Source organism: Argopecten irradians, chromosome 7 (genome assembly GCF_041381155.1).
Source record: "Argopecten irradians isolate NY chromosome 7, Ai_NY, whole genome shotgun sequence".
Lineage (NCBI taxonomy): Eukaryota > Metazoa > Mollusca > Bivalvia > Pectinida > Pectinidae > Argopecten > Argopecten irradians.
The window spans coordinates 3,079,483-3,200,631 of NC_091140.1; the positions used below are offsets into that span (position 1 = coordinate 3,079,483).

Here is a 121,149-nt window from a genome sequence, read left to right on the forward strand (position 1 = left end):
GATCCAGTTACTTCCCTTTGTTTTACTATCATGGTATTTGTGTATATTAAGTGTTATGATCCAGTTACTTCCCTTTGTTTTCCTATCATGGTATTTGTGTATATTAAGTGTTATGATCCAGTTACTTCCCTTTGTTTTATTATGATGTGATATGTTATTAGTGTTATGATCCAGTTACTTCCCTTTGTTTTACTATCATGGTATTTGTGTATATTAAGTGTTATGATCCAGTTACTTCCCTTTGTTTTACTATCATGGTATTTGTGTATATTAAGTGTTATGATCCAGTTACTTCCCTTTGTTTTACTATCATGGTATTTGTGTATATTAAGTGTTATGATCCAGTTACTTCCCTTTGTTTTACTATCATGGTATTTGTGTATATTAAGTGTTATGATCCAGTTACTTCCCTTTGTTTTACTATCATGGTATTTGTGTATATTAAGTGTTATGATCCAGTTACTTCCCTTTGTTTTACTATCATGGTATTTGTGTATATTAATGTTATGATCCAGTTACTTCCCTTTGTTTTACTATCATGGTATTTGTGTATATTAAGTGTTATGATCCAGTTACTTCCCTTTGTTTTACTATCATGGTATTTGTGTATATTAAGTGTTATGATCCAGTTACTTCCCTTTGTTTTACTATCATGGTATTTGTGTATATTAAGTGTTATGATCCAGTTACTTCCCTTTGTTTTACTATCATGGTATTTGTGTATATTAAGTGTTATGATCCAGTTACTTCCCTTTGTTTTACTATCATGGTATTTGTGTATATTAAGTGTTATGATGTACTTCCCTTTGTTTTACTATCATGGTATTTGTGTATATTAAGTGTTATGATCCAGTTACTTCCCTTTGTTTTACTATCATGGTATTTGTGTATATAAGTGTTATGATCCATTTACTTCCCTTTGTTTTACTATTATGGTATTTGTGTATATTAAGTGTTATGATCCAGTTACTTCCCTTTGTTTTACTATCATGGTATTTGTGTATATTAAGTGTTATGATCCAGTTACTTCCCTTTGTTTTACTATCATGGTATTTGTGTATATTAAGTGTTATGATCCAGTTACTTCCCTTTGTTTTACTATCATGGTATTTGTGTATATTAAGTGTTATGATCCAGTTACTTCCCTTTGTTTTACTATCATGGTATTTGTGTATATTAAGTGTTATGATCCAGTTACTTCCCTTTGTTTTACTATCATGGTATTTGTGTATATTAAGTGTTATGATCCAGTTACTTCCCTTTGTTTTACTATCATGGTATTTGTGTATATTAAGTGTTATGATCCAGTTACTTCCCTTTGTTTTACTATCATGGTATTTGTGTATATTAAGTGTTATGATCCAGTTACTTCCCTTTGTTTTACTATCATGGTATTTGTGTATATTAAGTGTTATGATCCAGTTACTTCCCTTTGTTTTACTATCATGGTATTTGTGTATATTAAGTGTTATGATCCAGTTACTTCCCTTTGTTTTACTATCATGGTATTTGTGTATATTAAGTGTTATGATCCAGTTACTTCCCTTTGTTTTACTATCATGGTATTTGTGTATATTAAGTGTTATGATCCAGTTACTTCCCTTTGTTTTACTATCATGGTATTTGTGTATATTAAGTGTTATGATCCAGTTACTTCCCTTTGTTTTACTATCATGGTATTTGTGTATATTAAGTGTTATGATCCAGTTACTTCCCTTTGTTTTACTATCATGGTATTTGTGTATATTAAGTGTTATGATCCAGTTACTTCCCTTTGTTTTACTATCATGGTATTTGTGTATATTAAGTGTTATGATCCAGTTACTTCCCTTTGTTTTACTATCATGGTATTTGTGTATATTAAGTGTTATGATCCAGTTACTTCCCTTTGTTTTACTATCATGGTATTTGTGTATATTAAGTGTTATGATCCAGTTACTTCCCTTTGTTTTACTATCATGGTATTTGTGTATATTAAGTGTTATGATCCAGTTACTTCCCTTTGTTTTACTATCATGGTATTTGTGTATATTAAGTGTTATGATCCAGTTACTTCCCTTTGTTTTACTATCATGGTATTTGTGTATATTAAGTGTTATGATCCAGTTACTTCCCTTTGTTTTACTATCATGGTATTTGTGTATATTAAGTGTTATGATCCAGTTACTTCCCTTTGTTTTACTATCATGGTATTTGTGTGTATATTAAGTGTTATGATCCAGTTACTTCCCTTTGTTTTACTATCATGGTATTTGTGTATATTAAGTGTTATGATCCAGTTACTTCCCTTTGTTTTACTATCATGGTATTTGTGTATATTAAGTGTTATGATCCATTACTTCCCTTTGTTTTACTATCATGGTATTTGTGTATATTAAGTGTTATGATCCAGTTACTTCCCTTTGTTTTACTATCATGGTATTTGTGTATATTAAGTGTTATGATCCATTTACTTCCCTTTGTTTTACTATCATGGTATTTGTGTATATTAAGTGTTATGATCCAGTTACTTCCCTTTGTTTTACTATCATGGTATTTGTGTATATTAAGTGTTATGATCCAGTTACTTCCCTTTGTTTTACTATCATGGTATTTGTGTATATTAAGTGTTATGATCCAGTTACTTCCCTTTGTTTTACTATCATGGTATTTGTGTATATTAAGTGTTATGATCCAGTTACTTCCCTTTGTTTTACTATCATGGTATTTGTGTTTATTAAGTGTTATGATCCAGTTCCTTCCCTTTGTTTTACTATCATGGTATTTGTGTATATTAAGTGTTATGATCCAATAATATGGAGTTCTACAGTGGGGCAGTCTAACATAGACTTTTTCGTTTTTTTGTAAATTTTAGATCTTGGTTTATTTAAAGATGCTCCACTGCCGACAGAGCATAAACGATATTCATCAATTTAACAACAATTGGTGAATATTCATGTTTATATATGTCTAATTAACACAAAAAATGATATGAAGTTATTTATTTTGCTTTTGGTGCATGCACAATCAATACTTCATTCCATATACCAGGTAGGACATAGTGCAACAGATTTTTTCGGGATGCAAATAATTATTTTCAATATTTTTGTCTTGAAGTAAAATTAGAAGCTCAAACTTTTCAATGGTGGTAATGGTGTAAAGTAAGTTACTTTTGTAACTGAAGAAAAATACTAAATTGTCTGCTCCTGTTTTTGATAGCGAAAAAATGCCTTTTGTCAGCAATGGAGCATCTTTAAGTTTCGAGATCCCACAGATAACCTCATTACATGAAGATTCAAAATGGATGATCAAGGTACTGGTTTTTCCCTCTTTACCCTTAAGAGGTTAGGCATGACCTTTGGCCTTGAAATGTGACCTGCACCATACAAAAGTTCATTAGTGGAAGTACAATACTGTAAACCAACTCTCGCATTGTGATTAAATTTTGCAGATTTCATTTACAAGTAGAAATCGCAAAAATGCACTGGTGCATAAAAAGTGTAAAGCATAGGTGCAGTGGAAACTTATGGTTCTTAAATGTGAAGGTAAATTGCCATGAAAAAGTACTAAGGCATGGAAACGCAAAAATTATGTCACCTCAAAAATGAGTTGGTGTACAGCAAGACTACTACCTGGGAAATACAAGACAACGAGAGGTGATGGTAAACAGATTTTATTACTGTATAAAATCTACAATAATGTACAGCCAATGGGTATAGGTGTGCAGTGCTCCTTCAACACTTCCTCAACGAAAATAACTTCTCCTTTCACAGTGCTAGTATCTAGTGGTACACGCTCCAGGTGGTTTACTAACCCATGGTTTTATCTATCTACGAAATATCACACAAAAACCATTTAACAATTTCCCTAAATTAGGTACATCCCTGTTAATAAAAAATACCATTTATATAATTATATATATTATATATCACAATGAATTATGACTAAAAAACATTAAAAGGTATATTTAATGAGTTGGGACGGACGAATGATGCCTGCACTTTCTACTTCAACATGTAAACTCAACTCAACAGTAAAAATAAATATATCTATAATAATATAAGTATGAAATATATTAGCTTTATCATCAGTATCACAGCAGCTATATGTAGACTATGATGGCCCTGTAGGCACAGAAAGATAAAACACCCAAAATCCTAAAACAAAAAAAAACTTGCTTAATGATTATCAATGATGAAAACTAGACAAATGATTCTGAGAAAATTTCCTGAAAAGTTTTTCAGACACAAATTTCAACACAAATTTGGCCTCATGTAGAGTTTCACTGCTCTGTCGACAGTTTTAAAGTGGACAGGGTTTTTAAACAAAACAGATTGTGTAGGGAGTCAAAACAAATGTTAGATAAAACATTTCTGTGCAAGTCCAATCACAGGAGTGTTAGAATTCTGTAGATAGAGGACAGATATCACTAGTGATAAACATTCACTATGAAACAATCGTAACCACTGTGTCCAATGATGTGATGTTGGGATGATATGGCCGCCCTCTCCATCGTAAACATGATCAACAATCTCCCACTACCACCGTTTAATATACCGGGTCTGAAAAAAGAGTCGATATATCATCACCTTGTCAGATTATATCATACTTGGACTGATAGAACATCCATACAAACTGAAAAGTCTCGACCTACAGAAGTCTTACATTGTTACATTTCTCACTCCAAACATTATCAATTTCTGAGAGTTTAATCAAAAGTTACAATTTGCCTTCAAATTATATCTACATCAAATCACTAGCACTTATGAAATTAATAACATTATCTTTGAACTCATTTTTTTGCTTGATACAAAGGTGATTTTCCAATGATTTTAACACAAAAACGTGACATCATCCCTCCTTTAATACAAGATTGTGCCGTGTCAGGCTTGGAAAGGGACAGACAAAGACCTCATACATACACAGAGGCTCATAACACATCAGGAAAAGTGAGAGTAATTAAAGAAAAAAATGATTGTGCAATCAAGAAGAAACAATAAATAAATGTATATCACAGTTGCTTGGACAGTATGACCTGCACTAGGTCAAATTAGGTTAGCACACAGAAATAACACACAGGTGATTAAATACTGTAAAGTTAGATGTTTCCATGCCGACCATCACACCAGAGACTCAGCCCGGAGTACCGGGGGCAGGTCTGGTGTGGACAGCGACAGGAGTCAATACTATTTATATACAACAGAAGGAAAGACAGTATCTCAGTTTACTGAAACAGACCCATTACACTTTATTAATAGACAGGAAAGTCTAATACCACACAATACAAACTTAAATCTATAAATATAAGTCATTAATATATACTATACTGATCAGTAAAATGTGCAGAGGTCATTCACAGCAAAACTTCACACCATCAGAAAGGTAAATCTCATAACACTCAGCTTCTAATGTGTGTTTACTGGGAAACAAAACATATTTTATAATAATATTTAATTTAAAATCATTCAATTTTTTTCTTGCATAAAATGACCTTTCCACTCCTGATAATGGATATGAGTTACAAATATAATGATTAACTATCATTCCAATAAGTTATACAGATTCCTGTTGGGAGGTTATATACATGCTCACACGATATATACAAAGGGTCACCACCATGTCCCATACACATTTACAAGTTATAGCACATACAATTAAATCTATCATAAAAATATAGGTTTTCTGGTCCACCACCAACAGTGTTAGCTGGGTGAGGATCGCCATGGCGACCAAAGCAGAGAGTCTATAGGTAGAAAATGTAGATAGGAGCCTGCTGCTAAAGACTGGCTGACAGGTGGTGTGTGTTACCACAGACCTGAGGTGTAGGCGCCGATTCGTCGTGGGCTGGGCGAGCGACTGCGACGAGTGGGGCTCAGAGATCGGGAGCGGGAGCGTGGACGAGGACTGATGGAACGGGACCTAGTAGGGCTCCTGCTCCTTCGGCTGGATCCCTGAAATAAAGCACCCACCACATGAATGTGAGAGGGGAGGGGAGTGTCCAACAAGAACTAAATATAACAACATAAAACGTGGATAAAAATCGTCTAAGAAAGACAGAAGCATGCATTCAACATAACTGTTAAATCAAATCATATCACAGATTAAACTTAAAAATCTTTCACCAGATATCATGCAGAATCTAAAGGGGGACAATCACTACTGAACAGTTCAAGTAAAACGGTATTATCAGAGGGTTCCCATGGAAATTTAGAAAGAGACTTAATCTTTGTCAGATAAAGAAGGAAGACATATACAGAGTCTAGAAATCATAGGAAGGGGAGATAACTTACCCCTAGGGAGGCACCACGGCGTGTGACAGCCTCCCCCTTGGTGATGATCTTGATTCCCTGGATGAGACAAGGCCAGATGTGATGGTTGATGAGAGGGGCGGTGTACTCCGAGTCGTAACTCCTCCTGTACCTAAGTAACAGACAGAAGACCGTGCTTTATTTCTACTGCGTAAATAATGGAAAATTGATGATTAGTTTCACTATAACATACTCATCATAAGACTGCGCTTTATTAGTTTCACTATAACATACTCATCATAAGACTGCGCTTTATTAGTTTCACTATAACATACTCATCATAAGACTGCGCTTTATTAGTTTCACTATAACATACTCATAAAGAAATATAAATGTAAAAGGAAAGATACCTAGTTGAGTGATCTTTTCTTATTCATTATGTATTGCAAACTAAATCATTGCTAAAGAGACAAAACAATAATGCTATTGTTTCAAAAATGTTATTACCTCAAGTAGAAGATGGATAAGGTATTTGTAAAACTATATTTCACCACAGAATATAAATTACCGATATTAGAAATCTGATGACTTTATGCCATAACACAAACAAAGCCATCCTTTTTTTTTTTCAAACCTTCTTAAATGTTAACCATTTTCGTGGAATATCTTACTTCTTGTCATCAAACAACTCAGCATCAGAGGCCACAGAGATGTCCAGGGGGTGGGCAAGAGCATTCATCTGCCAGGCAAGCTTACAGCCTTCGCGGATGAATGGCTGGATGATGGCGAAGGTCACATCTGGGGGTAGGTAGATCTTGGGGTTACGGTTCAGCGCACGAATCACATCCTGTGAAATGGCAAACTGATTTACAGGGTGCAAAATAAATTATTTGCTCTGATGTGGTGGGGCATTCCATTAGTAAGAAGCCAGCTAGCCAAGCCACAGCAAACAACAGTTTTAAGAGCAGCGTCTGGTATCATTATACATAGTATTAGAATGTACAGCATTGTCAACAAAGTAAAACACTCTCAACAAGTACAACAGCACTAACATATCCAAAGTAAAACACTCGAAATACAACACTCTCAACAAGTACAACAGCACTAACATATCCAAAGTAAAACACTCGAAATACAACACTCTCAACAAGTACAACAGCACTAACATATCCAAAGTAAAACACTCGAAATACAACACTCTCAACAAGTACAACAGCACTAACATATCCAAAGTAAAACACTCGAAATACAACACTCTCAACAAGTACAACAGCACTAACATATCCAAAGTAAAACACTCGAAATACAACACTCTCAACAAGTACAACAGCACTAACATATCCAAAGTAAACTCGAAATACAACACTCTCAACAAGTACAACAGCACTAACATATCCAAAGTAAAACACTCGAAATACAACACTCTCAACAAGTACAACAGCACTAACATATCCAAAGTAAAACACTTGAAATACAACACTCTCAACAAGTACAACAGCACTAACATATCCAAAGTAAAACACTTGAAATACAACACTCTCAACAAGTACAACAGCACTAACATATCCAAAGTAAAACACTCGAAATACAACACTCTCAACAAGTACAACAGCACTAACATATCCAAAGTAAAACACTCGAAATACAACACTCTCAACAAGTACAACAGCACTAACATATCCAAAGTAAAACACTCGAAATACAACACTCTCAACAAGTACAACAGCACTAACATATCCAAAGTAAAACACTCGAAATACAACACTCTCAACAAGTACAACAGCACTAACATATCCAAAGTAAAACACTTGAAATACAACACTCTCAACAAGTACAACAGCACTAACATATCCAAAGTAAAACACTCGAAATACAACACTCTCAACAAGTACAACAGCACTAACATATCCAAAGTAAAACACTCGAAATACAACACTCTCAACAAGTACAACAGCACTAACATATCCAAAGTAAAACACTCTCAACAAGTACAACAGCACTAACATATCCAAAGTAAAACACTCGAAATACAACACTCTCAACAAGTACAACAGCACTAACATATCCAAAGTAAAACACTCGAAATACAACACTCTCAACAAGTACAACAGCACTAACATATCCAAAGTAAAACACTTGAAATACAACACTCTCAACAAGTACAACAGCACTAACATATCCAAAGTAAAACACTCGAAATACAACACTCTCAACAAGTACAACAGCACTAACATATCCAAAGTAAAACACTCTCAACAAGTACAACAGCACTAACATATCCAAAGTAAAACACTCGAAATACAACACTCTCAACAAGTACAACAGCACTAACATATCCAAAGTAAAACACTCGAAATACAACACTCTCAACAAGTACAACAGCACTAACATATCCAAAGTAAAACACTTGAAATACAACACTCTCAACAAGTACAACAGCACTAACATATCCAAAGTAAAACACTCGAAATACAACACTCTCAACAAGTACAACAGCACTAACCCAAACATATCCAAAGTAAAACACTCGAAATACAACACTCTCAACAAGTACAACAGCACTAACATATCCAAAGTGAAATACAACACTCTCAACAAGTACAACAGCACTAACATATCCAAAGTAAAACACTCGAAATACAACACTCTCAACAAGTACAACAGCACTAACATATCCAAAGTAAAACACTCTCAACAAGTACAACACCACTAACATATCCAAAGTAAAACACTCGAAATACAACACTCTCAACAAGTACAACAGCACTAACATATCCAAAGTAAAACACTCGAAATACAACACTCTCAACAAGTACAACAGCACTAACATATCCAAAGTAAAACACTTGAAATACAACACTCTCAACAAGTACCACAGCACTAACATATCCAAAGTAAAACACTCGAAATACAACACTCTCAACAAGTACAACAGCACTAACATATCCAAAGTAAAACACTGAAATACAACACTCTCAACAAGTACAACAGCACTAACATATCCAAAGTAAAACACTCGAAATACAACACTACAATCCAAGTAAAAGTACAACAGCACTAACATATCCAAAGTAAAACACTCGAAATACAACACTCTCAACAAGTACAACAGCACTAACATATCCAAAGTAAAACACTCGAAATACAACACTCTCAACAAGTACAACACACTAACATATCCAAAGTAAAACACTCGAAATACAACACTCTCAACAAGTACAACAGCACTAACATATCCAAAGTAAAACACTCGAAATACAACACTCTCAACAAGTACAACAGCACTAACATCCAAAGTAAAACACGAAATACAACACTCTATCCATATCAAGTAAAACACTCGAAATACAACACTCTCAACAAGTACAACAGCACTAACATATCCAAAGTAAAACACTCGAAATACAACACTCTCAACAAGTACAACAGCACTAACATATCCAAAGTAAAAACACTTGAAATACAACACTCTCAACAAGTACAACAGCACTAACATATCCAAAGTAAAACACTCGAAATACAACACTCTCAACAAGTACAACAGCACTAACATATCCAAAGTAAAACACTCTCACAAGTAACAAACATATCCAAAGTAAACATCAAAATACAACACTCTCAACAAGTACAACAGCACTAACATATCCAAAGTAAAACACTCGAAATACAATACTCTCAACAAGTACAACAGCCTAACATATCCAAAGTAAAACACTGAATACAACAGTCCACAAGTACAACAGCACTATACATATCCAAAGTAAAACACTATCCAAAGTAAAATTCAAATACAACACTCTCAACAAGTACCACAGCACTAACATATCCAAAGTAAAACACTCGAAATACAATACTCTCAACAAGTACAACAGCTCTAACATATCCAAAGTAAAACACTCTCAACAAGTACAACACCACTAACATATCCAAAGTAAAACACTCGAAATACAACACTCTCAACAAGTACAACAGCACTAACATATCCAAAGTAAAACACTTGAAATACAACACTCTCAACAAGTACAACAGCACTAACATATCCAAAGTAAAACACTTGAAATACAACACTCTCAACAAGTACAACAGCACTAACATATCCAAAGTAAAACACTTGAAATACAACACTCTCAACAAGTACAACAGCACTAACATATCCAAAGTAAAACACTTGAAATACAACACTCTCAACAAGTACAACAGCACTAACATATCCAAAGTAAAACACTCGAAATACAACACTCTCAACAAGTACAAAGCACTAACATATCCAAGAATACAACACTCTCAACAAGTACAACACCACTAACATATCCAAAGTAAAACACTCGAAATACAACACTCTCAACAAGTACAACAGCACTAACATATCCAAAGTAAAACACTCGAAATACAACACTCTCAACAAGTACAACAGCACTAACATATCCAAAGTAAAACACTTGAAATACAATACTCTCAACAAGTACAACAGCACTAACATATCCAAAGTAAAACACTTGAAATACAACACTCTCAACAAGTACAACAGCACTAACATATCCAAAGTAAAACACTCGAAATACACAACACTCTCAACAAGTACAACAGCACTAACATATCCAAAGTAAAACACTATGAAATACAACACACTCTCAACAAGTACAACAGCACTAACATATCCAAAGTAAAACACTCGAAATACAACACTCTCAACAAGTACAACAGCACTAACATATCCAAAGTAAAACACTGAAATACAACACTCTCAACAAGTACAACAGCACTAACATATCCAAAGTAAAACACTTGAAATACAACACTCTCAACAAGTACAACAGCACTAACATATCCAAAGTAAAACACTTGAAATACAACACTCTCAACAAGTACAACAGCACTAACATATCCAAAGTAAAACACTCGAAATACAACACTCTCAACAAGTACAACAGCACTAACATATCCAAAGTAAAACACTCGAAATACAACACTCTCAACAAGTACAACAGCACTAACATATCCAAAGTAAAACACTCGAAATACAACACTCTCAACAAGTACAACAGCACTAAACATATCCAAAGTAAAACACTCGAAATACAACACTCTCAACAAGTACAACAGCACTAACATATCCAAAGTAAAACACTCGAAATACAACACTCTCAACAAGTACAACAGCACTAACATATCCAAAGTAAAACACTCGAAATACAACACTCTCAACAAGTACAACAGCACTAACATATCCAAAGTAAAACACTCGAAATACAACACTCTCAACAAGTACCACAGCACTAACATATCCAAAGTAAAACACTCGAAATAAAACACTCTCAACAAGTACAACAGCACTAACATATCCAAAGTAAAACACTCGAAATACAACACTCTCAACAAGTACAACAGCACTAACATATCCAAAGTAAAACACTCGAAATACAACACTCTCAACAAGTACAACAGCACTAACATATCCAAAGTAAAACACTTGAAATACAACACTCTCAACAAGTACAACAGCACTAACATATCCAAAGTAAAACACTCGAAATACAACACTCTCAACAAGTACAACAGCACTAACATATCCAAAGTAAAACACTTGAAATACAACACTCTCAACAAGTACAACACCACTAACATATCCAAAGTAAAACACGAAAAGTACAAAGCACTAACATATCCAAAGTAAAACACTTGAAATACAACACTCTCAACAAGTACAAAGCACTAACATACAAAGTAAAACACTGAAATACAACACTCTCAACAAGTACAACACACTAAATATCAAAGTAAAACACTGAAATACAACACTCTCAACAAGTACAACACACAACAAAGTAAAACACTGAACATAACCAACATAACAGTACAAAGCATAACTATCCAAAGTAAAACACTGAAAATACAACACTCTCAACAAGTACAACAGCACTAACATATCCAAAGTAAAACACTCGAAATACAACACTCTCAACAAGTACAACAGCACTAACATATCCAAAGTAAAACACTCGAAATACAACACTCTCAACAAGTACAACAGCACTAACTGTCAAACAATAAATGAAACATTAAAAACAGGTTTTTACTGATGGTGAATATTCACAGCAAAGCAATTTTAATTTCAATTTCAACAAAATTTTATTTCAATGATAACTTGAAAACGATTGAACAATAAACAATTTCATGGCAAGTTCTCTCCTAGCAAAGCAATACCACAGAAATAATATTGATATGACATTTGAAAGTTCTATTGAGTTAATCAAAATGAGTGACTTACCGACACCATTCCTGGAAGATCGTACAGGTCTGTGTTCCTGTTGATGTAGTCCTGTACAGCTTCCTCTAGAGTCTCTGGTCCAATGTGTGTGGCCGCCAGGTTAGCACGAACCTTCATCTTAAACTGACGGAATGCCAACTTGGCTGCACAGTAGGCTTCCTACAACATCAGGGGAGATATTACAGACAAGAGAGATAACTCGCAGGTAAACAGTTTACAGGTCAGGGGAGATAATCAGTCAAAATTACATCAATGAGTAATAATAGGAGTTTACAGCTCAAGGGAGGTGAATGTTAAGTTTATAGCTAAGGGGAAACAACTGATATGTGTAGTTTATTAGATCGGAGTCCGAACTTGGGTAAGATAAGGTAAGTCATATTTAAATTTACAGCTCAAGGGGGATAACTGATATATTTACTAGTAGGGTTGCATCTCAAGGGGTCACTTGGAACACTGTTTTTGTTTTTATTATTAAAAAGTTCTAGAAGACTGATTTCTTGAAATAAGTAAACAAACCTGTACAGCAAGGAAGATGATACGTTGGTTGTTTTCATAGTCGTCTGAGTAACGACGCAGCGTATCCATGGCATCAAGTCGCTGGTTGCTGAACATGTCGTTGAACTGTGAGACGAGGTTGTGTTGTCTCACTTTCTGGACAGTATCATTGCTGGACAGGGGAGAGCAGATACGTGGAGAGTAGGAGTACCGCGACAGAGATCCTAAAATGTCACTGTAGACAAACACGCCAATGTATACATCAACAAGGTCACGGAGGTCAATAGGTCACAAAATGGCTTCCTTGATTATTGTTATATTGATAAATTATATTATCTACAAAAATTGATAAAATGATCTTAAACTTTGTCAGACAATCACCTTATGAAATTGAAAATTCAACCTTTTCATGAAAGATCATATGAAAGTTGATAGTGATGTATATTTATTGATAACTGTTACTTATGAATGGACACTATAAAATCAAAATTCAGATTAAAAGAGATTAAAACTGAATATCAAAATAAAAATGTGTCAAATGTTTATAGAAGTGCAATATCTATCATGCAAATAAGCCAATGTGACAAATTAATTTTACGTTACTTCTATATTGCTTATATATGTTAATATTTGTCTGGTATTTCCTGTTGAAATAGACAATGAACTGTTAGAGCCTGCGGAGAGACTGGGATTAGGAATACAGAGTCCGGACAATATCAATCCCAGGGCTGTCTCCGCGGTTACAATATTAATCCACCAAAACCATCACTACATATAACCACTCAGAATACATAGGATAAAATAATGAAGGTCAATGGAATTCCAATACGAAAACAATGTAAGCGATTTATCTTAACATGAGTTTCAGCCCAAAATCCTTGTAAGAGAATTAACACGAGTTTCAGCCCAAAATCATTGTAAGAGAATTTAACTCGAGTGTCAGCCCAAAATCATTGTATGATAATTTTAAAACTTGACTGATCACAAAGTTTTCTTTTATATCATTTAAAATTAATACCCATTTAGTATCTTTATTTATTGAGAAGCATTAGTTTGAATTCCTGTTTCAACTTTTCTCCTGTATTTCTGTACATTAACTGAGGAAATCAGAAAGATTGAATTTGCCTTGTTTGTTTTTTTGTTCTCTCAAACATTCCTTAAAACTGAAGGAAAATCAATGTTTATCCTCCGTAAGATTTCATTTTTAAGATTAATAAAATTTTAAGCAAAGAAAAAGGCACAGTGTGATATTCTTCCAAGATTTGAGACCTTGGTCATTGGATATCAAGTTCAAAAATTAATTTTTAAAATTCAATCAATTAAACTAGATTTCCTTGGCAATAGTTTAGAAGCAGGAGAATTGGAACCTGTAGATTTCAGGGCGTTCTAACTAGTAGATGAGATTCCAAGCAGGTGTAAATGGCTTACCTTTGTGGTTTAGAGCTTATGATGAAATCAGAAATGAATAGGTTAAGTTTTTGTTACATGTTAGCGAGCTATCGTAGGACTTATGCTCATGAAGACAATTGGTGTACATTTTATAGCCAATTCACACACAATACTACATCATATATATATTTAATATCATCAGCAGATACCATGGTAATTAAATCTATCTTTATTTCTAGTACACTAGATGGTAATTCAACCAAAAAGATCTAACTACAAATACAGAATGATCAAGAACCACACAGTGAAAAATATGCTTATTTATGAGTGATCCAATGTGCTCCAAAAATGTCCAGAAAGCTTTAGGGAAAGGGATGGTGATATAGGTCTATATTCCGTCACCCTAAGTATAGGAGGCTTACCTATCTAGATAGCTCTTTTTGGAGCTGACAATAGACAGCTCGTCCCTAAGATTCCTTAACTCCCGTTGATAATCATCTACTAGACCAGACCTAGCTCGTAACTTGACAATTTCGTCCTGGGAGTCAGCCAGCCTAGGGAAGACAAGGATGGACATTGTCCAGGGTTACATATATAGATACATGGTGAGTGGACGAACAGCTCTGTGGTCATCTAACCCATTCTTGTGTCACCACCAGCAAATGTCTCAAATTGTATAAAGCTTAATTGTCCTGCCATGCATTAATCTGCATTTATCCACTGATGCTAGAAAGCAAAGGTATCAAAAATCTTCATACGCAAAAAAAATACCTCAAAACAATGCAAAATGCAATTCACAAGCTTGCCAATCACAGTATGTTTTTCACTTGTCAAAATGATGACATTCTTATCCAAATCAAATTGCATGTAGAATCTTTATATTTAAGTTTTTGTTTCAATATGAATTAACATGCAAAGTCAAGCCTTTGTAACATCAAACCACTGCCTTAGTTGATTAGCATGTTTTAGTAGAGTCTGTATTACCAATCGTTTAGTCGCGGTACGATATCATCCTCTAATTCTCTACAATGACAAACCATTGAACATCATATAAAAGCCAAAATCATCAAAATTATTAAGTATTCAAAAAAAATTCTTTGAAATCATGGCTTCAAATCGATCTTAGTTCCATTTTTTATGTTTTTTCTTTTTTGTTTATTTTTTTTTTATTTTGTTTCGATTTTTTTTCCCCTTTTCTTTCTTTCTTTATTTTTCAATAGATAATAGAAAACCATACAGCAAATAGAAAGATATCTTTTTTTTCATTTTTGTTTATCATTTCTTCTTTGGCAGCAAAAATTTCATTTAATAGCAGTAATTTAATTTCCCTTTTAATCAAAATTTCTTTTCACAGTGTTGAATGAAAAGCATATTAAAACACCAACACCACAAATAAAAACAAAAATGAAGCTCCGTCTGATAAGTATTTGACATCTACTTAGAAACAAAACACACTCCGTTTAAAACAAAAGTAAATTCAATATAAACTTCTTTTTAAGAGAAATTACGAATTTTTTTCTCATGACACACAGATAAAAATTAAGTTTTCACACCACGAACATTTTCTTCTAGTTGTACAAGAATGGGTATAGAGACAATACACAGAGAACACGTTATCCAAGCTCCCTTCTCCCACGCCACGGACAAAAAGACGCTGTAAAATAAATATGATGGCTCGGGTTAGTTAGGTGATGGTTTGTTAGGGAGTAAAATCGCTCAGCTTAGTTAATGGCTAGTTAGCAGTATGATGGCTCAGGTAAGTAAGCTTTAGGTTTGAGTATATGTCAATGAGAGGATGAGTATGGCGGATAGCAATGGTGACTATGATGTTGGCGTTTGAGTGGAGTGAGTACAATGAAAGACACACACATGATGGGCTAGCGCTAAGGATGAGTGCAGTTTTAACAGTGTGGTCAAAGTTCTCGGATCTTCAAGATTTTTAACACACTTAATGGTGTTCTTTCCACATTGACTTATTTTATGTTTGTTTTATTTGTTGAAAGAATTGAATTTATCCAGTTCCAGCTTTAAATTTGGAATCAGGTTGATCATTTTAAATTCAAGAACTTGGACCACATGATTAAGCAGAGTCACACTGAAGTTTGCTACAAAAGCTCTTGACCGTATACAGCTGGTCCGGCTACCAGTCTTACCCAGACTTGTGATCTTTATAAGATTCACTCTTTTTGGGCGGGTCATCTTTTAATTGAGAATGAGATGACAGATAAGTGTCATCCTTTAGGGGCAATGACATGGATGAGGACGAGCGGTACAATGAATCTCTCCTAGAGGTAAGCAATGCGATATCATCACGCAAGCGACGAACTTGGGTTTCGTAATCAGTTAGCAATCCTGCTTTGGATCTTAATGTACGCACTTCATCCTCAGCTAGTGCAAGTCTAAAAAAAACATGAAAACACACCATGATGATTTTGATGGTAGCACGATACCAATAATGAGTGACATGAAAAGATAATGAAAAACTCCATCAACTCATCAGCAGAAAATATCATTCAATAGCAGTGATTACTTTTACGCCTGTGTACATGTAAAATATTTACACAGGATTATTTTTATGTCACATCTTGTATTAATGATGCATCAAATGTCACATATTTTTAGACGTTTCTTTTTATTAAGTTGTGCATTATAGATATAATGTAGCAGTGAATGATTTGTTTAGTGAAATACAAATATTATGTAAACTAAGAGAAAGTTTTGAACAGATTAAAAAGACTTCTTTTAAAAGGGACTACTTCATGAAGTACTTTAAATCTATAAATCTCTACAAAGTCATATTAGCCTTGAAATTTTACTGTTGTTACTATCGGCTTTTGGTAGTGAAATAATTTGGTCGATAGTGAGAGTAATTCCTATAGTTCTACATAACACTACAGCTCCCTGTATAGACTGTGTATTACAGTTGTAATTAGTTGATCTACACAATTAACTTTACAATAACATGCTACATTGTACTTAAGTCACCATAATAGAACTGCTGGAATGAACACACACCAACACAGCCTACTATAATGACTTCTGGCCAGGCGTGACAAATGCCAGCAACATGCGTGTGCCTCTGTCCCTGTCAAATCTGATTAGCTTAGCATTTTTTGTGTTGTAGTAGGTTTACAAATGTGCTGATCTACTGAAGCTATTCATTGAAATTTTTATATGGCCTAAGATATCTGTAACAATGGTGGAATATTGGCATTGTGTCAAAGGCTGAAATACTATATAGTAGTAAAGCTGGTGATTATCGCAGATTAGCAAGCTCTAGTATACATGTGCCACTAATATCTACGAGAATGTGATAGTGGCCACACCGTGGCCATAACTTTGGTTCAGCCACAGTGACTATAATGTGGTAGCTAAGTGTCTGTGACAACTAGTAGCTGTACTGACCATTACATGACATGTTATCTGGTGGTCATTCTAGTGACTATTGATCTAAAGCTGTGACAGTAGCCCTTGTGACTCGTACAATAGCTCAGCCGCTGTGACACTGTTACACAGTGACTATAATGTGGTGGCTAGGTATCTGTGACAACTAGTAGCTGTACTGACCATTACATGGCATGTTATCTGGTGGTCATTCAAGTCACTATTGGTCTAAAGCTGTGACAGTAGCCCTTGTGACTAGTGACCTAAGTGACTATGAGTGACTCAGTAGCTGTGACCTAAGTGACTATGAGTGACTCAGTAGCTGTGACCTAAGTGACTATGAGTGACTCAGTAGCTGTGACCTAAGTGACTATGAGTGACTCAGTAGCTGTGACCTAAGTGACTATGAGTGACTCAGTAGCTGTGACCTAAGTGACTATGAGTGACTCAGTAGCTGTGACCTAAGTGACTATGAGTGACTCAGAAGCTGTGACCTAAGTGACTATGAGTGATTCAGTAGCTGTGACCTAAGTGACTATGAGTGACTCAGTAGCTGTGACCTAAGTGACTATAAGTGACTCAGTAGCTGTGACTTGCTCCTGTGATGAGACGGCAGAACTACAGCATTAAAGTTATCAGGTCATATCAAAGGTTAAACAACACTGGAATCTGTACACGAACCCTGTAACAAAGATGGTTGCCTTACAGGCTAAAACCTGTCCAGCTTCGACCTGACCCAACAACCGTAATGTCTTTGTTCCTTATACAGTCAATCAGAAAATTGATCAGTTATTTTATTTTTTTAACAATATCCATAATCTTTCTTTAAACTTGAAAATGAGATGCTCATCACAGTAGCGTTATGGTGACAGACATTAGATGGAGTGATATACAAGGTGCTGGTGTAGAGTGTAGTATATGTACCAGTGATCACTGGTGATCATTATCACTAGTACACAATAGTCATAATTACAATATATTGGAACAATTGTATTCCTTCAATTATTGGTGAATTAAATGTTTATATATATAGCAACATAAATCATGTGACATATACATAATACAAAAAAACATGAAGTATATTCAACAACTAATTCATTATTAACATCAACATATACATTCTAAATCAATGTCAGTAAGAGCATATCCAATTTTAAAGTGAAAACTAAATTAAGAAAATTCCTGGTACATGAAAAAATCACATAACCTGTTCAAGTGTGAACCATTACCAGGAATGACTCATATGTTCATACTTTGTCAAGTGATTGTCTTAATATTTCTATAAAAAGGAAAATTTCTTTGTATTTATTCAATTCATTATTTACATAAACAAGAGGCCCATGGGCCTTATAATTAACGGTCATCTGACTCATTGCACAAAACAACAAAGTCACAGTATAAAGTATTGGTTAACGATTAATATATAAACAATACAAGGAACTCCTTAGTTGAATATGTAAGTTTCTGAAATAGGTAAATGTCATTCGTTGAACAAACTTGGTAGCCCTTCATCCATATATGGTTGTAACCCATTTACGGATTTTAAAGCCAAATTTCAGCAAAGCTTCCATTTTGGACATCCGCCATACTATCCCCATGGGTCTTAGCTCGGTCCTTTATAAAATATGATTGTCCTCACCTAAAGTTCCCCTTCAGAATCAATTAAAACCCCTATAGACCAATTTTCCTTGAGATTGGAGACTGAAACCTGAAAACAGGAAGTGGGCCAGCGGCCATCTTGGAAAACCAAAGACTTAATGAAAATGTTTGCATGTTGTTCGGCATTAATTTAAACCCCTATAGACCAATTTTCATTTAGATTGGAGACCGAAATCTGAAAACAGGAAGTGGGCCAGCTAACATTAAGAAAATTTGCCCTTTTGGGGCCCCACACCTCAGCCCCTAGGGGTCGGACCAGACTCATATATATAAAATACGATTGTCCTTCCCCAATGATGTTTCACACCAAATATGGATGAAATCCATCCAAGGATGAAGGACTAGTAGGATTTTAAAGCTTAAATTAAGAAAATTTCCCCTTTTTAGGCCCCGTCCCTCTGTCCCTAGGGGTCGGACCAGGCTCATTTATATAAAATATGATTGTCCTTCCCCAATGATGTTTTACACCAAATATGGATGAAATCCATCCAAGGATGAGGGAGGAGTAGGATCTAACTTAAATTAAGAAAATTTGACCTTTTGGAGCCCCGCCCCTCTGCCCATAGTGGTCGGATCTATTTCATTTATATAAAATATGATTGTCCTTCCCCAATGATGTTTCACACCAAATATGGATGAAATCCATTCAAGGATGAAGGAGGAGTAGGATTTTAAAGCTTAAATTAAGAAAATTTCCCCTTTTGGAGCTCTGCCCCTAGGGGTCGGACCAGGCTCATTTATATAAAATATGATTGTCCTTCCCCAACGATGTTTCACACCAAATATGGATGAAATCCATCCAAGGATGAAGGAGGAGTAGGATTTTAAAGCTTAAATTAAGAAAATTTGCCCTTTTGGGGCCCCGCCCCTCTGCCCATAGTGGTCGGATCTATTTCATTTATATAAAATATGATTGTCCTTCCCCAATGATGTTTCACACCAAATATGGATGAAATCCATTCAAGGATGAAGGAGGAGTAGGATTTTAAAGCTTAAATTAAGAAAATTTCCCCTTTTGGAGCCCCGCCCCTCTGCCCCTAGGGGTCGGACCAGGCTCATTTATATAAAATATGATTGTCCTTCCCCAATGATGTTTCACACCAAATATGGATGAAGGAGGAGTAGGATTTTAAAGCTTAAATTAAGAAAATTTCCTCTTTTGGAGCCCCGCCCCTCTGCCCCTAGGGGTCACCAGGCTCATTTATATAAAATATGATTGTCTATCCCCAACGATGTTTCACACCAAATATGGATGAAATCCATCCAAGGATGAAGGAGAAGTAGGATTTTAAAGCTAAAGTTAAGAAAATTTGTCCTTTCGGGGCCCCACCCCTCAGCCCCTAGGGTTCGGACCAGGCTCATTTATATAAAATATGATTGTCCTTCCCCAATGATATTTTACACCAAATATAGATGAAATCCATTCAAGAATGAAAGAGGAGTAGGATTTTAAAGCTAAAATTAAGAAAATTTGCCCTTTTTTGGGCCCCATCCCTCAGCCCCTAGGGGTCGGACCAGGCTCATTTATATAAAATATGAATGTCCTTCCCCAATGATGTTTCACACCAAATATGGATGAAATCCATCCAAGGATGAAGGAGGAGTAGGATTTTAAAGCTTAAATTAAGAAAATTTGCCCTTTTGGGGCCCCACCCCTCAGCCCCTAGGGGTCGGACAAGGCTCATTTATATAAAATATGATTGTCCATCCCCAATGATGTTTCACACCAAATATGGATGAAATCCATCCAAGGATGAAGGAGGAGTAGGATTTTAAAGCTAAAACTAAGAAAATTTGCCCTTTTTTGGGCCCCATCCCTCAGCCCCTAGGGGTCGGACCAGGCTCATTTATATAAAATATGATTGTCCTTCCCCAATGATGTTTCACACCAAATATGGATGAAATCCATCCAAGGATGAAAGAGGAGTAGGATTTTAAAGCTAAAATTAAGAAAATTTGCCCTTTTTTGGGCCCCATCCCTCAGCCCCTAGGGGTCGGACCAGGCTCATTTATATAAAATATGAATGTCCTTCCCCAATGATGTTTCACACCAAATATGGATGAAATCCATCCAAGGATGAAAGAGGAGTAGGATTTTAAAGCTTAAATTAAGAAAATTTGCCCTTTTGGGGCCCCATCCCTCAGCCCCTAGGGGTCGGACAAGGCTCATTTATATAAAATATGATTGTCCATCCCCAATGATGTTTCACACCAAATATGGATGAAATCCATCCAAGGATGAAGGAGGAGTAGGATTTTAAAGCTAAAACTAAGAAAATTTGCCCTTTTTGGGGCCCCATCCCTCAGCCCCTAGGGGTCGGACCAGGCTCATTTATATAAAATATGATTGTCCTTCCCCAATGATGTTTCACACCAAATATGGATGAAATCCATCCAAGGATGAAAGAGGAGTAGGATTTTAAAGCTTAAATTAAGAAAATTTGCCCTTTTGGGGCCCCATCCCTCAGCCCCTAGGGGTCGGACAAGGCTCATTTATATAAAATATGATTGTCCTTCCCCAATGATGTTTCACACCAAATATGGATGAAATCCATTCAAGGATGAAGGAGGAGTAGGATTTTAAAGCTAAAATTAAGAAAATTTCCTCTTTTGGAGCCCCGCCCCTCTGCCCCTAGGGGTCGGACCAGGCTCATTTATATAAAATATGATTGTCCTTCCCCAACGATGTTTTACACCAAATATAGATGAAATCCATCCAAGGATGAAGGAGGAGTAGGATTTTAAAGCTAAAATTAAGAAAATTTGCCCTTTTTTGGGCCCCATCCCTCAGCCCCTAGGGGTCGGACGGCGCACGGCGGACGGCGCACGACGACGGACGAAACACGATGACAATAGGTCATCCTGAACTTCGGTCAGATGACCTAAAAACATATTTCACACCAAATCTGAAATCATTAAAACAAGTGCAAAGCCACATGCATGGAAACAATGCTTAATCATACCAGCCGTGCAATAACACCCTATCCATTTCCCATCTCACATCAAAAACAAAAGCACCTAGTTTCTCTATCATCTCTAATCGTAATTGAACTAAATATGATTTTCCCTCTGTTTGAATATCAAGGTTAAGCTACACTGCTATATACCTAAGATATACTGGTACTGGTTGATAAAGTTACATGACTACAATATATAGAGATTATTAAGTGGGAACTCTTCATATAGAATCATACACACAATTTACCTTAGGAAAGACAATTATCTTTCAATTCTCCAAAACTTCATTTAAACTACACATGAAAGGTATGTTTCATCGTCACCCTCAACTCGGAATATAGATGGTTTTTCTAAATTTTTAATATCCACATTAAGTATGTTCCCATGATAAAACTACAAGTGATAAGGATACAGTTGTATAATTTGTCCTTCTCTAGAACTAGTGAGAAAGTTCTGATAACTGAGCAGGTAGAGTAGAGATACCGTTACCAATACATATGACAGAGGTATATTTATAGATGACACTATACATACAGGGCTCCCATAGGACTGACAGACGATATACGGATGGTTGAGTGCTGTGTAGGTATATACATAGAGTGGTGATAAACATGGAGGATAGAGTGCAGCCTATGTGTCTAATGACAAATCTTTTGCGATAGATCCCCATTTTGAACTGTATTTTTTTCCTAAATTCTCTTGAAAAACATCATATTCTTGAAAACAAAAAAAATTTCAATAAAACTTGTATTATAATAGTATATTTGAAGATTTATCTCTTAATCATAAATAACTAAATGAATATGCAATAATAAGAAAGGGAAAAAACCCAAACGATTACTGGCATTAAGTGTACCATGCAATTCACAGCCAAACTATTCCAAAAGTAACACTGATAGATGATTATTATAAAAAGATATTTCAAAGCATGTAGTCTAAAGTCTCCTATGACAGCAGCCAGTAAAATCTCAACACTTGAAACTGAAATCAAGGCAGCATGTTCCTGGTTAATAGAAGAAAAGGAATGCATGACTGGGTTAGAGACACCTATGGAGCTATGGAGAAGCGAGAAACTGTCGTCACCACAAGTATGGTTGCCATGACCACAATTTATGTATATAATTTTGTCTTACTTCCTCCTTAGCTCTCTAGTTTCGACCTCTGTTAACATTTTATCACTTGTAGATGTGCGGAGAGTTCGGTTGAGCTCCTCCTTGGTATCCTGTAGCCTGTAGAAGGAGAGGAAAAGTTAAATCAAACAGGGTAATTAAAATAAGGTGCTTACTTTCTCCTCAACTCTTGTACTTCTGTTTCCAGGAACATCTTGTCACTTTGTGAAGAGCGCATGCTGCGATTAAGTTCATTCTTTGCATCCAAAAGCCTGAAAAATCAGCAGCATGTTAAGAGCAAGTGTCATTCCACACCAGACCAGTTGATGTGGTTGAATACTACACTTTCATCCCCTACTCTGTATCAACAAGTTACTTATATCCATAAAAAGAATATCCCTGAAAATGTACAATTAACTACCTTCCTAATTGATATCCAAAACTTCCTTTCCAATATCAACAATTATTTCATAATCCCATCCTCTTCTTCCATCCAATAATTTACAATTTTTTTGATCACCTTCAATGGCAAAATCAAGATTCCTAAACTATAACAAGCATAACTTCCTTTCTCCCAAACACCATCATATATAGACAGACATACTGTCCATTCCCAGAATCATCACTCACTCATCTCTGACATCTTGTAGCTCCGCCTTCTTACTATCGAGGTCCACCTCCAAATCCTGTAGGGATTGCTCATACATATCCTGGAGTTCATCCAGCTCCCTGTTTTTACCGGCCGCCTCAGCAAGGACAGACAGACTGGCATCAGCTGTCACTGCTCCTCCAGTGGTAAAGAAGTTACTACCGAGGAATGGGAGGAGACGGGACTTAATAATGGCCGCTCCACCATACAGACCACCTGTAACAGTATAACACAGAATGTTAAACAGATAAATGGGAGGAGGCGGGACTTAATAATGGCCGCTCCACCATACAGACCACCTGTAACAGTATACCACAGAATGTTAAACAGATAAATGGGAGGAGGCGGGACTTAATAATGGCCGCTCCACCATACAGACCACCTGTAACAGTATAACACAGAATGTTAAACAGATAAATGGGAGGAGGCGGGACTTAATAATGGCCGCTCCACCATACAGACCACCTGTAACAGTATAACCACAGAATGTTAAACAGATAAATGGGAGGAGGCGGGACTTAATAATGGCCGCTCCACCATACAGACCACCTGTAACAGTATAACACAGAATGTTAAACAGATAAATGGGAGGAGGCGGGACTTAATAATGGCCGCTCCACCATACAGACCACCTGTAACAGTATAACCAGAATGTTAAACAGATAAATGGGAGGAGGCGGGACTTAATGATAGCCACGCCCCCTTACAGACACCTGTAACAGTATAACACTGAATGCAAGTTCATTCTATTAATTATCTTTAATGATATTATTAAACATATAAATCATTTGACTTAATGGCCTATCATAACAGTTGAGAAAAAACTGTAGGTATGTGCTCGGTGCTTTAGGGGCTGCAGTATACTAGACTACAATGATCCCCTGATAATCTGTACGCCAATAGTTCCAACGGAACTGTTAGGGAACTGATTACCTGTAATACTAATACATGATACATTGACTAAGAACACAGAATTTAGCTAAATCTGAAAATGTTTATCCGGACAGTTTAGGCTAGGATCAAAAGTGTCCGGATTATCAAGGGTCCATTGTATCTTATTTACTTGTAATGTTGCGGAACATGATGACAACATGATATAATAGTGGTACCCCTACTGAAGAAGATTGAAAATTACGACCAGCAAGATACACAGCCTTGTGATAAAGCAAACTTCTCTTGCTTTGTTCTAATCCTTAACATAAAAGTGTTACACTAGGGGAATAAGATATGAAGAAAAGAACCAACGTTCATCTTGTTTCAAATAACGGTACACTTGATGGATAGATACCTTGCGGTATTCAGTAGAGCTCCTTCTTATGTGGAAAACATATAATCAAGAAATAAAGGATCCTCAACATCCAAGTAGTGTTCTTTTTCCTTTATTTTGGTCAGGATATTGATGTGGTCGACATGTTTCGACCGCTAGGCGGCCGTCATCAGGACAACTTTTACAAATTTTATCTACCCTGAAGTACACATTTGCGGTTCGAATTGGTTACAGTTGTTAAGTAAACATTATGACGTTATAGATGATCCTGATGACGGCCGCCTAGCGGTCGAAACATGTCGACCACATCAATATCCTGACCAAAATAAAGGAAAAAGAACACTTCTTGGATGTTGAGGATCCTTTATTTCTTGATTATATGTTACACAAACGATGTATATCTATGCTGTAAGTCCTAAAGTCATTCTCACGGGGTAAACACAAACCCAAGGCCAACAGAGTGACAGTATCTAGGTAGACAGGAAGAATGAAGCCAATAACAGGGGGAAAAAAAAGATAATATCAACATTCTCATCACATTTCATGTCTAGAAAATTGAAACCTTTCTAAAGCAAACCAATACCATAAGGAAGTCTTTTATCAATTACTGACAATAATGTATTAAAGCCACATTGGTTAATCTTCCCCTAGTGAATAGGAAGTCCTAGGGGGGACTTTAAAATTTTAATAATGGCCCTCCCCCCCCATGACAGACCACCTTAACAAGTAACAGTATATTACACAGACCCTATTTCCCCTATTATTAAAAGTTCTATGATAAAAAATGGGAACGATTTAAAAGATTGGACTTCCCCTAATGGCCCCTCCTTTCAAGCCAAAATACAATTCAGACCCACCTGTAACATTCCATTAACACGATTTTAAGGACTTGTGTATAAATGGGAGGACTGGGACTCTAATGAATGCCCGAGCATCCACCATACAGACAATTCACCTGTAAAGTATTTAACACAGTATGTTCAATTTGCATTCAGAAAATGGGAGGAGGCAGGACTTATATGTTCAGCAGAAATACAGACCATTACTGTAACACAATGTTAAACAGATAAATGTTAACACTTAATGACAAGAACTGTAGTCCAAAGAAAATTCAATTTCAGAATTCTTTTGAACATGTTAAACCAACATTTAAAGGAGCATTTCTTTTAAGCAATGGATTTTTTCATGCAATGGAACCAAAGTTGGACCACCTGTAACAGTATAAACACAGAATGTTAAACAGTAAATAAATGGGAAGACATGAACTTATAAAAAAAAAACCATACACACCTGTAACAGTATAACACAGAATGTTAAACAGATAAATGGGAGGAGAGGCGGGACTTAATAATGGATTTCCACAGCTCCACCATACAGACCACCTGTAACAGTATAACACAAAAATGTTAAACAGATAAATAAATGGGAGGATCTATTACTGGGACTTAATGTATAATGGCCACATCCCCCATACAGACCACCTGTAAACAGTATATAAACACAGAATGTTAAACAGATAAATGGGGAGGAGGGGGACTTAATAATAGGCTCTTTCACCACAGGCTCATATGCCCTAGTCTACAGACCACCTGTAACAGTATAACACAGAATATATTTTCTTAAACAGATAAATGGGAGGGTGGGAAATAAAATGCAGGACTTAATGTTAAATCATGTGGGGAAAAAAACAATAATGATAGCCAGGCTTTCCCCATACAGACCACCTGTAACAGTATAACACTGAATGTTTAAACAGATAAAAAAGGAGGAAGGGACTTAATAATGGCTTTTTCCGCTAACCATACAGACCACCTGTAACAGTAAAACACAGAATGTTAAACAGATAAATGGGAGGAGGCGGGACAATAATGATAGCCATGGGCTCCACCATACAGACCACCTGTAACAGTATAACACAGAATATTAAACAGATGGAAATTCAACTGAATGGGAGGAGGCCGGGAACTATTGTACTAATGATAGCAAGTCCCCCCATACAGACTATAACAATATATAAGTACGCTGATTCATGCAAATACTTGAAAGTTCATTCTATTAATTATCTTTATCTTTGATTATGATTCACATCAAATAATATACAATCATATTGACTTAATGGCCTATCAGGTCTTTTAACAGGCCACTGAGACAATGAAAAAACTGTAGGTATGTGCTCGGTGCTTTAGGGGGCTGCAGTATACTATAGACTACAATGATCCCCCTATATTTGATAATCTGTACGCCAATATTCCAACGGAACTAATTTAGGGAACTGATTACTGTATATACTAATACATGATACTGAAGGGCACTACCTACCTAACACAGAAACTTTAGCTAAATCTCAAAATTTTTTGAAATCCGGACAGTTACCCAGGCTAGGATCAAAAGTGTCCGGATTATCAATGGAAAAAAGGTTCATTGTATCTGCCACTATTTCTTGTATTGGATATGTTGAGGAACATGATGACAACATGATATAATAAAAACTACTTTATCAAAGTTAGTGGTACCCTACTGAAGAGATTGAAAATTACGACCAGCAAGATACACAGCCTTGTGATAAAGCAAACTTCTCTTCCTTTGTTCTAATCCTTAACATAAAAGTGTTTACACTAGGGGAATAAGATATGAAGAAAAGAACCAACGTTCATCTTGTTTCAAATAACGGTACAAAATGGTTATAATGTCAGACATCATATACCTTGCGGTATTCAGTAGATGGCTCCTTCTTATGTGGAAAAAATTCTTCATATCTATATAATCAAGAAATAAAGGATCCTCAATCTATATCCAAGTAGTGTTCTTTTTTTCCTTTATTTTGGTATCTGAAAGGATATTGATGTGGTCGAGGCATTTCGACATTGTATCTATTCTATTCTAGGCTCTGATAATCCCCATATCTTAAGTCTATCTGAAGGCCCCTATATATTCTAGGGATACCTGAAGGCCAACTGAAGGCCCCATATATATTCTAGGCTATTTTATCTATCTACCCTGAAGGCCCCACATTTGCGGTTCTGATTGGTTACATTTGTATCTAAGTAAACATTATGACGTTATAGATGATCCTGATGACCCCCAATCTGAAGGCCCCCTAGCGTTTCTCGAAACATGTCGACCACATCAATATCCTAGGCTATCTGAAGGCCCCAAAATTATAATAAAATGAAAAAGAACACTTCTTGGATGTTAGGATCCCTTTATTTCTGATTTATATGTTACACAAATATGTATATCTAGGCTTTCTAGGCTATCTATCCCTATATTTAATCTATCTATTCTAGGCTATCTGAAGGCCCCATATATTATTCTTGGCTATCTGAAGGTCCCAGTATCTATTCTAGGCTACCTGAAGGCCCCATATCTATTCTAGACTACCTGAAGGCCCAGTATCTATTCTAGACTACTCTGAAGGCTCCCATATCTATTCTAGGCTATCTGAAGGCCCCATATCTATTCTAGGCTATCTAGGCCCCTGAATCTGAAGCCCCATATCTATTCTAGGCTACCTGAAGGCCCCAATCTATTCTAGGCTATTATTCTAGGCTACCTGAAGGCCACATATCTATATCTAGGCTAATGAAGGCCCCATATCTATTCTAGGCTATCTGAAGGCCCCATATCTATTCTAGGCTATCTGAAGGCCCCATATCTATTCTAGGCTATCTGAAGGTCCCATATCTATTCTAGGCTACCTGAAGGCCCCATATCTATTCTAGGCTACCTGAAGGCCCCATATCTATTCTAGGCTACCTGAAGGCCCCATATCTATCCTAGGCTATCTGAAGGCCCCATATCTATCCTAGGCTATCTGAAGGCCCCTATCTATTCTGCTATCTGAAGGGCCCCATATCTATTCTAGGCTATCTGAAGGCCCCATATCTATTCTAGGCTATCTGAAGGCCCCATATCTATTCTAGGCTATCTGAAGGCCCCATATCTATTCTAGGCTATCTGAAGGCCCCATATCTATTCTAGGCTATCTGAAGGCCCCATATCTATTTCTAGGCTATCTGAAGGCCCCATATCTATTCTAGGCTATCTGAAGGCCCCATATCTATTCTAGGCTACCTGAAGGCCCCATATCTATTCTAGGCTATCTGAAGGCCCCATATCTATCCTAGGCTATCTGAAGGCCCCATATCTATTCTAGGCTATCTGAAGGCCCCATATCTATTCTAGGCTACCTGAAGGCCCCATATCTATTCTAGGCTACCTGAAGGCCCCATATCTATTCTAGGCTACCTGAAGGCCCCATATCTATTCTAGGCTATCTGAAGGCCCCATATCTATTCTAGGCTATCTGAAGGCCCCATATCTATTCTAGGCTATCTGAAGGCCCCATATCTATTCTAGGCTATACCTGAAGGCCCCATATCTATTCTAGGCTACCTGAAGGCCCCATATCTATTCTAGGCTATCTGAAGGCCCCATATCTATTCTAGGCTATCTGAAGGCCCCATATCTATTCTAGGCTATCTGAAGGCCCCATATCTATTCTAGGCTACCTGAAGGCCCCATATCTATTCTAGGCTACCTGAAGGCCCCATATCTATCCTAGGCTATCTGAAGGCCCCATATCTATTCTAGGCTACCTGAAGGCCCCATATCTATTCTAGGCTACTGAAGGCCCCATATCTATTCTAGGCTATCTGAAGGCCCCATATCTATCCTAGGCTATCTGAAGGCCCCATATCTATTCTAGGCTATCTGAAGGCCCCATATCTATTCTAGGCTATCTGAAGGCCCCATATCTATTCTAGGCTATCTGAAGGCCCCATATCTATTCTAGGCTATCTGAAGGCCCCATATCTATTCTAGGCTATCTGAAGGCCCCATATCTATTCTAGGCTATCTGAAGGCCCCATATCTATTCTAGGCTACTGAAGGCCCCATATCTATTCTAACGAAGGCCCCATATCTATTCTAGGCTATCTGAAGGCCCCATATCTATCCTAGGCTATCTGAAGGCCCCATATCTATTCTAGGCTATCTGAAGGCCCCATATCTATTCTAGGCTATCTGAAGGCCCCATATCTATTCTAGGCTATCTGAAGGCCCCATATCTATTCTAGGCTATCTGAAGGCCCCATATCTATTCTAGGCTACCTGAAGGCCCCATATCTATTCTAGGCTATCTGAAGGCCCCATATCTATTCTAGGCTACCTGAAGGCCCCATATCTATTCTAGGCTATCTGAAGGCCCCATATCTATCCTAGGCTACTATCTGAAGGCCCCATATCTATTCTAGGCTATCTGAAGGCCCCATATCTATTCTAGGCTATCTGAAGGCCCCATATCTATTCTAGGCTACCTGAAGGCCCCATATCTATTCTAGGCTACATGAAGGCCCCATATCTATTCTAGGCTATCTGAAGGCCCCATATCTATTCTAGGCTATCTGAAGGCCCCATATCTATTCTAGGCTATCTGAAGGCCCCATATCTATTCTAGGCTACCTGAAGGCCCCATATCTATTCTAGGCTACCTGAAGGCCCCATATCTATTCTAGGCTACTGAAGGCCCCATATCTATCTCTATCTGAAGGCCCCATATCTATTCTAGGCTATCTGAAGGCCCCATATCTATTCTAGGCTACCTGAAGGCCCCATATCTATTCTAGGCTACCTGAAGGCCCCATATCTATTCTAGGCTATCTGAAGGCCCCATATCTATTCTAGGCTATCTGAAGGCCCCATATCTATTCTAGGCTACCTGAAGGCCCCATATCTATTCTAGGCTACCTGAAGGCCCCATATCTATTCTAGGCTACCTGAAGGCCCCATATCTATTCTAGGCTACCTGAAGGCCCCATATCTATTCTAGGCTATCTGAAGGCCCCATATCTATTCTAGGCTATCTGAAGGCCCCATATCTATTCTAGGCTATCTGAAGGCCCCATATCTATTCTAGGCTATCTGAAGGCCCCATATCTATTCTAGGCTATCTGAAGGCCCATATCTATTCTATCCTAAGGCCTATCTATTCTAAGGCTAATAGCTCTGAAGGCCCCATATCTATTCTAGGCTAGCTGAAGGCCCCATATCTATTCTAGGCTACCTGAAGGCCCCATATCTATTCTAGGCTACTGAAGGCCCCATATCTATCCTAGGCTAACTGAAGGCCCCATATCTATCCTAGGCTATCTGAAGGCCCCATATCTATTCTAGGCTATCTGAAGGCCCCATATCTATTCTAGGCTATCTGAAGGCCCATATCTATTCTAGGCTACCTGAAGGCCCCATATCTATTCTAGGCTACCTGAAGGCCCCATATCTATTCTAGGCTATCTGAAGGCCCCATATCTATTCTAGGCTATCTGAAGGCCCCATATCTATTCTAGGCTACCTGAAGGCCCCATATCTATTCTAGGCTACCTGAAGGCCCCATATCTATTCTAGGCTACCTGAAGGCCCCATATCTATTCTAGGCTATCTGAAGGCCCCATATCTATTCTAGGCTAGCTGAAGGCCCCATATCTATTCTAGGCTATCTGAAGGCCCCATATCTATTCTAGGCTATCTGAAGGCCCCATATCTATTCTAGGCTATCTGAAGGCCCCATATCTATTCTAGGCTACCTGAAGGCCCCATATCTATCCTAGGCTATCTGAAGCCCCCTATCTATTCTATGCTATCTGAATGCCCCATATCTATTCTAGGCTACTGAAGGCCCCTATCCTACTAGGCCCAGTATCTATTCTAGACTATCTGAAGGCCCATATCTATTCTAGGCTATATGAAGGCCCCATATCTATTCTAGGCTACTGAAGGCCCCATATCTATCTAGGCTACTGAAGGCCCCATATCTATTCTAGGCTACTGAAGGCCCATATCTATTCTAGGCTATCTGAAGGCCCCATATCTATTCTAGCTTCTGAAGGCTATTCTGCTATCTGAAGGCCCCATATCTATTCTAGGCTATCTGAAGGCCCCATATCTATTCTAGGCTATCTGAAGGCCCCATATCTATTCTAGACTATCTGAAGGTCCCATATCTATTCTAGGCTACATGAAGGCCCCAGTATCTATTCTAGGCTATCTGAAGGTCCCATATCTATTCTAGGCTATCTGAAGGCCCCATATCTATTCTAGGCTATCTGAAGGCCCCATATCTATTCTAGGCTACCTGAAGGCCCCATATCTATTCTAGGCTGAAGGCCCCATATCTATTCTAGGCTATCTGAAGGCCCCATATCTATTCTAGGCTATCTGAAGGCCCCATATCTATTCTAGGCTATCTGAAGGCCCCATATCTATTCTAGGCTATCTGAAGGCCCCATATCTATTCTAGGCTATCTGAAGGCCCCATATCTATTCTAGGCTACCTGAAGGCCCCATATCTATTCTAGGCTAACTGAAGGCCCCATATCTATTCTAGGCTATCTGAAGGCCCCATATCTATTCTAGGCTATCTGAAGGCCCCATATCTATTCTAGGCTATCTGAAGGCCCCATATCTATTCTAGGCTACCTGAAGGCCCCATATCTATTCTAGGCTAGCTGAAGGCCCCATATCTATTCTAGGCTAGCTGAAGGCCCCATATCTATTCTAGGCTATCTGAAGGCCCCATATCTATTCTAGGCTACCTGAAGGCCCCATATCTATTCTAGGCTATCTGAAGGCCCCATATCTATTCTAGGCTATCTGAATGCCCCATATCTATTCTAGGCTACCTGAAGGCCCCATATCTATTCTAGGCTATCTGAAGGCCCCATATCTATTCTAGGCTATCTGAAGGCCCCATATCTATTCTAGGCTATCTGAAGGCCCCATATCTATTCTAGGCTATCTGAAGGCCCCATATCTATTCTAGGCTATCTGAAGGCCCCATATCTATTCTAGGCTATCTGAAGGTCCCATATCTATTCTAGGCTACCTGAAGGCCCCATATCTATTCTAGGCTATCTGAAGGCCCCATATCTATTCTAGGCTATCTGAAGGCCCCATATCTATTCTAGGCTATCTGAAGGCCCCATATCTATTCTAGGCTATCTGAAGGCCCCATATCTATTCTAGGCTATCTGAAGGCCCCATATCTATTCTAGGCTATCTGAAGGCCCCATATCTATTCTAGGCTATCTGAAGGCCCCATATCTATTCTAGGCTAACTGAAGGCCCCATATCTATTCTAGGCTAGCTGAAGGCCCCATATCTATTCTAGGCTATCTGAAGGCCCCATATCTATTCTAGGCTAGCTGAAGGCCCCATATCTATCTAGGCATCTGAAGGCCCCATATCTATTCTAGGCTACTGAAGGCCCCATATCTATTCTAGGCTAGCTGAAGGCCCCATATCTATTCTAGGCTAGCTGAAGGCCCCATATCTATTCTAGGCTACTGAAGGCCCCATATCTATTCTAGGCTAACTGAAGGCCCCATATCTATTCTAGGCTAGCTGAAGGCCCCATATCTATTCTAGGCTAACTGAAGGCCCCATATCTATTCTAGGCTAACTGAAGGCCCCCATATCTATTCTAGGCTAACTGAAGGCCCCATATCTATTCTAGGCTAGCTGAAGGCCCCCATATCTATTCTAGGCTAACTGAAGGCCCCCATATCTATTCTAGGCTAACTGAAGGCCCCCATATCTATTCTAGGCTAACTGAAGGCCCCCATATCTATTCTAGGCTAACTGAAGGCCCCATATCTATTCTAGGCTAGCTGAAGGCCCCATATCTATTCTAGGCTATCTGAAGGCCCCATATCTATTCTAGGCTAGCTGAAGGCCCCATATCTATTCTAGGCTAACTGAAGGCCCCATATCTATTCTAGGCTGCTGAAGGCCCCATATCTATTCTAGGCTAGCTGAAGGCCCCCATATCTATTCTAGGCTATCTGAAGGCCCCATATCTATTCTAGGCTATCTGAAGGCCCCATATCTATTCTAGGCTATCTGAAGGCCCCATATCTATTCTAGGCTATCTGAAGGCCCCATATCTATTCTAGGCTATCTGAAGGCCCCATATCTATTCTAGGCTAGCTGAAGGCCCCATATCTATTCTAGGCTATCTGAAGGCCCCATATCTATTCTAGGCTAACTGAAGGCCCCATATCTATTCTAGGCTAGCTGAAGGCCCCATATCTATTCTAGGCTATCTGAAGGCCCCATATCTATTCTAGGCTATCTGAAGGCCCCATATCTATTCTAGGCTATCTGAAGGCCCCATATCTATTCTAGGCTATCTGAAGGCCCCATATCTATTCTAGGCTAGCTGAAGGCCCCATATCTATTCTAGGCTAGCTGAAGGCCCCATATCTATTCTAGGCTAGCTGAAGGCCCCATATCTATTCTAGGCTAGCTGAAGGCCCCATATCTATTCTAGGCTAGCTGAAGGCCCCATATCTATTCTAGGCTAGCTGAAGGCCCCATATCTATTCTAGGCTAGCTGAAGGCCCCATATCTATTCTAGGCTAGCTGAAGGCCCCATATCTATTCTAGGCTAGCTGAAGGTCCCATATCTATTCTAGGCTAGCTGAAGGCCCCATATCTATTCTAGGCTAGCTGAAGGCCCCATATCTATTCTAGGCTAGCTGAAGGCCCCATATCTATTCTAGGCTACCTGAAGGCCCCATATCTATTCTAGGCTAGCTGAAGGCCCCATATCTATTCTAGGCTAGCTGAAGGCCCCATATCTATTCTAGGCTAGCTGAAGGCCCCATATCTATTCTAGGCTAGCTGAAGGCCCCATATCTATTCTAGGCTAGCTGAAGGCCCCATATCTATTCTAGGCTAGCTGAAGGCCCCATATCTATTCTAGGCTACCTGAAGGCCCCATATCTATTCTAGGCTAGCTGAAGGCCCCATATCTATTCTAGGCTAGCTGAAGGTCCCATATCTATTCTAGGCTAGCTGAAGGTCCCATATCTATTCTAGGCTAGCTGAAGGCCCCATATCTATTCTAGGCTAGCTGAAGGCCCCATATCTATTCTAGGCTAGCTGAAGGCCCCATATCTATTCTAGGCTAGCTGAAGGCCCCATATCTATTCTAGGCTAGCTGAAGGCCCCATATCTATTCTAGGCTACTGAAGGCCCCATATCTATTCTAGGCTAGCTGAAGGCCCCATATCTATTCTAGGCTAGCTGAAGGCCCCATATCTATTCTAGGCTAGCTGAAGGCCCCATATCTATTCTAGGCTAGCTGAAGGCCCCATATCTATTCTAGGCTAGCTGAAGGCCCCATATCTATTCTAGGCTAGCTGAAGGCCCCATATCTATTCTAGGCTAGCTGAAGGTCCCATATCTATTCTAGGCTAGCTGAAGGCCCCATATCTATTCTAGGCTAGCTGAAGGCCCCATATCTATTCTAGGCTAGCTGAAGGCCCCATATCTATTCTAGGCTAGCTGAAGGCCCCATATCTATTCTAGGCTATCTGAAGGTCCCCATTCTATTCTAGGCTAGCTGAAGGCCCCATATCTATTCTAGGCTAGCTGAAGGTCCCATATCTATTCTAGGCTAGCTGAAGGCCCCATATCTATTCTAGGCTAGCTGAAGGCCCCATATCTATTCTAGGCTAGCTGAAGGCCCCATATCTATTCTAGGCTAGCTGAAGGCCCCATATCTATTCTAGGCTAGCTGAAGGCCCCATATCTATTCTAGGCTAGCTGAAGGCCCCATATCTATTCTAGGCTAGCTGAAGGCCCCATATCTATTCTAGGCTAGCTGAAGGCCCCATATCTATTCTAGGCTAGCTGAAGGCCCATATCTATTCTAGGCTAGCTGAAGGCCCCATATCTATTCTAGGCTAGCTGAAGGCCCCATATCTATTCTAGGCTAGCTGAAGGCCCCATATCTATTCTAGGCTAGCTGAAGGCCCCATATCTATTCTAGGCTAGCTGAAGGCCCCATATCTATTCTAGGCTCCCTATCTATTCTAGGCTAGCTGAAGGCCCCATATCTATTCTAGGCTAGCTGAAGGCCCCATATCTATTCTAGGCTAGCTGAAGGCCCCAGGATCCATTATCTAATCAGCAATCATAGACTATGTCATTCATCAATTATTTATAGAGTCGTGATGGAGTGATACCACTGTAACCGTGCCACACATCATTGACCTGGTTATCAGGTTACACCTGCGTTAACCTGTAAACACACCTGTAGTTACACCTGTAATCTGTAGGGTTACCAAAGCCTTAACATTACACTGATTGTCTTAAAACAATGCCCAAGGCATTGCCTGGTGTGCAACCAATAAAATCTCATATTTAAACCTGAACAGAGTTAAAATCCAGGTAAAAAATGTAAAGCCCAAAAATACAATCAACATGAAAATATCAAGTAAGTCATATAGAATCTCAATGAACAACTGATCCTGAATTCTTATGTTATATATTCATTGTCTCATAGTATGGTATTACTTCATAGTAGTTAATTTGGGTAACTATGAGAGATCCTTTTTAGACAGAATAAACTATTATTAGAAACAAGTTTCTGCATGTACTTCATTATTTCATCATCATACCTAATGATAAATCATTTGATTCAATTATCCTCTCTCTTTATATATATATGTACTAATAAGAAGGTGATTATTTTATTATTATGTTGATTATTTCATACAGTGTAATTTGATTAGTGATATTCATTCTAATTCTTCATTAGAAATGAAACTATTTGCTTAGCAATTTTTTTCCATGTATGTGAATAGCATCATATTGATAAAATGCTAATACTGGTTTTTTTACTCTATATATCCTCCTGACACATGATCTGTAAAACTCTCTGGTAAAGGTTGAATCCGTGACACAAATCAATAGATAAGTCATCAACATTTATATTAGCTATATAACTTGACGCATTCACAAATATTTAATCATGTTTATCATCTTCGATTTCTTTATGATTTCCAATAAGAAACGACATTGATATTTATTAAATGTATGTTTTGATGTGTTTAATTTGGACTAACATTAGCGTTAAAGGTTGAATGGGGAACTACGTCTGCGGAAAATCTGATTACATGGGCACGGATTCAATGTGGATAAGAACTGCTGAGTATTTAATCAATTTACGTGTTTGGAATTTACACTACGGAACCAAATCAATACAGTGCGTACAATGAGCACATTTACCTAGCTTGGGAGATAAGTATTTATCTATAGTGTTACCATAAGCTTTTACTTACTAATCTCTATATAAATGTACACAGGCCCGATAAGGACCAGATATACAGGTGAACATTTAATATACAGCCAATCTGTCTAAAGAATTCCTCAGAAAAGGCACCATTTTTTATTTGCAGTAACCTAGTAGTCTTATCTTGTAAGTAGTGAGAATTGTGTTAAAAAGTAACATGGGTTATACTATAATTTTACTGGCCAGAATACCTTACAGGTAATAAAAGTACATTAATTAGTATTTATAGAAGGATTTTACTACATACCAGATGTTTGGTCAAAAATTGTTTAAGATGTCGTAATAAAGTATTACACAAAATATATCCATTCTCTTTTTTTAATAAAGGACAAAACTGGAGTTCACCTATTAATTATTCATCCCCAAGAATTCCTGTTTGACAGGTATCTGATTTGTGTATTGCACACTTATCATCACCTTTAGAAAGAGGATTTAATTTTATGATTTATGAACAGAATTTATTACTTTCTACTAGATGCATTTATGGAATCACATAGGTGAGATTTGCCACCAGTTTACCCCAATACAGGTAAATGATGATTCAAGTTGCAACAAGTCTATATTGAAACAGTGAACCTAATTGCTTAAAGTCAATGAAATTCTTTCACACAATAATCATATTATGTAAATAAGAATAAGAAAGTCATTGTTGTACTTAAATTATTGTAGTCCTGTTTATCCCACTAGGTATCCGTCATGCTTTCCTCAACAATACCTCAGGAAGTTTGCAGGGGGGACACAGTTTACAATGGACTTGTGTACCTTTGTAACAGGTACATCCAGAAATGTGGGACAAAGGATATAGTTATAAGTTACTACAGATCTCGTGTTGTAATTCAGACCATTCCAGAATGGTAGATATAGGTGGATGGGGTAAGGGATTTATATACCAGACAGAACTCATCATATGTGGTAAATTATGATAATATTATACATCAAATCCCAAGAGAATTTCGCTTTCACATAAATTGTTACATTTCATGCCAGTATCTAAAATTATCTATGTAGACTTGGATTTCCCAATAGATTTAATTAAATAATTAAATCTACATCCTAAATTGACTGTCTGACAACAGACAAGCTATTACCTAGGTGGTAATTACAATGTCTATATTTGTATATATATAATATTGTAATTATATTTGGATGATTTTAGATCTTGTCCCAACTTGCCTAGCATATGAGTTCCCTTAAGTCTGGTGAATGAAAACTTGCTGAGACCTGCAGAATTCCTGTGTATTGGCGGCAAATGTATATAAGGCACATATGTCATACACCTGATCTACCATATATCTACATGCTTTTATCGAGCACATTCTTTGTTTGTTGACAGTTCAAGTTTCACAGATTGAAAAGACCATATACATAGCCTTTAGAGTCGCCTATATGTTTACACACGACAGATTGATGGGAGTGTTCCGACACAAACTACTGTATAGTATGGGTAATAAAAAGTCCATCCGGCCCACCTCTGGCCTGAGGTAGTAGCCAGTCATCGCAATACACAAACCAAACAATTGGCCCATTTACAGAGGGATCAATGTAGGATTTAGGTGATTGTAACAACTATTTATTGACCAAAAGTTATTGACCCCAATAGCCTGTCAGATTATATGGCTTTTCCTTTGATGAAGGATTGGGCATAATTTTGGTTTTAATTTGGAAGAAAAATTAAATTGGAAAAACAATTTTGCGGGATAACATTCATATTTCATGGAATTATTTCATTCTACAATTTATATCCATCCTAAGCTATAATACAAATCAGCTATAATCGTCTTCATGCATTCTTTATTAATTATAGATAAAGGACAAAACTAGCAGCTATCAGATATCACGATTGTTAGTTTGTTACACTGTCAGTCAATATTTCAGTCAGCCACAACGGTTTCCCCTTGCCTGAACCTTTTAGCATGCCTGTACGATAACATCACCATAAAAATGGTTACAACAAATGGATTACAGATTAATTATTACATCCATAAATAGTACATGAGCATATTGATCATGCTTTATACAAAATATCGGCCAAATCAATACACTATTTTCCGGATGTAATTCATACCCCAATACATGTATATGTTTTCCAATACATCATGGTTTCCCTCTGAGCTATTGCATGGAAAGAAAAACAATTATTTCTAAATTTTTCATAAACCATAAAATGTTTTAGTTATGTAGCTGCAAATTTTATACTTTTATTAGCTTTGTTTTAATAGTTCTTTTTTTATTCTTATTTTTTAACTTTTTATCAATTTTTTTTCAGTCGATGTACTACAGACTAAGAGTTGTCCTGACTGTGAACATCAGACTGGTGGTCAACTGAGGTTATAGCCTGTAGTAGTAGGATTTACATCTTGAATTCAGTGTCAGACTTCCATTTGTGTATAAAAAGTCTTAAAAAATTGATAAGCAGTTTTAGGAGATTCTGGTATGACACCTACAATGAGCTTAAAGTCAACATTCTTGACGTAGCACTTGAACAACACTATAGCAGTATTTATTGGGATATCAGACAATATATAGGCAATTTAAATTCAATATTGACATTTACGTCAGTGATATCCATGTCATCCTGATAGGGGATTACAATTTTGCCCTCTAATAACCCCTGAGCTCTCAAGTAAATGTCTAAATGCTACACTTTTTCCATCCTAATGCCTACAAATATATCTAATACTTTATTCACACTTGAAAGTTATAGAAAGCAAGTCCCCTTACTTTCTTTAAATCCCAAACTGTGCTACTTGTCCAACACTTTAAATGTCAAAATATTAAAATGTCTTCATGCATATGCATTTATCAATACCCATTGATGGAAAAACATATTAGCATATAAAATAATGTATAAATTTAAACTTAATGTTAAAGCATGTATAATTAACATAAGTTGAATACAGGTGATTTACACTACTGCACCTTTCAAGGAAGGACCGGAAATTTCCATTTCAATTACATTGTGCTTTGAATAGAATAAGTTTTGAAAATGTATATCCTGGTTAAATCAATGTATAGAAAATAAGAATAAGATTTTAGAATCTACTATCACATCTTGATAATTAAATTTCTAAAGTTTTCTTCAGTATAGATATATAGCTGTTTTTTAAGTATCATAATCATATATGGTCTAGGTGTCAATGCCAATAATTAAATTCTGAATGTTCCTAAATGCAAAACTTGGTTAATCTCTCTTGGCTTAAATCCACTAGGTATTTAGAGTGTAGTGAACCAAAAAAAATAATGTAACGAACACTCAAATACTAATACATAGTACTACCACAAATGTACATGTAGTAATATATATATGCGTACTATACCTACATATCGGGTCAGTGGAATCATGAAACTGCTGATCAGCAGATCTAAGGGTTAAGATTTTACAATCATGATACAAGAAAACATTGTTGAAAACTTATCTAAAAATATTCTTAAAATATTATGCTAGTGAATAGTGAATAATAGAGTATAATTAAATTTTATTGTGGTTTGTTATATTAATAAAAAAAAATAGAGGATAGCAACATTTTAAGATTTAAACTCTTGTTTAATAATCCCTTCATTATTATTTTTTAGATATCATGATGACATCACCGAAATCTGGATTTCAGTAAACAAAAAAATTATTGGCATTGTGGCTATGAATTTGATGTTAAATTTTAACAAGAAGCAAAATTATTTATACCCTTGAGAAATTACATATTATTTGTATCAATCTTTAGGATTTTGAATTTAAAACGCGTGAATCAAATGGAAATAATAAATTGGTCCTTTTTTGCCACAAACGAGGAAATGTTCGCAAACAGAACAAGCATCGGCTGTCTGAACACCGAGTCTGAACCAGTTTTTGCAAAGGCGGCAATAAAAATAAAATATAAATCAATATGAAAACCAGTTGCATGCATTCAATTACTTAAATGTTCGATAATTTGGTCGATGTAAGAATACTGTATGTGCTGTCATGGTCAGCATTTCAATATTCATAAGCATGCATACTTCACATAATCACTCTGTCGGCCTAGCAACCGAGCCCGATCTTGACAGATGTGGGTATCGTGCGTGTTTATACATTTTTTTCAATGGTAACAAGTGCAAATATATATTGACATGTGTAGAAATGTTATGATTATACCATACTTACATAATAGTTTTGCAACCATCTCTCTAATTTTTCTTGAAGCACAGTAAATGTACCGATATTCACCAAACGTCTCAAAGATTCCGCCATTTTCGACGCTTTCTATCCGGCTCTCACGACGATGTGATGACGCATGCGTAACGATAGTTTGTGTATTTCCTTTGACGATGTCACGTGATCTCACTCACAGGTGTACAAAGATGATAACGGAACTCCCTAACGGTAAATAAGTAACCACACTATGACGTCAAGGCAGACAGAATTAGACCTACCCGGTGTAAATGTTATAATTGGCATTTTATTTCCTCAATACAGTGTGCCGGCGTCAAAAGTCTTTCTGCACTGAATTAATTTCCCCTTATCTATGCATTCTTTTCTTTTTTTCCCTCCTCATAAGTATTCTTATAGGAAATTGTCTTCTTTTTCTGCTCAACATTTTGGTGTAACATTTCATTTAGTGTGTTTATTAAGCAAAATGTGTCATCTTTCTAGCCAACAAATAAAGGAAAAAATTAGGTATCAAATTAACCATTCCACAAATGATATTTTGAAATGAATATCAGAATTTTTTGCAAATAATATGACCTAGGAGAGAAGGCATTTTACATCTTATTGATAAGAAAAATTATGTTAAAAATAGATTGAAATATGTGATCCAAAAATTAATTTTGGAATGTAAAAATATTTATAATGTATTGAGAAAATAAACTAAATATTAAGGAAAAATAATTAAAGGTAAGTTGTCATTAATATGAAAGGAAATCTTGAAAGTTGTCTGCATTAGTAGAATAATGTCGTAATTAAGTTCTTAAATCTACTTTATAAATTCCTGTAATGAATCACTACTCATTACCATTACATAATCAATAAACTGTTAAGAAAAACAATGGTGTGTGTATTAGTTAGTGATTTGCATTCAAGGTGTCAGAGCCAAAACTTATAAAAACTCTGTTCCCCTCCACCCAATGATGTTTCTGGCCAAATTTGGTTACATTCCATGCAAACTCTATGACTAGTAGTGATTTAAAGGATTTACCTCTATTTCCCCTATTGGGCCCCGCCCCTTCTGCCCTGGGGGGTCAGAGCCAAAATTTATACAAACTCTGTTCCCCTTCCCCCAAGGATGTTTCTGGGCAAATTTGGTCAGAATCCATGGAGAACTCTATGACTAGTAGGGATTTAAAGGAAATGTTGACAGACGGACGGACGACAGACGCCGCACCATGACATAGCCTCACTGGCCCTTCGTGCCAGGTGAGCTAATAAATCAATTATTGTCAAAAATTTGGTGCTGTACTAATGATTTCTTATGAACAGAGACCACAGACCGTACTTTGAAAGGTGATTCAAATAACTCACAATCTGATGATAACCAACTTCAAATAACTCACAATCTGATGATAACCAACTTCAAATAACTCACAATCTGATGATAACCAACTTCAAATAACTCACAATCTGATGATAACCAACTGAAATATTTCTTCCTTAATCTGTAGTTTGTATCAAATTTGAAGATGCATAACTTTGATGAACAGAGAAACCATTGTCAGCAATTAAGTTGGTCTATCAATAACCACTTTAGCTTATTCTGATCAGCAGGATGTTCACCGAAGGACATCCATGTATAATAGAGTTTTAAGAATTTCTTTCTCGGTGGTACTTCTTATTTGAATTTCAATCAAATATTCGATCTTTTTTTGGTCATCTATTGTATGCCATATTATAGAAAACAAATATTAATAATACCATACAAAAGAGATAGAATCATTATAATTGTCTGAATTAATTAGTGAATTGGAGTGAAAGAAATGGCATCAGTTCAAATGGGTGACCGATGACCTTGAGCTATCTTCAAGGTTAGACCTAAATCTAATAACATGTATATCTGTCAGACTAGGAAGAACAAGTCTTGGTAATATTTCTCAAACTTGCTTAAGAAAATACAACACTGTCTCTGTAACACTTTGACAAATTGTTTATTTTCCAGCTGATATTAATTACACACAATAGCAGATTTGTACTACACAACAAAATTGGTCATGATCATGTTCTCATATCACTGGGAAACAGCATAATAAAATAACAATGATGATAGATCAATTAATGAAATCATGAAGGAAAAAAATAACGAGATGAAATAAATAAGTCTTGATCATTCAGAATTTGGTCTAAACATTAATGGTGATAAAAACCATTCCTTGTACCAAATATTATAAATAAAAGTCAGGTACATGGTATAGATCAAAGTTTTAAATAAATTTGGATGATCATTTCCAAACCCAATTTAATTGAAATCTGTTGAATCACAATCTGAAGTTCAACTTATGATAAACATGTCTCGTTACAAATAATAGAATTAACCATGACCTGGAGTTGTAGTCGTGACCATATCAATCCTAATGATTACTGCATATTAACTTGGATTGTTTATTTGAAAGGAAAACAATTCTTCTGAAAATAATGGTGTTAACAATGACATTAACATATTATCATAAAACATATCGTATGTGATTAGAAATATTGGAGTATCAATGAATTAAATCCTGAACATGAAATTTATGAATAGAGACGTTCATATAAAATGAAGCTTGACATTTTTTACTTTTCCAGACCTCTATAGCAAAGGTATGTGACGGTAAAATGTTCCTGACACCTGGTAGGTAGAACTACCAGAAATATCGTGCAATATCATTTCCAAAAACACTGGTTTCTATGACAGTAACTTATTTGTTAAAATGACAGGGCATCATACACAAAAACATCCTGAAGCTTTGTATGACAAAGCCTAACTGGGATGAAAACACTACACAGCGTCGTGATAAATATGACAATGTGGAAAAAACATGAACCTGGAAACTTGAAGCAGAGATAACATGGGCTACTAATATAAAATATTCCACCATACCATAATTGATTGAGAGAAGAGCAACGGTGCTAAGAATTTTATTGTGACTAAGTTGAAGATCTGACAGCGAGTATTGATATGTTGAAAATTAAATAACATTGTTTTAATCTTTTCATAAAATAGATGAATTAATACTTGACAAAAATGACTCTATTCTGTATTTGCATATTACAGAGTTACCTACCCTTGCAGATAAGTAGTGATTGCGACATGTTTTAACGAGCATACTCTACATAACGTCACACTTTTCAGAGAAAGTGATGGGAGTTTCCCTCCCTAAATAATGTCACAATGAACATCCACTCACAACAGAGGTAACGCTGTTATATACAAAGACAAAATATCTAGTATGATGTAAAGCTAACAAAGGTGTCAATATGCAATTTTGTACACAATTATGACTGATACTATACTCCCATATTTACTGATACTATACTCCCATATTACTGACACTGTACTCCCATATTACTGACACTATACTCCCATATTACTGATACTATACTCCCATATTACTGATACTATACTCCAATATTACTGACACTGTACTCCAATATTACTGACACTGTACTCCCATATTACTGATACAATACTGCCATATTACTGATACTATACTCCAATATTTACTGATACTATACTCCAATATTACTGATACAGTACTCCCATATTAAATTGCTTTTGTGAAATACTGATATGCAAATGACTTTTGACAACTTTTAATCAAAGCAAAATGTTTTACACAGAATGGTAGTTAATGACATTGAAATGGTTTAACCAGATTGTAATGGTAAATTTCTTAGTATGTAAACTTTGAACATTTCAATCATGTTTCAAATACATACATACGAAAAATAACAATGCATGCAAAGGAAATGTTGGCAATATTTTTTAAAGATTTTTAAAATAAAATAATCGATTATTTCTCAATCCACTTTTCTACAGTGAACTGATGAGCAAAATGCACCATATGAAATGAAATATTTCCATCAAAGTACTTCTGGAATTCCATCAATTAAGAACAAGGTTTTAATATTGGTAAATGTTACATTAGATAGTACTAAAAGCATTGTCATGGTGATTTTATCCTTTAGATTCCAGACTTTGTACCCCTCATGGAATCTATTTATCAGATAACATTCAACTTCAGTACACTTATTGTATGGATATTAGATCTTCCACTCCAAGCCCACTTTTTCCTTCAGCATCACAGCGTCAATCAGATCGATGAACAATACAAATAACCACTTCAGTATCTCGTTTTTGCCTATCAGTTATCTGCCCTTGTGGGTAGGTGTTTATTGTTTGTGAGTAAGCACTGTATGTTACGAATACACATCCATACCTACAAACAAGGGCAGCTAACTCTGTCATAAACATAACCACAACTTAATCGCTAACTATCACCACTTTATCAGAGTCCTGTTCCAGTATAACATGTATCGGTAATTATCACAAAGTATACATCTGTAGTCCTGTTTCCATGTTTGTAGATAATTTATCCTTATTTTTATGCGCTGAAGTTTCACTTCCAACATGATTTTTTCATTTGCCATTAAATTGGTGTTTTCACATGTGTCATCACATGCTTAAGGTCCAGTTCTTCGTAATTTTGACGTTTTCTACTCGAATTGTCACTTATTTCCAATTTAGGGGGAAAATTGGAGAGAAAATAAAATAAAATGGCATGACACTATCAAGTAACTGTTGTTTCTATGATGTTGTTCCTGACAAGTTCATTGAGTTCTTGTAGACGATAATCCCCCGGCATAGGTAGTCGACTAATGTGTGGAGCCACCAAACTACAATAGAAAAATTTATCATTTCACCGACTATAAGCAGCTGCTACATCAATAGGACCACTTCTGTCTTAAATATAATTACAAAATCATCACTCTTAACAATATACATTGCTATTGTTTGTCAGTAGTTCTTTCGAAATACGCTAACTGGGGCTAAATATGTTTTGAGAATTCTTCCGGTATCGTTGATTGATGCGGCGATCTAGCTTGATAATATTTCATAAAATAATGCATATTCAAGCCGCAATGAGACAACGTAACTAGTATTTTTTGTACCCATATTACATACAAAACTTGCGGTAGTCATTGCACGCCGACTTCGCATGAATCAATATCTCGTCAACGAGACGCTTGATACGCACATGCATGTCTGGCGTATTCAAAAGAGTTTGGTTGAACTACCCATCAATGGCAGTTGTTGTAAGGTCGCATGGTTTCTTCAACCGATCGCAAACTAAGGTACGTTACGTTAATAAATAAACATATCGTTTCTCCAACCGATCGCGAACTGAGGTACGTTACGTTAATAAATAAACATATTGTTTCTCCAACCGATCACGAACTAAGGTACGTTACGTTAATGAATAAACATATTTGAAAGTGCAAATGCTTTGATTAGATGTTTGAGTCAGTGATGATACTAAAGTAATAATCTGCCGCTGCTGATGCAAATAGTATCAGCGTCGAATACCTTTGCAGATTCATGCATAAAATAACAAGCCATACGATAATGTTAATCTGTCACAATACTGATTTCTAGTTAAAATAAAGTATTTCCTCAGTACTTGTTACTTAGAAATTTTGAATGCTAATCTTTGCTAAATCTGCTGTTACTGTTGTCTCTGAAGAATAATTTTAATGCTAGATAACCATTATACAAACAATTAAAGCTTGACAAATGATGAGAAATGTAACTTTGCTAGCCAAGCCTAATCCATGTTTTCATATTACAGAGTCGCCTCCCTTGCAGGAAGGTTATGTATCCATCGTGATGTCAGTATTTTGAGAGCGAAACTTACATCTTTTTCCCTGAAAAGCATTGATGTTATGCTCACAATCACACGACGTCACAATCAGTACCTATCAGCAAGGGCAGATAACTTTGTAATATGCTAGTACAGAATAATAACTGGATGAATATAGACCACTGTCAGATTTACTCGTACGAGACATGATGACTATAGTATTGTCCATTGTACTGACCTTGAGAGTAGGTGGTCCCCGGTTGGATCTTGTATACTTATTAACGTTCTCAGGAGATGAGCACATTTCTTTGACATCTCGGACTGACACAGCCTGAGGACAGAACAGGCTTGTTAACAGTAAGTCTACAGGGTTCAGATATCAGAAAGGATTAATTACTTCAATCTTGTCAACTCTTGCCACAAAATATCCAATACAAAAAGAAAAGAGATCATTTTCTTTCAGAGCAATAAGGTTCTTTCATAAATCAACTTTAAATAGCATATCATAACAGGGGTTTCAATATCAGGCAGTACCCGGCACTTTTTGCCAGATAGACCTGGTTGTGGTACCGCCTGATTTGGGCTAAATTACATTAGCATACAGATAGTATAGAAAAGTACCCCACTGAAATTGCAATTATACCGCCTCTACTAAAAGATAATGAATTCCAGTCATAATGAAAAAAATTCTTAGGCTAAGGAGTATGTACTATTCTGAACATTATAATATATACAGTAACATTATATATAAAGATTTGCGCAGCAGTTGACCTACCTGTCTTTAGAATTGGCACACACTAAGCTTTCTACACGACTACACAGCGACATCACATCAGACTGTAATCCCTCCACATGTACATTGGACACATGCTACAAAAACATTACGATGGTATGTTGTAATGTTTTAAACTTACATTATATCACTACACTCCAGATTACAGTTAGATAGCATAGTTGTACACATTAATAGATTTAAACAATTTATATAACTTGTATAATGTTAGAAATTGAACAATGAAATCTTTGCATAGGTAAAATTGTCATTTTTTAAAAATGAAATCCCTAATTAAATTACTAACCCCATCTTTCTGTAAATAGTACTATAACTACTAAACCCTGTCTTTCTGTAAATTCTACTACATGTATAACTAAACGAACCCTGTCTTTCTGTAAATTCTACTATAACTACAAACCCAGTCTTTCAGTAAATTCTACTATAAATACTAACCCCATCTTTCTGTAAATCCCTACTTAAATACTAACCCAGTCTTTCAGTAAACTACTTAAATACAAACCCAGTCTTTCTGTAAATTCTACTAAATACTAACCCGTCTGTCAGTAAAATCCCTATATAAATCTAACCCTGTCTTTCTGTAAATTCTACTATAAATACAAACCCGTCTTTCTGTAAATCCTACTATAAATACTAACCCTGTCTGTCTGTAAATCCCTACTATAAATACTAACCCTGTCTGTCTGTAAATCCCTACTATAAATACTAACCCTGTCTGTCTGTAAACCCTACTATAAATACTAACCCAGTCTTTCTGTAAATCCCTACTATAAATACTAACCCTCTGTCTGTAAATCCCTACTATAAATACTAACCCCCCTGTCTGTAAATCCCTACTATAAATACTAACCCCGTCTGTCTGTAAATCCCTACTATAAATACTAACCCCGTCTGTCTGTAAAACCCTACTATAAATACTAACCCCGTCTGTCTGTAAATCCCTACTATAAATACTAACCCATCTTTCTGTCTGTAAATCCCTACTATAAATACTAACCCTGTCTCTGTCTGTAAATCCCTACTATAAATGCTAACCCCATCTTTCTGTAAACTCTACTATAAATACTAACTGTCTGTCTGTAAAACCCTACTATAAATACTAACCCCGTCTGTCTGTAAATCCCTACTATAAATACTAACCCCGTCTGTCTGTAAAACCCTACTATAAATACTAACCCCGTCTGTCTGTAATTCCCTACTATAAATACTAACCCCATCTGTCTGTAAACTCTACTTTAAATACTAACCCCATCTCTCTGTAAATCCCTACTATAAATACTAACCCCGTCTGTCTGTAAAACCCTACTATAAATACTAACCCCGTCTGTCTGTAAAACCCTACTATAAATACTAACCCCGTCTGTCTGTAAATCCCTACTATAAATACTAACCCTGTCTGTCTGTAAATCCCTACTATAAATACTAACCCCATCTTTCTGTAAACTCTACTATAAATATAACCCTCTTCTGTAAACCTACTATAAATACTAACCCGTCTGTCTGTCCCTGTAAATCTAACCCCGTCTGTCTGTAAATCCCTACTATAAATACTAACCCCATCTGTCTGTAAATCCCTACTATAAATCTAACCCCTTCTGTCTGTAAATCCCTACTAAACCCCTCTGTCTGTAAACATCCCTATCTTCTGTAAACACATAAATACAACCCCGTCTGTCTGTAAACCCTACTATAAATATCCATCTTCTGTAAAACTCTACTATAAATACTAACCCCATCTTCTGTTGTAAATCCCTACTATAAATACTAACCCATCTGTCTGTAAATCCCTACTATAAATACTAACCCCATCTGTCTGTAAATCCCTACTATAAATACTAACCCCTGTCTGTAATTCCCTCTACCCCTCTGTCTGTAATACTAACCCCATCTTCTGTAAATCCCTAATATAAACTAACACCGTCTGTCTAAATCCTACTATAAATACTACTATAAATACAAACCCCGTCTTTCTGTAAATCCCTACTATAAATGCTAACCCCATCTGTCTGTAAAATCCCTACTATAAATACTAACCCCGTCTGTCTGTAAATCCCTACTATAAATACTAACCCCGTCTGTCTGTAAATCCCTACTATAAATACTAACCCCATCTGTCTTGTAAACCCTACTATTAAATACTAACCCCGTCTGTCTGTAAATCCCTACTATAAATACTAACCCTGTCTGTCTTCCCTCTGTAAATACTTAACTCTATCTTTCTGTACCTCTATAAAATACTAACCCCATCTTTCTGTAAATCCCTACTATATAAATACTAACCCCATCTGTCTGTAAATCCCTACTATAAATACTAACCCCATCTGTCTGTAAATCCCTACTATAAATACTAACCCTGTCTGTCTGTAAATCCCTACTATAAATACTAACCCCATCTTTCTGTAAACTCTACTATAAATACTAACCCCGTCTGTCTGTAAATCCCTACTATAAATACTAACCCCGTCTGTCTGTAAAACCCTACTATAAATACTAACCCCGTCTGTCTGTAAATCCCTACTATAAATACTAACCCTGTCTGTCTGTAAATCCCTACTATAAATACTAACCCCATCTTTCTGTAAACTCTACTATAAATACTAACCCCGTCTGTCTGTAAATCCCTACTATAAATACTAACCCCGTCTTTCTGTAAATCCCTACTATAAATACTAACCCCATCTGTCTGTAAATCCCTACTATAAATACTAACCCCGTCTGTCTGTAAATCCCTACTATAAATACTAACCCTGTCTGTCTGTAAATCCCTACTATAAATACTAACCCCGTCTGTCTGTAAATCCCTACTATAAATACTAACCCCGTCTGTCTGTAAATCCCTACTATAAATACTAACCCCATCTGTCTGTAAATCTCTACTATAAATACTAACCCCATCTGTCTGTAAATCCCTACTATAAATACTAACCCCGTCTGTCTGTAAATCCCTACTATAAATACTAACTCCATCTTTCTGTAAACTCTACTATAAATACTAACCCCATCTGTCTGTAAATCCCTACTATAAATACTAACCCCATCTGTCTGTAAATCCCTACTATAAATACTAACCCCGTCTGTCTGTAAATCCCTACTATAAATACTAACCCTGTCTGTCTGTAAATCCCTACTATAAATACTTACTCCATCTTTCTGTAAACTCTACTATAAATACTAACCCCATCTGTCTGTAAATCCCTACTATAAATACTAACCCCGTCTGTCTGTAAATCCCTACTATAAATACTAACCCCGTCTGTCTGTAAATCCCTACTATAAATACTAACCCTGTCTGTCTGTAAATCCCTACTATAAATACTAACCCCATCTTTCTGTAAACTCTACTATAAATACTAACCCTGTCTGTCTGTAAATCCCTACTATAAATACTAACCCCATCTGTCTGTAAATCCCTACTATAAATACTAACCCCGTCTGTCTGTAAAACCCTACTATAAATACTAACCCCATCTGTCTGTAAATCCCTACTATAAATACTAACCCCGTCTGTCTGTAAATCCCTACTATAAATACTAACCCTGTCTGTCTGTAATTCCCTACTATAAATACTTACTCCATCTTTCTGTAAACTCTAATTTAAATACTAACCCAGTCTTTCAGTAAAACCCTACTATAAATACTAACCCCATCTGTCTGTAAATCCCTACTATAAATACTTACTCCATCTTTCTGTAAACTCTACTATAAATACTAACCCCGTCTGTCTGTAAATCCCTACTATAAATACTAACCCTGTCTGTCTGTAATTCCCTACTATAAATACTTACTCCATCTTTCTGTAAACTCTACTATAAATACTAACCCAGTCTTTCTAAACCTACTATAAATCCTGTCTGAAATCCATATAAATACTAACCCTGTCTGTCTGTAAAACCCTACTATAAATACTAACCCCATCTGTCTGTAAATCCCTACTATAAATACTTACTCCATCTTTCTGTAAACTCTACTATAAATACTTACCCCGTCTTTCTGTAAATCGTCACTATAACTACTAGTCCCATCTGTCTGTAAATCCCTACTATAAATACTAACCCCATCTGTCTGTAAATCCCTACTATAAATACTAACCCTGTCTGTCTGTAAATCCCTACTATAAATACTAACCCCATCTTTCTGTAAACTCTACTATAAATACTAACCCCGTCTGTCTGTAAATCCCTACTATAAATACTAGTCCCATCTGTCTGTAAATCCCTACTATAAATACTTACCCCGTCTTTCTGTAAATCGTCACTATAACTACTAGTCCCATCTGTCTGTAATTCCCTACTATAAATACTAACCCTGTCTGTCTGTAAATCCCTACTATAAATGCTAACCCCATCTTTCTGTAAACTCTTACCTAACTACAGCCCTGTCTGTCTGTAAATTCCCTACTATAAATACTTACCCCGTCTTTCTGTAAATCGTCACTATAACTACTAGCCCTGTCTGTCTGTAATTCCCTACTATAAATACTTACCCCGTCTTTCTGTAAATCGTCACTATAACTACTAGCCCTGTCTGTCTGTAATTCCCTACTATAAATACTTACCCCGTCTTTCTGTAAATCGTCACTATAACTACTAGCCCTGTCTGTCTGTAATTCCCTACTATAAATACTTACCCCGTCTTTCTGTAAATCGTCACTATAACTACTAGCCCTGTCTGTCTGTAATTCCCTACTATAAATACTTACCCCGTCTTTCTGTAAATCGTCACTATAACTACTAGCCCTGTCTGTCTGTAATTCCCTACTATAAATACTTACCCCGTCTTTCTGTAAATCGTCACTATAACTACTAGCCCTGTCTGTCTGTAAATCCCTACTATAAATACTTACCCCGTCTTTCTGTAAATCGTCACTATAACTACTAGTCCCATCTGTCTGTAAATCCCTACTATAAATACTTACCCCGTCTTTCTGTAAATCGTCACTATAACTACTAGTCCCATCTGTCTGTAAATCCCTACTATAAATACTTACCCCGTCTTTCTGTAAATCGTCACTATAACTACTAGTCCCATCTGTCTGTAAATCCCTACTATAAATACTTACCCCGTCTTTCTGTAAATATATCTAACCCCACTGTAATCCTACTATAACTACTACCCCATCTGTCTGTAAATCCCTACTATAAATATAACCCCATCTTCTGTAAACTACTATAAATACTAACCCCATCTGTCTGTAAATCCCTACTATAAATACTAACCCCATCTTTCTGTAAATCTCTACTATAAATACTAACCCCGTCTTTCTGTAAATCCCTACTATAAATACTTACCCCGTCTTTCTGTAAATCTACCCCATCTTCTATAAATCCCTACTATAAATACTAACCCCATCTGTCTGTAAATCCCTACTATAAATACTAACTCCATCTGTCTGTAAATCTCTACTATAAATACTTACCCCATCTTTCTGTAAAACTCTACTATAAATACTTACCCCGTCTGTCTGTAAAACCCTACTATAAATACTAGCCCCATCTGTCTGTAAATCTCTACTATAAATATACTGTACCCCTACCCGTCTTTCTGTAAATCGTCACTATAAATACTTCCCCATCTGTCTGTAATCCCTACTATAAATACTAACCCGTCTTTCTGTAAATCCTACTATAAATACTCCCGTCTGTCTGTAATCCCTACTATAAATACTTACCCCATCTTTCTGTAAATCGTCACTATAAATACTAACCCCATCTGTCTGTAAATCCCTACTATAAATACTAACCCCATCTGTCTGTAAATCCCTACTATAAATACTTACTCCATCTTTCTGTAAACTCTACTATAAATACTTACCCCGTCTTTCTGTAAATCGTCACTATAACTACTAGCCCCATCTGTCTGTAAATCTTCACTATAACTTCTAGCTAGTAGATCTCTCTTCAGATTCTCCAGCTCCTGACACAGATTGATGTAGTCCATGAACACATGACCACCCCTCGGCCAATCAACAACTTTGTTACAACGTGTTGGAGGAGATAACTCTGCCAGAAACTTTCTAAGATAGTCATGGTTTTCTGAAAGGAAATCCACAGGGTTTAATATATTGGTCTGTTTACAGTTTCAGAACAAATCAATTCTTGATGTAAATAAATGATGTCTGCGCGAACTACAGAAGTCCCTAGAAAATTTGAACACTTGTGTCTAAGTTGAAAGCCTGAACTGTTCAGAGAGTTAATTTTTCTGGTTTGCCAGATTCCATTTATATTTTATGAAATCCCCTGATATCTCTGTCTAGATTATCTGGATTTTTTCAGTTGGACTGTTAGTGATATTCAATATTAATGCTTACTTAGTAAAGCATTGCCATTAAACTAGACTTGTTTCTCTTCTTAATGGACTGTAGTACTACTCTGGTGTTATGTGGCATCAATCAAATAAACACTTAATGTTCCTTTCAAACTCAATTTAAATGACAATTAAAACATTGACACAAACTGACCATTGATGATAGCGTCTGCAGCGATGTGTTTGAGTACCACTCGGTGACTATCATTCCAATGTCCAGACTTGAGTAGATGCCACGCCTCATCATGAGGTCGATTCTCAAACCTTGCTCTCATCGCCTACAAACATAAATAAATCTTATTATTGATACTTATACTGTTTTGGTTATATTCATGATTATCACACACCAAAGTAAATATACATAAATATCTGTTAATCTATGCAAATTAATTAATGCCATACAATAAAGCATCTTTGAATAAATCTTGTACAAAGGCTATTAACATCTAATACAGAAACAAGGAAAACTATTAAATACAATAATGTCTTGTATATTCCAAATAAAACTATTACTCAGTGACACAATGGAGTTTCTGTACCTTGGCGAAATGAATCCACTCTGCAGGGACGTCTAGTTTTTCTCTAAGGAACTGCTCTTTTTCTTGGTAGAAGTGGTCTTTAGATAGACTGATGTGTCGGAGTAGTAGCTCTCGTACTGCAGACTCTCGGCTAAAACAAGAAACCAATAATTATAGAAATTTGCTATCAATGTGCATTTATCTTTCAGTCTCATGAAATAAACTTTCCTCTGTATGACAATATGAAGAGGTCACAACTGATTTGAACATTTGCCAGCTATGAAGAATACCTCTGTATGATTGACACAAGATCATTCCTGTAGACAATCTTTGGATGTAGATTTAGAAAATATTCCTAACAAAAGTATTTTGAATCCAGAAATTCCAGCCCATGTCCAAGAATGAAATTATTTTATAGAAACCTTTGTACCTAAATGTTTTTATGAAGAGGCAGTCAAGCTAAGATGTTTCAGCAAATATAGAATAGCTAACTTACTATGCTTGCTGTTCTATGTGGAGTACAGCGAACACGGCCCACTCCCAGAGACCAAGGGACTCGAGCTGGGAGGCGAAGTTCATGTGTATAGAGTTCCTATGGTAGGAGGACAAGTGTCTGTATCCTAGGGCGTCCAGGGATTGGTGGAGATGCCAGCTGGAAAAGAGGTCAAACAACTATATATAGGTCAAAGGCATCCACATATTGGTGGAGATGCCAGCTGGAAAAAAGTTCAAACTATACATAGGTCAAGGGCATCCACATAATGATGTCAAACAACCATATATAGGTCAAGGTCATCAAGGGATTAGTGGAGATGGCAGCTAGAAAATAGGTCAAACAATTAGATATAGGTCAAATGCATCCAAGGATTGGCGACTGGAAAACTTGAAAACTGGAAATTGATAGATTGACAACATGTATATATCAATATGAAGTTGGGATGATATATGATACAGGCTCAAGCTCATAGGAGTATTAAGGAAAATAGGTACATATAATTACCTAAGCTGGTAGTATTGGTAATGTGAGAGAAGGAGCTTACCTGAACTGGTTGTTGAGATGACTATAGAGCATATATGAATCAATAGTCCAGGTAACTGTGTGGCTATCTTACCTTAGCCGGTAGTCGAGGTGAGAGGACGTAGATGATGATGGGTTGAGAAGTGGTTGTAGATTATGTGACCGTTGAGAGTACAGTTTTAAGAGATGATAACAAGTGTCCTGTATCTCCAGGTTCTCATCGGTCCCCATAGTGGACAGGTCAGTGGTCTGCTCTAGGTATGGTGGCAGTGGTGGATTACAGTAACGTCCATACGTAGTCACCCCAAGGAAACCATTGTCGTACTCCTCTAGGGCTTGTTGGATAGCACAGCATGGAGGACACAGGAACCTGTACATAACAAGTATTATAAGAATAGTCGGTCAGACAGAAATACAAATGCCTCTACTTCAGGAGAGAATGTGACGCTACAGAAGTAGGTAACGCTAAATGCCTCTCTGCTTCATGGCAGAGACATAAAAAGATGTATTACACACAAATTAAATAAATTATACCTTTCTTTAAAACTTTGGGAATCTAATGGAATTGGAATGCTTTTACTATAATGCAGATAAAGGGACATGTATTTTTTGAAATGTTAAGGATGGCATAATTTTGTATTGAGTAAGTTACAGGTACACATTTCAGACTGTCAAAAGACTACGGCAGACAAAAGACTATAGTAAATTTTTATAGAGAAAATTGGTAGATTATTTAGATATTTACCACAGATGTAAAGCTAATGCCCGTTTCCAATCCATATATTCACATGTATTAACTGTTGAGTCTGGTGTAGGCCATACTAGCCGACCAGCCATCAGCGAGTAGATCTTCTGACGCATGGGGTCCAGGTACTCACATGCCTACAACACAGTTTAGGTTAAAATTCACATGGTACTCATAACTTCTAAATAGAGGTTAAAGATGCTCCACCGCCAACAGAGCATAAATGATATTCATCATTTGTACAATAATTGGTGTTTAATCGTGTATATAATAATCTAATTAACACAAAAAATAATATAAAATAATTTATTTTGCCTTTGGTGCATGCGCAATCATTACTTCATTCCATATAGGATATAGTGGCATGGAATTTTTTCGGGATGCAATTAATTATTTTTCATATTTTTTACTTGAAGTAAAATTAGAAGCTCAAACTTTTCAATGGTGGTAATGGTGTAAAGTGTAACTTTTGTAACTGAAGAAAAATACTAAATCGCCTGCTCCTGTTTTTAATAGTGAAAAAATACCATTTGTCTGCGGTGGAGCATCTTTAATGTAAGCATTGGAAAAATAATGATACTATTATCTTGACAAACAAAACCCACTTGCAGGCACATAGCCATCAACATTGCTGTGAAGTTCCATTGAAATTATCCCACAAGTTTAGGAGGAGTTATTTGGACCATATTGTTTTCTTTTTACAAAATCCTGTATACAGTGGCCTGGTTACCATGTCAAACAAAATTTTGACAAAAACAACCTTGAATGCACATCTACCCAGCATTGCTGAAATTGAACCAGTAGATAAGTTGTCCTGACAGTTTTTCTATCCATACACAGACACTGAACTAACCTCGAGTTCTATCCACTCGTTGAGCATGCTCTCCACCAGTTGTCTAGGTGTATGACTGCCAGCGGCCTGGGCAAGACTCAGGGCTAGACGGTGGTCAGAAGAAGCCTGGGCCAGAGAACATGCCTCTGCTATCTGGTTACCACTGAGGTGGGCCAATACTGCTGGAAGGTGGTTCTTATTCTGGAGGACGAATTTAGTTGTTATAAAACATGTATCTTTTTTTTTAACACAATTTACTATTACTATTGAATGCAAAGATTTTAAGATCTATCTGCATGTTATCCAAAACATGATCGTTAATGCTTCCTGTTATAAAGCCCAAATATCTGATATGTCATACTTAAATGTTCACATTCACAATCTATTATTACTTCATTATTAAATATAATTAATATTATAATGTTTTGCTGTTTTTTTAAGCATTTTTTTACATTAATCACTCACTTTATATTTAGCATCACTAATCTCCTTTTTAATAACTTCCTTTGATGTGTGCATTAACCACTGGGACAGAGCTTCTCGTCGGTCATGGTGGTAATCATAACAGTCCTCTATATCATCTACAACATAAATATTTAATGTAATCGTAACAGTCTTCTATATTATCTACAACACAAATTTTTAATGTAATCGTAACAGTCCTCTATATCATCAACAACATAAATATGAAATGTAATCATAACAGACTTCTATATCATCTACAACATAAATATTTAATGTAATCATAACAGACTTCTATATCATCTACAACATAAATATAAAATGTAATCATAACAGACTTCTATATCATCTACAACATAAATATAAAATGTAATCATAACAGACTTCTATATCATCTACAACATAAATATAAAATGTAATCATAAGTCTTCAATATCATCTACAACACAAATATTTAATGTAATCGTAACAGTCTTCTATATCATCTACAACACAAATATTTAATGTAATCTTAACAGACTTCTATATCATCTACAACACAAATATTTAATGTAATCATAACAGACTTCTATATTATCTACAACATAAATATTTAATGTAATCATAACAGACTTCTATATCATCTACAACACAAATATTTAATGTAATCATAACAGACTTCTATATTATCTACAACATAAATATTTAATGTAATCATAACAGACTTCAATATCATCTACAACACAAATATTTAATGTAATCGTAACAGTCTTCTATATCATCTACAACACAAATATTTAATGTAATCATAACAAGACTTCTATATTATCTACAACATAAATATTTAATGTAATCATAACAGTCTTCTATATCATCTACAACACAAATATTTAATGTAATCATAACAGACTTCTATATCATCTACAACACAAATATTTAATGTAATCGTAACAGTCTTCTATATCATCTACAACATAAATATTTAATGTAATCGTAACAGACTTCTATATCATCTACAACACAAATATTTGATGTAATCGTAACAGTCCTCTATATCATATACAACACAAATATTTAATGTAATCATAACAGTCTTCCATATTATCTACAACACAAATACTTAATGTAATCATAACAGACTTCTATATCATCTACAACACAAATATTTAATGTAATCGTAACGAGACTTCTATATTATCTACAACACAAATATTAAATGTAATCGTAACAGTCCTCTAAATTATCTACAACACAAATGTCACTGTTATTCATGAGAATAGAAATCACTTCATCTACACCATATCAATATTGAAGTTTGATCTACATAACCAATTTTATAACCCACACCTGATCTGAAATCTTCAAGTTTAAACCGTAAAGTGACAGTAATTTACAAAAGAAAATCAATGTCTATATTCCAGGTGTTTCAATGTCATAACAAGGTCGACTTACCTAGATCTTGGAAGGCAGGTAACCGTCCCCATAACGACACACAGAGGTCAAACACAGTGGTCATGTGACTCAGCGAGTCGTAATCTGGATGGCCTTCTGTAAAAGTTCAAAGGTCAATCAGTATAACATGAGAGGTTTTTAAGGTAGGTCCATACTTTTGAAAATCGCGCCAATTCATATGACGCTATACCCGAAGTTGCGGAGGTTGTTTTGAATTCCAGAATGGTTTCCGTTACGCCACGACATCATACTTGGATATTTTTTCAATAGGTGAAAATTGTCTACATATAATATTGAATGTTTAAAATCATTAAATTAATCAAATAAAAGCAGTGAAGTTAAAATTATATGCTATCTCTGAGGTTTTTGCAGTCCCTGTCGTAAATGGGAATGGATTTTTAAACACCGGAAGTGCCTTTTGTCGCTATAAATCATAAGACGGGACCCGGCCGGACCGAAATTCCAGAATTCTAAAAAAATCGCATATGGATTTCCTTTAAACACACAATTTGGAGAAAATCATAAAAACAAACAGACATAAACCAGATATAATATCACAAAAACGTATGAACTAGTATGTTTTTTTGCGGCATGATTTTCAAAAAATAGTCAAATATAACCCATCTTAGCACTGGATGAAATGGGGGTAGGGTTGCGAGTTACAAACTTCAAGCTTACAAAATTGTGAAATTTTGATCGAGGACCCCTAGTTTTTATATGATATTTGAAAAACATATTACCTTGGGCATATCATATACAAATATTGTGAAATTGACATGGGTTTTCATTTCCTTTTTGGCCTATTCATTGATTTTTTACGGGCGAAAATATGGCAAAACATGGTAATTACGTATAGAAACGGTCCTGGGAAATAACAAAAATTAGTTAGCATTTGTAAAAATAAAGTAGTTTTGTATATTGTTCTATCGTAAGAAATATAGGACAAAAAATCATCAGGATCGAGACTACATTCACCCTAATATTATAGAAAACATAATATTATGAATTTTTCTATTTTCGGTCAGCAAATTTGCATGGATGGTATATTTCAAGCTCAAATATCTCAAAAAGTAGTTCGAGAACACCCATTTATATTTACAGATTTGAAATCTACATGAAAAATGCAAGAAAATAAGACCTGTTAGAAAAAAATGATATGGGTTTTTCAAAAAATATGGAGCTACCTTAAATATATTTATCATGCATCATTTTTATGGTTTAGTTTGTGGATCTTTCCACCCTGAAATGATCATACAATGGTCTTGGGGATATCTACAATATTATTTACAGAGGATTCCGCTTATTTGAATAAGTCATTTTCCAGAAGAAAATATGCAAATAACCGGAGTATTCGAATAGGCGGAGATGACATTTTGCACCTTTGTTTGACCTCACAAATATGTATGTGAACAGACAAATAGATATCGTTTTGTTTACTTGATAAATACGTAAATTATTTACACTGAAAACGAACAACAAGTAATTATTTTCGAAGTTGTAAATCGATTTTAATTGTTTAATAACAAAAAATATTCCAATATTAGATTCTTGTTTACGTTAGATTGACACGTGAATAGGATTTGAGAAACAGCTAAACGATCGATATCAAATGCAATAACTAAACAGGATTGAATTTGTGTCTACAATTCTGAACCTAAATAATAAACAAATTTACGTACATTTGCCTGGCATAATGAACTTACGATCGTGATTAAACTTCAAAGTGCCGATCAACTAATAGTGTTCTTTTTACACATGTGTATGAATTCGAAAATGGCGGCAGGTGATGAAGCCATGCGTTCACTGGACCTAAATGTGTTTTGAGAATTCTCCCTGTATTGTTGATCTATACGGCGAATAGCTTGATAACATTTCAGAAATTAATGCATATTCAAGAAGCAATGAAACAACGTAGCAAGTATCTTTTGTATCCTAGATACTGTACGAAACTTGCGGTAGTCATTGCACGCCGACTTTGCATGCTTTTATGTCTCGTTCAACGAGACGCTTGTTACGCACATGTCTGTCGTAGTCAACAAGACTCTGGTTGAACGAGACTACTCATGAATGGCGATTGTTGTAAGGAAGCATGGTTTCTCCAACCGATCACGAACTAAGGTACATTACGTTAATAAATAAACATATTTGAAAGTGCAAATGCTTTAATTAGATGTTTGAGTCAATGATTATACTAAAGTTATGATCAACCGCTGCTGACGTAAATCGTAACAGCGTCGAATACCTTTAGTGTTTCCCACAGCCCCGATTAGCATGGCGCCGCGCCGTGCCCTTTTTACCTGACGCCATGCCCCTATGACCTAACGCCGTGCCCTGTTTGTCCCCAGTACACTTCTACTAAATTACCAAATACCAGGTAGTGGCTTGATAATTAAGTAAACAAAAGAAGTGTGACCACTCCCTGACCCCCTGACCAACACCTCAGTGGCCCTAATTAGCAGCCTTGGGCTATTTCCACCTTGGCTTGTGGTGTCACTTTCAGGTCTGTGGGTCCGGTCTGTGTATTACGTAAGCTGAAGTCAAGCAGCCGATCGGCAGCCTAGAAAACAATCAGCTGGCCTTTCAATAAGTTTTATGATAACAGCTAGTGAGCATTACTTCAAAAACAAATACTGCTTACAACTGTAAATGATTTACTCACGTTTTTAATGTTTAATAGGCCTATCTATATCGGATGGATGTCACAAGATTTGCAATCGTAATGGCCGCCATTTTGGGTGTATTGTAATAGTAGATCCGGAGGTATTGAATTTCAGGATTTTGCTAATATTCACGTTTTTAAAAATGAAAAAGGTATTATTTTTTTAGAATTTCGGTGTGAATTTATTTTTAGATATCTTTATAATAATAAAATTATTAATAGCAAAGTAATTAAAATAAATCAAATTAAAAAGAAATCAACTTTTTTCTCTATCAGATTAAATTGAAATATTTTGCATACTACTCTTAACACTTATCTGTATTTTCTTAATTTAGTGCTTGTAAATTTAGAACATTATTCTAATTAATTGTCCATTATTATGAAGCATGTTATCTTATTCAAATCAATACAGTATTTTTAATATTTAAATAAAGATATATATTAAAATAAAGGTAATTGGATTGAAATAAAGAAATACATTTTGAATTTTCCCATTCTTTTAATAAATATAAATGAAATTTAGATCTTTTTGTGAATAATTATAGTCATGATCATATGATCTGCAGATTCCAATTTTCAAAATCATTTTTTTCACTCAGAATAATTAAATAGATGTCCTGATATTATTACTTAGCAACTCAGAGAGTTTAAAGCATTTAAATGATATTAAGTTGAACCAGAATTAAATAAACAACAAGACAGTTTTAAAGATTTCCCCATGTATTGGAAGTTGTCGATATAACCTTTGTGCCCCTCTGATGGTTATTTATCGCGGTCAAGGTGCCCTTTTCAAAACCCAGCACCATGCCCTTTTTTTTCCTGTGGGAAACACTACCTTTGCATTATTCATGCATAAAATAACAAGCCATACGATAACGTTAATCTCTCACCATGATGATTTCTAGTAAAAGCGAAGTATCTTGAAACATATACCGGCGAATTTCGCTAAAAATATATTGCAATATTGAAAAATATTCGATTTTATTTTTAGAATATCCCAAATATTTTATTCAAATAACCGGAGGTCATGTAAAAGTCTATGCAAATACACGGAGTTGAAAAACAAAGATAAAGAAGGAAAAAATCGGGACCGCATAATTTTATGCAAATAACCGAAATATTCAAATAACCGTTATTCGATTATGTGGAGTCCTCTGTATATATGACATATTAAAACATGTTTCTTTCCAAAGGTTTCTGAATTAATTTCTTAATATCAATCTGATAATTCTGTTGGAAACCAAAACTTTTCAGTCCAATCTTACAAAGCAACAGAAATAGAAATAAATTTAGATATAGATGTTCCCAACCTCCATGTGAAATTGTAATGGGATGAGACTGATATCGCTAACACTCCCATATCATGGCGGGATCATATAAAGTGTACGTGTATGACCTTTCCACTGGACCTTACCAGTGTCCTGTTTGGCTAGTTTGGCCCTAACACTCCCATATCATGGCAGGTCATATAAAGGGTATGTGTCTGACCTTTTCACTGGACCTTCCAGTGTCCTGTTGTCTAGTTTGGCCCAACACTCCCATGGACCTTACCAGTGTCCTGTTGTCTAGTTTGGCCCTAACACTCCAATATCATGGCGGGATCATATAAAGTGTACGTGTATGACCTTTCCACTGGACCTTACCAGTGTCCTGTTTGTCTAGTTTGGCCCTAACACTCCCATATCATGGCAGGTCATATAAAGGGTATGTGTCTGACCTTTTCCACTGGACCTTACCAGTGTCCTGTTGTCTAGTTTGGCCCTAACACTCCCATATCATGGCAGGTCATATAAAGGGTATGTGTCTGACCTTTCCACTGGACCTTACCAGTGTCCTGTTTGTCTAGTTTGGCCCTAACACTCCCATATCATGGCGGGATCATATAAAGGGTACGTGTCTGACCTTTTCACTGGACCTTCCAGTGTCCTGTTTGTCTAGTTTGGCCCTAACACTCCCATATCATGGCAGGGTCATATAAAGTGTACGTGTCTGACCTTTCCACTGGACCTTACCAGTGTCCTGTTGTCTAGTTTGGCCCTAACACTCCCATATCATGGCAGGTCATATAAAGTGTACGTGTCTGACCTTTTCACCGGACCTTCCAGTGTCCTGTTTGTCTAGTTTTGCTTAACACTCCCATATCATGGCGGAATCATATAAAGGGTACGTGTCTGACCTTTTCACCGGACCTTCCAGTGTCCTGTTTGGCTAGTTTGGCCCTAACACTCCCATATCATGGCAGGGTCATATAAAGTGTACGTGTCTGACCTTTCCACTGGACCTTACCAGTGTCCTGTTGTCTAGTTTGGCCCTAACACTCCCATATCATGGCAGGTCATATAAAGTGTATGTGTGTGACCTTTTCATCGGACCATGTCCTGTTTGGCTAGTTTGGTCCTAACACTCCCATATCATAGCGGGGTCATATAAAGGGTATGTGTCTGACCTTTCCACTGGACCTTCCAGTGTCCTGTTGTCTAGTTTGGCCCTAACACTCCCATATCATGGCAGGGTCATATAAAGTGTACGTGTGTGACCTTTGCACTGGACCTTACCAGTGTCCTGTTTGTCTAGTTTGGTCCTATCAGCATACTGATGGATGGCATCAACTCCTGGACTGGGGACAAACTGGGGACAGGAATCAGACTTCATCTTCTCTGAATGGTCCAACTGTATCATCAGTAGTTCTTCGTGGTTGTGCTGGAAGGAATCAGGTCAGAGTTAGGAGGAGAGGAAGGGACTGAGGTAAGAGTCTGGTATCATCTAGGTCCCAGGTCAATTAGTGTTCAATACTTACTACATCTCTGGAGATGGGATAAGATATGAATAGCTAATATAAGATTAACCCCTGGTTGGAAAATGAAGCAAGATGAAGTATCTCCCATATAGTTCTGCTGGCAGTTTAATAGATTGGAGCTATCAAAAGTTAGATTCATGTTTACAATACTCCATCCTTACCTCATCTGTTTTTGTAATTAATGTCATTAACTCAAGATTGAAAAACATTACACTTATATTGAAGGACTCCTTAATATTTATATTTTAACTAACCAGTACAGTTGTGTCCTCCTGTCTGAAGTAGCCAGCTACATCCACTTTCTCCAAGGTAACCTTCCATTCATATGTACTGTCCACAGCCGGTCTTGTTCTACCTCCTGACAACAGCGAGAACCTAACAGCATCTTTCTCTTCTACAATAAATACACAAGTTCATAATTTCTGAACTTCCATTAAGATCTGTATTTTCCATGAAATTTTGCATACATCTTACAATATTCAGTTAAGTCATTATGTATTTTTCATTGCCAATTTCTTAGATAATCGATTTGTAGCTGGAGATTTGATTATACCTGTGATCTCCTTCGTGATTGGTGTTCCACAATGGGCCAGGGTCCAGTTTGGTCCCCATCCTACACGGAATGACCTCCCCATGAACAACGCTGCATCCTTTATCATATTCTGCTTCCCATACATTTCTGACTTGGAGAACTCAGGAATTTCTCTCTGGACACGGGAGCCAACTATCTTCTGTGGGAGATCCTCAGGTTTCATTCCACTGGCTAGAATCATATGTTCCGCTACAGGTGGGTATTGGAAATTTTTCTTGGCTGGGCGGATAGGCTCAGGAGTGTGGATACGTGGTGGGAACATTCCTAGTACAGAAATTCAATATTTTATGCCATAAAAAAATGTTGATTGGTCTCATAGCAATAACCAAATATAACCAAATCATGAAATGTCTCCTTACCAGTATTTAATTGTCCTATAAAAACAGCAGACATCCTACTCTTAATAAAAAAAATTCGTGTCAACATAGGTGATTCTTTCATAAATGTGTACAGTATCTGAAAATTAACCTTTTTTATCGGTAAGCTTTTCATTAGTCAATCTGTATGCACTGAAATTAAAAGCAGTACTGGTGTATTGGTTTATCATATGGAGGCAGAAGCAACAGTTCTAGTTTTAAAACTTTACTTATATGGCTATTGTAAATCTGCAGCTATTCAGTATTTAATCCTTACCTTGTTGCTCTCTGAAGTCTGTGGTCTGTGGCATCTGCGACAGTTTGACCGGAGACATAAACTTGGATTTGTAGGCAGAACTAAACAGACTTGGTCCATGCTTGTCTGTTGTATCACTGCGTTTCTCTGAGGCCATGTCTCCATCTGTTTATAACCAAGTCAGTTACAGGACAAAGAATCTCAACAAGATATGCTGCATTTAGACATTATCATATTATCAGATTAGCAAAAGCGTGACATCCAAATAAATGTGTGCTATGTAAAAAAAAAATTTTCTGTCAGTAAAGTAAAGAACTTTCATACCATATGGATAATTGTGTTATACTGGACCTATCATCAGTACATTGCAGATTTTAACATCATGGATTAACATATGACCAGCAATATGCTAACCTCCTCCAGGAGTTTTTTCTTCGTCCCCAAAGAAGGACGCCTTCATCATCTGCATGCTGTGGGTGCTGACTCCCATACTGGCCGCTAGTCTGTGTGAACTCGGCCCTTCGTCCTGACCCTCGAACTCCTCCTCACCTACACAGACAAATTTCTGATTTTAGAGAATGAAAACTTTTTCACTGAAATTTAATTTCACAATTTTGAATCATATAGTTCTACTGTAGATGCACCTAGATCACTTTCACAGCTAGTAATTTTCAGGGTTTCTTATCGCTCATCAAATGTACATTTAATCGGTCATAAAAATATGACAGGTTAAAGTATATTTTCTGAACAACATTAGACTTTACTTCTATTACAGACATGGTACACTATATCCTAGAACGAACATACATAACCGGCCTACTATGCTTTCTGTCTGGGTATAAATTGGTCCCTATGTGCGCTAGTGGAGCACTGCCACAGAGAATCACTCTGGCAAATTTTTTTTATACTTTTTAAAGGTTTCCAATTACATGTAGTTCATGCTTATAAATGCATGTTTACATAATTCTTGTGCAAAATCAACGTGACAACCATTAGCAATATCTATCTTACTGCTCACAACACGTCAATGCAACAACCATTAGTAATATCTGTCTTACTGCTCACAATACGTCAATTTCACAATCTGTATAATTGCTGTACATTCTCGTTTTGAATTAATCATCATATTTCTATGTGTTGGAAATAATACCTGACGGTGAATTTAATCTTTTATAAGTTATGTTGTAGGTAAGTGATATAAAAATGACTCAATAACATGCATACAAAGGTGTTAATAGCCTTTTTCATTTGTTTTACTTTGCTCCAGTAACAGTTATAAGCACCAACTGTAGCGCTAGCTCGAAACACCACACCATTTTCTGTCTGTCTTTTGAGCTACAATATTGCAGCTAACTATATTCTGTAACAGCTTTGTAAATAAAGTTTTGTACCCATCTCGTTCACAAATTCCTCAGTGACATCTTTGTGGGAGAGGTCTGGCACATCGTCGTCCTCCCCCATGGGCACAGCACGGTCATCCATTGCTTGCTGGGATATATCTAATGAGAACTTTGGGGGCGGGGCTATCCCGTTGGTGGGCTGGGGTGGGATGTACGACTGTCCCTGACCCATGGGCAGCTGCTGTGACAGGCCTGGCTTCTGTTGACCCGTTTTCTGAAATGACCAGAGCAACAAGTAATGGGGATGAAAACTACAAAAGGACGATGAAAATGAATTGTAGTTGATCAAAAAGATGTTTTTTTGGTATCCAACTGGATGTTGTAAACTTTTCATATTCAGTAAAACACAAATTTAACAAATCCCCGGGGACGTTAGAACTAAGCAATACAAACAACAGTTTTAACAAATCTCCGGAGACCTAAGAACTAAGTAATACAAACAACATAAAAAACCTTCAAAGGGAATGAAATGTTAAAACCATGAAGTCTTCGTCATCCTTAAAACTGTTTTATTGTTGTTTTAGTAGTACACATACATTTGTATTGTGGGATGAAACAAGACCTGTCTATTTACCTTCTAAACACTTTGACCTTTGTACTAGTTATATAAAAAAGAAACATTCATTGAATGCTTTTTAATAATAAGATTTTCAATTAAGTGGGGAAAAATCCTTCACTTGATTTAATAGGAAAGTGTTTTAAACAATCAGACCTCAAGAACATGAATCAATTTGTAAGTCAATCCAACTCTATTATGTCACTTTTTCACAAGGTCGATATAGTTAGATAATTACATTTTCTGTTTTTGTGATCCTGGATCTTTTTAAGTCGTAAACCACAATGATAATTAGGCACATGTTCCTTGTGTTGGTATAGATTACTGTTGCCACAAACTTGTATGGAAATAAAATTCCTAATCTAAATATAAGGTTTAGAATAAAGCTTTCATCAATTTTCAAAGATATGATATTAGTCCTGTACTTTAACTTTTCACATTTTTATGTCCAAACACTACAATAATCTGCTGATGTCCATATGTGAGTATGGTACATGTATACATATGCCAGCGGTTTTGGTAGACAATGTATCTTGCCCCTTTCTATCTGGTTTATGAGTTCCTTCACTAAAGGCCATACATATCTGTACATTTTATATTTCTCTGTACCATTAAACCAGGGCTGAACAAATATGTATAAGGCATGTCTTTTCTTCTTTAATACAACCTTTATTTCCAATAAAACATAATCAACAGATTTAGCATTTTATATATAAACATGTATTTTATACATCTATAGATCTGTTATGTTAACACAAGAATCATTTGTCGCACATTACATTCAATACTATTTACAATGAAAATATATATATATATATTACATTTTGTCTTGTATACAGAAAATAAGTTTGATTTCGACAAGTATGATTGATAATAGATTTTAATTTGATTCACATTGTGATAACTGATTTCTATCCAATACTGTTAAATAACAGAGATAACACCAACATCCCCTTTGGTGTTTGTATCAACCTATTTATCAGTGATCCAATTAATTACTAACAACATCTGTAGATAACACCCATGTCTTGTTTCTTTTATCTGAACAAGTCATGTGTGACTACATCAATTGAAAGTAATCAATTAAACCCTATAGTTTAGGTTTTCATATAATAATTAATCTCATAATATTTACATTTTTCAATATATATATTACAACTAATCTAACAAGACATTGGTAGATTTTACATGCGTTCTCTTTTTAAACATTACATATTGTATTTCTCAGTATTACACAAGTTGATACTACTATAGAGAAAAAACTTATAATATTTTCATTTTTTAACATTATCTATTCCAATCCATGCAGAAGGAGATTGGTAGAGTGTACACATACTATTTAACCTCATGATCTTTTCAATATATATATTGCAAATAATCTAACGAGACATTTGTAGATTTTACACACTTTCTCTATTTTGTATATTGTATCTATCTCCATATGAAGTTATTGATATTAATATAGAGAAAAAATTCAAATGAAAATAAGTTTGATATTCGGATAAAATTCAGTAAAATGATACAAAATCACACAGATCAAAGTAATGATCACACATCTACTGGTCCACTATAGGGAATATTCCTTAATGGAGAAGTCATTACATCTCGGTGTATAAAGTAATATCACTCCGTTCAACACATAAAGTTATTGTAACGCTATGAATTCTTCTTCTAGAGCATGTCACTATGAACTCCAAGCAAGATGAAAATTGTCCATAATGGTCATTACCAGTTCAGAAAACATTTTATTGGGTCTTCAGTTTCTGATATGTTTATTTCATAATACTGCATCAATGTTTGTCAATATTGTTTACGACTGGTATAATATCAGTCCATGATCAATATAGAATTGTAAAGGAATTTAAGCACAAGTTACACACCAACATTAAATATTCAATGTTTTAACACATTCACTGTCTTAACATGCGCCACAACAGAAATCTTTAAAGTATTGAAGTAAGCAAACTTGTAACAGATCCATCTGCTTTTGTTATACTAATGCTACATCAAGACATTTTCAGTGTTCATACTTAAGATTGTTTCTGTTCTGACAACACTGCATTCATCCACAAGCCGTAAGTAGAAATGAAGTACTTCTGTGAAATTTGATAGCACAACTTTTACTTTCCTCGATTGAATTTCTTAAGGGCGGAGCAGGTTTGGGTTGGTTTTTTTCTGTATCAATGGACAGTTGAGATGACAAGACATTTGGAGTCAAGCCTCTCGTCCCGAGTGGGGTGTCCAGTCGCTGATACACGGATCAGTTACTACAGCTAGATGACACAGACTGGACTGTCCAGTTTACTGACCACTACTGACCTGCTGTTTCTGGGCCAAGTTAGACAAATCCTCTTCATCACTGTCGTCCATGCCATATTTAGTAAAGTGTTTCACCTGTGAAAGATAAGATCAATAATCCATTATAAAGTACATGTGTACAGTGTCCATATGTTTTTAAGGTTGCAACAAATGATTATTGCAATTATTTGTGGCAATAACATTCTTAAATTGTAACTTCCCAGCCTCTTCTACTTTTGTTAACTACCATTTATTGAAGCAAATTCAATGACAAGCCAATTTATTATACCACTAATCTCTAACTTAAATTAAACATTAACCCTATAATATGAATGTGCCAAAACTAATTAAGTACTTAAATTTACAATTTCAATGCCTGGCAGCCATTCCTGAATAGGTCTCATCATAGTGTCAACCACTCTACAATCCTGCTACCAAACCTGGTCAGAGTTCTGGTTTGATGTCAGTTATAAAATTTGGAATCTTCCAATCCTCAACTATACATTGTGAATAATGAATGTGTCATAGTAATGTAATCATGCTTACCTCAAACACCCAGGAACCTGTCTCTGGGCGGTAATCAATAAATCTACCTCCAATTCTGTGTGTGATCTCTTCTATCTTCTCCTGATAATTCATGGCAGCCAGGCGTTCTGGGCTCTGAATCAAAATGCAACAGGATGTAACTTCCAACATTAACATCAATATCATCAAAAGTTGCACACTCTTTAGTAACATGCTTTTCATGAGCTGGAAATTTCAAGGTTCCCAATAGTTCTTTGTTTCATTATAGAATGCATCAAAATAACTCTTGATTCACATGATCCTCATAAGCAGGTTAAGTTCATGGAATTTATCATAAGAAAGATAATCTAATTTCCAATTATAAGAAATATTTAACCCCAGCTTTAGATCGAGTGCCCTACTTTGATGGGAGTGCGGTCACTCTTGTCTATTGGCCACACACAGTCCAGTGTGATTTCAGCCTTCCTGTTCAGACCGTCGCCGACTGAAGGTTTGTTATCATCGTCAGGGTAGACAACCACTTCCTTCCTCCGGATGTGTACTGTAAATAAAAAATGAAATCCAACCTCAGTAATAATCAAAATCCTTTCACTACTTTTAATAGATTTAAGTTTCAAGTTCTTAAGTTTTTTATTTACCAAATACAAGCATCCAGAAGGTTTATTTTTCATGGACGACTGTATTATTCTGGTGACAAAATGTACATAATAGGACTTCAAGAATAAATGTGGTTCATCTAACAATGATGACAAAGTAGGCCACTCCTCCAATATATAGACCAGACATCGCAAAAGTTGGCAAAATGGCCGGACATTTGGACCGGCAAGGACTGTGAGTAAGCAGGACCAAACAAGATTTTACCGCACCAAAATTCAATGTGAATTTTTTAAGTAAACATATCTCTGTGGTATTACTTAGTATCCAGGCAGCTGCTTTCATGATTATTTTATGCAGTTTAAATTCTACATAGCTGTGGAGTAAAAAAACAAAACGATATTGTTTCATCAAATACTTGAGCAATCCGTGCATCTCGTCCGCCCTTTTCCTTATCCAATAAAAACCAAAAGCGACCCTGATACAATTTATCGCTGAACGACAGATCTATTCTTTTATCTCATATTCCTTTATCCAAAACTTTCAAATGTACTCAACCGTCGGACAAGTGCTCCATCAAAACCTACTGGTCCGAAAGACATTTTCACTTGCCCACAATATTTATCAGATAAATAAGTGTATGTGACTGTCTATGTATATGCTATTTATCAGCATACAGCTGTTTTAGATGTATCTAGTTGATTGTCAGAATTGTATTGATGCCGATTCAGGGTAACATGACTATTAAAGAGACAATTTTACAAGACGACCGACATAATAATTTTGAAGTGTTATAAAAAAGACATCTTTGAAAAGGTCGATATTTAAACTTACTTTCCAATTTAGTAGGTATTTTATTTTTAACTCCATTATCTCCTTGTAAGCTTTTTTTTAATGTGAACATCACAAAAACCTGCTGCAGATTTCGATGTGACATCTTGTTATGCGATACACCTCTAGCCTCTTCATTACAATATCAAGAGACCTCGGATTTATCCATGCTGTACATACGCATTGAAAATGAAAGTCAGGGATTTCGAAGAATGATGCAGAAAGCAAAAGCTTATCATTGCTTAATTGTATTTTTAAGAGACCGTCACGAAAGTCCGATCCTATATAAATTTAGCGAGAAATGATATACTTAAGGTTGAGGTCATTATTGGTGTCAGCATTTTTTACTCATCCGACGGCCAAGCGTGATGTCAACATTCACTCGTCCAAAAGCCAGTCTAAACGCCATTTCTACCGTCTGCTGGTACTCAATAATTGCCAGACAGTCGGTCCAGACCGTATATAAAATAGGCAGTCTGTGTAAAATTTTTCCGGACATGTCTGTCGGACCGACAAATTTCACGATGTCTGACTGACTTAATACCTAAATGAAAACAACCACACCAGTATGCAACTACAGAGATTGAAATAAATTAGTGTCATGTAGAAGAACTATGATCTCACCAATTTCATCCAAGTTGAGTCCAGCGACACTGAAGACTCCAGGGAAGTAGATACTGCCATATCTCTCCCGGCCGATGGTGAATCCGTCCACAAAACACTCTCCCTGTTCATCCACCATATCTCCAAGCTCCTCCATACTGGGGATCGTATAGTAACCAGGCCTTGTCAGTGTCACGTCTGCAGCGTGGGGAGGGGGTGGTGTAGTCTGAAAATCAATGGGCACATTTAAAATTGTCCTAGGAATGAAACTAAAGAGTATTTAGTAATTTGGAATTTGCTGTATATAACTATAGAAAATAAAGCTATTACAATAAACATCTATCCTGTACATAATGAATCTGTTACGCTTACATCTAAATTTCTGAAAATGTACTCTACTATCAAAACACGACAAATGTTCCATATTCATGTAGAATACTCAGTGATTTATTTATAGAAATACTTATATACGTACCGGTCTACGCTCCATGCTGTCTTCTGCCTGAGAAATATCTAGGTCAGTCTCGTCAGGTGAACGAGACGTAATACGATTGGGAATCTTAGGTACATTCAACATAGCCATAGTATCGTCCATACTTTGGTTACCTGGTTTCTGTACTGGCGGTGATACCTGGGGTAATTGTATCACTGGTTCAGGTGGCATGTTCCTGTAATAAATCATGTTATAACAGTTAGTAGGTCCAGCTTTGTGTACTTAAGGTATTCCATGCATATATTTGTAGTATGTTGTAAACCAACTTTATGTGTGATATTTACTATCACAAATATTGCAATCCAAGCATTTCAACAAAAAATTATCTCCGTGAACTAACATCTTCATCACTTATATGATAGGAATTTCCATTCAGTTCTTTAATCTGTGAATGTTGATCTTAGCGATATTGTTCTAAATGTTAATCGCGAAATTTAATAGCAGTGAAGATTTTTTCTTAAAATACAGTATTGCTTATGTTGGCTTGTAAAAACAATAGAATAACAACATAGCAGTCCAATTCAGTAGTGTTTGTTAGCTGTACTAGTGTAGCTGATGTCTTATTCAAGTTTCACTTTGTACATGTTCAATTATGTCGTAAATATGCAATGATCAGTAGCTGTATCATCTATCTAACATAGAAGAAACTAGGATTAGCATTTTATGTCTCATCTGATCTTACTAACAACGCTTTGCGTTAAAAGAATCGGACATGAATTCCATTAAAACAAGAAATCTGTAGTCTGGTGTGAACATCATCAGATAACTTACAGACTGGTATTGGGGAGGTCTGGACCATCAGTCTCTAAGACAGACAGCTGTTGACTGGGTTCCCCGACCACAGACGAGGACCGACTGCCAGGGGACGACGAATCAGAAGCACCTTTCTTTATCACCAACTTCTTAATACTCTTCTTAGGCTGGAATGTCTCATTCCCAAAGCTGAATCCTTCATCCTCTAGGCCTTCAAACATCTGCGACTGAAACGGTTTAAAGGTGATACATAATTATTTTACATAAATTGAAAGCATATTTGACAACAAGAATTGCTTTGAATTCTTATACATACACACAATTTTTCACAGATATAGTCATGAAACGTTGGTTTGTAAATGTCATTGCTATTTCAAGTAAACCTTCAAATATATAGGTTTAAACCACTTTTCAAATATTCTTGTATACAATATTTTGTGTCAGTATTGTGTTAAACATATTCCTGCATACATAAATTAGCAATCAAAGGATTTTATTGACAATCGTGTACTGCCGATCAAAGGATTTTATTGACAATCGTGTACTGCGATCAAGGGATTTTATTGACAATCGTGTACTGCCGATCAAGGGATTTTATTGACAATCGTGTACTGCCGATCAAGGGATTTTATTGACAATCGTGTACTGCCGATCAAGGGATTTTATTGACAATCGTGTACTGCCGATCAAGGGATTTTATTGACAATCGTGTACTGCCGATCAAGGGATTTTATTGACAATCGTGTACTGCCGATCAAGGGATTTTATTGACAATCGTGTACTGCCGATCAAGGGATTTTTATTGACAATCGTGTACTGCCGATCAAGGGATTTTATTGACAATCGTGTACTGCCGATCAAGGGATTTTATTGACAATCGTGTACTGCCGATCAAGGGATTTTATTGACAATCGTGTACTGCCGATCAAGGGATTTTATTGACAATCGTGTACTGCCGATCAAGGGATTTTATTGACAATCGTGTACTGCCGATCAAAGGGATTTTATTGACAATCGTGTACTGCCGATCAAGGGATTTTATTGACAATCGTGTACTGCCGATCAAGGGATTTTATTGACAATCTGTACTGCGATCAAAGGATTTTATTGACAATCGTGTACTGCCGATCAAGGGATTTTATTGACAATCGTGTACTGCCGATCAAGGGATTTTATTGACAATCGTGTACTGCCGATCAAGGGATTTTATTGACAATCGTGTACTGCTGATCAAGGGATTTTATTGACAATCGTGTACTGCCGATCAAGGGATTTTATTGACAATCGTGTACTGCCGATCAAGGGATTTTATTGACAATCGTGTACTGCCGATCAAGGGATTTTATTGACAATCGTGTACTGCCGATCAAGGGATTTTATTGACAATCGTGTACTGCCGATGTAATCGTGTACTGCCGATCAAGGGATTTTATTGACAATCGTGTACTGCCGATCAAGGGATTTTATTGACAATCGTGTACTGCCGATCAAGGGATTTTATTGACAATCGTGTACTCCGATCAAGGGATTTTATTGACAATCGTGTACTTCGTGTATTCCCGATCAAGGGATTTTATTGACAATCGTGTATTTTCGATCAAGGGATTTTATTGACAATTGACAATTATTTGCAAACGAACTACAATCACAATCTAGTTCTCCGAATGAAATTACAAGAAAAGAAGTTGTATCTCCCTGAAGTGGTGAACTTGAAATGTCTGCAATATGGATGGGAAAGGGCACAATGGATACAGGTAACAATACCTCCCCCCCCACCCCCCATTGATGGTGGGGACCTTACCACCCTTAAAAACTTACAGCATTCTTCCCAATGACTTACCTTTGAACCGTTGAGGACACCATGAAGAGATTTGGGTTTGACACGAGCTGTAGGTCGTGGACTGACCTTGAACTGGTTACTTAGAGCTGCTTTCTGAGCAGCTGGATTGGTTGGTTTCAGGAGCTCTTCACGCTTTACTTCACTCTGAAAACCATACACACCATGTGAAATAAGGGGATCAAATAAACAAGCCAGACATGATGTAAAAATTTCAACAATACAAAATACTGAAATGTATTTTACATAAATTACCATTTTCGAAAAATTATAACTATGAATCAAAGAGTTAAGAAAATGCAATGGATTTCTTTAGGTTTCTGTCGATCACTGATCTAAGGCCATTAATGGACGGCCTAGTGTTCTTACCTGCTTCAGATTCATGAAGAGTGGTGAGTCACCATAAGGGGAGTTAACCAGGTTCAACAACTGTTGTTGTATTTGTAGCTGATTGGCTGAATTAGCAACGGCGCTAGGAGCCCTGTAACATCAATTAAGGTTAAAATTAAGGTCAAGTGTTCTTTTTTATAAATGTCTGTCAACACCTTCAAGAAAAAATAGTAACCATCTAAAAATATGGCATAAATATGCAAAATTATCATTTTCAATATTTATTTATTTTTTATTATTATTTAGAATGATTTGAGTATTTGTTCTTAAAAACCATCCTTTTTTCCATCTCAACAGTTTACAATTAATGAGGATTTTATTACAAAGCTTTATTTTCCTTGGTATGAAGTGTCATAATTTAAAAGTTAAGAATTGTGCTTTCAGTGATACCTCGTACCTCACAACATTCAGGTAAACTGGTGAACTGATTTACTTACGTGCTTAAAGTGGTGTTTCCCAGATTTAGTTGAGTGTTTCCAGACAGTCCTGAAACATATGGGTACATAATATAGTTGTGTAAAAATTCTAACGTTTGAATATTTCTACAGTGCTGAAACCAACTCAAAATTTGTTCTTATCGACTAATCAATATAATGGACAACAAGAATTGATAAATATGATGGACAACTAGAATAAAAATATTTCTATTTTAGTGAGATTGAAATCCCTGATTTTTCTTTCTTGAGATGTACAATGTTAAATTAAAATTCTACGGTAAATGAATATTATTCGGTGCAAGTTTGTACCATGAGAAATTTTACACATTATAAATAATTCCTTACCTGGGAAGGCTGGGGCTGTATTGCCGAAGCCTCCGAACGCCGGCTTGCTGAGTGTATTATTGAATGTATTGTTATTGAGTGCCAGACTTGGGGTGCTGGTCGCACCAAATCCTAAAGGTTTGTTTCCAAACAGGCTGTTACCAGTGCCTTCAAAACAAAACATACAAATCAATAATGTGTGGAAAATAATCAATATTATAAATATCCATTGTACATAGAAACTCTAAGTTTGACAATCTAAGATATAAGCTGTTAAAGCCTTTTGAACTGGGAGAAAGGTCTTAATGAATATTAGCCACTCAATGTCAAATCAAACTTGTACATCATTTAACAAATCCCAGCTCTTTCACACATTTCCATCACTTTGCTTGACAGATTAGCTTTCAAACTTTCAATTTGGAGAGACCATAGAACGAAAATATAAAGTAGGTAGAAACATTCAGGGCTTCTTCTAGGGTATAAAAAGGCATAGATATTTTCTTAAACTCTGTTTTCTTTGGAAACGTGACTTTTGGTAATGAACAAATCAAAACATCAATTTTGGGTGGATTATATTGGGATACTGAAATCTGTTTAAATCATTTATACATGTACAACACGGCATGCAAGCTTGAGGTATACATTGCCACCATTTACTGTCAAATTAAGCAACACCTGCATACAACCTAACCACCATCATTTCATTTTTATTGAAACATGAAACCTCTGTCATATTATTTGCAACACACTATATATTCTAAGTAAGAAAATAGGTTCATTTAATTTTAATAAATACAGGTTCAGTTTTCATAGGTTCTATAAATTAAAATTTTTAAAGCAACGGAGAAACCAAAGCATACCAAATAAAGAAAAATGTTGAAGAAGCAGAAGTGGGTTTGAGAAGCAAATTCACACAGATTCCAAGAAATTAAAATTGAATGTGGTGAACAGTTGGTTCTGTATTTGTAACTAAACAGGAAAATCTATACACACAGGCTAAGGAATCTCTGTGCTAACAGTCCTAATAAGTAAGACAGTGGCTTAGATATTTAAAATGATCACATCTTGTTAAATGTTTATATTATTAATCTTGCAAATGAAATAACAGTACCTACACTAATCTATGTTGGTTAGTCAAATTCATTGACAGATCATTAACCACCATCTAATACTGATTAATTGTTAAACATTACACAGAGAGGCCTTCAGATAGATCTAAACAGAGGCTATACCTACCAAAAGTAGCATTACTGAACCCTCCAAAACCAGTGCTAGCTGGTAGGGGTTTTGAAAGAGAGAAAAAAGTTTTTTGTAAGATTTTGCAAAAAAAAAAAAAAATAAAAAATATCTCGTTTTGTATATAAATCATCTTTTGAAAATATTTGCACTGTAATGCCGTTGAAAAATTCTTGAAATAACATTTTTCCTTATCAAAATTTACAGAATACAAAGACCAATGGCTTCTTTTAAGACTTTTACATGACAGGAAAAGTTATATAACTCAGTGTTTCCTATTTCAAATTCTAGGAAAGAACCATGTAGAAAAAACAACACTTAAGAAACATATTGGTGACTTTGAGGCATTGGAGAAGCACTTTGGAATCTCAATGATAAGGATGTTATCACCAGTATTTGAACTTTTGCTGTATTAATCATAAACAAATAGCAGAGTTTACAGTATAAAGTGAGGAAGAGAAATAATATGCAATGCCCTTACCTCCAAATGTCGAAGTTGTCGTGTTCCCAAACAGGCCAGTGCCTGTACTATTGGCTGGCTTAGCAAAGAGATTGGAGGACTGTGACACTCCAAATCCTGTTGGAGCTGACGTAGCAGCCGTACCAAACAGAGGCTTAGGTTTAGCTCCAAATAAACCACCCTAATAATGACAAACAATAAGGTCTCCAGGTTAGGCAATGACCGGTAATCAATTCTTGACATTGTGCTTTAATCACCATTAAAACATTAAATACATAAAACTAAAAAAAATTTAAAACAATGAAAAAAGTCTCAAAGCACTAATATGTTTTATATATATATATCTAAATTAATTTAACAAGAAATTCAAAATCTGTTTGAATGATTTACAGCTGAATAAACAATAGATTAATGAATGAAGAAATATCATCAGTTAAAATTACCTGATTCTGTCAATACTTACCCCTGTGGCGGCAGTCCCAAATCCCCCTGTGTTACCAAAGCCTCCGGAGGTCGCTCCACCAAAGGATGTGTTCCCAAACAGGGATGGCTGAGCAGAGGTCACAGCTGTCGCTCCAAATCCAGCAGGCTGTCCAAAAAGTTCAATATTTCTTATTACATGAGTATCATTGTATGCTGTATCAATTACTGGAGTGTTCATTACAAGTCAGTTTTAACACAACTTGTTTATCAGTGACATTATATTAATCTCATGCTGCTTTTTGAAACTTTATCATCATATCCTTGTGTTCTTTATACCCAGATGGTTTTCATACACAGTGCTACTTGCTCTAAATTTGTTTTTGGGACAATAAGGAGATGGTATTAACACAGAAATAGTCACTATAGGCAGATATTACTACAATTTGTATAAGAATAAACAGTAAATATTAGAACTATATTTTCACAAATTTTATGCCAATCATATAAACTATCTTGGGCATTACGTCTGTACCTTTGCCTGGTTGTTTCCGAAGAGGGATGTCCCTGTGTTTCCAAACCCAGTACCAAATCCAGTAGTACTGGTGGCTGTTCCCTGTGTAGCACCAAAGATGGACTTATTCTGGCCAAAAGGGCTAGCTGTGGCTGTCTGGTTCTGTGGCTGACTGAACAGAGAGGACTGTGTCGCTGCTGGTGTAGTCCCAAAGGCTGTAATAGATCATTCATGTTTGACACTTAAAATATATTTATAAGAAGCAAGTTTTTCAGAACAAATATCTTCTTTTTTTATTTGTGATCTGAACTACAGTTTTTAAGTTATTCACTCTATTGTGATCAGTAGTTTGAAACCATCTTAACTAGCTGGAAACAATTAATTCAAAATTGATAAAATATAATAATCATCCTTATTAATAAATAATTATCTCCCCTATTGATAAAGTAATTATCTCCCCTATTAATAAAGAGATTAGCTCCCCTAACAAACTGACATGATAAAAGCCACTTACGTGCTGCTGAAGCTGCAAACCCTGTTGCCTGTGGTTTGTTAAAGCTGAAGCCGGTACTAGAACTGGCAGGTGTCGCCCCAAATATTGCTGACTGTTTACCTTTCCTTCCAGCCAAGTAGTCCTCCACGCGGAGTTCCTGTGACAACAGAAAATAACGATGTGAAAATAATATGTGATATAAAATAATGGTGTGGAAGAAGATCAATTAATGTGAAAGCTAAATAGGTTTAACAGACTATTGTGTTAATGAAATGTTTGGAATAACTTAATTTTGTACACAATAACCTTGTATTCTTAACATATAAATGATATTTTTCTTGTAATAAACTGTCAATGCTTATAACATTCGTTTTCTGAATTTTAGTTTTTAAGACCATTATGATTAACTTTGTTTATTACTACCTCCAAACTTTCGTAACCAAAGTAACCATTTTCAGAATATCATTCATGAGAGCCTTGTATTCTTACCTCGAGACTTTTATTCTGGTACTCCTTCATGGCCGTTATACACTGATGGCGAGTACTGATGTGACTGCTCACACCATTCTTGACCATGGTGTCCTGACTAACAGGGGCGCTGAACTTGAGAGCCGTACCTACTTGAGCATTCTGTTGCTGTTGTTGACCGAACCCTGTGTAAATAAATATCAGGAATCCACAAATACAAAGTTATTTATTCATTGTAAGCATGTCATAATAACCTGTCCAAGATCTTCAAGCAGAAGAGCCCAAATGTGTCCTCAAAGTTACCATTGAGTTAAAGAAGAATTTTTATATTAGTAAATGCAAATCAACAGAACCAAAGAAAACTACCCACTACTCCTACTCTGACTGAATACTTACCACTGGTCCCTGCTGTTCCAAATAATGATGTGTTACTGGTTTGCTGTCCAAATAAATTGCTTCCTGTTCCTGGAGTGCTGGTAGCCCCAAACCCTAAAACATCATACACAGACAATGGTTATTATCAATATATGTGTTGTATTTCAAAAAACATCTTCATCTGAAATATGTCACTGGGAACAAGGTTGATATTTCTGAGAGAAGGTTTCAAAACATGCCACAAAAAATGAGCTTTGTGAAAAATTAACGGAACATGAAACAAATAAATTATAATATGCTGTTTAAAATGGTCTAAAAATTTTATATTGTGTTTTGTAATATATTCTTTTAAGTAAATAACATATGAAAGTTAGAGCAAGTTTTTGACAGGAAAGTTGTTGGTAACAGTATTTCTACTTACCTCCAAATCCGGGGGTCTTTGAGCCGAATGCATTGCCTGTAGCTGGTGTAGAGAATAGGCCACCTCCGGTACTTTGTTGTGGCTGCTGACCAAATAGACTGCCACCACTGCTACTGCCTGTGGCAGGGGTACTGCCAAACGCTGAAAATGAACATTACCATGATACTTCAACTAGGCATCTACATCACTATCAACCTGAATCCCACAAAATGTCAAAGAGGTGACAATTGTATTTAATTTCAAAGAAAGTATTTGTAGCAAATATAAAGTTTTGAATTTTGAATGTCACAATAACATCTTAATTAGTTCTAATTGTGGCTTAAAAGTTTAAAATAAAATATTCCTGTCAACACATCAATTGATGAACAATTCAAACAATCTATACTATGTTTTTTTCCACATCTATAAACAATGACCTAAGCATCCAGACTTACTGAATCCTCCAGACTGAGATTGTCCAAAGGTTCCACCTGCTGGTTGTGATCCAAACAATCCCCCGCCTGTACTTGTGTTTGTCTGTCCAAACAGGCCGCCTGTTGGGGCGGCAGCTGGCTGGGCTCCAAATACGCCTCCAGCATTTGGGGTACCAAAGGCAGTCGTTCCTGCAGGTTTAGCACCAAAGCTGTTATTGCCTTTAGTAGCATAAACCATTCAAGAGACAGAACCAACCAAGATAAATTAAAGGCATGCATAAAACAAAACAAACAGGAAACTGAAATCAGGCAGTTAACATGCCTAAAAAAAACAAAAAACATCAACAAAGCAACGGAGAATAACTAGTGGACAAAAACAAAACAAAAAGGAGAGATAACCATCAAAGAAAAATATTAACACATCATAACTAACTATCAAACTGGCTGGTTTTTTCCCTCAACTTTGACTAAGACTAAGTTCAACAGATAGTCCTTTTGAATTTTCTGTCAAAAAATTTCAAAATGTAATTGCAGATTATTTCTTTATTTTTTTGCTTATTCCTGCAATCTGGTTTAAATACAGATCCTTATAACCACTACGTTCAATATAGGATCTGACAAAATCGGATGACCTTTATACCATGTGTACTTCAGATCAAATACGTTTTCTACAGATTGTTATGTCAATTGAAAACGTCATTTCACACATTTTCTCATATACATTAAGGTTTGTTGTGCTCTTTGAACGAGATGACTACGTACATGAAATAATTCTGAAAGCTTTACAAGATTCTGGCAGCAGCAGTTTGATTGGTCATATCCAAAGGCCACCAGAATGTGACCCCTAATGGGATGTTGTCAGATCCTCTATTGAACGGGGTGGTTATAAGAATCTGTATTTTAATCAGATTGTTATTCCTGTAAAGTTCTAAAAAAAAGAATATCTATCATCTGAATTTTACAATTAATTTTCAAACATTGAATATCACCTAAATATGCATATCTTGGGCCTTTGAACTATAGAGCTATCTTTATATAGATTTTAAACAGACAATTATTAGAAGATTTGTAATTGCACAAAGTAATACCCACCAGCTCCAAACGGTGTAGCTGTCCCTACATTGGCTGAAAAGATAAAGTTCATAGTCAGTGAAAATAAACTGTATGTCTCGTGTATCATACAGTGGATATATTTCATGGTGTGGTAGTATATGATGGACATAACATGAATTTGGCAGAAACTTTTTTTGTCTTCAACAGTTTTAGCAACCATTTTGGAAATTACTCTTCAGTTTTGTTTCATTTTCTCTGTGTATCTCTTATAATAGAATTATACATCTTGAAACATTTGACAAACTTATTGGTACTTACTATTTGCAGGGAAGCCAAAGGATATTGGTTTAGCACCAAACATCCTGATTACTGTTCAACTGTGTTACTGGTCTCTTGTTACTTTGTTACTGCAAGAGAGGAAAATCATTGATATAGATAAGTTTTGAGGCAGTGATGAGGAAATCATTAAATTACTAAAACTGCTTCACCAGTGTTAACCATTACAATAAGTGTAGTATAACGTTTGCCTCTAGGACGGGGAAATGTGCAGCCAGACTGGGGTTCGAACTTGGGGACCCTCAAAATACTAGATGGATGCTCTCATGCACGACCAGACCATGATTGTATTTTGCCCGAAAAAATATTAATCGCGACCCAAACAATGCCGAAACGACCCGGATCCAACAATGGTCATGTATTATATTAATTTCATTGTCACACACACAATTAATTACCATTGCCATGTTGACATATACGATACTTTTTTTATGGAATGATACATTTAAAAACTGCAAAGGGACATTTTCGCAAGAGTGAAAAAGAAAAAACACAGCCAAGAATGTATCAGATATCATATGGTGAATATGATTGCAGTTTCATCAAGATAAGGGCGTTAGTGAATATCCAAGAAGATCGAAATTCCCAATCTACGTCAGCGAAACTTACCAAAAACCCTACACCAATATTTTACCACAAATGTGTTAATTACTAATCTGGCTTAAAGCGCTGAATCATTTTCAACAAAATATAAGGCCATGCGTGCAGAACAGAGAAAAATGGCGGTTGATTTTCTTTGAAATAGTCAGGTCTCGTGGACGCTTGTAGTAAGTAGAGCTAAGAGTCAACCTGGCTATAATATCCGGAAATCGAAGTCTGACGATCAAGGAACCATGAAATCTAATTTTCCAAAAATTCATGCTGAATCCGTAAAAAATTAAAAATATATAAAAATTAACTTCACCTCTACGAAAAATCACATAAAATGTACATAATGAGTTATCGACTTTTTAACATGTTTAGTTTTTACAAGGACGGACGAATCTTTGCTTTATAGGAGATTAATTATCAGTTTTCTGAGATATATTGACTATCTTCTTATAGCAGCCTTCTATCATATTGTACTATCGACCTATTTGATCTATATATATTATCGGCCCCAAAAATACGATAAATATTTAAAATAAACATGTATGATCAAAGGTAAAGAGAACATTGCCACTCAAGTCCAACCTGAAAATGGTCAGTCCACTTTATAAAGTAAAATGCGCACACCACGCACCGACCATTGCAATAACTCGATCCTGTAATATATGATAGATCTAAAATTACAACATTGTACAGCCTCGGTAACCTTGGTGCACTATACAGTATATAATATATGTTTTGGAGACAAAATGAACTATATACGACCCCAATAGATAATTTTGAAACTGAACATATATGTCGACTTATTATACAAAGAGGTATATATTATAAATTATGAGTCAGAGAAACATATATGTTTTTGATATTGTAAAATAGTTCATTTGTATAAGAAATACCTTATTTAACTGAAGGAAGGTAGTTTATCATTTAAAGTTCAACTCGTGTACTGTGCTATCAAAAGGGTAAAAACGTAGAAGAAAAAAACTTTAATACTCTAACGTATATCATATACCCAAACTACACAAAATGATGCACATTTCTACAAACTCTCATTTATTATTAAGTTGTCAACATGAATACGTCACTACCAACCTATCACTCAGAAACATACGTATACACTACCACTGATATTACTAAATACTACTTCTATAGTACAGTCTATATAGTGTCATTGTGAATCTAGATAACAATAAGATTCAGTCTATGTCTGTCATCTGAAAATATGCAGGGCTAAATATAAAGACACGAAACTGTGCTCTTACCTTGTTCTCAGAAGAGAATCTAAAACTGATTCCACAACCATTACTGCAGATATATATAATACCCAATGACGTTCTGTTTATATTTATACTACTGCTATATTTAGTAAAGGGGATTTCCAACATCCACAGTGTGGGAGCTAGACTGTACTAGTTGAGGTTTGTGAGCGCCAGGACAAGCCAGTCCGATCCAGAGAGAACCTGGCTATGCATGCGTACACACATATCAGAGCTAGGCATGAAGCGGACTTAATTTTATATCTCTGGTAAGCAATATAAATTATATCACAAATGATAATAATATCTTAGAACTAGATATCTAATTATCATTAAAGTTTAAGAAAATTAATGTGAAAAAAAATTTAGATGTAATATTTTTTCAGTGCTGTATAAATTTTGCCAGTGAAATTATGAAGAAAAGATGACGTTATTTTTTTGTGTACTTTGAATGTGATTGTCTTTTTACAAAAAAAAAACAAAACAAAACAAAAAAAACACAAACAAATAAAAAGATATATTTAAAACATGTCTGATGAAAAAGAAAATAGTTTACAACAAACTTCTACAATTTCAAGAAAATCTTATTAAACATCAAAATCATGATAGTAAATTGAAAATATGTCAAAGCAAGAAATATTTAGTAAATATGACTTGACCAACGACTTGTGTCTGTCTACAACTCGGGTTACTCCCACAGAGTGTAGATTAGCTTTAAATGATTTCTAGATATATACAGTTAATTATATTTGTAAATTCGATAGAATAACATAGAAATACTATCAAGTATTTATAATATATACTCTAAATATTCTTCCTACGAGTATGAACGAAAATAAACTAAATCTATTACTTACGTTTTGGATATATATAATTAAGCAAAACCGTCAATGTGTAACACGGAAATACACGGAGCTAGTATCCAAGTGATCACGTGATCATTACTCACGAATCAAATAGTAGGCCTATATTGAGATGCACACTTAATATAATTTTCATGAAATATAATTAAATTATTGCACATTAGTTTCCATGTTTGATTGTGACAAAAAATAATGAACAATACACATCACGTGCACCAACCTTATAATATATTCGAACTTTGGACCAGTCCCATTACAATAAATATACGAATGAGGCGCGGGTGGTAGTCAACTATTGCAGGGGTTACTATCACAGTCACAATCATTGAACGACATTGATAATAGCCCCTGGAGTATCAAGGATGGTGGCCAGTTGTCATCTCCCAGTATAAAGCTGTTTATTACTACTACCAGTTCTCAGTTCAAATATCTGGAATTCTCGATTGCTAGCACACGTACCACCAATTGCCGACAAAAACTTGATTTTTACCACTTTGAAACTCTAAAAACTTTCCTTTCATGTTTCAGGCGGTAAAGTATAACAGCAAAGGAATCAGAGCAAAGTAACTCAAAAATCAGGATCTAGCAGATGTCATCGTGACCTTACAACAGAAAATGCTGTAAATCTTTCTATTTAAAAGACAAATTATTTGGTGTTTCGGGCTTATTTTTTTCTGGAGGAATTTTGTGACGAAAGCAAATTGACTCCCAAAGATGCATACGGGAACTGGCGCATTGAAAATTGTAATGATGTGAATAACCCAGAAACGATAAGAAACGGACCATTTATAAAAACTATCAAAATTTAAGGTACATATTAAAGATAAAATATACACATACAATCTGTATGCTAAATTTGATTTAAAATGCGGCCAAATGTATAGTAAATGAATGGCTTTCAAACTATGGATCACACTCAATTTAGGTAGATGTACCATCATTTAACTCATTGTCCAGTAGCTGTGATAATAACCCTTTGTATATCCAATCCTATAATATCCAGTTTACCTAAGAAATTGGACAATGGTCATGTGACTTGGAGGCAGTTGGACTCACCATCGGACATTCATAACGTATTTTCAAAGTTGGATTTCCAAATAGTGAACAACAAGTGTGGACTTATTGTTGGATTGCCATCTACGGACACATATACAGTGTCACAAATACGTGTGAACATTAATTTTATTTCTATGTAAAGTGCCACAGATTTAATATATGAGAAACAAAATACAATTAAGAAGAAAAAGCTATAATTGGAATCTTTGTTTTGTGTCCTGCTATTAAACCCATTATCAACGGTCCGAAAACAACAAACAACAACATCCAATCATCACAAATTTACCGTATATATATAGTATTATAGAACCTGTTTGTGGAATTAGTTATTCATATCTGCAACTGCTATACATAAAGAAGTGTCTACGGGATTGAATGAATAAATCATATTCAGGTGGTAGTCTGGTGTCAGCGGTGGGATTACGACCAATCAACGAAAGTGACCCCCATGGAACTGGAAAGATTTATAAAAGGATAAAAAGAACTCCTTTAATAGTAATTTTGGATATTGGTGCTGTAGCAGAACTCGTGCCAGTGGGGTTTCCATGACTTAATAAGACATGATTTTAAAAGACGTCGGTGGTTTCAGTGAAGTAATGTAACTAGAAATCATCCCACAGTTATCTGGATATGATCTTAAAATCCAGTCATTGTTTTTCACTCTTTTACATTCCGTTAAAACATTTGATAAACGAGTGAAGCTTAAACCTACATCACAATGATCCTGGGAAGTCATCTGTCTATAGACGTGTTTCGATCAGTCCTATGTGGAATGTGCACGGCTAGGGGCAAAGGGGAACCTGTATATGCAATTACTGAAAGGTTCTTAAAGTAATTTCTAAAACAAATAGTCATTACAAACTGCAGTTGTCAAAATCCATGATGACCAACTAAACTCTTAATGTTGTTTACGGATGAGATTCTAGTATATCAGTTTATGCACATTAAACAGATTATAAACATACATGTGCAATTTCAAAATAATGCATATAATACGTTAAGAAAAAGTGCGGAAGACAATCTTCAGTTATTACAATATTCAAGATGGCCACGTGTCAACCATGTGTGGTTCCTAGGAGTCATGAATACGATATACTGGGGATCCAGGTTAATCTTCAGTACTTTCCCAGAATCTGCAACGGATGGTCAAAATCAAACATAGTTTGTCTTCTGTCGGCCATGTTGTCCCAGCTTTCAGTCCTTAAATATGTATTATAACTAACCAATGGGATAGACATATATATGGGATTTCAGAACGGTCCCTGTAGTGCTATCTAATAGTATTGACTATAAATCTTCAAAATCGAAAAACATACCACGGGGGTATAGAACCTGCATCATCAAAAAATTCGTCGAAAGACCATTTGAAAAGCTCATCTGATTGCGCAAATATGATATTAAGATATCATGTAATAGTGAGAGCGGTGTGATGAGGAAGATGCCAAGAGACATATTGGACAGGTGGCACCGAACCGAAGAGATTGGGAGATAATTATAGGTAAGCTTGTTAGAGTTGTAAAAGTAGTGCCAGCGGTGAAATAGGATTGAATAAAACATTTTAAGTATCTGGTTTCATAAATCCTTGCAGACTGATGACTGCGGTGGGATTTCGGTGAGTTTGATGGAATGGGATGGAATTCCGACGAGTCCCCATCCCGAGAATTTTCTTCAAAAATATTTGTATAGTTTTGCACATTAATGGGATTTCCTAGTATCATCTCTGACTTCCCTAGTATCATCTCTGACTTCCCTAGTATCATCTCTGACTTGAGCAACTCTAAACATTCTCGATCATATCATTGCGTCAAAGTCATGATGGTGGCTTTGGTCACACCAATTCCTTCATGGTCGACACTTATACAATAAACTGCAGAACTTCTTATATGGGACTAAGATATAATGAACCTTCTACTGAAGAGGGTAATAGCAGGGTTCCTTAGTCCGCTAAACCTGCCTATATTATTAGGCCTTTTTAAATTTTTTTTGCCTAATATATATTAGGCCAAAAAAAAAAAAATGAATAAAAAAGCCTAATAATATAGGCAGGTTTAGCGGACTACGATTTCCTATGTTGGTCAAACCATTCTGTGAGGGTAATAGCAGGGATTTCCTTTGTTGGTCATACCATTCTGTGAGGGTAATAACAGGGATTTCCTTTGTTGGTCATACCATTCTGTGAGGGTAATAGCAGGGATTTCCTTTTGTTGGTCATACCATTCTGTGAGGGTAATAGCAGGGATTTCCTTTGTTGGTCATACCATTCTGTGAGGGTAATAGCAGGGATTTCCTTTTGTTGGTCATACCATTCTGTGAGGGTAATAGCAGGGATTTCCTTTGTTGGTCATACCATTCTGTGAGGGTAATAGCAGGGATTTCCTTTGTTGGTCATACCATTCTGTGAGGGTAATAGCAGGGATTTCCTTTTGTTGGTCAAACCATTCTGTGAGGGTAATAGCAGGGATTTCCTTTTGTTGGTCAAACCATTCTGTGAGGGTAATAGCAGGGATTTCCTTTGTTGGTCAAACCATTCTGTGAGGGTAATAGCAGGGATTTCCTTTGTTGGTCAAACCATTGTGTGAGGGAAATAACAGGGATTTCCTGTTTTGGTCATACCATTCTGTAAGTTTATGTGAGGGTAATAGCAGGGATTTCCTTTGTTGGTCATACCATTCTGTGAGGGTAATAACAGGGACTTTCACTTGATAAGTTTATCGACGATGTAGCACTTTAAATATACCTTGGCAAATGACTTTTGCTAAGTGGATAAAAATCGGCGAAAGGGTAGGGATCCACTATTTGAAAACATGTTTAGCACCTAGAGATGACCATACCTATTTGGTAGCAAAACTAAGGAATGATGTCTTTTCGTACATTAGCAAAACGATGGGTGCTTGGATAGCGGTAGGCAGAACCTTGAGGTTGAAAGCCAAGTCCGTAATATTGAGCTATGACTGACAGGCGAGTTACAGAAAGCTAGAATATATTTCATTCTGACAAACGATCTTCGAATGAGAAAACTTGAAGTCCGTTTCACATCAGGCACAATAATCCTCCTAGCTTTCTTTTGTAGCTGTTACTATGGATGAACCGTGGGTCCATCATTCCATCGTTTCACCTTAAAGGACAAACGCGAGTCTCAACAATAGAAGCACACTGGTTCATCCCCACCAAAGAAGGCAAAGACAATTCCAGCATATTGAAATGTTATGGCGTCGGTTTTCCGGTTTTCCGGGATACTTCTGTTGTTCTGGTATTCTGATGGTAGATGATCTCCATCAGGACCAAGCATTACTTTTGAGACAGTTGTGAGAAATATTTATGTCAAGCTCAGCATAAACCCCTGACAGTCTGCATAAAAGCTGTGTTCACAAGTCTGCAACCGCCATGGCTGCCATCCCTTGACCGTCTGTAAAGCTGTGTTCACAAGTCTGCAACCGCCATGGCTGCCATCCCCTGACCGTCTGTAAAGCTGTGTTCACAAGTCTGCAACCGCCATGACTGTCATTCCCTGACCGTCTGTAAAGCTGTGTTCACAAGTCTGCAATCGCCATTGCTGCCATCCCCTGACCGTCTGTATAGCTGTGTTCACAAGTCTGCAACTGCCATGACTGACATCCTCTGACAGTCTGTAAAGCTGTGTTCACAAGTCTGCAACTGCCATGACTGACATCCTCTGACAGTCTGTAAAGCTGTGTTCACAAGTCTACCACCGCCATAGCTGCCACCCACTGACGGTCTGTAAAGCTGTGTTCACAAGTCTGCAACCGCCAAGGCTGCCATCCTCTGACAGTCTGTAAAGCTGTGTTCACAAGTCTGCAACCGCCATGGCTGCCATCCTCTGACAGTCTGTAAAGCTGTGTTCACAAGTCTGCAACCGCCATGGCTGCCATCCTCTGACAGTCTGTAAAGCTGTGTTCACAAGTCTGCAACCGCCATGGCTGCCATTAACTTGCATATATGAAAATTGGAATGGAAGATTGACAATAAAGACCGTGGCTTATCTTGATTGAGAATCCTTATTATTCGCTCGATCTCATTCCATCGGACTTTCATGTATTTCCAAAACTGAAAACAAATATTTCAGTCAGATGATGGCGTCGTTCATGCAGCGAATGAAGAAGGAAACAACTTCTTTAAAAGTGGCGTTGATACATCGCTAGCAAACGTATATGTACACTGAATTGTAATATAGTACACGACATAGTGGGGAAAAATACAATTCAAACCCACATAAGACTCGCAAAACATATCAATAAAACCATGAATTGTAAAAATATACAAAAAGATGTTGCCACTATACTCTATAGGTATATTCAAGTGCGAAAAAAATGCATACAAATGAGAATCAAACATATGAAATAGACTCTCTGTTTAAATCAATACATAGACCAAAATAATATATTTCGATAATTTGATGATCTTGTCAAGTAGCTAAGTTATAATGTAAGTAATTAATGATTAACTGGTACAGTAAAAACATATTTGGTAGCATTTTAAAAAAACCCACTAAATAACACTCAATATGTTTCAATACAAATATTGATATAAATAATATATCTGCCTAAAACAACATTTTGTTTTATTCTAATTTTCTCAATATTTGTGAAGGATTATAAATGACATGTTTAAAGCTAACATCTTTTGATATTTTTTATCATATATTTAATGAAAATTATATCTTATTATACGATGCCATTAACTGGAGATAAAACTGTGTCCCAATTAGCATACATTCGACATGCTGGGGTTTCCGTTGCCTTGACGCACAGTCGAGCATATTTGTATCAAAGTTTTAGTCGAAAATTTGATCTAAATAAATGTTGTTTTTTTTCCAAAGTTTTCGTCGACAATTCGATCTAAATACATCTATTCATATCGAATTTTCGACGATATCTTTGAAAGAAAAAATATGCGTCATACAGTAAATAAATCAAGTCAAAGTATATTTTTCATTTATAATGCCTTTTTGTGTTGTATTATAGTTACATATGGCGTTGAATGATTTTCATAGCTTAATTTAACAAAACTTTTGGTTTTCAATAGTTTATCGAGGATAAAGTAGGATGTCAAAATTGTCGCCGAGTTATGGCATTTGTATTGCTTTCTTTCAGACGGGGAATTTATCTTCTTGTAATGTCAGTTTAATATCTTTAAAAATATTTCTGATTTAAAATTTTTCTTTTAATATTTTTAATGAAGTTTCAGCGTTGTATTACAGTGAGTCTAAAATGTTAAAGATGAAAAAGTAAACAAGAAAAAAAACGAACAAAAACACTAATTGTGTAAACTATACGGACAGTGACACGATAATACACAATAATAAATACTTACACTTCCATCCAGCTTTCTACAGTGCCATGTATTTTGTTTATCGTACTCAAAAACACACTGCACGGAAAATACAGAGCTAGGGGTGTTATACAGAGCTAGGGGTGTTATACAGAGCTAGGGGTGTTATACAGAGCTAGGGGTGCTATACAGAGCTAGGGGTGTTATACAGAGCTAGGGGTGTTATACAGAGCTAGGGGTGTTATACAGAGCTAGGGGTGTTATACAGAGCTAGGGGTGTTATACAGAGCTAGGGGTGTTATACAGAGCTAGGGGTGTTATACAGAGCTAGGGGTGTTATACAGAGCTAGGGGTGTTATACAGAGCTAGGGGTGTTATACAGAGCTAGGGGGGTGTTTATACAGAGCTAGGGGTGTTATACAGAGCTAGGGGTGTTATACAGAGCTAGGGGTGTTATACAGCTAGGGGTGTTATACAGCTAGGGGTGTTATACAGAGCTAGGGGTGCTATACAGAGCTAGGGGTGCTATACAGAGCTAGGGGTGTTATACAGCTAGGGGTGTTATACAGCTAGGGGTGCTATACAGAGCTAGGGGTGCTATACAGAGCTAGGGGTGCTATACAGAGCTAGGGGTGTTATACAGAGCTAGGGGTGTTATACAGAGCTAGGGGTGTTATACAGAGCTAGGGGTGTTATACAGAGCTAGGGGTGTTATACAGCTAGGGGTGCTATACAGAGCTAGGGGTGTTATACAGAGCTAGGGGTGTTATACAGAGCTAGGGGTGTTATACAGCTAGGGGTGTTATACAGCTAGGGGTGTTATACAGCTAGGGGTGTTATACAGCTAGGGGTGTTATACAGCTAGGGGTGTTATACAGAGCTAGGGGTGTTATACAGCTAGGGGTGTTATACAGCTAGGGGTGTTATACAGCTAGGGGTGTTATACAGAGCTAGGGGTGTTATACAGAGCTAGGGGTGTTATACAGAGCTAGGGGTGTTATACAGAGCTAGGGGTGTTATACAGCTAGGGGTGTAATACAGCTAGGGGTGTTATACAGCTAGGGGTGTTATACAGAGCTAGGGGTGTTATACAGCTAGGGGTGCTATACAGAGCTAGGGGTGTTATACAGAGCTAGGGGTGTTATACAGAGCTAGGGGTGTTATACAGAGCTAGGGGTGTTATACAGAGCTAGGGGTGTTATACAGAGCTAGGGGTGCTATACAGAGCTAGGGGTGTTATACAGAGCTAGGGGTGTTATACAGAGCTAGGGGTGTTATACAGAGCTAGGGGTGTTATACAGAGCTAGGGGTGTTATACAGAGCTAGGGGTGTTATACAGAGCTAGGGGTGCTATACAGAGCTAGGGGGTGTTATACAGAGCTAGGGGTGTTATACAGAGCTAGGGGTGTTATACAGAGCTAGGGGTGTTATACAGAGCTAGGGGTGTTATACAGAGCTAGGGGTGTTATACAGAGCTAGGGGTGCTATACAGAGCTAGGGGTGTTATACAGAGCTAGGGGTGCTATACAGAGCTAGGGGTGTTATACAGAGCTAGGGGTGTTATACAGAGCTAGGGGTGTTATACAGAGCTAGGGGTGTTATACAGAGCTAGGGGTGCTATACAGAGCTAGGGTGTTATTACTAGTTATACAGAGCTAGGGGTGTTATACAGAGCTAGGGGTGTTATACAGAGCTAGGGGTGTTATACAGCTAGGGGTGTTATACAGAGCTAGGGGTGTTATACAGAGCTAGGGGTGTTATACAGAGCTAGGGGTGTTATACAGAGCTAGGGGTGTTATACAGAGCTAGGGGTGTTATACAGAGCTAGGGGTGTTATACAGAGCTAGGGGTGCTATACAGAGCTAGGGGTGTTATACAGAGCTAGGGGTGTTATACAGAGCTAGGGGTGTTATACAGAGCTAGGGGTGCTATACAGAGCTAGGGGTGCTATACAGAGCTAGGGGTGCTATATTTAGCTTAGGGTATCTCCGCACAGGTGCACGTAACGATGTACTGTCAATACTGATATTGTTTATCTTGTATCAGTGTACTGTACGTCATATCCTATTCATCACGTATAGTAATAATAGCTAGATACGTCATATCCCTGACCCATTATTATATATATAATATTTATGATGAATGATTTGCGCAGCCCTTTGATCCCAGGTGTAAATAAAGATTGACTTATCGTTTTTAGCCCACGATCATCACATACAATGTATCCCTTTCGTCTGTGACCCATCTGCCTGTCCGCAAACATCTTAATGTCGCCGTTTCTTATTTCATATACATCTCATGTGTCCTTGTTTTACATATTGCCCTTAAGTCCAATTGGTCAACAAGATGGCCGACAGGTAGCCATCTTGGAGTTTGATAGACTTTTTTATTACCGTTTTTGTTAGCGTACTAAAGGCTTTTGTCATAATTTTTCTATGTAAGTTCCCCTTGAGCCATATAGCTGTACATATTTGGAATGATCCGACAGCAAAATGGCCGACAGGCAGACATATTGGATTTTGATAGTTGAAGTTACAGGTTTTCCAGAGAGAACTGAAGGGATTCCCTTCAGCCATAATTCATAATTGCTAATTGGCAATGCAATACAAGCAGATAGTTGGTTTGTTACCATATATATATCTCCGACAGATATACTATAGGAAGGTTTCTCAAATTTAAAGTTTGTTACAGACATTTTACACTTCATTTAATTTCATATGTATGAATTCGTGTATTTTCAGTGTCCAAATTAATAAGAATTACAAAAAATAGATATTTACCGACTTTTGTATTCCAAACTATCGATTCTTCTCCTTCAAACTATCGACTCACCCTCCAAACTATCGACTCTCCCCCTCCAAACTATTGACTCTCCTCCTCCAAACTATCGACTCTCTCCCTCCAAACTATCGACTCTCCTCCTCCAAACTATCGACTCTCTCCCTCCAAACTATCGACTCCCCCTCCAAACTATCGACTCTACTCCTCCAAAATATCGACTCTCCTCCTCCAAACTATCGACTCTACCTCCAAACTATCGACTCTCCCCCTCCAAACTATCGACTCTCTCCCCCTCCAAACTATCGACTCTCCTCCTCCAAACTATCGACTCTCTCTCCCTCCAAACTATCGACTTCCCCCTCCAAACTATCGACTCTCCTCCTCCAAACTATCGACTCTCTCCCTTCAAACTATCGACTCTCCCCCTCCAAACTATCGACTCTGCCTCCTCCAATCTATCTACTCTCCTCCTCCAAACTATCGACTCCCCCTCCAAACTATCGACTCTCCCCCTCCAAACTATCGACTCTCCCCCTCCAAACTATCGACTCTCCTCCTCCCAAATCTATCTACTCTCTCCCCTCCAAACTATCGACCCCCCCCTCCAAACTATCGACTGTCCTCCTCCAAACTATTGATTCTACTCCTTCAAACTATGACTTTCCCCCTCCAAACTATCGACTCCCCCTCCAAACTATCGACTCTCCCCTCCAAACTATCGACTCTCCTCCTCCAAACTATCGACTCTCCCCCTCCAAACTATCGACTCTACCTCCTCCAAACTATCGACTCTCCTCCTCCAAACTATTGACTCTCCTCCTCCAAACTATCGACTCTCCCCCTCCAAACTATCGACTCTACCTCCTCCAAACTATCGACTCTACCTCCTCCAAACTATCGACTCTCCCCCTCCAAACTATCGACTCTCCCCCTCCAAACTATCGACTCTCTCCTCCAAACTATCGACTCTACCTCCTCCAAACTATCGACTCTCCTCCTCCAAACTATCGACTCCCCCTCCAAACTATCGACTCTACTCCTCCAAACTATCGACTCTCCCCCTCCAAACTATCGACTCTCCTCCCTCCAAACTATCGACTCTACCTCCTCCAAACTATCGACTCTCCTCCTCCAAACTATCGACTCTCCCCCTCCAAACTATCGACTCTCCCCTCCAAACTATCGACTCTACCCCCCTCCAAACTATCGACTCTCCTCCTCCAAACTATCGACTCTCCCCCTCCAAACTATCGACTCTCTCCTCCAATCTATCGACTCTCCCCTCCAAACTATCGACTCTCCCCCTCCAAACTATCGACTCTACCTCCTCCAAACTATCGACTCTCCTCCTCCAAACTATCGACTCTCCCCTCCAAACTATCGACTCTCCCCCTCCAAACTATCGACTCTCTCCCTCCAAACTATCGACTCTCTCCCTCCAAACTATCGACTCTCCCTCCAAACATCGACTCTCCTCCTCCAAACTATCGACTCTCCTCCTCCAAACTATCGACTCTCTCCTCCAAACTATCGACTACCTCCTCCAAACTATCGACTCTCCTCCTCCAATCTATCGACTCTCCTCCTCCAAACTATCGACTCCCCCTCCAAACTATCGACTCTCCAAACTTCATCCCCCTCCAAACTATCGACTATCTCCTCCCTCCAAACTATCGACTCTCCCCTCCCTCCAAACTATCGACTCCCCCTCCAAACTATCGACTCTACTCTCCTCCAAAATATCGACTCTCCTCCTCCAAACTATCGACTCCCCCTCCAAACTATCGACTCTACTCCTCCAAATATCGACTCTCCTCCTCCAAACTATCGACTCTACCTCCAAACTATCGACTCTCCCCCTCCAAACTATCGACTCTCCCCCTCCAAACTATCGACTCTCTCCCTCCAAACTATCGACTCTCCTCCTCCAAACTATCGACTCTCTCCCTCCAAACTATCGACTCCCCCTCCAAACTATCGACTCTACTCCTCCAAAATATCGACTCTCCTCCTCCAAACTATCGACTCTACCTCCAAACTATCGACTCTCCCCCTCCAAACTATCGACTCTCCCCCTCCAAACTATCGACTCTCCTCCTCCAAACTATCGACTCTCTCCCTCCAAACTATCGACTCCCCCTCCAAACTATCGACTCTCCTCCTCCAAACTATCGACTCTCTCCCTTCAAACTATCGACTCTCCCCCTCCAAACTATCGACTCTACCTCCTCCAATCTATCTACTCTCCTCCTCCAAACTATCGACTCCCCCTCCAAACTATCGACTGTACCTCCTCCAAACTATTGATTCTACTCCTTCAAACTATTGACTTTCCCCCTCCAAACTATCGACTCTCTCCCTCCAAACTATCGACTCTCCCCCTCCAAACTATCGACTCTCCTCCTCCAAACTATCGACTCTCCCCCTCCAAAAGTTATCGACTCTACCTCCTCCAAACTATCGACTCTCCTCCTCCAAACTATTGACTCTCCACCTCCAAGCTATCGATTCTCCCCCTCCAAACTATCGACTCTACCTCCTCCAAACTATCGACTCTACCTCCTCCAAACTATCGACTCTCTCCCTCCAAACTATCGACTATCCCCCTCCAAACTATCGACTCTCCTCCTCCAAACTTGCGACCCTCCTCCACTCTCAAGACTTTTTTACTTTCTACTTTAAGAAACTGAAATAGTTTAGATAATGATATTAAGTCATTACCCATTTCTTCTTTTAAGATTCCTCTTTCCCAACAAATAGTCTCTCATCGACCAATTTATTTTAGCTATGGTGAAAGGAAAATATATATTTTTCACACCTGATTGAGGCACAAATGTAGTACTCTAAATGACGATCTTTTCCGTTCAAATATAGCATAGCCTCAAATTCTCGTTGCTCAAACTGTGGAAATCATTGTGAAAATGCTTATCATTATTTCTTAAAATGTCCAAATTATTTAGCTGCCCGTACAAAGTTAATTAGCGACATCAATGAGCGAAATCTAGAAATACACCTTAATTTGCTGCTTTTTGGCGATGAAAATTTGGCTTTGGAGGTAAACTGTAAAATTTTCTAACATGTGCAATCATATATAAAATCCAGTGGAAGATTCTGAACATACATATACGCTTTAAACATACAAAAACTTTTCCTCCAGAATTATTAATTAAAGTAATATTATTTGAATAGTTTAATCTGTATTAGATATGAAAGTTATCATGAATATTGTGTTATTTGTGCTATAATGTTAGGAGACGGCTGTTTAAGTTGGAATAACTTGTGCCTGATCCTTTTGTGTTTTATAATAAAATATGTTTAAATTAAATTTGGTTATATTAAAATATGACAATTAAAGGTCTATAGATTTATTTTTGGGAGAGTAGAGAAACAGAGTCCATACATACTGCCTAACTGGTATAGAAATTTCAATAACGGGCGACAACATCTCTCTAGAATATTTGACGCTTTTTGGTGTGAAAGTCGAACCATTTGCTATTTGATTAATACAAAAGAGACAGTTGACTGTATTTGTTTTGAAAATTACAATTTATTATATTTTGTCATATACGAACCTATTAGACGAGAGATTAAAACAAGAGCAGACGAATTAGTTTTGTTCTTCGGTAACAAAAGTTACTTACTTTACAATATTACCACCATTGGAAAAAAAACCTTCTTATTCTATTTCAGAATAAAAATATGTAAGAAATTTAGTGCACACCCAAGCAATTTCATGGCACTATACTATATAGACTGAGATGTAGTATACTGATTGTACAGCCAACAAAAGCAAATCAATTTATTTTATGTATTTTAGTGTTAATTACACATACTAAAGTATATATATATAGAAAAAATAAAAAATTGAAACACGTTGTTAGTTTAGCATTAGCGCTTTCATCATATGATCATGTAACATGATGAAAGCGCTAACGCTAAACTAACAACGTGTTTCAATTTTTTAATTTTTCTATATGTTTACCGGACACTGAGAATTTCATGTTATTTCAATATATATATATTATACACACACAATTAAAGCATGTTTATTATTATTTTCCCCATGTTATTATTGTTTATACTCTGTCGGCGGTGGAGCATGTTTATTATTGTTTATACTCTGTCGGCGGTCATGTTTATTATTGTTTATACTCTGTCGGCGGTGGAGCATGTTTATTATTGTTTTATACTCTGTCGGCGGTGGAGCATGTTTATTATTGTTTATACTCTGTCGGCGGTGGAGCATGTTTATTATTGTTTATACTCTGTCGGCTGGAGCATGTTTATTATTGTCGGCGGTGGAGCATGTTTATTATTGTTTATACTCTGTCGGCGGTGGAACATCAATTATTTTCCAAATGATTATTATTGTTTATACTCTGTCGGCGGTGGAGCATGTTTAAATAATAAACATAGATGAACTACATTGAGGAAAACAACACTTACCTGGCACCTTACCATGTTTATGTTATTGTTTCCATATTTCATCGAAAATGGCTGTTTAGTAGGACGTTGAACAATGAACACAAACACACCCAAAAGCTATCAGTTCTAATTAATGCACATGTTGTGTTCCGTCTTTTCTTCCGTTTTCGTGTAAATGTATATATAGTTAATTAATTATTATTAAAACATCCTATACGGAAGTGTTAATTCCTGTCCTACCAGACTTTGATTGTTTTTGTTTTTCTGCTTCAGAGTATACTTTATATTAATTCCGTTATTATCTTTATTTTCCTCCAAAATGAAGATAAGGTATTAATAATAATATATATGGTAATAGCATGAAATAGTATAAACAAAATTTCGGAAAGAGAGAGAGAGAGAAAAAACACAGCATTATAATTATATAATAGAGAAATAGAGAAGAGGGCACAATTCTCTCGGATATTTCTTTTTCAAAATTATTCCGATGTATATACAATATATGTATATGCATATATATAAAGAAATACAAGAGTAAGTTTGGCAGTGATTGTATATCAGCTACATATAGAAATAGAACATCTTTTTAAAAGTATACACTGATATCAATCTGAATTGTTCCATGAACCTTTCCAATGTATAGCTAAATAAGGGGCCTCCTAATTAAATATGAAATAAAATCTATATTTGTGATTGATACAATTGAACATACGAAATCATCTCTTATTTGTATTATCCAACTTGGTATACAGTCTCCTAAAACTGAAGACAAAGTACTAAATTTAAACATTCTGGGTGCTCAATTTGCAAATATAATTAAATATATTCAAACAAACGTCAAAGTCTTCGAAAGCATATATACATTTTTGGTATACATGTATCTATGGAACAGGTATAAAAATCGACTGTGCAGTATAAATACAAATTAACATAACTTTAAAACGCATTTGTATTATATCGACTGTACATAAGCTTCATTGAATATTTCTGACTATCACATGTACTTACGAATTTTTATGTAGTAATCTCTCCAATATACGAACAGTATATGTTTTAATCGGAGACAAAGTCACATATATATATATTATTCTATTTATAGTACAGGGGATATCCATAAAAATGAGCTCATATTAACTTTAAGCAGTAAAGGGAATTTCTATTGCAACTATATATACATGCAGGGGCGTAGGAAGCGGGGGGGCAGGCAGGGGGGGGGGGGCAACTGCCCCCCCGTTCCCCAGGACGGGGGGGCAAACATGTCTTTTTGCCCCCCCCCCCCCCCCCCCCCATTTTCGCCGACTGAAATTTTCTAAAAAAGTTTCTTTGAAAGAAAAAAGGGTCCTCCTGCACATTTTTCGTACGTCATTCTAGAAAATTTTTCCGCTGCGCGGCGCATTTCCTAAAAGGTTCAAGCACATAATGTCAAACCTTAAATCGTAAAAATTCAATACACACAAACTAGACTAAAAATGTCCATCAAGGGATTCTATGTACTATTTAAAAAATGTCTCTTAAAAGATCAATTTGTTTATATGTCTTAGCGAGACAATTAATTCATTTTTTTCTGTTACACAACAATGTACCGATGGTGTGAAGCCGGTATATTCAGATCGAGTAGGGTTCCATAATGTTATGACGACACAATTATCATTTTTAAATGCAGGTAGCTTTAAATCGAAAAATTACCATGTTAAGAACGCTTTATAATCATTAAACTTTATCGTAAAACTCATCTCAGCCATTCTAAATCGTATTTTTTTTCTCGGGGGAGACCCCCCGGACCCCTCTAACACCGAATTCTCGCGCCTTTGGGCGTTTGCAGATTCATCAAAATGCATCGAAAAACTCATCTAAGCCATTCTAAATTGTAATTTTTTCCCGGGGGAGACCCCCGGACCCCCCAAACACCAAATTTCTCGTGCTTTTGGGCGATCGCAAAATCATCAAAATACATAAAACTCATCCCGGGGGTCACCCTCAGACCCCTAATAAAACACCAAAATCTTGCGCCTTCGACGCTCACACGCTAATTTGGCCAATTTGCGTATTCGTTAATTTCCTTTTAGCGACCCCACTGTCTATAAATGTGTACAAGGATTAAATTTAGTGATATATGAAAAATGTACATAAAGCATATATTATATGGTTTGGGAGTTGAATTAATCTCCTCCTGTAGGTGTGGCGGGGGGGGGGGGGTTACAAAATATTGAGGACCTTTGCCCCCCCCCCCCCCCATGACGTTTCATCTTCCTATGCCACTGATATGTATGTGATGTGAGTAATGTAAAAATCTACACGTATCATTTATTACTAAGTAGCGAATTAAAATAATGTAATTTATCGAAAATATGCATACATTTTTGAAGACGAAAAGACGAAAAATAAAGCGCGATTATAGGCCTCGCGTGCATCACTTTAGTCTTTGCATGACCTCTCGTCCATTCGTCTGACGAAAAGAGAATTAAGAAATTTGATTTTCACAAATGGCAAAATTCAGTCACCGTACAGTGGCGTAGGAAGATGAAAGGTAATGGGGGGAGGGGGGGGGGCGCAAGGTTCTCAAGATTTCCTATAAATCAACCCCCTTCACAATCTTGACATATTCGATTTGTCTTCTAGGTGGGTTTTTTTTTTCTAGGTTCAAATCAGTTAATTTTTTTTATTAGAAAAATATAAATATTATGTGACATAAAGCCCTTACTTAAGAAGAGCTTGATTCAAGACACAACAACATATACTACATTCTTTTAATATATCCAAGTACATTGTTACATAAAATCCTTGTACACATCTATAGATAGTGAGACAGTGGTGTCGCTAACAGGAAATTAATGTGTACGCAAATTAGCCAAATTGGTGGGCATTTTATGGGGGATCCGGGACGATATAACGATTAGAATAGCTGAAATGAGTTTCATGATATAGTTTGATGATTTTGCGAGCGCCGAAAGTGCGAGAATTTGGTGTTTGGGGGTTCGAGAGTCTCCATCGGGAAAAAAACATGTATTACTATTTTGAATGGGTGAGATGAGTTTTACGATGTATTTTGATGATTTTGCGTGCGCCGAAGACGCGAGATTTTGGTATTTGTGGGTGCGAGGGTCTTCGCCGGAAAATATTAAGTCATTAAGAATGTTTGCGATGAGTTTTTCGATGATGTGTTTTGATGATTTTGAAGCGTAATTTGTTTAATGTTACCTGTATTTAGAAATGATACTTGTGAATGTCGAAGAACATACCAGCTTCCCACCATCGGCACATTGTTGTGTAACTCAAAATAATAATGAATTGATTGTCTGGCTAATGCATATAAACAAATTAATTTCTTAAGAGACATTTTTTTTTGTAGTAGTTCTAATCCCTTCATGGAAATTTTAGTCTAGTTCACGTTTATTGAATTTATATTATTAAAGATTTGAACATTATTTCTACTTCAACTTCATAATTAATTCCTTCAACATGATGACTATTATGTCATATGGTGGTGTGCTCTAATACCAAGTATTGAGTCGAATTTTTATGGTAGTTTCGTGCTTTAACGCACCGCGCAGCAGTACATTTTCTAAAATGAAGTAGAATCTATGGAGAAAGTGCAGGAGGATCCTTTTTTCTTTCAAATGTGCATTTTTTTTAGAACATTTTAGTCCGCGAAAATGAGGGGGCAGGGTGGCGGGGAGGGGGGGGGGGGGGGCACAAAGACATGCCACCCGCTTCCTACGCCCCTGCCGTATGTTACGATGGCCCCGTACACGCATATTAGAAAAATGTGTACCTGAAAAATGTGTACCATGACAAATGACTACTTTCATCCTACACGTGTGCTCCGCCAGAAGTCATTTTTTTTATGTAAAAAAGCGTTTACCGTGCGTTCGTAGCCCAGTTTGTATGCTAAAACTGCCTTTATATTAATATATATCAGTTGACTTTCTGTGGTCTAATATAGGGAATATCGGTCGGTTTAATTAATGAACTATCCTGATCCTATCGGCGTTCAGAGAATAAAGATCCATATCCACACGAGATGTTTTGGCAATATAGAGAAAACGAAAACATAATATTTAGTGAATCAGGAAAAATTATTAGATCTACACATCAATGTGAAAACATTTAAGTTTGAGGATGAGGATTTTCATATCGAGACTAGAACACTTATGTCTCCGATTTCACGCGATTCCAATACTATAGATAGATTTAGTTAGCTCTTGGAAGTATTATTTTACCTTCTGTTATATAAACCGTAACTATTTTTTCGTACACGGGTGTAGAAAACACGTGGCCAAAATGAACATTTTCCCGCGGGAAACTTTTTGTGTTTACGTCATGTGTTACGTCATCAACAACAAAATGGCGGCTAAGGAACACAAGGAAATATCTTTTGCGCTGTTTTATCCAAAAAGCCATAGTGGCAATAATGCATATGACCACAAACAGTAATATTGATATCCAATCAATTCAATACATTTTTGTATTGCAAATTTTGCAAATCATTTAAAAATATTGCTTGCGAATTGCAAACGCTTTATATTTAAGGACAGAGGGCTGCCATGTTGTTATCCTTGGCAGCCATGTTCTGTTGTAGGGGCCCGCGGATACGAGCAAAACTTCGATTTCTGTATTCAATTTCCTGCATTCTAGTGAATTTTGGTACTGAATTTGCAGATCTCAAGAGGATCCAAAGCATACAATTTTCTTTCTCAACAAAACATGCACATGTCAGTTGTCTAAAAAAAAAACAAAAAAAAAAAAAAAAAACCAGGCAGCCTGCCGGGCTACTGTACAATAACGTGCCAAAAGTCTTCGTAATTTTTTATTTTTCCCTATATATTCTTTATATTTTTACATTTTTTCTTTGATTTTTCCTATTTTTCTATTAGCGGATTTTAATCAATTTTGGTTTAGTTGTAGAAAATTATCTTTACTACAGTAGAGCTCATAAATATTTGTATATAATTTTCCAATATTTTGTTTTCAAAATATATATTTTTTTGTGCACCACTTAAACTTATGATGTCATTTCCTTCTTTGTTCTGTTCTTACCAAAATAGCAACGAAAAAGTTTTGCCTGGTAATGAAATACGGTTTTCTCAAAAAGTGCATTTTAAAGGAAAACTATGTAAATATTATGAGCTGAAAGTGTAAATAATTTTCTACAAGTATGCCAAATTTGATTAAAATCCGCGCCTAGATGAGATCAGGAAAAATCTAAGGAAAAATGTAAAAATACATAGAATATATAGGGAAAATACGGAAGCCGTCTGGCGCCACATCAAAATATATATTTATTGTGTTCCCTCACAATGTTATTGTGAGGCCACACAATAATTATTGTGAGGGAACACAATGTTATTGTGAGGCCACACAATGATTATTGTGAGGGAACACAATCTTATTATGAGGCCACACAATATTATTGTGAGGGAACACAATAGTTATTGTGAGGGAACACAATATTATTGTGAGGGAACACAATCATTATTGTGTGGCCACACAATAGTTATTGTGAGGGAACACAATATAATTGTGAGGTTCCCTAACAATAATATTTTGTTCCCTCACAATAATATTGTGTTCCCTCACAATAACATTGTGTGGCCTCACAATCATATTGTGTTCCCTCACAATAAGATTGTGTTCCCTCACAATAATATTGTGTGGCCTCACAATAATTATTGTGTTCCCTCACAATAATATTGTGTTCCCTCACAATAAGATTGTGTGGCCTCACAATAAGATTGTGTTCCCTCACAATACTTATTGTGTTCCCTCACAATAGTATTGTGTGGCCTCACAATAATATTGTGTTCCCTCACAATAATATTGTGTTCCCTCACAATAGTATTGTGTGGCCTCACAATAAGATTGTGTTCCCTCACAATAATTATTGTGTGGCCTCACAATAAGATTGTGTTCCCTCACAATAGTATTGTGTGGCATCACAATATTATTGTGAGGGAACACAATAAATATATTTTTTGGTGTGGCGCCAGACGGCTTCCGTAGGAAAAAATAAAAATTAGAAGACTTTTGGCACATGACTGTATTTTGATATTCCGACAGCCAATTTTTTTTTCAGGCAGCCCCAAGCTGCCGCTAGTGTCGACCCCAGCTTATTCATTTCAATGACTATTTTTATAAAAAAAAATCCCCACAACTCTTAACCGCCAATTATATTTCAGGCAACAGTAAAATCTTAGGCATGGGACAAAACCGCTAAGCAAATGTTCGCAGGTTGTGCGAGTGTATAATAGTAATCATAAAAAAGTATTCTGTTATATGATATCTGTCAAGGTACATATTCTATTCGTAATTGTTATTTTTCTTTTTTTCTTTCTTTGAAATTTCCTGATCTCATCTATTGACAATGGTGTACCTGAAAGGTATAGGCTATATGTATGTATATTTGTTTTAGTTTTGGTAAGAACAAGGAAGGAAATGATATCAGTAAGTTTAAACAATGCAATAAAATAATTATACATTGTATTGAAAATGAAATTCAGAAAATTATGCAGCCAATGTTATTATGAGCTTAATGTGTAGATAAATTTCTACAAGTATGCCAAATTTGATTAGAATCCATCAAGAGATGAAATGAGGAAAATTCAAAAGAAAGAATGTAAAAATACATGGAATATAAAGGGGGAAAATAACAATTACCAATACTTATGGCTTGGTAGTGTACATATCCTATAAAACTTTGTCATTGTTCTGTTATTGAAGACTTACTGACTATGGATTCTGGACAAAGATTGCCGAGGATAAAGCACACATTGAGGACCAATTTGCCAGGAAGATGCTTGCCTGGACAGCTTCTGTTCGTAAAGAACTATCAAGTCTCAAAACTTACAAAGGTACTCAACACTGACATGTTTATATTTCACGCTGAGTAAATTCACTTTAATGGTTTTGCAGATTGACTGGATTTATAGGTTCAGCCATCTAGTTATTAAGTGCTGTTTACATTGTGGTAAAGACATTTGATAATATTTTTGGCTCTGAAAATTTGATAAAAGTTGCAATTAGATGGAATCTGAAAGGATAGTTAGATAGTTGATTTTTATGTATAAACTCCCCATTTATAGTACAAGATAAAACTGATTATATTGTATAATGGTTAACTATGTTGATAGTAATCTCTGAGTTTATAATAATAAGATTGTTTGATATTAATTCTCTATATAAAAATATATAACTTCAATGTAGATCCACACTTGGCCAAGTCCCTGGAGATGGAAATGGCTTTCTCCAACCTAAGGGCGGACCAGGCTGAACGTAACTCCATAGCATTCACACGACTAGCACGCCATTTAGAGAGGTATGCATTGGGCAATGTGCGACATCTAGCGAAGGAAAGTTGTGTTCTTTGTGAACAATGCTGATTTATATATCATCATTTATTTTTGTAGGATAAAAAAAAGTTATGTTGATGATGCAATGGGTTCAATTGCAAAGCCTTGGTTACAACTACATTTAGACAGATAGTTTCAGTTAGGTTAAGTAAGTGAGTACCCGGGTAAAATATTCCTGCGCACCATATTTTGATATTTTACATGTGCATAATTTTGAATTTTTTTTTATGGAATATAAAAACTTTTGAAAAGAAAAAAAAAAGAGTTGTATGGATGTTGGGTTAGATGTGATGCACATTCGTTACGTCACTGTGATGTTTGTAAATTGTGTTCCCTGAGTTGAAATGTTGACATGTACCTCTAAAAGTCATGTTTTTGGACTTATGTGGAGCAGAAATGTCCTAAAAATGGTTAGGTGTATGAATTCTGCCATAAGTCCTTCACCTCAGCTCTGAGTCGCGAGTCGATGCCTAGGTTCGGCAGTTGTTGCAGTAAATTCGCTAATTATTGGGAACTCATGTACCGGTTGTTGTCTGCACTCTTAAAATTTTGCATATTACAGTGTATATGTCTTTGTTGTAACCAAGTCTCATTGCTTTGACATTAAGACAGTTACTGTAAACAAAACGTAAAAGTTGATGAGTAACTGGTATATAAAAGACAATGGTGTATAATATACTGAAGGTAGTTCAGCTAAAGACATGTATCTGGTCTTGCAGAGAATCAGCTGAGGTTGTATCTGATGAGTACACTGGTCGGATGATGACCTACCGACACCTGCTGAAGACACTAAGCAAGGCGACTTCCACATGTCAGCAACTACAGCAAGTTTGTATTACTAGCCCTTCCTCTATCTATATGAAAAATCTTTTAATTAGTTCTCATGCAGTTTTCTTTCTGTCCCTATTACTTTCCTATCACTATATATAGTAGTGGGATTAATGCTGGACACCATAAGTTGTTGATAAGATTTCTCAGTTCTTTACTGGGTTATCTCCCCTAAATGGAAACTTAGAATCAGATATGTAATAGAGACAAAAATATTTAAGCCAAAAATTAAGTGAGGTTTTTAATATTCTAGAGACTGGTGGCCAGTCAAGATTAATTTGTGAGCCGATCTTGCGTCCACACCAAAGTTTTACCTCTACATCGTGTAACTTGACTGCACATGTTTTTACATCTTGACCCATAACGCCATTGCATCTGTACAGAAACTGTTGAAGAAGCGAGCAAAGCTGAAGGAACACCTGATGGCCATATCTCGGATGGATGAGAGCAGGCAGGGCGTGACTCCAGAACTCCATGGTAACATCAAGGAAATACGTACCAGTGTGGAAATGGCCACCAGTAAGTGTCGACAGGCTCAGCATAGACAAACGGCTGTGGTAGAGGAGGCCAAAGAGGTGAGGACTTCCTTAAATGTTAAACCAAGTATGTATATACCCTGCGCCTGTTGACTGCATAATAAATATTTTTTTTGGTTTGACGATAATAATGCTGTTCTTTATTCAGCAATCACAGAAACTGAAAGCCTCTTGGATACAGAAGGAGGTCCAAAGATCGGAATTCCTTGTCCTGGAATGGCTTCAGTGTCTCACGGAAAAAATGACGTCACTGGACACGGACGATAGAGAGTAGGTGGACAAGGAAGTCTGTAGATGAAAAATGTACATCTCAGTAATACAATATTTTGAGAATATCTGACGACATTGAAAGTTCAACAACGATGGTTCAACTTCATAATGGTCTCAACAAAGTGCTGTGAAAACATAATGGAACTTTAAAACAAATACAAATTTATTACAATTAAACTGCAAAGGGTGGTTCAGGGTTTTATGGTACTGTAGTGTACATTAAATTACATTCATAAACAGAAATGACTTGTTTTAATATGACAACCGTCAACATGCCATTACATGTGCAGTTTTGAACAATATTAAAATAGTCAGTTTTTAATACCCAAAGGGTTTATTCCTTTTTGAAGATAAAATAAAATATTTCTCCTACCTACCAACTTATTCTCACAACTCTGGCAAACCAACAATATTCTGGGATTGGACTAAATGGCCTGCCGTTGTAGGTCAATAACACTCTGAGGAAGGAGACTAACATTTCAGTACCTTAGGTCAGGTGTATGTTGTAGGTACGAGTGTAAAGCACTGAAGTTGTCTGATTCCGTGTCTGTACAAGATATGGTGGAGCGGTTGGCAGAACACAGGAAAAAGGAATTTGTCATCAAGGTAGTCTTTTTATACTTCTCTCTTTTATCTGGTTATTGTATGCATGGAATTATTGGTCGGTACTATAAGGAGTGACAATATGATTGACCAGATTACTTACCATTTCCAGGAGTTGGATGTGGACGTCGATATGACTTTATCTCCACCTTTATCACCAGTTTTCTCCATCACGGGAGATCCTGTCCTAGCTGGAGAAGAAACAGACCAGGTAGAGAGACTGGACTACCATCCAGAAGATCTATCAGTCAGATCACAGAACCAGGATGACCAAAGAGTAGAACTAGAGGTCAACTACCATAGACCGCAAACTTACGATGGTACGTCAACTACCTTAGACCGCAAACTTACAACGGTACGTCAACTAACATAGACCGCAAACTTACGACGGTACGTCAACTACCATAGACTAAAAACTTAAGATGGTACGTCAACTATCATAGACTAAAAACTTACGATGGTACGTCAACTACCATAGACTAAAAACTTACCAAAGTACATAGTAGACGTTAACTATAATAGACCGCAAACTTACAAAAGTACATAGTAGACGTCAACTACCATAGACTAAAAACTTACCAAAGAACATTGTAGACGTCAACTATCATAGACTAAAAACTTACGATGGTACGTCAACTACCATAGACTAAAAACTTACCAAAGAACATTGCAGACATCAACTATCATAGACTAAAAACTTACGATGGTACGTCAACTACCATAGACTAAAAACTTACCAAAGAACATTGTAGACGTCAACTACCATAGACTAAAAACTTACCAAAGAACATTGCAGACAACTATCATAGACTAAAAACTTACGATGGTACGTCAACTACCATAGACTAAAAACTTACCAAAGAACATTGTAGACGTCAACTATCATAGACTAAAAACTTACGATGGTACGTCAACTACCATAGACTAAAAACTTACCAAAGAACATTGTAGACGTCAACTATCATAGACTAAAAACTTACGATGGTACGTCAACTACCATAGACTAAAAACTTACCAAAGAACATTGTTAGACGTTAACTACCATAGACTAAAAACTTACGACGGTACGTCAACTACCATAGACTAAAAACTTACCAAAGAACATTGTAGACGTTAACTACCATAGACTTAAAACTTTTGACGGTACGTCAATTATCATAGACATCAAACTTACAAAGATACATAGTAGACTTCAACTATAATAGACCACAAACTTACAAAGATACATAGTAGACGTCAACTATGATAGACCACAAACTTACAATGATACATAGTAGACGTCAACTATAATAGACCACAAACTTACAAAGATACATAGTAGACGTCAACTATGATAGACCACAAACTTACAAAGATACATAGTAGACGTCAACTATAATAGACCACAAACTTACAAAGATACATAGTAGACGTCAACTATGATAGACCACAAACTTACAAAGATACATAGTAGACGTCAACTATAATAGACCACAAACTTACAAAGATACATAGTAGACGTCAACTATAATAGACCACAAACTTACAAAGATACATAGTAGACGTCAACTATGATAGACCACAAACTTACAAAGATACATAGTAGACGTCAACTATAATAGACCACAAACTTACAAAGATACATAGTAGACGTCAACTATAATAGACCACAAACTTACAAAGATACATAGTAGACGTCAACTATAATAGACCACAAACTTACAAAGATACATAGTAGACGTCAACTATAATAGACCACAAACTTACAAAGATACATAGTAGACGTCAACTATATAGACCACAAACTTACAATGATACATAGTAGACGTCAACTATGATAGACCACAAACTTACAAAGATACATAGTAGACGTCAACTATAATAGACCACAAACTTACAAAGATACATAGTAGACGTCAACTATAATAGACCACAAACTTACAAAGATACATAGTAGACGTCAACTATAATAGACCACAAACTTACAAAGATACATAGTAGACGTCAACTATATAGACCACAAACTTACAAAGATACATAGTAGACGTCAACTATAATAGACCACAAACTTACAAAGATACATAGTAGACGTCAACTATAATAGACCACAAACTTACAAAGATACATAGTAGACGTCAACTATAATAGACCACAAACTTACAAAGATACATAGTAGACGTCAACTATGATAGACCACAAACTTACAATGATACATAGTAGACGTCAACTATAATAGACCACAAACTTACAAAGATACATAGTAGACGTCAACTATAATAGACCACAAACTTACAAAGATACATAGTAGACGTCAACTATAATAGACCACAAACTTACAAAGATACATAGTAGACGTCAACTATAATAGACCACAAACTTACAAAGATACATAGTAGACGTCAACTATAATAGACCACAAACTTACAAAGATACATAGTAGACGTCAACTATAATAGACCACAAACTTACAAAGATACATAGTAGACGTCAACTATAATAGACCACAAACTTACAAAGATACATAGTAGACGTCAACTATAATAGACCACAAACTTACAAAGATACATAGTAGACGTCAACTATAATAGACCACAAACTTACAAAGATACATAGTAGACGTCAACTATAATAGACCACAAACTTACAAAGATACATAGTAGACGTCAACTATAATAGACCACAAACTTACAAAGATACATAGTAGACGTCAACTATAATAGACCACAAACTTACAAAGATACATAGTAGACGTCAACTATAATAGACCACAAACTTACAAAGATACATAGTAGACGTCAACTATAATAGACCACAAACTTACAAAGATACATAGTAGACGTCAACTATAATAGACCACAAACTTACAAAGATACATAGTAGACGTCAACTATGATAGACCACAAACTTACAAAGATACATAGTAGACGTCAACTATAATAGACCACAAACTTACAAAGATACATAGTAGACGTCAACTATAATAGACCACAAACTTACAAAGATACATAGTAGACGTCAACTATAATAGACCACAAACTTACAAAGATACATAGTAGACGTCAACTATAATAGACCACAAACTTACAAAGATACATAGTAGACGTCAACTATAATAGACCACAAACTTACAAAGATACATAGTAGACGTCAACTATAATAGACCACAAACTTACAAAGATACATAGTAGACGTCAACTATAATAGACCACAAACTTACAAAGATACATAGTAGACGTCAACTATGATAGACCACAAACTTACAAAGATACATAGTAGACGTCAACTATGATAGACCACAAACTTACAAAGATACATAGTAGACGTCAACTATAATAGACCACAAACTTACAAAGATACATAGTAGACGTCAACTATAATAGACCACAAACTTACAAAGATACATAGTAGACGTCAACTATAATAGACCACAAACTTACAAAGATACATAGTAGACGTCAACTATAATAGACCACAAACTTACAAAGATACATAGTAGACGTCAACTATAATAGACCACAAACTTACAAAGATACATAGTAGACGTCAACTATAATAGACCACAAACTTACAAAGATACATAGTAGACGTCAACTATAATAGACCACAAACTTACAAAGATACATAGTAGACGTCAACTATAATAGACCACAAACTTACAAAGATACATAGTAGACGTCAACTATAATAGACCACAAACTTACAAAGATACATAGTAGACGTCAACTATAATAGACCACAAACTTACAAAGATACATAGTAGACGTCAACTATAATAGACCACAAACTTACAAAGATACATAGTAGACGTCAACTATAATAGACCACAAACTTACAAAGATACATAGTAGACGTCAACTATAATAGACCACAAACTTACAAAGATACATAGTAGACGTCAACTATAATAGACCACAAACTTACAAGATACATAGTAGACGTCAACTATAATAGACCACAAACTTACAAAGATACATAGTAGACGTCAACTATGATAGACCACAAACTTACAATGATACATAGTAGACGTCAACTATAATAGACCACAAACTTACAAAGATACATAGTAGACGTCAACTATAATAGACCACAAACTTACAAAGATACATAGTAGACGTCAACTATAATAGACCACAAACTTACAAAGATACATAGTAGACGTCAACTATAATAGACCACAAACTTACAAAGATACATAGTAGACGTCAACTATAATAGACCACAAACTTACAAAGATACATAGTAGACGTCAACTATAATAGACCACAAACTTACAAAGATTACATAGTAGACGTCAACTATGATAGACCACAAACTTACAAAGATACATAGTAGACGTCAACTATAATAGACCACAAACTTACAAAGATACATAGTAGACGTCAACTATATAGACCACAAACTTACAAAGATACATAGAGAGTCAACTATAATAGACCACAAACTTACAAAGATACATAGTAGAGTAACATATAGACACAAACTTACAAAGATACATATAGTAACGTCAACTATATAGACCACAAACTTACAAAGATACATAGTAGACGTCAACTATAATAGACCACAAACTTACAAAGATACATAGTAGACGTCAACTATAATAGACCACAAACTTACAAAGATACATAGTAGACGTCAACTATAATAGACCACAAACTTACAAAGATACATAGTAGACGTCAACTATAATAGACCACAAACTTACAAAGATACATAGTAGACGTCAACTATAATAGACCACAAACTTACAAAGATACATAGTAGACGTCAACTATAATAGACCACAAACTTACAAAGATACATAGTAGACGTCAACTATAATAGACCACAAACTTACAAAGATACATAGTAGACGTCAACTATAATAGACCACAAACTTACAATGATACATAGTAGATGTCAACTATAATAGACCACAAACTTACAAAGATACATAGTAGACGTCAACTATAATAGACCACAAACTTACAAAGATACATAGTAGACGTCAACTATAATAGACCACAAACTTACAAAGATACATAGTAGACGTCAACTATAATAGACCACACACTTACAAAGATACATAGTAGACGTCAACTATAATAGACCACAAACTTACAAAGATACATAGTAGACGTCAACTATAATAGACCACAAACTTACAAAGATACATAGTAGACGTCAACTATAATAGACCACAAACTTACAAAGATACATAGTAGACGTCAACTATAATAGACCACAAACTTACAAAGATACATAGTAGACGTCAACTATAATAGACCACAAACTTACAAAGATACATAGTAGACGTCAACTATAATAGACCACAAACTTACAAAGATACATAGTAGACGTCAACTATAATAGACCACAAACTTACAAAGATACATAGTAGACGTCAACTATAATAGACCACAAACTTACAAAGATACATAGTAGACGTCAACTATAATAGACCACAAACTTACAAAGATACATAGTAGACGTCAACTATAATAGACCACAAACTTACAAAGATACATAGTAGACGTCAACTATAATAGACCACACACTTACAAAGATACATAGTAGATGTCAACTATAATAGACCACATACTTACAAAGATACATAGTAGATGTCAACTATAATAGACCACATACTTACAAAGATACATAGTAGACGTCAACTATGATAGACCACAAACTTACAAAGATAATCAACTAATAGACGTCAACTATAATCAACTATAGACCACAAACTTACAAAGATACATAGTAGACGTCAACTATAATAGACCACAAACTTACAAAGATACATAGTAGACGTCAACTATATAGACCACAAACTTACAAAGATACATAGTAGACGTCAACTATAATAGACCACAAACTTACAAAGATACATAGTAGATGTCAACTATAATAGACCACAAACTTACAAAGATACATAGTAGACGTCAACTATAATAGACCACAAACTTACAAAGATACATAGTAGACGTCAACTATAATAGACCACAAACTTACAAAGATACATAGTAGATGTCAACTATGATAGACCACAAACTTACAAAGATACATAGTAGACGTCAACTATAATAGACCACAAACTTACAAAGATACATAGTAGACGTCAACTATAATAGACCACAAACTTACAAAGATACATAGTAGACGTCAACTATAATAGACCACAAACTTACAAAGATACATAGTAGACGTCAACTATAATAGACCACAAACTTACAAAGATACATAGTAGACGTATAATAGACCTTAATTTATCAGGTAATTCATTGGTTTTATAGGTGTCACTAACTTCATATATGAATCCACCTCCATTGAGAAGATTGACTGTGAAAACGATAAGAAAGTCATTCGGTGTAGTGGGACGTCCATGAAAGCCTTCCTGCCTGGGGATGAGTTTATGTCCCCTGTCAGGGGAGAGGGAGATTGTGGTAAGTCTCATAATATTGTATCATTGTTGTATCAAATGTACACTTTTTATTTAGATCTGAAGTTAAGAAGAAAAGTTATTTGTGTTGTAGTGAGCGGAGCGATACAGACTAAGGCGGTCCCTCTGTCCCGGGGGGAGGGGAAGTCTTATCACGTAGTGGTTACTAAGGATTACAGGAAGAAGTCTGCCCGGGAAATATCCATACGGTGTGGTACGTATACCGCTTAACAGTGTAAGAGTTCTGAAACGGAAACACAGAGCAACATTAGTGGGAACTAAAACCCAGGATCAACAGGGTTATAGGGCATAAACAATGAAACAACAGGTTCAAAAGTATTTGTAAACAAGATAACAACATGGTTATATGGTATAAAACAAGGGAACAACAGGGTTATATGGTATAAAACAAGGGAACAACAGGGTTATAAGGCATAAACAATGAAACAACAGGTTCAAAAGTATTTGTAAACAAGGGAACAACAGGGTTATAGGGCGTAAAACAAGGGAACAACAGAGTTATATGGTATAAAACAAGGGAACAACAGGGTTATATGGTATAAAACAAGGGAACAACAGGGTTATAGGGCGTAAAACAGGTGAACAACAGGGTTATAGGGCATAAAACAAGGGAACAACAGGGTTATAGGGCATAAAACAAGGGAACAACAGGGTTATAGGGCGTAAAACAAGGGAACAACAGGGTTATAGGGTGTAAAACAAGGGAACAACAGGGTTATAGGGCGTAAAACAAGGGAACAACAGGGTTATATGGTATAAAACAAGGGAACAACAGGGTTATATGGTATAAAACAAGGGAACAACAGGGTTATAGGGCGTAAAACAAGGGAACAACAGGGTTATAGGGCATAAAACAAGGGAACAACAGGGTTATAGGGCGTAAAACAAGGGAACAACAGGGTTATAGGGTGTAAAACAAGGGAACAACAGGGTTATAGGGCGTAAAACAAGGGAACAACAGGGTTATATGGTATAAAACAAGGGAACAACAGGGTTATATGGTATAAAACAAGGGCAGGGTTATAAGGCATAAACAATGAAACAACAGGTTCAAAAGTATTTGTAAACAAGGGAACAACAGGGTTATAGGGCGTAAAACAGGTGAACAACAGGGTTATAGGGCATAAAACAAGGGAACAACAGGGTTATAGGGCGTAAAACAAGGGAACAACAGGATTATAGGGTGTAAAACAAGGGAACAACAGGGTTATAGGGCGTAAAACAGGGGAAAACAGGGTTATAGGGCGTAAAACAAGGGAACAACAGAGTTATATGGTATAAAACAAGGGAACAACAGGGTTATATGGTATAAAACAAGGGAACAACAGGGTTATAGGGCTAAAACAAGGGAACAACAGGATTATAGGGTTAAAACAAGGGAACAACAGGATTATAGAGCGTAAAACAAGGGAACAACAGGGTTATAGGGTGTAAAACAAGGGAACAACAGGGTTATAGGGCGTAAAACAAGGGAACAACAGGGTTATATGGTATAAAACAAGGGAACAACAGGGTTATAGGGCGTAAAACAAGGGAACAACAGGGTTATAGGGTATAAAACAAGGGAACAACAGGGTTATAGGGCGTAAAACAAGGGAACAACAGGGTTATAGGGCGTAAAACAAGGGAACAACAGGGTTATAGGGCATAAAACAAGGGAACAACGAGGGTTATATGGTATGAAACAAGGGAACAACAGGGTTATAGGGCGTAAAACAGGGAACAACAGGGTTATAGGGCATAAAACAAGGGAACAACAGGGTTATAGGGCGTAAAACAAGGGAACAACAGGGTTATAGGGCATAAAACAAGGGAACAACAGGGTTATAGGGCGTAAAACAAGTGAACAACAGGGTTATATGGTATAAAACAAGGGAACAACAGGGTTATATGGTATAAAACAAGGGAACAACAGGGTTATAAGGCATAAACAATGAAACAACAGGTTCAAAAGTATTTGTAAACAAGGGAACAACAGGGTTATATGGTATAAAACAAGGGAACAACAGGGTTATAGGGCGTAAAACAAGGGAACAACAGGATTATAGGGTGTAAAACAAGGGAACAACAGGGTTATAGGGCGTAAAACAGGGGAATAACAGGGTTATAGGGCGTAAAACAAGGGAACAACAGAGTTATATGGTATAAAACAAGGGAACAACAGGGTTATATGGTATAAAACAAGGGAACAACAGGGTTATAGGGCGTAAAACAAGGGAACAACAGGATTATAGGGTTGATCCAAGGGAACAACAGGATTATAGAGCGTAAAACAAGGGAACAACAGGGTTATAGGGTGTAAAACAAGGGAACAACAGGGTTATAGGGCGTAAAACAAGGGAACAACAGGGTTATATGGTATAAAACAAGGGAACAACAGGGTTATAAGGCATAAACAATGAAACAACAGGTTCAAAAGTATTTGTAAACAAGGGAACAACAGGGTTATAGGGCGTAAAACAAGGGAACAACAGAGTTATATGGTATAAAACAAGGGAACAACAGGGTTATATGGTATAAAACAAGGGAACAACAGGGTTATAGGGCGTAAAACAGGTGAACAACAGGGTTATAGGGCATAAAACAAGGGAACAACAGGGTTATAGGGCGTAAAACAAGGGAACAACAGGATTATAGGGTGTAAAACAAGGGAACAACAGGGTTATAGGGCGTAAAACAGGGGAATAACAGGGTTATAGGGCGTAAAACAAGGGAACAACAGAGTTATATGGTATAAAACAAGGGAACAACAGGGTTATATGGTATAAAACAAGGGAACAACAGGGTTATAGGGCGTAAAACAAGGGAACAACAGGATTATAGGGTTAAAACAAGGGAACAACAGGATTATAGAGCGTAAAACAAGGGAACAACAGGGTTATAGGGTGTAAAACAAGGGAACAACAGGGTTATAGGGCGTAAAACAAGGGAACAACAGGGTTATATGGTATAAAACAAGGGAACAACAGGGTTATATGGTATAAAACAAGGGAACAACAGGGTTATAAGGCATAAACAATGAAACAACAGGTTCAAAAGTATTTGTAAACAAGGGAACAACAGGGTTTTAGGGCGTAAAACAAGGGAACAACAGGGTTATATGGTATAAAACAAGGGAACAACAGGGTTATATGGTATGAAACAAGGGAACAACAGGGTTATATGGCATAAAACAAGGTAACAACAGTGTTATAGGTTGTAAAACAAGGGAACAACAGGATTAATGGGCATAAAACAAGGGAACAACAGGGTTATATGGTATAAAACAAGGGAACAAGAGGGTTATAGGGCGTAAAACAGGGGAACAACAGGATTATAGGGCGAAAAATAGGGGAACAACAGGGTTATAGGGCGTAGACAATGAAACAACAGGGTTATAGGGCGTAAACATTGAAACAACAGGGTTATAGGGCGTAGACAATGAAACAACAGGGTTATAGAGCGTAAACATTGAAACAACAGGGTTATAGGGCGTAAACAAGGGAACGACAAAATTATTTATATGGCATACAACAAGGGAATAACAGGGTTATAGGGCGTAGACAATGAATCAACAGGGTTATAGGGCGGACACAAAAGGAACGACAGGATTATATGGCAGAAACAAGAGTACAACAGGGTAATCTGACTGGTAACATGTCAGGTTATAAAACGGGAGCAACAGGGTTGTTATACTGATACCATGAAACACCATGGGGTTATAGGACAGTAGAACAACAGGGTTGTTATACTGATACCATGAAACACCATGGGGTTATAGGACAGTAGAACAACAGGGTTGTTATACTGATACCATGAAAGACCATGGGGTTATAGGACAGTAGAACAACAGGGTTATAAGATATGACTACATGGTTATAAGACTAATACAATAAAAGGTAGGGGTCGCGGAAACAGGGTTACAGGACAGTGGTGTTAGGGTTGTAGTAAGGGACGAGCAAAATTATAGTACTGATACAAACAAATTTTACTTCATGTTGAGATTTGTCCTTTTTTCAGGTCAGAAACTGGAGGTGTGTTCTATGGCCCCTAGGGACGGAATGTTGTTTGGATACAAGAAATGTCGGTTCAGTGGTAAAGAGAAGGGAGGCTACTTCCCTGAGGAATGTGTTGTTATCTACTGAGAGATGTTAGTGTTTCTAAAATAAATGTTGAATGTAAGAATGTCTAAGTGAAGCAGTCTTTTGTCACCTATGTCAGATATGTGTATATTAAATTTATTTCCATTTCACATAATCACCAATAAAAAAGAATTAGCTAATTTTATCGTGAAATCTAGAAATGTTGAAATCATTAGCCTTTAACTGTTAAAAATGCATCAATTGTAGAGGGTTCTGTGAATTTTCTGTTTTTTTTTCATAATTCAGTTATAGAATGCCTTTTGATCTGTTAATGACATAATGGGGATAAATTTGTTTACATATAACTTTCCTCCTTTACAATAAATGGGCTCATGATACCCAGACCACTAGTTCTTTGATTCGGTTACTATGGCCTCAACAAAGGCACATATTTTTGCGGCATTGATCATATAAAATAATTTGAAAGTCGTAGGCTATTTTCTCATTGCTACAAAAATGTGTGCTTACCATGGTACATGTATGTATAATTTATATCCAGAGTTCAATTGAATTTACCAGGAAATGTTGTTGTCTTTGTTTGGAATGCTTTGAGAGCATCCTTGATACCCTAGGGGTTACTATCACTGACGTTACATCCACAGTGGACTATATCAGAGTAAAATTGAAGGCACCATGCATATAAGACAATAGTAGTTCGATCCTTTGATGTACTGCAAAATAATCCTATAATGACCGGTACACTGTGCTTGACTGTGTTGCTTTGAAGTTGCAAATTGGGTGTCGCTTTCTCTATTAAATCTTCAATTGAAGTCTCTGCAGACCTGTGATTGGTCAGTTATTTTCAAATTTTACCTAAACTGCGTCTAGTTTTACTATGAGATTGTCCAGGAATGGATATAAAGTCAGTGATACTAAACCCTAGATTATCGAGGATGCTTTGAGATGGGCTACCCGGATCAGACAGGGAAATTTTAACCCTGGCTACGCCCCTGACTTAATTTCTCTTCTAAACATTATTGTTTGACAAATATCTCCCATGACATGATACGTCTCCATGTCTAAATTCGTCACCAAAATTCTGAGCTCAAATCTTGCAATCCCATCCAGTGCAGCCCAACTACTTTTTGTTTTACAATTATTACATTCATACAGTAAGTGCATTTTGATTGAGAAAAAAACAACCTTTCTTGATCATAAAACACAGATTTAATCTAAACCTCTGGGTTTTATTGGGACATACTGTAAAAAAAATCTAGTTTATGATAACAGAGACTTAGATATAATATCTTATATCTAAGTCTCTGATGATATGGATTGAATTTTTGTTTTTTTTTTGTTTTTTTGTTTTACATTTGAATCTAGCCACTGAATACTGATTAGGATAGTAAATAACACACTAATCATCGATGGTTTTTCATCTTTTCAACAATTTCCTCTGTATCATACCTGGTATTTTTTGCTTTTTTTT

General features: G+C 36.4%; 3 protein-coding genes across 12 annotated transcripts; 1 reads left to right on the forward strand and 2 right to left on the reverse strand.

The window, feature by feature from the left end:
- Positions 1-3,636: 3,636 nt before the first annotated feature.
- LOC138326804 (mitochondria-eating protein-like) lies at positions 3,637-25,220 on the reverse strand. The gene is made up of 13 exons (XM_069272803.1): positions 25,202-25,220; positions 24,120-24,354; positions 23,514-23,609; positions 16,533-16,778; positions 15,364-15,402; positions 14,802-14,933; positions 14,419-14,433; positions 13,012-13,225; positions 12,496-12,654; positions 6,899-7,074; positions 6,270-6,399; positions 5,795-5,930; positions 3,637-4,541 (listed from the first exon to the last, which is right to left on the reverse strand). The coding sequence occupies exons 1-13, from the start codon at positions 25,218-25,220 to the stop codon at positions 4,528-4,530; spliced, it is 1,611 nt and encodes a 536-aa protein (XP_069128904.1). The 3' UTR covers positions 3,637-4,527.
- A 20,847-nt stretch (positions 25,221-46,067) lies between these two features.
- Positions 46,068-100,633, reverse strand: LOC138327293 (nuclear pore complex protein Nup98-Nup96-like). 9 transcript variants are annotated; one of them, XM_069273266.1, is made up of 40 exons: positions 100,607-100,633; positions 83,323-83,411; positions 83,044-83,076; positions 81,973-82,170; positions 81,539-81,679; positions 81,139-81,231; positions 80,764-80,927; positions 80,296-80,431; positions 79,803-79,996; positions 79,311-79,436; positions 78,869-79,028; positions 78,388-78,426; positions 77,173-77,319; positions 76,828-76,876; positions 76,370-76,481; positions 76,004-76,147; positions 74,182-74,390; positions 73,393-73,585; positions 72,939-73,143; positions 71,291-71,430; positions 70,911-71,024; positions 70,386-70,460; positions 67,502-67,724; positions 66,525-66,659; positions 66,132-66,275; positions 65,460-65,762; positions 65,161-65,300; positions 64,665-64,809; positions 59,451-59,546; positions 58,023-58,138; positions 57,579-57,758; positions 56,726-56,862; positions 56,075-56,350; positions 55,459-55,614; positions 54,984-55,113; positions 54,599-54,722; positions 53,953-54,173; positions 48,124-48,218; positions 47,587-47,679; positions 46,068-46,383 (listed from the first exon to the last, which is right to left on the reverse strand). In XM_069273266.1, the coding sequence occupies exons 2-40, from the start codon at positions 83,363-83,365 to the stop codon at positions 46,278-46,280; spliced, it is 5,535 nt and encodes a 1,844-aa protein (XP_069129367.1). In that variant the 5' UTR covers positions 83,366-83,411; positions 100,607-100,633; the 3' UTR covers positions 46,068-46,277. The 9 variants fall into 9 exon arrangements, with proteins under 9 accessions (XP_069129367.1, XP_069129372.1, XP_069129368.1 ...); XM_069273271.1 differs by having other exon boundaries at positions 81,973-82,140; positions 100,607-100,625; XM_069273267.1 differs by lacking the exon at positions 100,607-100,633 and adding an exon at positions 86,042-86,140 and having other exon boundaries at positions 81,973-82,140.
- Positions 85,318-120,045, forward strand: LOC138327294 (uncharacterized). 2 transcript variants are annotated; one of them, XM_069273274.1, is made up of 12 exons: positions 85,318-85,453; positions 86,576-86,667; positions 106,316-106,446; positions 106,799-106,910; positions 107,664-107,772; positions 108,156-108,347; positions 108,457-108,578; positions 109,088-109,184; positions 109,294-109,501; positions 115,433-115,582; positions 115,673-115,792; positions 119,599-120,045. In XM_069273274.1, the coding sequence occupies exons 2-12, from the start codon at positions 86,663-86,665 to the stop codon at positions 119,721-119,723; spliced, it is 1,371 nt and encodes a 456-aa protein (XP_069129375.1). In that variant the 5' UTR covers positions 85,318-85,453; positions 86,576-86,662; the 3' UTR covers positions 119,724-120,045. The 2 variants fall into 2 exon arrangements, with proteins under 2 accessions (XP_069129375.1, XP_069129374.1); XM_069273273.1 differs by lacking the exons at positions 85,318-85,453; positions 86,576-86,667 and adding an exon at positions 103,904-104,028.
- Positions 120,046-121,149: the final 1,104 nt, after the last annotated feature.

Bases quoted from the DNA above. Each gene is read 5' to 3' on its own strand.
- LOC138327294 (XM_069273273.1), top strand. From the start codon at position 103,919: ATGTGTTACGTCATCAACAACAAAATGGCGGCTAAGGAACACAAGGAA. The intron at 107,773-108,155 runs GTTTGTATTACT...GCATCTGTACAG, and splicing joins CATGTCAGCAACTACAGCAA to AAACTGTTGAAGAAGCGAGC. The intron at 115,583-115,672 runs GTAAGTCTCATA...TTTGTGTTGTAG, and splicing joins CAGGGGAGAGGGAGATTGTG to TGAGCGGAGCGATACAGACT.
- LOC138326804 (XM_069272803.1), bottom strand. The intron at 16,779-23,513 runs GTAAGACAAAAT...TGTTTTTTTTAG, and splicing joins ACTAGAGAGCTAAGGAGGAA to ACTTGCACTAGCTGAGGATG. The intron at 12,655-13,011 runs GTTTGTTTACTT...CTGATGTTGTAG, and splicing joins TCATCTTCCTTGCTGTACAG to GAAGCCTACTGTGCAGCCAA.
- LOC138327293 (XM_069273266.1), bottom strand. From the start codon at position 83,365: ATGTTTGGTGCTAAACCAATATCCTTTGGCTTCCCTGCAAATA. The intron at 83,077-83,322 runs GTAAGTACCAAT...TTATCTTTTCAG, and splicing joins CTTTGGCTTCCCTGCAAATA to CCAATGTAGGGACAGCTACA. The intron at 67,725-70,385 runs GTCAGTAGTGGT...TGGTCATTTCAG, and splicing joins ACTTGGCCCAGAAACAGCAG to AAAACGGGTCAACAGAAGCC.